Source organism: Sesamum indicum, linkage group LG7, assembly GCF_026168435.1.
Source record: "Sesamum indicum cultivar Baizhima isolate 11 linkage group LG7, ASM2616843v1, whole genome shotgun sequence".
In the NCBI taxonomy this organism is placed as follows: domain Eukaryota; kingdom Viridiplantae; phylum Streptophyta; class Magnoliopsida; order Lamiales; family Pedaliaceae; genus Sesamum; species Sesamum indicum.
In genome coordinates, this window is record NC_142663.1 from 3,922,335 (window position 1) to 4,058,487 (window position 136,153).

The 136,153-nt window shown below is 34.3% G+C and overlaps 5 protein-coding genes across 12 annotated transcripts in view; 2 read left to right on the forward strand and 3 right to left on the reverse strand.

Moving 5' to 3' along the window:
* Window positions 1-8,558, forward strand: part of LOC105162192 (hyperosmolality-gated Ca2+ permeable channel 2.1) — a 10,323-nt gene extending 1,765 nt beyond the window's left edge. For 2 of the 4 annotated variants that reach the window (XM_088882790.1, XM_088882791.1), the window contains exons 3-11: window positions 1,078-1,224; window positions 1,566-1,629; window positions 1,732-1,941; window positions 3,527-3,706; window positions 4,220-4,518; window positions 5,625-5,913; window positions 6,183-6,461; window positions 7,568-7,801; window positions 7,990-8,558. In XM_088882790.1, the coding sequence (XP_088738916.1) occupies window positions 1,078-1,224; window positions 1,566-1,629; window positions 1,732-1,941; window positions 3,527-3,706; window positions 4,220-4,518; window positions 5,625-5,913; window positions 6,183-6,461; window positions 7,568-7,801; window positions 7,990-8,214 (1,927 nt within the window). In that variant the 3' untranslated portion in view covers window positions 8,215-8,558. The remainder of the gene's footprint in view (window positions 1-1,077; window positions 1,225-1,565; window positions 1,630-1,731; window positions 1,942-3,526; window positions 3,707-4,219; window positions 4,519-5,624; window positions 5,914-6,182; window positions 6,462-7,567; window positions 7,802-7,989) is intronic. The other 2 variants (XM_088882792.1, XM_088882793.1) reach the window with 2 other exon arrangements.
* An 11,311-nt stretch (window positions 8,559-19,869) lies between these two features.
* LOC105162190 (xylulose kinase 2) lies at window positions 19,870-24,748 on the reverse strand. Of its 3 annotated transcripts, none has more exons than XM_011080159.3 (11): window positions 24,364-24,748; window positions 23,412-24,066; window positions 23,128-23,216; window positions 22,623-22,687; window positions 21,882-21,937; window positions 21,199-21,319; window positions 21,043-21,117; window positions 20,908-20,961; window positions 20,685-20,779; window positions 20,443-20,617; window positions 19,870-20,281 (listed from the first exon to the last, which is right to left on the reverse strand). In XM_011080159.3, the coding sequence occupies exons 1-11, from the start codon at window positions 24,420-24,422 to the stop codon at window positions 20,049-20,051; spliced, it is 1,677 nt and encodes a 558-aa protein (XP_011078461.1). In that variant the 5' UTR covers window positions 24,423-24,748; the 3' UTR covers window positions 19,870-20,048. The 3 variants fall into 3 exon arrangements, with proteins under 3 accessions (XP_011078461.1, XP_020549643.1, XP_088739122.1); XM_020693984.1 differs by having other exon boundaries at window positions 23,412-24,129; XM_088882996.1 differs by having other exon boundaries at window positions 23,412-24,144.
* Window positions 24,749-31,281: 6,533 nt separating this feature from the next.
* LOC105162189 (RNA-binding KH domain-containing protein RCF3) lies at window positions 31,282-37,229 on the reverse strand. Its single transcript, XM_011080158.3, has 8 exons — window positions 37,074-37,229; window positions 34,719-35,455; window positions 33,976-34,398; window positions 33,608-33,862; window positions 33,028-33,381; window positions 32,743-32,822; window positions 32,535-32,646; window positions 31,282-31,772 (listed from the first exon to the last, which is right to left on the reverse strand). Exons 2-8 carry the CDS (start codon window positions 35,421-35,423, stop codon window positions 31,629-31,631), a joined length of 2,073 nt encoding a protein of 690 aa, XP_011078460.1. The 5' UTR covers window positions 35,424-35,455; window positions 37,074-37,229; the 3' UTR covers window positions 31,282-31,628.
* A 17,603-nt stretch (window positions 37,230-54,832) lies between these two features.
* On the reverse strand, window positions 54,833-86,400 carry LOC105162188 (xylulose kinase 2). Of its 3 annotated transcripts, XR_016066376.1 has the most exons (12): window positions 86,266-86,400; window positions 85,301-85,955; window positions 85,068-85,156; window positions 83,975-84,039; window positions 67,327-67,382; window positions 66,274-66,394; window positions 66,118-66,192; window positions 65,989-66,042; window positions 65,650-65,744; window positions 65,379-65,553; window positions 59,121-59,682; window positions 55,176-55,312 (listed from the first exon to the last, which is right to left on the reverse strand). XR_016066376.1 is itself a non-coding variant. In XM_011080157.3 (11 exons), the coding sequence occupies exons 1-11, from the start codon at window positions 86,322-86,324 to the stop codon at window positions 55,196-55,198; spliced, it is 1,533 nt and encodes a 510-aa protein (XP_011078459.1). In that variant the 5' UTR covers window positions 86,325-86,400; the 3' UTR covers window positions 54,833-55,195. The 3 variants fall into 3 exon arrangements, 2 of the variants coding, with proteins under 2 accessions (XP_011078459.1, XP_011078458.1); XM_011080157.3 differs by lacking the exon at window positions 59,121-59,682 and having other exon boundaries at window positions 54,833-55,284; XM_011080156.3 differs by lacking the exon at window positions 59,121-59,682 and having other exon boundaries at window positions 54,833-55,312.
* Window positions 86,401-93,766: 7,366 nt separating this feature from the next.
* LOC105162187 (amino acid permease 6) lies at window positions 93,767-104,700 on the forward strand. Its single transcript, XM_011080155.3, has 7 exons — window positions 93,767-94,107; window positions 94,264-94,497; window positions 95,089-95,182; window positions 95,504-95,718; window positions 96,497-96,639; window positions 102,262-102,489; window positions 104,091-104,700. The coding sequence occupies exons 1-7, from the start codon at window positions 93,987-93,989 to the stop codon at window positions 104,511-104,513; spliced, it is 1,458 nt and encodes a 485-aa protein (XP_011078457.1). The 5' UTR covers window positions 93,767-93,986; the 3' UTR covers window positions 104,514-104,700.
* The last annotated feature ends 31,453 nt before the right edge of the window (window positions 104,701-136,153 follow it).

Below are 136,153 nucleotides of genomic sequence, written 5' to 3' on the forward strand. Positions count from 1 at the left end.
ATGCTGCACCACATCTTTGTAGTGGAAAAAGATTACTCCACAACTGGAAGTGGAAAGCAGATATAGCTCTATAGTTACATTTGCTAGGGTGATTGCTTATTTTTTTTCCTTACCCGTCAAAATTCATGGAGAGAATCAAAAGTAAATCTTTAGCGCCCCACGGCGTTGGTCTCCCGACCAATATAAACTGGGTTCTTGAACCAACCAATTTGACTTCATTATTGCATGTAGTGTCTCTGTGACTAATCTGATCACCCTAGATGTCATGGTTCATTTTCGAATTTTTATTTGCTGAGAGGTGCTAGGAATTCATATCCTTTTTCATCATAATGGATGTAAATAATGTCCTAGGAATTTCTTCCAATCCTTGTTAGGTACCAATTGGATAGCTACAATATGGATGCAGAGTGCTCTTTTCTCCTATTTAGCTTCGTGAAAGTAAATCGAAGTATTTCTTTTAATATACAGATTTTGTGATATGTTCTGAATGTGAATGCTTCCAATTGCATGTACAGTCTTAGTTAATGAAACTAAGCTAAGTTCAATTTCACAACGGTATTTAATGATCACTTTGGATAAGACTAAGAGTCATAAGACTTAAGATAAGTGGGTTTTAAGTGAATGGATATTCATAGTTTTGTGCTAATCCTTATTTTAATGCAACATAAGAATCTTATCAAAGTCAAAATTTTCCTTTTTTAATTACATAGAAGTTTAAATCCATAGAATGTGGTAGAAACATGTAACTGTCTTCAGAATTACTTGAAATATTTACATATGCTCCTCTATTATTTTCCTTCGCTTTTATTCAGTAAAGCTTCTTACACGATGTTGCTCATTACTAAGAAGGATTCTTGTATTTGCTGATAAAATGGTTGGATATTCTTGGTTACATAAATTTTCGTGAATCTGCATGCTTGGAAGTATTATTGGTAGTTCTATTCGATGGGTCTATACATCAATCCGAACTCCATGATTTTTCCTTGAGATTTGTTGAACTTGTTTGGCTTTATTGGATTTGGTAATGTTTGAGTTGTAGATGGGGTCTGATATCAGCTGCTGCTTTGCTGTGTGCAGTCTCAGAGTATTCACTGTTGCTGCCGTAATATGCTTGTTTCTTGTTCTTCCTCTTAATTATTTTGGGACCGATATGGAGCATAAGCTAATTTCAAATGAACCATTGTCTGTGTTCACGATTGGCAATGTCAAGGAGGGATCAAAATGGTATGGAATATATATTTTTGTAATCGATTATCAAGATATTCCTGCTCATTTGTTTTACATGTGCAGCCTCTGAATTTGTAAACTGAGTTTTTAGTGCAATAGTATCAATAGCATGCAGTTAGTTTCTGCCTGATGCATAATTCTGCAGTATTTTAGTATAACTATGCATGCATTCTCTGGTCATGTTCAAAATGAATTTTGGCTGTTAAGTAGGTAGGGAAGTTGATAATATCCATTATTCCATTACTGTAGTAATACATATACCGATCCTTTTCTTGCCAGGGTATCTACTTTCTGGGTTTTGTTCTCCTAAATTTAACCTTAAATTTTCTCTTTGGCAGGCTTTGGGCCCATTGTCTTGCATTATACATAATAACTTGCTGCGCGTGTATCCTACTTTATTATGTAAGGACGATAATTTTGCGCTATTTATTTGGCTTTTAATGACGTCAAGGGTAAATGTGAGTTCATATGGTTTTATATGATATTTTCTCTGCTTGTCTTTAGGAATACAAGAACATAACGAAGATCAGATTGGCGCATATTGCTGCATCCGTTTCCCACCCCAGTTATTTTACAGTAATTGTTCGTGGCATTCCTTGGGTTCAGGATGAATCATATAGTGACACCGTCGCAAAATTCTTTACGGAGTTCTACGCCTCAAGCTATTTATCTCACCAAATGGTTTATCAGTCTGGAGCAGTCCAGAAATTGATGGTGAGCATCTGAATATATGTAATGTTGTATGGTAAACTTAAAAGTATCTTCTTGTTCTTTTCTTTTTGTGTAATTGAATTGTCTAATAGTCATGACACTTTCTAGTTCTTCTCATCTGACAGCATTGCAGTTCTTTAACTTTGTCTTGTAAGTTGTAACCGTATGCTTTCAGCTATGTGTTCTGAAGTACGATGTCTGTGATGTTACAACTATGCTAAAGATTGTTGCTTCTCTTATTTGTGACTTTAAAATCATGTCATATATTTTGGAATTAATCTTAGCAATTGCCAAACTGACTGTGCCTGAGAGTTGTATAGCATATACTCTACAGACTCGTGGTGAAAATAGTATTTGAAGCATAATTTGCCTTGTCTTATGCTTTACCATCAGGAAAATATACTGATTAACAATACGTCAAGCTTAAAAGTCTGTAATTCCTGAATAATAATCATGTTGCATCTTTGCTGCCGGGAAAATTTGACAATATTAAACACTGAGGCAGAGTTTTATCCTCATCGATCATTATCCTGGCATGTGGACCCGAGATCAGCATCTTCATCTGCAATTTAATTAGTTCTTATTCTCAATATCTGAATACATATCGAGGACTGCTCACATTTAACACATATCCTTTGGACTGTAATGATTTTTCTAGTCTACTTCCTTTCTTCACCCACACAATTGATCTTATAGAAAGTTGAATAATCCTACTATTGCAATCTACTTGGGTTTCAGTAAAGTTGCGGGTCCAAATGTGTAGTTTGTTTTACACCCACAGATAAACAATTATTTACAATGTCTTTCCACTAAGGGGTTGCTTACATGGTTGGATTAGGCCGCATAAATTGCCCAATCCATCCAATTGTATAGTTTGTTTTACACCCAATAAACAAATTGTTTACAATGTCTTTCCACTAAGGGGGCGCTTACTTGGTTGGATTGGGCCGCATAAATGGTCCAATCCAACCAAATCCCATTTTTACTAAAGAAATGGGTGGCCCGTTCAATTTTCGAAGCTGGTGGGATAACTTATCCCACCTCCACTCTAGTCCCAGTAGGCCCACTCCATGGAATATTCTACTCATCTTGTTTGTCTACATAAGTAAAGGTTGGATTATTCATCTAGGATTAATTTTATCCACCATTACTATTACCCATCCCATCCTAAATTTGTCCCATGCAAGGATGCAAACGCCACCTATGTCACTAAGGAGCCAGTCAACAGTTTGTTCTTGGTAGTTGGTATGTATAATTTCAAGGAAGTTTATGTGCAAGCTAAAGCTCTTAGGTCTATGTTTCATTAGGCTCCTTCAGCTTTTCTGCTGGGACAAATTAGATAATTAAGATATTATCAAGTGAACAACTAACATATACCAATCATTGCCACCTGAAAATAATGGACAATGTGTTGCATTTGACGTCTAATGTGATTCTTAATGACTGGGGCTTAAGAATATTATAGCACTGTAACTTGCCTGGGAGGTCTTTTAAACAGTCTAAGCTCTTAGTACGAAACCTGTGGTTTTACCTTCTCAATTTGTATATCCTGTAATAGACTTACTCTGTGGTCTTCCTTCATGTGCAGAGTGATGCTGAGAAGATGTATAAGATGCTGAAGTCTACACACACGGAGAAATGTTGTGTACCACGATTAATGAGATGTGGCTTTTGTGGAGGCACTGCAACATCTTTTAAGATGCTTTCTAATGAGGCCAAAACTCCTAAGGAAGAAAGTTGCTTTGATGGTGTGGACGTGAAGAAAAAGGTCATTTGCCACATGACTCTGCTTAATTTGTGACTATCTATTTATACATGCAAATCAGTACGATAACTGCCTTGTTCATGTATCTTGCTATTCTCTAATAGATTGCAAGTTCTCTCCCCGACTTATTATTATAAACTGCATCCTTGAGGAATTTGCCTTGCATTCTGGTTTGTATTTTTGCTTTATGAATCGCAATTTGTAAGAGTTGACAAAAACACACATCTCAATGAAAATGCGTACAAACGTACAAAGAATCCCCAAGTTATTGATGTCTGAAGGAAATTGATTATTTTAGGGAGAGGTCAAAGTTCTCTTGAATACTATAATAATTAAAATCATTGGGCCCAGTTTATATAGTAGGAATTGATGGTCATATCTTGCATGCTCTAACTATACTGGGTTTTTCGAATGTACAGCACATTGTCAATCTGCTAGAATTTTCCTTGGAGCTTGATGGTAGAGTTAAAGGTTTGAATAGCTAAGAATTTTATGGCATGCTAATCTTTCCTGCAGGAATGCAGAACTGCTTTGGTTTTCTTCAGGACTCGTTATGCTGCATTGCTTGTCTCAGAGACTCTTCAATCACCAAATCCCCTGTCATGGGTGACAAATGCTGCTCCAGAACCAAGTGATATATATTGGGCAAATTTATGTGTACCACATCAAATCTTTTGGATCCGGAAAATTATCGTTCTTGTGGCCTCTATGCTTTTTGTGATCTTCTTCCTTATCCCTGTGGTGTTTACACAAGGGCTTGTTCATCTGGATAAACTACAAAGGATATTTCCGTTCTTGAAGGATATTGGACGAAGGTAAGAAATCTACCATGTTTGGTTTTGTTTTCATTTCAATTTTCAGTGGGAAATATGTGATTCCAATTTTATTTATGTTTTCGTCTGGAAATGAGAATATATTTGGATTAGTTGATGACATTGTATTTTACATTGTTGGCAGTGTCAAATCAATATATTTTTATTTTGATAAAAATTATACTTTTATTTTTATTGTTAGTGGCGTCAAATCAAATACATTGTTTATTTAAATGATATTGATAGTTATATCTTTTATTGATTTAGAGTTGTTAGTGATGTCATATCAAAGCATTATCGAAAAAATATACTATTAGTTTATAGAATTAATGATTGAAATTTATTTGTGTGTATGTACATAATATATATATAAAAACCTAACAATTGGGATGGGATGATAATAAAACATTTCCTCGAAAATACATATAAACAAAAATGTTTTCACTTTCAATAATCTTTCAAAAATTGAAAATTAAAATGAGAATAAAACCAAACAAGGGTGGTTCCCCCCTGCCCAGTCATAGTTTTTCATTTGAGCCTAGTGTAGTCCAAGAGTCTGGATACTCAGATTGCTCTACTACCTGCCTCCCCTTCGGTCAGGTCGGGAATCTTCCTCTTTCAAAGTGCTGCCCTATACATCTATGATTGTCAAATGTCATAACATAGATGATTTTCTTGTCAGAGAAATGACTTCCTGTGGTGTGTTTCAACTATTCTGTTATCTGTACGTTGGAAGGTACATTGTGTACGGGTTGTGTTTCCAGATTGGGAAGAAGTACCACACTTTGTGATAGAAAGATCAATGGACAGTTTACAAATTATTGTCATCTGATATCAAACATTCAAAATTTATGTATTATAGGTCAAATGATTGAATATAATTTGTTTCGCAAATAACTTGATGTTTACCTAGAAAAGGAACACAAGTACAGGTTAAATAAATACAATTGGTGTACTCTCTCAAACAAAAATATGTTATCCTAGGATGCCTGTCTAACTGATGCTTTCATATCTTTTCTTGATTTTACTAGAATGACAAGGGATTATAATTTCTTCCTTTTTTTTCTTCTGTTTTGTTTTATTTATTTTCTTTTTATTTTTTGTTCCAGGAAGGTTTTAGTACAGCTGATCACTGGATATCTGCCTAGTGTTGTTTTCGTTATCTTTTTGTATTTGGTCCCACCAGTGATGATGTTTTTCTCCACGATAGAAGGCGCCATATCACGTGGTGCCAGGAAAAGAAGTACATCCATTAAATTTGTTTGCTTTCTTATATGGAATGTATTCTTTGCCAATATTCTCACAGAGGCTGCTATCGACCATTATCAATTTACATTCACAAAGTTGGGGGATGCAAGAAATATACCAAATTTGCTTGCCAAAGCAGTGCCAGCGACGGTATTTTTTCTTTCGTCTTGAATTTTCATTGTCCTGTTGTAGTGTCATCATCATTGTCTGGCCTTTTGGCTTCTAAAGGTTATTGCGATATTGACTTTTACCTTTCATTTGCAATAGTGAATAATTGGCCAAAGTTCTTTGAATGTTGATATGTGTATCTTGTGTCTGTCTCCACATTCTAATGGAACATAAAGTCTTTCATTTATGATGTAGTTAAAATAGAGTTGTAGCTTCATACTTTAATCTCATTAACATGCTGTATTCTGCAGGCCACCTACTTCATGACTTATGTTCTCGCATCAGGCTGGGCAAGTTTGTCCTGTGAAATCATTCAGCCATTTCCTCTTCTCTGCAACTTATTTTATAGATACATTCTTCGAAATATGGATGATTCATCTTACGGCGCATATACCTTTCCGTACCATACAGAAGTTCCGAGAGTCCTTCTGTTTGGGGTGCTGGGCTTCACTTGTTCCACAATAGCACCACTAATATTGCCCTTCTTACTGGTTTACTTTTTCCTTGCTTATCTAGTTTACCGCAATCAGGTAATGACTAATAACAATGTGCTTGAATTTTCCATTGTTTGTTGAATCATTTTGATTTCTTTTCCTTTTAAGAAGTTTAGCTAACATAAATAACTATGGATCCTGTGTTTTGTTTAGGGGCACTCTGTTTTTGTGTTTCTACTTTAAAACACTGAGGCGTATTCCCTTATATTTGCAAGCTCAATTTTGCTTAGAATCTTCTCTTTGACAACTTAGCTGATGAGAATCTTCTCGTAGTCCATGAGTCATGTATCTATGGATATGCTGGAATTAAAATCTTTTGTATTTTGTTTGTTCATTGTGACTGATAATCGACTGATTTCTTGAGTAGAATGAGACTTCTTATAGTCTTATGAAGCGGGTTAACTTAGTTCAACGTTTATATGAAATCTTGGAATAATGGCGGTCAACCAGTAAGTACAATTTTTGGAATCTTGGCATGTTAAAAATCCACTTTCCTTGCTTTTGCATGGCTTTTGTATTCATAAGTTAGAGTCCAATTCACCTGTAACCTTAGGATATATTATTCTTGCTTTGGTATATGCCTAATAAAAGAAAACCCTTTTAGCCATTTCTTTCTCTTTTCTTTTATCTTCCTTTGTGTTCGAGGGGTTTATGATGTGATGTCTGATTGAGGATTTCATGCATCAGTATTCTATTTTTTAGGTTATTGCTATTCCATGTGGGCTTAATTTCATTAGCAATGCTGATTTTATATCCTTGGATATATTTTCAAGGATAGCCTTACCAATGTGGTTGCGTTGGTTCAATTACTACGAATTCTCTCCCGCTGGGTACATTATTTTCACACTCATTTCTTTCTCTCAATATTGTTGGGCCTAGAATACCTCTTAGCATTGACTAGTGGTCACCAGCTGATACATGATATAAGCCTAGACTTATGCCTTTACCTAATGGTGCACTATGTTTCATTTTTTTGACATAATCTATAGATTTCAGAATCTCAAGAACCGCTGCTACTTATTCTCTTAAAATCTGATGCCTTTATCCGCTTATTTCTGTTCTCTCATTTGCTATGATGTAATTTGCCAAATTTTTGCATTCAGGACATCATTTTAATTTTTATCTCTTAATGTATGTTTCAGATACTGAATGTATATATCACAGAGTATGATACTGGGGGACTATATTGGCCTATTGTTCACAACACAACAATATTCTCATTGGTGCTGACCCAAATAATTGCTTTGGGAGTTTTTGGAATCAAAGAATCACCGATTGCGTCAAGTTTCACTATTCCACTAATCATTTCTACGCTCCTCTTCAATGAGTATTGCGGTCAAAGATTTCTCCCAACCTTCCAAAAGATCCCAACAAAGGTATCAACACCCACTTGAGATAGATCTCTAAGATGTTCATGATATGTTATTTTCTTTCTTTTCTTCCCTTTTTTTTTTAAAAAAAAAAGGCATCTTTTTTTGAACTAACAAGCTAAAACCTCAAAATGGTGTTTTTCCAATCTGTTTGTGCCTGTATCCTTATTCACAAGATGTCCACATCCGTGCAGATTATCATTGAAATGGACCGTAAAGATGAGCATTGCGAGGAAGAAATGCATCAGAAATTGCAATCCTCTTATTGTCAGTTCAGATCCAGGAATCTCAATCTACATAACACCCCAGAATGTAGTAGTAAGCCTCAGTCTGTACTGGGCAGCGCTGAGATGGGGGATGCTGCCAGGGTGGAAGATCTGGAGAACAGTACAAGTGCACTTTCCTCATTATTCAAATAAACCTCTTGGTTGATCGAAGTTGTGTTTCGTCTGAACAAATTTACTGCTCTTTCAGGAAAGGGATGATCCATATGGCAACCTGGAACTTGGCCTTTGAAGCACCTGTTTGTGATTATATCGACGACATTTGTCTATACGCATTCTTCTTCATTGATAGTCAGGTTAGATTAGGAACAGAGTTTCTTATACTTTGGCATGGTTGGACGTTGTATATCAAATTTAGCCCTCAAGATGAATTCGAAGATGTAAATCTGTAGCATAAGTTCCAAGTTATTCCTTAGAAATTAGTTTTGACACAGAAACTAGAACAAGGTACAGAGGCATTTGGTTTCTTTCCTATAAAATCATACTCTATCGTGACGTTGAAGAGGTGTCCATCTCAGGAAAGAGAATGAAAAGCCAAACAATGAAGATGCGTGGCGTGATGCGTTTCATTAGAACTTAATGAATCCTCTTTATTACCTGATATAATAATTGATTATATCATTTTAAATATCCTTTTAAATTTAAAAATCTTTATTGAACTATTTTTCTGAACACTTGGTAATGGAAACTTGGTGGGATGAGCAAGTATTTTGCTTCATAAACTGTACAAGGGTAAATTATTTTGTATTTAATTGTAGTAGTAGTAGTAGTAGTACCCCTTCACTACAGAGGATGCGTTACAACCAAATAATAACGAATATTTTCTCACTATAAAAAATATTGGATTTGGAATGTGTCATGATTGTTTCTAACTAGTAACGGTTTTTGTACCACTTATTCATATACTATTTCTAAATTAGTCTGATTATCAAAAAAATGTAAATTATCTTTTTGGAATACTTTTATTCTATTTGGAACATTTCTTTTATTTATTTACATATTTTAGAATGATCATACGATATTTAGTCATTAAATTAGGAACGACATTTATTTTGTTTAAACACACGCAAATCATGCAAAAGCCCAATCCTAAATTATATATTATTTAAAAAATATATTTTTTTAATTTTGAAATAATAATTTTATAATTATAATTAATTAGTAGAATTAATTATTTTATTTTAATTTGATAATTTAATAGATATTGAATTATGAAATGCAATTAACATTAAAGATAGATAATTATGAAAAAATATTATATTAATATAAAAATTATATGTTTACAAATAAAAGAAAAAAAAACCTAATTTACACCTCACCCCTCTCATCAGCATGGCCCATGTCTTCATCGTTTGGGGTACGGGGTTTAGTCGAAGGCTGTGATAGGCCATTACTCGAGGCGTTGGGCTGTGATGGGGCGACAATCGAGGCAATGGCTTTCATCGATTACATCATGTCATCTTGTCGACCATCATCGTCTCCAATCGGACCATCTGATCCTCCATGTCTGTGTGCAGAGGTGGCGGTGGAGTTGTGTAGGTCTGGCTCGTGGCGTGGGCCTCAGAACCAAGGCCGAATACACGATCCTTGTTCTTGCCCCAACTACTACCATCCAGAGCTGCTACTTGGTGCCATTAAGCCCTCTGATTCAGGCTGAGTATCTTGGTCATCAGTTGTGGCTTGAGGATGGTGATCCTCCAACAATTTCTAAAATGTCTCTTGCAAAACAAACATAAATGTTAGTATTAAAAAAATTAAAAAAACAAAATATTTTAAATATTATTACTTACAGCCACCTCCTCTGCTCTCAGGCTGCTTCAGCTGGAGTTGACCTTCTTTTCATAGCATCTGGGGAATAACTCCATCTGCATCACAGGCTGATCGAGCTTTGCCTCCTATAGAAAAAAAGTACAATTAACAGCATATTCATAAATTATTAAAAAAAATAGTTATCTTCCTCTTGTGCATGTTGATATAGGAAGATCCCCTATGGTAGACAATACATACCGCTGCGGGGTTGCCCGACTGCTTGCGCGAACGACTTATAGTAGTTGTAGCGGACAGGAGTGCGTTCCCTGGGGCAGAAGAGAGATGAGGAACCGTTAGGACGAGGGACAGAATCGGGCGAAGGAAAGGATGAATTACGAAATGCAGTAGTGTTTAGAAAGTTTTCCTCAAATGGATATAGTCCGACTTTGTTCTTGACGGCCACATCTTTGAAGTCCGCACTTGCCTCGTATAGCTGCAACTGGGGTCAGACCTCGTCGGCTAGCCACACCGATTTGTTCAGCTGATTCCGGACGAAAGCGAACTGCTTTAGGATGAACTTGCCCATCCACATACGGAAGACCTAGCACATAGACTCATAGTCACAGTTTCACTAGTACGTCATCTGCAATATCATTGAGAAAGGAAAAAAATATTAAAATATTACAAAATATTAAATTATATGATAATATAATGTTTTTTAAACTTTCAAACTCTCGAACTAGAACTGTTGGTGCTCTGGCGGCACCTGGCGCATTTATGCGCTAGTGAAATTTGTGATTGGACCTGAAATAATATGTTGATTAGTCCTTTTTAAAATAAAATAATGCAAAAATAACAGCGTAAAAATAAAAAAAATTACCTCGACCATTGAGGTTGGTATACTAGCGCTCTGATATTAAGGGGATTGCTGGTGGTGTTGCAACCCATAGACAGGCAGGATTTTTGACCTGGGGGGTAGTAGATTCTCTGGCCTTATTGGCAGCCAATGCAGCAGAGGACGGGTCAGCCTCATTTGGACCGATGCGGCAGCTGAGAGGCCAACCGTGTTAGGTGGTCAGAACACTGCTTTCACAAATTATCATAATTTTCCCAATTTTATAATTATTCTAATTATTTGGAATTGCAATAATGATCTAATTATTCTAATTATATTGTAAATAATCTAATTATTGGAAATATTAAATCATCCCAATTTTTTAATTATTCTAATTATTATGTAAATATTAAATTTGTAACCACTCTATTATTTAACTAAAACCCAATAATTTTCCTGAAATATATACTAAATTCAATAATTTTCCTAAAATGTGTGCTAAATTCAATAATTTCTCTAAAATGTCTACTAAACTCAATAATTTTTATAAAATAATCTAAAATGCAGAAAATCACATAAAATTCTCAAAAAAACAAGGAAAATTATTATTTAAAGAAATTAAAATTTTCAAAAATTTATAGAAATGATTATTTTCAGAAATTAAAGAATATTTTAGAAAAACTTATACAATAAATTATACACTAATTTAATCAAGAATTAACCAATAATTAAACATACAATTAACCAATTACTATATCAACTATAATTAACCTAACAATTCATTTCATACCAAAACATGCAGTTTAAATTTCGATTCGAGTAAGGGTTGCGCCCTTGGTGGTTCCTGGGACTTTGATTCAGTACGAGAATTAAAAAAAAAATATATATATCATATTTGATATAAAATAATAATATCATATTTTATGAGTTTGGCTATTTACATTAGTGAAGAATTAAATATCATATTTGATATAAAAATAATATAGTTGGTTAATTAAATTATTAGATTTGTTAGAATTAATTATTATTATAGCTAATTTACACAATTCCATTGGAATGATTGAACAAATACGTAATTCTATGTATTGTTATTTAATTAAACTATATAGTAACAATAAATTGGTAGAAAATTCATAAAATATTCCGAAAATTATATTCAAGAAATATTATGTTATTAAAGGGAGAAAATAAGGTTTTGATGATAATCTAATTTAGGGATGTTAGTAAAAACAATAGTTATAAATATATAAGGGTTTGATTAAATGAATTCTTATGAATTAGTTGATAACTTAAATATATGTTTGAAAGTTTAGAAAATGTAGTTATCTAAAATAAAAAGGAACAGAGGTTGAACTTCATTATAAATGAAATATTAAAGGATTGATAAAAAATGTACGAACATTATATAATATTTTATTAAGAGTTTATAATATTCTATATATATTGATTATACGTATAATATTCTATTATAGGACGTGACGACAAAGTAGAGGGTTGAGCAGTCTCTCGTGAAACCGAAGCATTTCGAATTTAAGGTAAGTATAGCTAATTGGATTTATATATATAGCTATATGTGTAGTATTGTATATATTATATATATTAGTTTCTTGGATATGATCGTGAACTTGGCTTTATATTTATATATGTGGATTTCGTATATTGATTGTTTATATAATTAGTTGTGGATTATTTGTTAGATTACCATAATATCGGTGAAATTGTCACTATGTGTTATATAATTGTAATGTAGGGACATGTGGGATATGATTATATGATGATCGTATAATTTATTGTTGTATGAAATCAATTTGGGAGTTATTATTGACGAAGTAATTATTATAAAGAATAGAATGATTATCATGAATTGAAATAAAATATGGTACTTACCTAATTGAAAACATAGTAAATGGTTTATGATAATGTGATTGATGATGACGTAATTGATGATGTGATATGAAAAATAAATGAATTAAGCTAGATACCATGACGCGTAGGGTACTGGGGTATTTCGGGTAGCGGGGAATATCTTGTATTGTTAGCTACACACTGGGGTGGTGTGGGGACACCATGTTTATTATGATGTCTTGTGCTGATATTGCTACACACTGGAGTAGAGAGTGTGGGGATATCACATACAACGGGTATTCTGTGCTGTATATGATACGACGTTGACTGAGATGATGATGACCGGCAAAACCATTGACTGATGTACTCCAACTAGAGTAAGTAGGGCCCTTAGTTAATAAACGATAACATCAAATATTATGTCGTGGGTTGATTTACAGTTGTGGGTATGTATTATTCCTTATATCTAATGTTGCTATATAACGAATGACTGTTAGTCGATGTAACTGCTTGTACGTGAATTATTGCCCGTGTATATATATAGACTGATTAGCTATACTTATTGATTAGGCCGCTCATCCCTTGTCACGTACTTTTCAGGAAATAGGTCACAGTGACTAGCCACATCAGAATTTGAGTCGTGCCGTCGTTCTTATTAGGTGGGCCAGTCGTGACATCTGAAGCCAGAGTTTTGGTTGTTAAATATTATAATCTTTTATCGGGTTTGTGTTTAAAATTGTGGTACTATTTTCTTTTGAGGTTATGTACATGAGGATATCATGTGAGGGTAAATCTAATTTTGGTTGGTATCTATTAATTTTTGTGATATATATATTATACTGATAAAATAGAATTTATTCTATAGGTTACTTATAGAATGAGTTCTAATTAAGGAAAGGATGAAATTGTGATAATTAAACATAGTGAGTAGGGGGTGCTACAGTCAACCCTTTGGGTGTAAATAGATCTACAAATGTAAACTCGGAGCTGATGGGGAGGTTACTACCTTCAAGGCCAGGCTTGTGGCAAAAAGATATACTCAACAACCTGGGGTTGATTTTGAGGAAACATATTTGCCCATAGTCATGGCCAAGTCTATTCAAATTATGCTTGCCATAGCTTCATGGTATGACTTTGTGATATGGTAAATGAACGTGAAAATGGTGTTCCTTAACGGAATCGTTGAGGAAGAGATTTATATGGATCAGCCGGAGGATTTCACACATGTTGGAGAAAAGTAGAAGGTCTGCCATCTTCAAAGGTCCATCATTTGGTCTAAAACAAGCTTCCCAAAGTTGGAATATCCATTTTGATGAAGTCATACGCGATTACGATTTCATCAAGAACAACTTTGACCCTTGTGTATACAAGAAGGTAAGTGGAAGCTCAGTTGTGTTCCTCGTGCTTTATGTGCATGACATCTTAGTCAGTGGAAATGATGTTAAGGTGACACTAAAGCATGTTTTTCCGCACAGTTCTGCGTGAAGGATTTGAGTGGGCCTTCCTACATCCTAGGCATTAAGATTATCCGGGATAAATCTAAAAGAATATTAGGAATGACCCAAATCTCGTATGTTGAGAAAGTTATGAAGAGATTCAAGATGAAAAACTCCAAATGAGGATTTCTTCCTTTGAGGCTTGGGGTTAAGCTGTCCAAGAAGCAATTGCCTAAGACTGGTGAGGAGCTTAGAAAAATGTTAACATACCCTATGTTTCAGCCTTAGGCAACATACAACATGTTGTGCGGTGTACATGGCCAGATGCTGCTTTCACTTTGAGCGTGATGAGTAGATATCAGGAGTGTGTGGGTGAGACTCACTGGACTACAGTCAAGACCAATCTTAAGTACCTGAGAATGACTAAAGATATGTTCTTGGTTTACGATGCCAAGTCTCAACCAGGATTTGTATTCAGACTAAATGGTGGTGTGGTGGCTTGAAAAAGTTACAAGCAGGGTACCGCAACAGATTTCACCATAGAAGCTGAGTACATAGCAGCTTCAGAAGCAGCTAAGGAGGCGGTTTGGATGAAAAACTATATCCAAGAGTTAGGTGTAGTGCCTAACATTGCTAAGCCAGTGGTTATCTTTTGTGATAATGACGGGGTTGTAGCGCAAGAGAAGGAATCGAGATTTATCATAGATACAAGCACATTGTTAAATGTTATCATCTGCTTAGAGATGCTGGGGAGAGATGATGTTTGGTTGGATCGAGTCACATCAACAGAAAATATGGCAGATCCATTGACCAGGCCAGTGTCACAGATTGCTCATGCTCAAAATCTTGGGAAGATGGGTTTGAGGAACATGAGTGACTAGCTTTAGGATCAAGTGGTAGATTGTTAGAATATGTGACAAAAAAGCCAATTAGATTGGTCTTTATGTAATCAATTTTGACAATTTTGCTATAATTTTAATATTGTTTATGAATAAAGTGAGTACATTATTTAACAATTGTCTTTGTTGTGCTTACTAATTATGTCTATATGCTTAAGATTAACAAATCCCATAAACCAAATTGTAGAATCTATGTAGTTATGCTGCACATTGGGTGGCAGCTATGAAACCAACTTCTGAGAGTTGGGTTTGAAACATTTCAAGTCGAGGAACTCGAGATTGGATGTCGAGAGTTTATTGAGACTTGCACTAAATATTGCATTTATTTGATGAATGTCGTGTTTCATCAGCGACAAACATTAGACGTTTATGTAATTTTCGTGGGTGGGTGACAAAGTTATCAAGCAGACTGAACTGACTTGGGGGAAGTCGTCATATGGAAGCCTTGAAGGCTTGATTGGTATGATTCGAACTTCCTCGCTTCGATAGTATAAGATTAGTCCTTATACTTGAGGAACCATGGCAGTCACATACACATGATAATTGTATCTTGGATATCTTGGATATAGTCATTATAAGTCTTGTCCAGTGCAGTCAAAATATATAGTGAGGATAGTGGGTTCCAAGAATCTATCACATATCAATATATGACAGTCGAGTTTCCTATGAACTTTGAGATGGTTCGAGCTCTTAGAGTCTGTAGTTAGAATGATTGATTGAGTAGGAAATGATTTTCTATGTCAACCAAAGCAAACACATCTTGAGTTATTGAGCATAGTGTGTAGTCCAGAATGTGAACCAATGCCCTTTCTCATGCCCTAAACTTAGACCGAGAGACGGATGATGGAAGGACCGTAACTATATGGTACTCAGGAGCCTAAATGTTCACGCCAACATTCACCTAGCCTCTAGTGACATGGACTGTTGCTAGACGGCCACACATGGTGACGGGAGTTTTCGATTAACTGTTAATTGAAAATAATAGATTAAATTAGATTTAATAACTATTATTTTGGATACAAGCTTAAATCTAGTTGAGGGTGAACCTAAAGAGTTACACAAAAATCATTGTGGAATTGGTGGAGTTAATTCTAAAAGAAATGAATTAAATTAATTCAACGAGAATATATAAATGATTGGATTATTTATTAAAAAAATTCATTTGATGGATGACTCAAGAATTAATTAATTAGATTAATTAATTTTAGGCTTGACACTTTTAAATTAATTTGATTAATTTATTAGGTTTGGCTTAATTATTGATTGGATCAATTAATTTGTATTTGGGCTTAGGTTTATTTAATTGGAAGAAATGAATCTTTGGACTTAGTAAGGTTAAAATTAATTAAATTAATTATCGTCCAATGAATTTTGTTGGGATTGATTTAATTAAAATCAAGCCCGATTCATACTTGAAATCCAAGCCCATTTTTTGAGAGGTTGGAGCAATTTAATGAATAGTTGAAACTACTCACCATAATGAATATTATGGAATGATATTTTTATCAGGGTTGGAGGTTATATACATGTGTGTATAGGTTGCCTTGGAGGCAAATTTGGTCGTTTGAATTTTAAATTCAATTGGAGGCAATATACAAAACTACACTCATATCTCATAAACTCACACAAGCCATGAAATTTGTGCTCTTTTTTCCTCAAAAATATTCTCCTTTTTGTTTTGTATTGAATTCAATTCAAGTTTAGAACATTTAACGATCCAAAAGCACAAAACAATATTTGGGATTGTTTTTCTTCTTGTTCTTTGTTCTATCTAACAATAGAAAACGATCTATTCCAACTTGTGTTGTGGACAACTTAAAGGAATTCTAAATTGAATTCTCAAGTGAACTGAACGGGAGATCGTAGAGGGAACAACGCACATTGCTACTCGTCTAAAGAAACGAAAAGGTAGAGTTTCATTTTAATTTTTTGTCCTTTTTGTATTCATCCTCTAGCCACATGTCCAACATGTTTATATTCTGTTATTATATTTTTGACAAACACCAAACGCCCGAGAATTTTAAAAAGAACACCCCTTGAAACTGATTTTTAAATTTCCTAAATTTAACGCTTCTGTCGCGTTCTCGGGACATACCGATTCTTTCAGTTCAGCGAAAAAAATCAAAAGGATATAATAGGATTTTTGGATTATTGCATCACATTTTGTTTCTAGCCATAGCCACAAAAATATTTATTTTATGATTTTATTATTACTTTGTTTTCAAGTACCAAATGTAGGAAAGAATAAAGGGGGACGCCTCGTTGGTCGATTTTACATTTGATTTATTTTACTAGCTAGTTCCGCTACTCTCTTTATATCTCTGGCCATACCTGGTCGTTAGGTGCCACCTTCAGTATGATGTCTTGTGTATTATTATATACTGGGGTGGTGTGGGTATATCACATTCTACGAGTACCCTATGTCTATTATATGACATAGAATGAGATGATGAGAGACGAAAAAATCATTAAATACACTCCAGCTAGGCTAAGCAGGGCCTTAACAAAATAAATCAAAATTATGTGTGTATGATGTAGTGGTTGATGCATGATTCTGGTATTAATTTTTGCATGATTTTTGGTATTGGTTGTTTCGTGATTTTGTGGAAATTGCATATTGGTTGATTGGTATCATTACAAGAAATTTTTCATGTATGTGCTTATATGTATATATAAGCTAATACGCTGTGCTAACTTATTCAGTGCCACGTACTTTTTCAAAGGATAGATTGTGGTGACTTATCTAACTAGATCGTAAGTCAGTTGTCAGTCTTATTAGGTGAGCCAATAATGTCATCTTGAGCCGAGAGTTCTAGTTACATAAATATGATGACATTAGACTTCCACATCATTTGTATTTTACGTGTTGTATTAATTAGAATCATATTTTTCTCATTTTCTTACGATCGTAAATAGTACAGTGGAGTATTAAATACCATAATTTAACCAAGTATACAATCACCTTACATCTATATAACATATTGACAAAAAATAAATTAATTTATCGAGATAAATATGAATTTTCTTATGAGACGGAGGGTGTTACACCCTTCAATTAAATGGTTAATTAAGGTTTTTGATTTTGATAAGATCAAATTAATCTGAGCAAAATAAGATTTTCAATTAAAATGTATATAATGCAAGTCCATACCTAGATGAAAATGAACTTAGATGCAATTCCTCGATGGAATTGATTAAATAAATCAATGAATTAAAATTACTTTAAAGGTTAAATTAATTCATAGACCAATTTATGGAATTGGTACAAGTAAATTAAATAAATAAAAATAAGCTTAAAATATTTAATTAATGAGAGTAATTAATTCTGGGGTTTGCATAAGTGTATGGGCTTGGATTTAATTTATAAAATTATCTAAATCATTATGACCACAAATTAAATAAATTGATTTGAATCTAATCGAACTCAAAGCGCATTAGTCCATGGTGGAGGAACACTATAATACATTGGATAAATTGCATAACACCTCTGTGTTTTAGCAAAATAATACGAAATTTTCTTATATTATATTTATAGGTAAAAACTCTCTTGTATCATCTAAAATATAGCAAGATACCCCTTCTTCGTTATAAACTAACAAAGAGTGATCCAAGCATGTGATTTTTTGCTTCTTTTGATGTTTTTTAAGTAGATAAATGTCTCTTTTTTGATATTTTAGTCTACACAGATTTTATTAACAAATGACAAAATAAAAATTAATATATTAAAATTTACAAAATAATTGTATCAAGTACCTAAAAATTAGTAACTTTTTAAAGTTATATTAAATACTATATTAAAATTATCAATATATTTTTAAATTAAAATTTTAATATTTTTTTTATTTGTAAATTTAAATATTTTTCTTAATATTTTTTAAAAAAATTGTTATTATTATTTTAACTTCTTCTTCTCCGTCGACCACGTGCCAACGGAGAAGAAGATCGAGGAACAAAGGTCGCCTAGAACCTGACAGTTAGGGGCAAATTGCCTTGGATCTAGGCGACAACCATCACCCAGATCCAGGTTGCTCCCCTGGCTATGCGAGGTTAGACTCCTTTGCGGATACGATGTAGCCATTGCCCCCTTTCTGCGCGGGCGAGGATCACGTCACCCAGGACAGTTTGAGCATATATATAATATTATGTATGTATAGTGCATGTATAATATATATTTTGTGTATATATACATTATATATAAATAAAAATATATTTTAAAGTATTTAAGATTTGGACCGTTCATTTTTTAACAACTAAAAATCAACGGTTATTATAAGAGGGATATAACGGACGGTTCAACACAAATTTTAACACCGTTAAATTTGCCTGACGAAAGGAGTGTGTCTCCAATATTTTAAAAAATACAAAGAACTTTTCACTTTTTTTTTTTACGTAGGAAAATTTTTAGCTAAATTTTAAAAATACAAAACAAATTTATGCAATTTATCCTAATACATTACATAGGGGCCGAAATTTCATAACACAGTTCTGAGAATCTCCCCCCCTCCCCCTCCCCCTCCCCCTCCCCCTCCCTCTCCCTTTATTTATCCTAACATTTTAAAATAATGTTAAAATCTTATTTTAAAATCAGACTCAATATTTTTAAACTCTTAAAACATCCTTTAAATATAAAAACTTATATTTGTTTTAAATAAGCTTAGCCAAACGACCTCACTTGAAGTATAGACATAATGTTGCAAATATGTCACTAGAAGAATTATAACATTTAACTACGATCAATTACCATGACTAATAACAAATAATCGCAGCAAATAGTTATTGACCTCAGCTATGCAACGTTGTTGGCCGTCATTTTTGCATGGATGGCTAAAACAAGTGTCATGGCTTTTATTTTGATAATGACCCTTAGCCGTGGCAAATAATTTTTCTATAGTAGAAAAGTTAATTTTTCGTATCGATTTTATTTAATCATAGTGAATAATAGTCATTTATCATGATTTTTAATAGTAGCCACTAATATTATAGCGAATAATAAGTATATTTTCCGATGAAAATACGTAAAAAGACATTTAGTAAAAGCAACTGCAGCGCAGCAGAATATGGACATGGCCGCCATGCAAACCAGTCCCCTTTCATTATTGACAAATTCATTACAATATTTAAAAAGAAACGAAATAAAACAGAGATTCTATTCTACCAGGCTGAGGGTTTTACCAAACTAACGCAGACTACCTCTTGTTCAAAAATTCACATCCGCCCTAGTTTTTCAACTAGACGATTCTCAATTTCCACTCTCTTCTTCATCAATACAGCATACTTGGACACGAGTTCTTTGTCGCCAGCAGCCACCGCGAGCTCACAGTTGAGAGACGTCTTCTCCAACTTGTCCATGTACATGCATGAAATTGGAACAAATTCGCCCTTTTTGTTGCACAACCAACCGTGAGCAGCCCTTAATGCAGCTCCCATGGAAGCCGAGTCTGTAAGGCGAAGTTTCACAACAGAAAATCAACATCGAACAACAAGAAACTTAGAGGAACGAGTAACTAGATTGATGAAAGACGGATTCAAAAATATATGCCAAAGAGAACCTCTTATGAGAACAACCGGTGCATAGCTGATAAAAGAAATTAGTACTCGCCTGAACTTTGGATTTTATAGACATTGCACCCGAAAATTGAAGCTATTGAGCTTAGAATGCTGTTGTTTGCTGATGCTCCACCGGTAGCAATAATCCGCTTTGGAGGTGAAGGCATCCCGAATCTCTCAGCATGTGCGCGCATAGAGAGAAATTGCCCTTCCACTAATGCTCGGACCTTCAGTGTATTTGTATGAGCATGTATGTCTGTAAAATTATTGACTGGTCTAGTTAAGTCCACTAACCTCAGAAGCAGCATCAAATTCCTCAACTTCATATTCTTTTACTCCGTCTAATGTGTCTCCTTTGAAATTCTCAAGAACGTAACGGTGGAATCCAACTGCAATCATAAACAATTTACAAGTCAAGCACATTTGTACTGCCGAGAACTGTCAACAAATCCTAATACAATTATATTGTGTTGTCAAACTGCTGATGTTTGTTCACATAATTTTCTACTGTAGTCACCTGGAAGGGGAGGAATAATTTCATGGTCTTTGTAATAGAAGCCCAACTTTCCACCTGTAACAGAAAGCATTAGAAAAATCCATCCAAACATTGACATATTTAATATAGTTAAAAGAACAGAATTTATGCACTGACCGTTTAGAGGTTGTGTCTGCTGTAAAAGTGAATTAAAACAATCCCACGATTTGTCTGCACACTGGTTACGTATATCTACAATGTTCAGAGTCAGAGACATAGTCAAGGTCTTATGTTACGTTATACACAGTGTTGTCTTCGACGGCTTGTTCATACCTTCACGAGTCAGAGAGCCATTCTTATAGCAAAGCATGACCATGTAGCCAGTCATATCCACCGGATTAGGAAAAACATGGCCTTCTAAGCATGGCTTGTGTTCTGTTGTGATCCCAAATACCTATGAAGAAAAGTAGGGTTCATCAAATTCAACTGAAATACTTAGCAGAATTCACATTGGGCAAAAAAGTCAAACGCCTTGCGTTATGTCTCTTTGTCGCCATCAAACTACTCTTATTTCTGTTAAAGACTTTCGTCGGTTCCATGGAGAAAGAACGATTAGTTCAGACCATGACTCAATGTACACGGTAATTTCAGAAGTCAAAAGGAGTAAGAGGTCTCTGAATAAGATTGGGGATCATTAGCTTTTCTCTTATAACTAAGGCTTAATTACAGTTTGTCCCCCATTTTGAAATGCTAATTTACCAACTCCCTCCTCAAACTTCTGAAATAAATCTCCAACCCCTCAATGCAACACTTCCAAACACCCTTACAAAGTAGCACTTTAAGCGGAATTACAAATGATTTGAAAACATATAGAGATCATGAGTGAAAACGGCAGGGAAATCTTAATGCTAGATGCATATGATGAATTGTTTGTCTAGCATTTCTGCACCTGAACCAACTACAAATTAAAAATCATAAGCAGATAAGGTGAGAAGGACAATCAAGATACTACTTACAGTGTCACTAGTTCCAAGACTGATTGCCAGATCCCCAGGAGTGTTCAGAGTTAAACCTACAGAGCATAAACACAACTGATTCAGTATCTACTGCGGGTGTGCATAGTTTTATTATTATTACAACTGTTAGATAGTAATATCATCACGATGAGGAAAGAACTAGTAAATCCCGATGCATCTTCCTGAAAGTTGATATTTTGGTTGCAAACCAAGTAGTAACATGATAACATAATCACAAAAACAAATTACACAGCAAGCACAACTAGAAATTGAATTGCTCGCATCCAGAGCAGGATGCAGGGATACAACAAGCAAGTAGCATTTTAATCATGAATAACTTGGTTATGTTCAAGAGCCGTCAACCATTACCTCATAAGCTGAAAGTGATTTGTACACCTCTAAGAACAACTAACCATCTTTACCATGACATAAGGCAATAATAGAAATCGTACATAGTCATACAACATGATAGTTCTGCAGCTTCCTGCATTGGGATTGGCTTAAAAATGCTTGTTAATGTTATCTTTTTCTATGTATTATTTAACTTTGTAACTCTGTGCTAAACTGATGCATAGTGGAAATTAATATGGAGAATACAAGTAAACCAATAACAGATGCCTCATAAGCAGATCTCAGAACTATATAATCCAGAGGCAACAATAAACAGAAGCTGATAAAAGAAGCACCATTATAAGCGACTTACAATAAGAGAAATGGTAGAAAAATACAAATGAGAGTTACCTGCTAGGCTGTTAGGGTTATCACCAGACCACTGAATGATTAAACAGTTTCTGTCAAAGTGATACCTGAAAGCATTTTAAAAGGAGATTAATGAAGCTTGACCTTTAAGGAGGGTGTCCCTCATACAGAATGGAACAAAAATGAAGAGCAATAACACGAGAATCCAGAATATCAGTGAATTAACTTATCGGTATGTCTAAGGGTGTTATCATTATCCTTCAACTTCAGCATTGATAGAGTTCTCAATGCTGAATCTTATGTTAGGTGTTTAAAATGCTATGCAGAATCAGTCACTTTCACATGCTTTAAACAAAGGTAAGTAAGTTACTACTGTATTTTTAAACTAAGTAACTTCCTGCATAAGCTATAGTATAATGTTTATTTTATGTTACAGAAGAGTGATGCAAGCATGCATTGTAATTGGAATTCATACAAGATACAAGATAAGTGGCACACAAGCAGTACAATTGCATAAATACAGGATAACTAGACAGGAGCTGCTGACCTCTCGACAAAATAGGGAGCTATCAGACCAGCTACAGCATATGCAGGCGCTAATTTCCCAAGTTTTTCCTCCAAGCCTGGTGCTGTTGCCTAAAAGCAACAACAAATTCAACATTGATATTATGATTCCAATAAATATCATAAAACTTGAAACTGTAGCATCTCCCAGAAAGGATCTTTTATTGTGAAACAGGAAACAAAATAAAATTAACTATACAGTATAGGAAACTGAAATAATGCTTTAATCAAGAAGCAAATGGAAATTGCAAGTCAAGATCCACAAACCTCCAAAACTGTTTTTGACCAGGCTCTCAATTTAATGTCCATCAAATTCATCCCTGCTCCATCAGTGTGATCGATACCTGCATAGCTCCCAATAAGTAGAGAAGCCATGAAGGAGCTGACCAAGGAGATTCTTTCCGTGTTAGAGTAGGCTTCAGGTTGTGTCTCAAATATCCTCCGAATTTGTGGGCCTGTAAATCTTTCATATGCACGTGAACCTGTAAGCTTTGATAACTCCATAGCACCACCTACGGCTTTCTCGATTGCCTTACATTGTTCTGTAGTGCTGCTGTCCATCCATATGGGCGACTCCTTCAAGGAAAAGGCATCACCAAGCTGATCTGTCAACGGTTTCTTCGGGTCCAATGAGGAGAGTATCCCCGAACTCCCATTCTTCCAATACACACTGCCATGTTGCTGCCCACTACCGGAAACAGCAGCAATTTTCCCAAACTCCAATTTTGATTTTTCAAGCCTCTGAAAAATGAGGTCTAATGCTTCCACCCACATTATAGTGGGGGAAACAATTCTCCCATTTACAGAAGCGTCCCGATAAACACCATCTTTAGTTTTGTAATGAGATAATTCAGAATCAAAGTTAACAATCTCCTTAGCTACAATGTTCAGGCTTGCATCTAACACAGTCGCCTTCAACGACCTACAAAGTACATGATCATAATCTTTTTCTTTTAGAACTCAAACAAAGCTCCAATCTTGGAACCTAATAAACAATCAACTGTAAGAAATTATCAAAAAAAAGGGAAAAAAAAAAAAAAGCAAACTACTGTAAGATACATTAAAAGGAGCCCAACTATCATCAGTTAATCAGCATATCAAAATTTTAAATTGCAGATGAGATCTTCAATCATGTTTAATGAAAATAAAAGACCCCAGAGAGCTAAACAAGTCAGAAACAGAAAATTTTCAATTATCTTTATTAAGAGTAGAGACTCACTGGGTGGAGCTGTCAAATCCCAGAAAATAAGAGCCTTGTGGGAGAGAGTAGTTCTCCATTGGTAAGAATACAAGAAGCTGTACCGCCGCAAAAACGAATAATTCAATCGCAAAAGGTCAGAGTATAGAAGATTTTCGCTTCGTGGGCCTTGCTGAAAATCCGAGTTTGTGCGAGAGACGATACATCAAAGAACTGAGGACGGTCAAAGTTCATGGAGTTGGATAGGAAATCAATTTGCCAAAGATAAGGATAAACAGAATCACTTAGCGAGAATTTCGGGTTAAATTTATATCTGAGACTCTAAATTTTGCGAGAGAATCGACTTAAGGTTTTCCGAATCATTATACGGAATAATCATCGAGTCATCAAAGCTCTCGACGAGAGAGAACCAGCATAAACAATATTTATTATATTTTTTTACTTAAATAAAAGAAACAAAGATAAAGTAAAACATTGATGAAAACTAATAAAATAATTTAACTTTAAATACGTATGAATAAATAATTATCGGATAGAAAATTACTAATACGATTGTAAAAAATAAATAGATTGGTGTTTTGGTCCACATATATTTTGTCAATTAGTGGCAGTTTTATAAAGCATCCACGGGATAGAGTTAATCGGATTGAAAAGTTACGTGACTGAACGGGAAGTGGTGTATTGGTAAAAAGAGAATATAAGCGTTTATTTCTTCGCGTTGCCATATTGGTTTTAGTACAACCGAGGATTGAAGATCTTAACGTGCATTGGTGGGGGTATACCAATAGAAAAAAATTGCAAGCAACCCCTCCAATAGTGTAAATAAATAAGCTATTTTTTATGAAAAAAATTTAGTAATTTACTATTTCGTATTTTTTAAACTAAAGCAATTTATCCTTTATATATTCTCAAAATGAAGTAATTTACTCTCGGGATAAATTGCTTCATTTTAAAAATACAGGGGGTGGAGGGATTACATTGTTAACTTTTTTCTTTTATAGGGGATAATCTACTCATTGACCGTGTTGTTTGGATTCTATTATATTCCATCTGAGTCTGCTTCTGTTGAGGATCGACTTATAATGGACAATACTTTTCATGCTTATGAATGCAATCATTTTCTTAAAAAGAAAAGAAGAGGGAGGTAAGGTTTTGTTGCTTTGAAACTGGATGTGAGCAAGTTGTATGTATAATCGTACTTAATGGGATTTTGTTGTACGCACATTTAGGAAGTTGGATTTTAGTAAAGTGTTTATCTCATTTATTATGATGTGCCTTACTTTGTTAGTTTCTCGTTCATATTGGATGGAGAAGAGTTTAGGTTTATCATTCCGAAGAGAGGAATATGTTAGAGGGACCCTTATTTCCTTATTTGTTTATTATCTGTTTGGAGGTTCTCAATTCACTTATTACTAAAACTTAAAATAGGGGAGTACTGCATGGTATTGTTGTTGCTTGAGGTGCCCCATGTATCTCTCATTTACTCTTTGCATATGACTCTCTTACTTTTTGCAAGGCGAAACTGGAGGCAATGAGGGGTGTTAGAACTGTTCTTTCAGTTTATGAACGTTCGTCCAGGCAAATAGACTTTGAAAATTTTGAAATGGTTTTAATCCTTTAGTATCAACGAAGGTCCGGGGGGGGGGGGGGGGGACAGCAAGGGTGTCAAATGTTCAAATGGTGCCAAAGTTAGAAAAATATCTTGGCTTACCGTTCACTGTGGGAAGCTCAAAGCGTCAAGTATTTCAAGGTATACGGGATAAATTGGTAGATGGATCGTTGGTTGGAAAGGGAAGTGTTTATGAAAAGCAGGTGAGGAGAGTTTAATCAGATCAGCTCTTCAGTCACTTCCAACCTATGTGATGTCGTACTTTACATTACTTGATTTTTTGTTACATGAGATTGAGTCAATGATCACTAATTTCTGGTGGAGTTCGCCAAGGGAATGTAAGTTGCATTGGGTGGCATGGCAGTGTTTATGTTAGGGCAAAAGAATTGGTGGGCTCGAATTTAGAGACCTACGTTGCTTTAACTTAGCGTTATTAGGAAATCAGGCTTAGCGTATTTTGATAGTGCCCGAAAAGTCTCCAAGAGTGCTTAAGGCTAGATACTTTCGTAGGATTGAATTTATGGATGCAAAAATTGGTTTTAATCCCTCTCTTACATGGTGTGGGATTTTTTCAGCAATTTAGGTGTTAAAAGCAGGATGCCGATGTAAGGTGGGTAATGGGAAGAATATTTGTGTTAGGTTGGATAACTAGGTTCCTCGACCTTTGTTTTTCAAGCCAGTTTGAAACAAAGAAAATATCCGAGCATGCTAAAGTCTGTAAGCTTTTACTTCTGGAGGGGGGAGGTTGGAATCTGGTACTTCTTCAACAACATTTCTATGAAGAGGATGTTGATTGTATCAGTTCTATTTCGATAGAAAAACTTGAAAACCCTAACCGTATAGTCTGGCATTACTCTAGTAGGGGCTCTTTTAGTGTTCGTAGTGTTTATTGGCTGATTAGAAGGGGGCTGGATGGTGGGAGTGTCTCTTTAGAGTCCTCTAATTAGAGATAGATGTGGGGTGGTCATTTTTATGGTCCATAAGGTCCCGAACAAGGTGAAACATTTTTTTGTGGAGACTTTATCATGGTGTAACTCCAGTGATACTAAATTTAAGGTGAAGAAAAATATTAGTATGACTATGGGTGTCCTTTGTGTGAGACTGAGATTGAAGATGAAGAGCATGTTGTTTTTAGGTGCTCTTTTGCTCAACAGTATTGGGCTTTGACGGATATTCCTTAGAGGATTGGTCTATTTTTGCTTTCTGTACGGTGAGTGGCCTAGATGGTTTAACTCAAGAGCTGGAAGAAGATCAATTTCAGTTAAGTTGGGTTTTATGTTGGTTGATTTGTGATCAACAAAATAAAAAATATTTTTAAGGAGTAAAGAGAGCCGATTGGTTTTTCGTATCTGAGAAAGCTTATTTAGGATATTTTCTTTCAGCAAATGCCAGAAGCAACCTTAATGATTCACGATGGATCAAATGTAGATAATGGATGTTGTTTCCCTTAGGAGATCAATAGGGGTAAATTTTCCAAGCTATCTGTTCCCGAATGGAAGTGGTGGGGGAGTCGGAGTGGTGTTCCGAGATTGTGTTGGTGATTGTATTACATGGAAGATGTATTTTTTTTTTTTTCTCAGATTCTAGACAAGGATCATGTGGAAGCAGAGGCAGAAAGAATGGCGGTTGAACTGGAAAGTAATTTCCAATAGAGAAAATTGGAGTTTCATGGTTGTATTCCTAGAGTGATTAATTACCTAAGGAATGAAGAAGTTTTATTGTATTCTATTACACTTATTCAAGGAATATTCAGAGATTTCCAAGAATGCTTTGTGTATTTCCGTTGGGGGAGGAATTCCTAACTCTATTATTGAAGCCTTGTCTGTTGATTGGTTCTGATTGTTTTGGTGGAGATGATATGTTGAATGCAAGATAATGGTGGCTGGTTACACAGACATGGGCATGTGTGTTCATGCCGTAATCAGTTGTTGTTTTTTGGGTTCGATGCTCTTTGTGTTAGAATAGGTGATCAGAAAGCCAATTAAATTGACGTTTACGTAATCTATTTTGACAATGTTTGATGTAATGTAATATTATAAAATGAATAAAAGTAAGTTTTCATTTATGACAATGATCGTTGTTGTGCTTACTTGTTTATAATGTTGTACTATCTTAACATTACAACAAAGTCCACTGACCAAATGGTTAACCCCATGGAGTCGGGTTGCATATAGGTTGGTGGCTATGAAACTAACTTGTAAGGGTAGGTACAAAACATTCAAGTCAATTACCTCAAGACAATACATCGAGAATCCTATAGATGAAAAGTTGTAGGCCGACCTGGAATATGGCGGAAGCATGAAATACAGTAAATTAAAACTGATGCATAACAAATATTTAGGTCGAAGGATCTCTAAGAAAAATCCTAAGATCAAAGGGGACTAATCCTGCAAAACATAGGTAGCACTCCGATCCTTAAATCATTAATGGTTTGTTGAAGAAATGAAAGGGAAACTCGAATCAAAGTAAGAATAATAGTATAAAATATGATGTGAGAGTGATAAATATCCATATAGAGTGCAAAATATAGGCTCAAAACAACCTACGAGAGAGAAATGAGAGAATAACTGAAAGTTTGAAAGTAATGGTGATGTTATCAAATAACTGCACAAGACCTCTATTTATAAGCATGTACAGACCAAGATATAGGGATAGAGTATTACACCATTTGAAAGTTTTTTTAATTAGCCAAATAACTGAACAAATTGTGCACGATTTTGACTTGACTTGATTTGATTTAGATATATCAGGTTGACTGAGTCTTGTCAGGTCTGCCTGAAAATTCAAAAATTTGTTTCTTGTGGATTCCCAGCCCATTTGCCATAGATCTACTAGGAGCCATCTAGAGATATTTTAGGATGACATGTCCTGATGTGTTGGCGAGCTGTATGATGTGTCCATCCAGTTATATGATGACGTATCAGGCTGAAATTGACTTATTTTTTGGGCCCGCCAGTTCAGTAAAGTAGAAGGTAAGCTTGTGGGCGTTGCCTCTCTACTGATGGGTCAGCTTGGCTAGTATCACTCCCCCTCCCCCCAGGGTGCAAACCATGCTGAAATCAATGTGATTAAAAGCCAATTCGGTTGGTTGCTTTTCATTCGTCAATTTTTACCAATTTGAATTAATGAATATGATAAGAATTCATCAAGTAGGCAATGTGTTTTTATTGTGCTTACCACTAGTGTTGAACGGAGTTTCAATGTCATAACGAAATGCCCACAGATAGGAAGGTTGAACCCATGAAGTTGAGTTGCATTATAGGTTTGACGCTATGAAACCAACTTTTGAGGGTCATTCTGATATGTTCCAAGTTGAGGACCTTGAGACAAGCCACCGAATGTCCTATAGAGACTGGCACTGAGTACTGCAGTTGTGTTTTGTCAGCAGAAAATGTAGATTGTCTCTGCAGTTTTAGTGGGTTAGTTGGTAAGGCAGTTGACTGATTGAACTGACTTGCATGGATCGTCATATGCAAGCCTCTTAAGGTTTGGTTGGTATGAACGGGATTTCCTATTCCGATAGTACGAGATTAGTCCTTGGACTTGATGAGTCATGGTAGTCACGTACATACGAAGGCTGTATCTTGGATATGGCAAGCGGTGACTGTATCATGAGGCATGGTCATCATAAGCCTTATCTAGTACTATCGGAGTATGTGGCATTGAAAAATATATTATACTAATATGAAAAAGTATTTAATTACAAAAATAAAAAAATAGAAGAAGATAGTGATATTAAATGGAAAGAGATGAACAATTTTATATAGAAAAATTTAGAACGATTTATGGAACAGGTATAGGAACACATATCTAGCCATTAACTCATACTTTTGAGACGGTAGTTGAGACGGTTTTTGGAACGGTCAACAAGACCGTTGAGATATAGACATTGGATTTCAGTTGGAAATGACTCAGTAACACCTAGAAAATAATTTAAAAGAATCGTTCCAATTTGTACTGATTTTTTGAACGATTTTTGGAAATACATTGCTTCTTTGGAACGGTTTTTGGCATATTTGATTAAGAGTGTACAGAAACCATTTCGAATTGTACCTCATTTTGGAATACATTTTCTAACTATCATTTTTGGACATATATTGCAACAGATATAGGAACAGTTAGTTGTGACCGCTCCTAAATCTAATATAGTATTTCAAACTGAGGTCCAACAATTTTTCCTTACAATTTTGGCACGGACTTGGGAACGGGATTAGTAGCTGTTGTTTTGGAACTTATTTTGGAATGATTTGACCATTCCAAAGCTATAATCCAAAAAAAATATTTCACCTGACATCATGTTTCAATATCCGTTCTTGAAGTATTACAAAGACCGTGCCAAATCCTGCCTTTTTTTTGTAGTGTTATTTCATAACCCTTGGATTTTGATCAATCTAAGGTCCAAATTTAACCAATACAATCGACGGTGTAGATTTATTCTAATTCAAATCAACAGTTTAAATTTAAATAAATAAATAAAATAATTATATGTATATTATATATGTATATAATTAGATTTGAATGTATATATATAAATTTTTTATGATAAAAACTATTTATATAGATATATGTATTTATATATATAATATACAGAGAGAGACAAATGGGAGGAGGAGGACGCGGCGACGGCGACCAACGACAGGGAGGATCTGGGCATAGGAGGAAAGAGGAGGAGGAACAAGGGGGAGACAGCGGCAAAATTCGGGAGGAGGAGGAACGAGGGGGAGACAACGGCAAAATTCGGGAGGAGGAGGAGGCAAGGAAGACGACGAGGAGGAGAGGGGGGAAAAAGTTTGCGAGAACAAGGGAATGAGGAAGAGAAAGGGGGAGGCGGCGACCACGCGAAAGGATGACTAGGGTCAATGGCGTGAGGAAGAGAGATGGTGCCAGCAGGGCTACAGTAGTCCCATGATTGGACAACAAGAAAGAAAAGATATATACATATATAAATATATATTATATATTATTTATATATGAAAAAAGGATATATATTATTTTTATATAACTAAATTTATAATATTAAATATATAATTAGTACAAGAAATATATGTATAAATATATTAAATTAAATGTATATATGTAATAATTTTGTTATTGGTAAAAATTATGCCTAGATGCACATGAGACGAGTGTAGTGCACCTCTGGACGTAGTGGGGTATTTTGCTCTATTACTAATAGTAGAAGAGAATAAACTACTATTTTACTTTTTCATAGAGGAGTAAATTGCTCATTTCACTTGACACATGGGAGTAAATTGCATTTTTCCCTATCTAATCTATATATACCAGCAGCAAATTATTCGACACTATTTCTGCATGACATGTTCGGGAAATGCTTCAACAAATGCTTAATTTTATACATAAATATTTCCATGTAACACCTAACTACTCAAGTTAATGTTTGAGATTTGACAAACGATTTTAGAATCATCGTACACCTATGTGATGAGTGCTGCGTTATAGTCCACACATTGGACGCCCCAGTGATTCTAAAAATGCACCAACACTGAGGTTGGCACTTTAAGAGGGGTGGACAACCTGCTGAAAAGGCGCAAGTCGGTAAAATCACCCGTTGCTGCAATCATACATACTAGGAAAAGCTAGCAAAAAACACTCTGGGAAGAAAATACATCTTAGCCAGCATGCCAATACCATGATATCAATGATCGAGGGGCTTCGATCAAGGGGCTTCAGTCTCGCTTATCACAAAAGCTTGAATGAGACTTTGTGCAGCATTTGTCTGCTCAGGCGTCCCGGATATTATGATCACAGTTTCTGTTGCCCCCGGTTTTGGATCGGTGATTGTAATCTTTGCATCCGAAATCTGAAGATTAGAAGGCATAAAAGAATGTGTAATTGCTTTGAACTGTGAGAACTCGTGCAACACATTAAGGGAAACAAAAGGCAGGAAAGATGTGCACAGAAGGATATCTTGCATCAAAACATTATGTTACTGAAGGGGATATATTAAGGTGGAAATTCAAAGAGCCTCAAGAATTGTGCAAATTGCACGCTTGCTTATTCTTTTTCCTTTCTTTGACCATTTCAAGGCACAAGAACTCTGAATTGAAACAGTTCCACGTTTGTACAATCAGTAAGTTACTACAGAAAGACTGAAGAGCATATCTATGACCTTGGACCTAATTGCTTGCAAATATCAACTATGACTAGAAACAGATCTCAAGAAGTAGATGCATCGTTAGAACACCAAAAAGCAATGAACTTTCAGGACACAATGAAGGGCTTTAGACACGAACATGACATGTGCATACATGCATCTCATAGAAGTATCCTACTGATAGTAAAACAGTTTTGAAGACTAACCGAAATGCTATCTAAACAAAATTCATGAAAAGAATAAAATTTAGTTCTACCCATTCGAGATATGTTCTAAGAAATCATAGAGTCAACATTTTGACCCAAAGAGGAGGATGAGAAGTGAACAAACTTGAGTATGGCAAATGTAACAAAGAAAACCCTATCAAATTGAGGCAGATATTAAAGCAAAGAAGCTTCAGGAAACCTCCACCAATGCATCAACGAAAAGTGTTAGGAAGACAAGGTAAGTCTCAAGCGAGATGCATACCTCACGAATCTGTCTAAGGCATCCACCATCCTCTCCATAGATTGCAGGAACAACAAACCGAGGAACAACCACCTCCACAGTTGTGCTAGTGATAATAGCCGGTTGATTTCCTCTACATTGGTGAAATAAAAATCAAAATATAAATCCAAGGAAGAAAAAATGAAAAAGCTATGCTAACAGATTACTGGAGACAATGTGAAGGACAAACCCTCCAAATCCACCAAGTCTTCTTTGAGGAGCGCCTGAATAGTCTGGGAATCCCATAGAGCCAGGCCCTTCAATCGGTCCCTGCACACCAGTTCCAATCATGAGAACATGAAAATTGAATAGTTTTACAGGTAATCATCAGCAATGGATAATAATCAATTTTGAAAATGCTCTCAAAGGCTAAGAGTCCATAAAGTATCGTGTTTAAGGAAGTGCAGTAGGCATTAATTGAAGCGTAAGACTTATTTGCAAGTTAGCTCTGAAGTTACAATCTAAAGGCTGATACCTGGGGCCCCCATGGTGCTGCAGACGACATTCTTTCAGACATGTGAGGAGGGATCCCTGGTCTGGGAAAATCATGTGCAAAGGGAGGATGATCATCATGTGGATGGAAACCACCACCTGGAGGCATACCACCAGGACCATCAAACTTGTTGAATGGTGGACCTCGATGAGAGAACGTTCTGGAAGGCGAGAATTCCCTCATTCCCATGTATGACGGAAATGGAGGCATTTGCTCCAGATATGCTGGGTTCGGGGGGTGACCTAGAGGTGGAAATACATCACGAAAGAAATGATTTCTCAACCTTGACGTTATCTGCAAAAGAGCCTCTTGCACTACCTCAAACTCTCCAGTTACCTAGATTGGAAACAACAGAAGCGCTTATAAAGGTCAAAGAGAAGTCTATGCTTTTTGGTTTCAAACAATCAAATAGAAGGTAATCCAAAATATAATGGGTTTAAACAATTTAAACATAATAACCAAGTCCAAATAAGAATATTGCTAGTACCAAGTCCAAATAAGAATACTCTGCAACTAGCACGACAGAATATCAGACATCTCAATTTTATGCATGCAATTATACCTGAACCACTTCTTCATTTTCAGACGCATTTTTGGGGACCTGGTCTTTACCCAATATACGGATATAAGCTCCAGTTGATTTCCTCATTTCAGCAATGACTGATCCACCCTTGCCAAGGAGACATCCAATTTGATGAGAGGAAACAAGGAGTTTCGCTGTCATTGTTTTGTCCTTGTTTTCTGGTGCGGCCCTAAATATCCTGGATTGCACTCGAAGTACTGCATCTTGTGGAGCAGATATTCCATCCTCTGGGTACTGCATCCAATGGATTTCAACAACCATTTATTGCTTTATATAAATTATTAGAACTGATGGCAAAAGATAAATATGAAATCTAAGCAGATGAAACAAAATAAGGAAAGCCATACAGCAGGACCAGATATGATAATTATGCGATCTTCGTCTGAACTGGCTCCACCATCTAGGACCTTGATCTCACAGCCAGTTTCATGTTGCAGTGCCTTGACTATAGAACCTCCCTTTCCAATTACACCACCTACCTTCTCCTCATTACACAATAATCGGAAGCTTAGGACCTCAGGAGGATAATTCATTCTACTGGGAATATTGGTCTCACCATCATGAAATACAGAAGAATAAGGTGCTCCATGTCCATGGAAAGGACGGTTAGAAGGCGGCAATCTATCCTGTCTAGGAGGAGGACCAAAGGAATGAGATGATGGAGCAATAATGTTGGCAGCAAAAGACTCATGATTGCGAGGATAATTCTCAAGCAGTTGCTGTGAAACAGACTGAAGAGCTTTCCTAATGGTGTCAAGTCTGCCAGAGATCTGCAAAAGAGTATTAGACATCAAAAGACACTCAATTTATCAATTTTGAAAGTTATTATAATTAAGAACTCGTATCAAATCCAAGAAAGAGTGTTTTCCTTCCCTGTCTTTGAAGATCTTGCTCCTAGTCCTGGCATTAAATTTCTATTGTGAGACAATTATAAAATTTATCAGACATCTTTCATACAAAAGCTGGTGTTCTAATTAGTGCCAAGCACGTTTGGCTCCAATGAGTACTTCACATGGTGCAGATATAGTCCAGAGTGCAGTTGATTCTGTGCTAGAGAACATGCACAACAGAAGAAAAATGACAGAAATACCTGAACCAGTTCATCAGAGGAAGATGCACAAGCAGGCAGCTTGTCCTTTGGAAGGATTCGAATCTGTGCCCCACTTTCAGATGACATTTGTTTTATAACACTGCCAGCTTTCCCTAATAGGCAGCCTACTTGACCAGAAAAGACAAGGAGCCTAACAACAGATGAAGATTGCTTACTATTCTCGTCATCTCCTTCATTTGTCTCGGACAACCCATCAACCATTTTATCAAATACAACTAGCAAAGCTTTCTGAATGGACGATGTTGCCTTTTCCTTTTCTGATCGGGAATCATCAACCGTACCAGCCTGCTTCTCATCAGTTTCCAAATGTTCTGGGTTTTCACCTGGTTCAGAGCTTTTAGTCTCCTTAACTTCAGCCTTAACCTGCTGACCAACAACTTCATCATCTTTATCTGACCCTACTATAAAAATGACCCTTTCATCACATCCAGGAACAGTTTCCTCAACACGGACTTTTGCTCCAGTCTCCTGGCGTATTTGAGATATAGTGCTGCCACCTTTTCCAATAATGCCACCAATTTTGGAAGCTGGGCAAAGTAATCGTACAATTTTGCTGGAAGAAGATCCTAGAAATGGTGCATTATCAGAACCTAAAGCCGATGACTTCTGCCACTTCCTTTTACCACTTACCTCTGCAACACTTGGGTCATGTGGTCTCTTAGCAGGTGTCACTTGAGCCGACATGCCTTGAAATTCTGTCAGGAGAATGATAGCCTCTGCAAAATGTCAAGTTTTAAGTAAATGAGTTTGACAATACCCAGTCTTTCTGAGAGAGTTCATACTTCATACATATTAAAGAATACATAAAGATTCAACTAATTATCCCGTATTAAAGAACGCACTGTCTTGGCTAAGTCAGGCAACGGTTTATCTGCAAAGTTACGAATTCAATAAATCACAAAACAACATAATGTCCTAACCTAAATCTACTCAAATAACACTAGACGTTGGACAAAATTAATGAAGTCCTATGATGCATAGGAAGCTTTTGTTCCAGGTAATTGCACATCTTTGCAATTTAGTAACTTGTTCTCACTTTCCTATTGCAAAAATCACAACTTCTCTAATCCTATATGTCTCTCTTCAGTCCTATAAACAAACAATTAACTCATATTGCTTTATCCAAAAGTTCTTACGTTGAAGACATTGCTTGGGATCAGAGAATGTTATAGCTAGTTTCCATGTTTACTGATCATGCACTGTTCTCAAAATTAAGATTTTACATTATTAGAATGTGGAACCTGAGAGCATATTCTTTGCTGGGTAGTTTAAATCATTTCAGCTGGCTTAGATTTTCGGACATCTCGAGAAAGCTAATTATGCATGTTGAACACGTGTCGATGATACAGAAATGTTTAGTTTTGGATGCAAATTGTGGAAATTTGTTCATACTTACTCAAGGGTAGTTACCAACAATATTTGATCAAGATGGAAAACTTTGTGACTTTATCTCAGTCATGTATTACCTCATATTGGTTTATTCACAAGTTCATATGTCTTAGCCAATCTAGCAGCCAAGAAAGTCATAACTCATCTTCCATATTATTTGGTATCCAACAATTCTCAACGGTAGTTGAACAGATTTTGAGACAAACAAGTTTCCAATTTTCATAACCATACATGATGAAAGCATTCTAACCCAACAGTCGAAAAGATATCGAAGAAACAAGTTTCCATTTTTCGCAACCAGACATGACAAGAGCATTCCAATATAATCAAACACGCGTTCAACATGCATAATTACCTTTACAGACATGTAATCTAAGCCAAGCGGAAACAATTGAAACTACTCGACAAAATAGAAAATGCTCCCACTTTCAACATTGTGAATTATTATGATGTTAATTTACAAAATCTCCAATTTGCTGCGACCACAAAAAGTCTTGTCCTCACCATCAGCTCCGAAACAAAGATCAATAAATAGAATGAATTTACTGAAAGAGAATCTAAATCCCCTGCACCCAGAACCAGACATCCCCTCCACTCTCATAAAACAATGGGAAAGAAAACAAGTACATCCATCTACAAGCATGTCCATTCCAAAAAATAAACACTCATTCATCATTTTAGCACCAAAAATCTGTTCTTCCATTCCTCAGAGAACTCCAAACTTCATCTACAGGCATAAGTATGAATTATCATGAATGCTAATTAGAAACACAAAATTTAAACCTCAATATGAGATAAGCCCAAAAAATCGTCAATTACACAGAGATTGAAGCACATGAATGACAAGAGAAAAGGGGTCCCGATTAAGCAAAAGTATCAGAAGAAAAGATTAAAAAAAAAACAAATGTAGAGTTTGAACCAAAAAAGAGAATCATTGCTACTTACGACAAAGTGCAACACCAAAAGAGTCGTCCAAATTTCAAATGAATTTCTGGGATTGAGTTTCAGGGGTTTTTCGCTGGGCAGAGACAAAATGCGAAATTGTGAAATGAAAACCCTCTCGGAGATTTGCTGGCTATATACTGCGGTGCGAAATGGACCCGGGCGCCTGACCCGGTTGCTATGTCCGTAGGTCCAACTCAGCTGACATCGACGTGATGTCTGCTCGCAATTTCTCTATTTCTTTTCGTTTTTAAGGCCACACGAAAAAAAACAATTGCTATGATTTTGAATCCCCAAATATCGTTCTATATTTAGTTTATAATAATGTATTATTTTCTTATCTTATTCCATGTAATTTTTTATTTTAATTATTCATATTCATTTATTTAAATTATTAATAAATTAAATCAATTTTTAAATTTATATACATTGAATAATGTAACAAATAATATATTATAATAGAAAAAATCATAAAAGATAAAAAAAAAGGACCATATGCATATATGCTCCAATCCTAAATAATTAATTTTATGGTGTAAATACGATAATAGGTCATAATATTACCAAAGAATAATACCATGTTAACCTCTTAAACTTTAAATTGTTCAAAAAGTAAAAAATACAAGCAATTTTCTTGTAATATCGCAAATGAGCAAATTCCCTTATAAAAAAATAAATAGCAATTTACCTCCCTATATGTTTTAAAATACGTCAATTTACCCCCTATGATATTTATACTTTTTGTTACTAGTGATGACTCATTTATTTTCAGGGATAATTATACTTGTACTTCGTGACATATGGTTTATCTATACAAATTATCTCTACTTTTAGAAAATTACACTTGCATTCGTAAGAAATTTTGACATTATTTGTACAAAGCACTCCTGTTTTTTAAAAAAATTACACACACACCCATAAAAAATGACAACATCATTACTCAAACTTGTGAAATAAAGTTGTTTGCATTATTTAATTAAAGACTGAAATTCGATTTTCAATATCTCACTTTATACTCATCAAATTTGTAAAATTCATCCTTCTCATAGAGGAAGAAATCACACTAGAAATGGAAAGGTCGTCATTTTTTAGAAGTAAGGTGCTGGAGAAGGAAAAAACCAATAAAAAATAGGAAAGTTGATATCCAATAAAGGAAGGTAGCGAAGAAGGAAAGAAATTAATGAAAAGGGGAAAGATTGACATTTCAAAAAATGAAGGTATTAAATAAGGAAAGAAGCTAAAGAAAAAATAATGGTTGAGTTACTAAATTAGTGTAATCTTGTATAGTATAAATATTCCATTCATCAATGAGATGAGGGGGGAGAAAAAAAAGAGGGAAAAAAAAGGAAGTTTGTATTAAATTCTATTGCATTTCTCGCATATAACATTACAATAGTGCGAGAAATATCCTGAGACGAAGGAGCAAATAGAGGGAAAGCATAGCCAGATTCCATTGGTTTGTCAGCTTTTTCCTTTTTTCCACCGTCTATGAGATTATAATGCTGAGGGAATGAAGTTGGATCTGAAATAGGTTTAAGAAACTCTTTTCGATTTTAGGTTAAAAGTGGAATAAGTGAGTCCAACATTCTTATAGCAGGTTGGCAAGCCCAAATGGAGGGGGCTGAAGACTCAAGATCAATCTAGCAAGTCAAGGCCATTTCTCCATGTGCATAATTGAAATGCCCCAATAAGACAAAAATCAAACTTTCTTGAGGTGCATAATACGTCCTGAAGTCAAAAATCAATAATTCCTTAGGCACATAATACACCCCGAAGTTGAAAATCAAGCATCCCTGAGTCGCATAATACGCCCCGAAGCCGAAAATCAAGCTTCCTTGAGGCGCATAACATGCCCCAAAGCCAAAAATCGACCTTCCGTGAACGCAGAGTATTCCCAAAAAAAAAAAAAAAACAAATTAATGAACATTAAAGTTCAAAACTCAAAATAAAGTTAAGACTAAAGCAACAACAAAGTCGTATAACATCAAGTAACACTATCTTGACTTAGTGGCTGGAGCTAAGCCTCATAAACCAAATTAACATTGGATCAAGTCACAATGATCGGGCTAACTAACTCTGAAATTATTCTCATACTTTAACTTTTAGATTTTTATCATCAACACTTTAAGACAAGACAAGCCTACGAAAGAACCCATGATCCGTTTGAATTTCTAAATATCCTAAGGATATTCAGGAACTGGGGAGCTCTTGATAGAGGAAAAAACCAACTGGAGAAAGAATGAAATCAATGAAAAAGGAAAAAAATGACATTTCAAAAAAAAAAGGTGCTGAGAAAAGAAAGAAATCAATGAAAAAGGAACGGTTGACATTCCAAAACACGAATGTATTGAAGAAGTAAAGAAGCTAAAGAAGCTAAAGAAAAAAAGGAAGGGTTGACTTACCAAATTAGTGCAATGTTGCATTAGTATAAACACTCTATTCATCATTAAGACGAGGGGGAGTAAAAAAAGGGAGAAAAGAAGTTTGTATTAAATTCTAGGGAAAAATATTATTTTAATCCGCTAAATATGTCTAATTTTAATTTTAGTTCGATAACTATATCTATTTTTATTTTGGTCCAGTAACTTATGAAATTGCTTACTTTTAGTCCTCTGGCAAATTATTGGACAATTTTACCCCTATGCAACTTTTGAAAGGCAGTTTTAGTCCATATGCACCAATAGGGATAAAATTGTCCGAAAATCTGCCAAAGGACTCAAAGTAAGCAATTTCGTAAGTTACTGAACCTAAACAAAAATGAACATAGTTATCGGACTAAAATTAAAATTAGGCATACTTAGCGGACTAAAATAATACTTTTCCCTAAATTCTATTATAATAGTGTTGAATTGCACCTCAAGCAATAAAACATAGTTGATCTCCTTTTTTTTTGTACCATCATCTTAAAAGAAAAAATTGTAAATTCATAAGCATTTAGAAATAGCAATATTTTTGACGTCCATAGAATTTTATATAAAATTGAGGGACTAATTAATAATTATTACAAAAATTAAAATAAATTATAGGTTAAAATTAGAATATATTAACACTTGAACAGAGTAAATTGGAGCTCGTTATAATATTTGGGAGTAAATTATATTAATTAAGTAATTAGATAGAACGTAATGGTAATTATTAAAAAAAATAAAATAAAATATCAATAATATATGTATATATACGTAGATTGAGGATATGGATGGTGGGCCATTACCCCACCGCTTCCTCACTTAACATATATATCTATATGTATATTACACAATTAACACCCTCACACATTATCTACACACACAATTTCATTTATTTAAACATCCACCCGCAGCGGTGGAACAGATAAGGAATTTTTATACTTTAATTTTATATTAATTTATATAATTATATTAATTTAATTAGTTCATTTATTAAATATAGTTTATACCGATTGATGTATTGTAAATAATCAAAATATTTTATAAGTTTGGCTATTAAAATTTGTGTTAAATTAAATATCACATTTGAGATAAAAATATTATAATTGCTTAATTAAATTACTAGATTTGTTAGATTTAATTATTAATATAGTTAATTTACTCAATTTCATCGCACTTATTAATCAAATACATAATTATATGTATTCATATTTAATTAAATTATATGATTGCAAGAAATTGATAGAAAATTTATAGAAATATTTGGAAATTATATTTAGGAAATACTAGAAAATTATATTTGAAAAATATTATGGTTATTAAAAATAAAATGAGATTTTTATGATAATTCAATTTGGGGATGTTATTAAGAATGATAATCATAAAGATATGAGGGGGTTGATTAAGTCAATTCTTGGGAGTTAGCTGATAAATTTAATATATACCTAGGAGGTTTATTTATTTAAAAGAAAGTGAAACGGAGGTTTGAAACTTTGATATAAATGAAATATTAAAAGATTGGTGTAAATGTATGAATATTATTTAATATTTTATGTAGCATTTATGATATTCTCAATATATTGATTATACGTATAATATTTTTTTATAGGACGTGATGACAAAATAAGGGGTTGAGCAGCTTTTTGTGTTAACAGAGTTGTTTTAAGATTTGAGGTAAGTATAGCCAATTGGATATATATATATATATATATATATATATGGATTTATATGTGTGGATATTATATATATTGATTGCTTATATACCTGATCGTGAATTTGGATTTATATTTATATATATGGATATTGTATATTGGTTGTTAATATATTTGATCTGGAATATTTGTTGGGTTACCTTAATATCGATGATATTGTTTCCATATGTTATATGTGATTGTGTTATACGGATGTAAGATGAATAATTATATGATCGTATAATTGATTGGCGAATGAAATTGAATGAAAAAGTTATCAATGAGAAAATAATTATTATATAAAAATTGAATGATGAAGTTAGTCATACTGTTGTTGTGAATTGAAATAAAAGATGGTGCTTACCTAGTTGGGAATATAATCAATGGTTTATGTTTATATGATTGCTGATGTGATATAAAAAATAAATAAATGAAGTTAGGTACCATGACGCGTAGGGTATTTCGGATAGCGGGGGATATCTTGTGTTATTAGCTACATACTGGAGTGGTATGGGGTTGTCATGTTTGTTGTGAGTTGAAGAGAAGATTAACCTCAACTCCGATTCTGGTCTTACCATCTGGTACCGGTGGATATGTGGTGTATATGGATGCCTCTAGACAGGGATTAGGATGTGTGTTAATGCAGAACGGAAAGGTAATTTCTTATGCATCTCGCCAACTTAGGACTCATGCCTTCAATTATCCCACACATGATCTGGAGTTAGCAATAATTTATGTATGCATTGAAGATTTGGAGACGTTATTTGCATGGAGAAAAATTTCAAATCTTCACTGACCATAAAAGTTTAAAATATATGTTGACGTAGAAGGAATTAAATTTGAGATAAAGGAGATGGATATAATTGATGAAGGATTATGATTGCACTATTGATTTCCATCTAGGAAAAACAAATGTCGTAGCAGATGCCTTGAGTAGAAAGAGTTCAAGTACATTAGCCAATTTGGGAGTCACAATAAGACATTGCTACTGGAAACGAGATCAATGAATACGAAAATAGAGGTTGATAAGGTGTCAGGATTATTGGTAGCCTTGCAACTTAAGCCAGAAGTTGTGGATCAAATCAAAGAAGTGCATACTCGAGATCCTTGCTTATTATGGATGCTGGAAAGAAAGAAACAGGGTAAGAAACTACATTTTTCAATAACAGCTGATGGAGTGATAGTGAATGGGAAGCGAGTTTGTGTGCTTGGTGTAGATGGATTACAAGAGGGGATTTTGCGAGAAGCACATAATGCACCATATGTGATGCATCTTGGTACTGTAAAGACGTATCGAAATATAAAACTATACTACTTGTGGCAAACAATGAAAAAGGATGTGGTAGAATTTGTGGCTAAATGTATGACATGTTAGCAGGTAAAAAGTAGAACATCAGGCCCCGATAGGTAAGCTTCGACCTCTATCAATACCAGAATGGAAGTGGAAAATGATTACTATGGACTTTGTCGTAGAGTTGTCACATACACTCAGGAAGCATGATGCTATTTGAGTAATTGTGAATAGACTGACGAAATCACTCATTTCTTGCCGATACGATGGTTCTGGATAAGTTAGCTGAGTTGTACATTTTTGAAACTGTGAAATTACACGTTGTACTTGTATCTACTGTGTTAGATAGAGATCCTCGGCTCACCTTATATTTTTGGGGAAGTTTATAAAGGGCGTTAGGTACAAAATTATATTTCAGTACCACATTTCATCCTCAAACTAACGGGCAATCAAAAAGGACCATTCAGACCCTAGAAGATATGATGAGGAACTGTACAATAGACTTTAAAGGCAATTGGGATGATCACCTACCTTTGATGGAGTTTGCGTATAATAACATGTTTCATTCTAGAATGGGTATGGCCCCATATGAAGCTTTATAAGGAAGGAGATTTCGCAGTCCAATCTATTGGGATATAGAGGGATTACGACAACTGAAAGGTCCTAAATTAGTGCATAAAATACAAATAGTTAATAAGTGTTTGAAAGCAGCCCAAGATCCACAGAAAAATTACACTGTTAAATGCCAAAGGGAGATGAAATATGAAGTAGGTTATAAGATTTTCCTAAAGGTATCTCCATGGAAGAGTATATTGAGCAAGCAAGAAAAGTTGAGTCCGAGATATATCGAGCTGTACGAAATTATTGAAAGAATTGGACCACTAGCGTATCGACTAGCATTGCCATCAGAGTTGTCATAGATACATGATGTTTTTCATGTTCCGATACTACGACGATATCGACCTAATCCTAGCCACATCATTCATGAAGCAGAGATAAAGATATCTGAGGAGTTAAGATATATAGAAGAGTCAACGAAGATTTTGGATAAAAGTATAAGAAAATTGAGAAATAAGGAAATACCAACGATGAAAGTGAAGTGGAGTCAGCATTCTCCAAGAGAAGCGACCTGGGAAGTTGAGGAGCATATGAGAGAAACATATTCTTATTTATTCCATTGAACATGTAAGTAGGTTAAATTTCGAGGACGTAATTTTTTTTTAGAAGGGGAAAATTGTGACAACAATAAAATTTTATACATACTTGAGGAATTAATTGTTAATTATTAAAAATTAAAATAAATTATAAGTCAAAATTGGAATATATTAAACTTGAATGGAGTAAATTGGAGCTCGTTATAATATTTGGGAGCAAATTATAATTAATTAAGAAATTAGGTAGAACGTAATGGTAATTATTAAAAAGATAAAATAAAATAAAATAAAATATTAATAATATATGTATATATATAAATTGTGGATAAGGTGGTAGGCCATTATCCTCACCTCCTTCCTCATTTAACACACACACATACATATATATATATACACACACACAATTAACACCCTCACACATTATCAACATACACAAAATTTCATACATTTAAACACACATCCTCGGACGAAATAGGTAAAGAATTTTAGACTTTAATTTTTATTAATTTAGATAATTATATTATTTAATTGCCCTTTATTAAATGTAGTTTATACTAACTGATATATTGTTTAATCAGAATATTTTATGAGTTTAGATATTTAAAATTAGTGGCAAATTAAATATCACATTCGATATAAAAATATTATAGTTGCTTAATTAAATTATTAGATTTATTAAATTTAATTTTTTTTTTAATTTACTCAATTCCATCGGACCTATTAATCAAATACGTAATTATATGTATTGGTGCAATTAAATTATATGATGGCGAAAAATTGATAAGAAGATTCATAGAAATATTCGAAAACTATATTTAGGAAATACAAGAAAATTATATTTGAAAAAGATTATGATTTCTAAAAAACAAATGATATTCTTGTGATAATTCAATTTAGGGATATTAGATAGTTATAAATTAAGTGAATTCTTAGAAGTTGGTAGATAAATTAAACATATACCTAGGAAGTTTAGTTATTTAAATGAAAATAGAATGAAGGTATGAACTTCAGTACAAATGAAATATTAAAAGATTGGTGGAAACGTACGAATATTATTTAAAACTTTTATATAGCATTTATGATATTTTATTATAGGACGAGACGACAAAATAGAGGATTGAGCAGCTTTTTATATTAACAGCGTTGTTTTCAGATTTGAGATAAGTATAGCCAATTGAATTTATATATATGTATTTATATATGTGGACATTATATATATTAATTTCTTATATATCTGATCGTGAACTTGGATTTATATTTATATATAAGGATATTATATATTGGTTGTTAATATATTTGATCCTGGAATAGTTGTTGGGTTACCTTAATATCGATGATATTGTTACTATGTATTATATGTGATTGTATTATACAGACGTAAGACGAATGATTATGTTATCGTATAATTGATTGGTGAATGAAACTGAGTGGGAAAGTTCTCAATGAGAAAATAATTATTGTATAGAACTGAATGATGAAGTTAGTGCTATTGCTGTTGCGAATTGAAGAAGATGATGGTGCTTACCTAGTGGGAACATAGTACATAGTTTATGATGATATGATTGATGAGATGTGATTGATGATTTGAAATAAAACATAAATAAATTAAGTTAGGTACCATGGCATGTAGGGTACCGGGGTATTCGGGGTGGCGAGGAATATCCTATACTGTTAGCTACACACTAGGATGGTGTGGAGATGCCATTTTGTTGTGATGTCTTATGCTGATATTGCTACATATTGGGGGGATAAATAGTGCGGGGATATCTACCATCCATCTAAGAAGAGATTTGGAGACTCTAGCAAAATAAATAAGGGAGCTTTTACTTAGTCAAACTTCCTCTCATTTCAATTACTAGCGAAGTGACCAATTTTTCTCATAGTATTTTGACATTTATAAATGTTACTTGCTTATACAAGAGTGATACAATTAGCAGTTCGTGGATCAAGTTCGCACTTCTCATATTACTCATAGTTTAATCCAACAACACTTTAGTTGGTCCTAAGCACCAAATGCATCAATTTTGTGTTTCAACTCTTAAAAACCAATCCCAAGTTTGGTGATTTCTTTAATTGAAGACAAAAATAGATTTTTATAGGTCAGCTCCATTAGCAACTTAACGATGATTGAGCTCATATTTGATAATAGAGCTTAACAACTCTCCAATCATATATTCTAGTTTGCAGCTTAACTAACGAAAGCACGAATTTCCCATGATCCATCATTAATTTGAAAGGCACCGCGAGGTGCGAGTGGATCGGCCAGGGTAAATTAAAATGAAAATGCAATAAAATTATAATTCCAAGGGGTGTACCTTTGGAGTTTTTTGGCATTCGATATAGTTAATAAAATAAACGACGATAAAATTTATGGGGCTAATGGTTGAATGAAATACGAGAGGTGCATAAATCATAAATCAAGAATTATCTTTGAATTGATTTATTTCAAACTTCCTTCGTTTGATCCGTTCACGCAAGGCTCAACGTAGAAACCCTCTAAAATTGCGTTCACACCACGCCGGAATTGGGATCCCTCAATTCTCTTTGCTAGAAGAAAATTAGGGAGAAAACACACTAAGTGTGTATGAGAGAAAGGGGGGCGGCTGAGTGGAGAATTAAAAAGGAAATTATTTTTCTTGTTTTTTGTTATGTATTCATTAGTTATTCCAAATAACTAATATACATATATACCTTATATGAATGCATTAAAATATGTTTAGGTTCATTTAACCATCCAAAAGGTAATAAAAACCTTTATTCCAAATAAAGGATGACTAACATGACAGTTTCCAAAAGTGATTTTGTTGGTCAATAATTTCCTTTTCCAAGAATTCCCACCAACTTAATTAATGGGTTTGGGCTGATTTTAGTTAATTAAAATACAAGGCTCAATTAATCTTAATTAAATTTAATTTAATTAAAATCCACTTAATTAAGTCCATCATATATTTAATCCAATTAAATATATGAGCTAATAAATCCTTATTAATTAATAAGTCCAACTTATTAAATAATAAGGGTAAGCTCAATATAAATTAATGCAATTAACTTATCCTTGGGATTATCCATCTAATGGATCCCTCTCATATATAAGTAATCCAATTACTTATGGATTTAATTCCCAATTAATTTCTTGTCCCTTCTCAGTGATTTGTGTGTGACTCTTAAAGTTCATCTTTCAGCTAGATTTGGACTAGTGTCAAATAATATTATTAATTAAATCTAATTTTAATTAATAATTCTCGATCAATCCTTGATGAAGAAAGCCCGTCACCATAGGTGGCCGTCTAGCAACGATCTATGGCACTAGAGACTAGGCGAATTTCTGTGTGAACTTTTAGGGTCCTGAGTTCATATAAGTACGGTCCTTCCGTCTACCGTCTCTCGGCCTTAGTCTAGAGCATGAATTTGGGTGTCGGTTTCCATCTTGGACTAGGCGTCTATGCTTAATACTTGAGATCATATTACGCCAAATTGCTCCACATAGGAACCTCTTTTTTCTATTCAAGCAATGACTGTGGCCACAACTTTATAGAGCGTGAACGCATCTCCAAGTGCATAGGAGATACCTCTGTCACCTTTTGATAGGGGACAGATCCTCTTCTTAGAACTCACGGTTCTCGCTACATACTTTGACTGCACTAGACAAGGCTTATGATGACCATGTCTGAGATACGATAACCTCTCGCACAAATCTAAGATAGAGTCATCGCATGCACGTGACTGCCATGATTCCTCAAGTCTGAGGATTACTCCCGTACTATAAGAGCCAGGGACTCAAGTCATACTAACCAAGCCTCCAAGGCTTCCATATGACGATCACCGTGAGTCAGTTCAGTTGATTCGACACCTAGCCAATCAACCCATTAAGATTGCATAGATGTCCCACATCTGTCGCCGATGAAACAAGGCACTCATCAAATGAATGCGACTCTTAATGCAAGTTTCAGTAGGACTCTCGATGCCTAGTCTCGAGGCCTCAACTTGAAACATTTCAGATCGAACCCTAGATAATTGGTTTCATGACCGCTATCGAATACACAGTCCAACTGTTGCAAGGTTGTTAAGGTGGTCTGTAGGCATCTATTGTGACGTGCAAGCAATGCTTGACGTAATTTGGTAAGCACAACAGATACGTTTGCCGAAGACGAATACTTACCATATTCATTAGGACAACATTGCTTAAATAAAGATTGCTTGAATAGTTCTCAAACTGCCAATCTAATTGACTTTTGATCACCCATTCCAACAATCTCCCACTTAACCTTAAAGCCAATTACTCATGTATTCAGATTAAATTGATTATGAGCAATTCGTGATACCGGCTAGGTCTTATGGGTCTACTTTTTCATTTTTGTCTATGTTCTGCAGTCCATTATATAAATCAATTTTATATTATTATATCCCATATATCCTTTAAAATTGCTATACATTCAATTTTACACGATAAGGTTCCTTGTGGTATTCCATTTGGAACTTTTCCTATTTTATCACATTATTATAAATCTCGAATATACGCTCCTTTTGAGATTAAATATTATTCATATGATCCTGGAAGCTACTATTGCTATAGCCTTCCAGAATTAACTCTCCATTTATACGTGTCAAGGGCTCTTCCTCAATCCTTATTAAGGTATTAAAGATAGCCCCTCAACAGCTGTCTGTTGCCTCATTGGTGCACACTCGACAGTCGTTGTTATGCTAAAAAAGCATAAGCGACATCAAGTTCAGTTGCACTGAATAATATTTCATGTTGCTTACAACAAAGACGTAGGGGATGTCAAACATCTAAGCTTCTCATCAATCTACCAGGACTGAATCTTAGATAGCTTATCCCTAGATAGGAATCCAATTCCTATTACGGAGGATTTGATAAACAACGTTTGTGTTTTAGACTTCCACAACATCTTTCTATCATTTTAAATGATCAAAGACGTTTAACATAAAAAATACTTAGAACACAACTGAGCTCCTATTGACCTTCCACTTTGCTCTTGACCAAGTCATGTACCTCATGATCTTGCCGAAACAAGTATACAGGACGTTCAAATCCAGTTTGAACTCCATAGCAGATTTTATTGCTCCAAGCCATTTATCCGAATCGATGTCCTACATCGCTTCTCCTTGTTCGATTTTAGAAACTCATACCTATCAGGTAACCAGAGTTTTTCTGATCGTCCTTTGGAGAACTTAGACATGGTCAGTTAAAATTTTGATTACAAGTGATGTTTCCATTATTCCATAATGAACCTGTATAAATCACACTCTGAGTCTAACTTTCTTCCCACTAGTCCTTTAATGTATGCAAGACCATTCCTCATGCTCAAATTTTTTGTAGGACAAAAATTTGCCAATCCATATCAAATATGATGTCTGGATTGTGACTTAAGAAAATGCCACATTTTACAACTGGACAATTTTTTGATAGTCCACATCCAAACGGCCCAACTAATTCAGTGAAGCACCGATAGAACCATGTCCATTTAAAGTCTCGATTTCTTCCTTACTAGAGACAATTCAACATCGTCTCTTCCGAAAGAATTTCACTGAACGAGAATTTCATTCCCATTTTTGGACGTTTTAAGAACTCCCACTAAATACTCACCTCGATTCCATTGAAGGGTTTGTCTCCATAACCAGTTTGGTTCTCCAGCTTAAGTCTAATTTCTCCAAACTTTCCAGAAGTCCTTAGACTTGTGAACCCTCTACTGGTATTTGTGTATTTAGTAACTTACAGATATCTATTTTGAATCAAATCCAATAGATCGATTTTTTTTACAAGCATCCTTTGTCCTACAAAGTGCTTTCATGGCTCTCTTCCTTCTCAAAAACAATTCATAAGTTCGTAAACTCAAATCATTTATTGCTAGACTCTTTGAATCTATCAACCTACTCATCCTAACTAGAGGGATATGGCCTAGCTCATGCATGTATCTCTGTAAGTTATGCTCTTGATCATCCGTCATTTGTTTTGAGCATGGATAATTCAATTACGTAGTAAGATAATTTAATAACTCAGCAGACTCAAAAGAATCTTTTGTTGATCAAGCTTGTAGTCCAATTTGTCCAACAATTAACTAACAACTTGATCACGCTGGGTTACATAATCATATATTATTTTGACATGAATATTATTAGCTAAATCTATTTAGTCTTATTGCTTTTGCAGTAATAACCTAGTCATTCCTTAGCTTTAAGACCATTTGTCTTAGCGTTCTATTCCTTTTCATTTCTACAAACCATTTGTAAAAATGCTTTCCGTGAGCAAGTGTCCAACACTTGGGAATAAGAATAGTAATCATGTTTACTCAACAAATGCCATAGTTGGTTGAAGGGGAGCTCATGCCGCTCCTTCTTCCAATGCCCTTTGGCAATTTTTATGCAAATATTAGAAGCAAATTTTGACTACTGAACCATTATTCCATTTTTTATTTTACCATCGCCCATCAAGGGGACAGGAGCGCTCAAAGCGCTTCGAGCAGCTGACTTAGCTTCATCCTTCTTTCTCATTCAGCTTCATACTCCCTTGCTTTCGCTTTTGAGGTTGAAGCCTCTAAGTCCAATATCGACGGCGCAGATTCTTCCATCGTTGCCTCATATTGGTCCAACCATTTTATCAACTCATGAAATTATCTTCTCAAGCCCATTTAGAGTTTATGACAAATAGGCCGAAGGAGGGATGAAGGCATCTGAAGGATCTCGTCAACGTATATCTCCTTTCAAGATCAATATTGAGGTAATCGAGCTCTTCCGCAAGGGATAACATCTCAACCCCATGTTTATGTGCAGCCGATCCTCAGTCATCTTGACTTCAAAAAATACCTTCATCGCGGCATATCCAATATGCCAATTTGGTGCCGCATAAAGTTGATTTATGTGAAGCATTTATTGAACAAAGAACATCCAGCTTGTCATACCGCTCATGAGTGACAAAAGCAGGTATGATGCTGCGGATCTTGCGATTGTCCTTATGCTTCAATCCCGAACGTCAAACGTTCCTTAAGCAATGAGTTCCTTTTGCAAGTCGATGGAAGTGCATTTTCCATGACATAAGCCTAAGTTCAGAAATCGAGGATAATCCTCCGATTTTCTTAGTCAATTTTAATAGATAGTGTTCCATTTAAATAAACCTCAAAATAAAGAAAATTAGAAAATGGTATCCTAGACATGCATTATAAATGTAAAGCAGAAAGAACAAGTAGATTATAGCAACATTGAGTTTGAGTTAAGACTCAATCTTTAGTTGTTAACTTTTCCCACTATTTCTAAAAATTCTCACCACTCTCAAGTGGGATTTCGGAAAATCCTTTCTTAGTATGCTTGGGATCCACAAGCTAATTTGTCATGCCCCATTTTTGCGGTTCACATGGCAAAACGCAAAAGCCTCATGGGAGGTATCCAATACCATTTTCATCCCATGAGATTTCCAAGATCTTTTGCCTCACCTCTTCACATGATCCGAACTCCAAGCGAATCATGCTACTCGATGTTAAGCCCAATCCATCAACCAAATCATATCTCAATTGTTGCCCCCCACACCTCGTGAGACAAGAAACATGAGCATATTCCTTTGTTCATAACAATAATGCAGCTTGCCTACCATTCCAAATGTGCCACGACTCATGAGACCACGTTTGGATAGCAATAGCTTCCTATGATATTGTTATGGATGGAAGGTCTGGACAGATCGAAATGCCATTTTGGTCCAAGTCTATTTATGGACTTAATATTGATTATTGTTGGGCTTAACCCATCAATCAAATTACACCTCAATTGTTGCCTCCCACGACTCATGAGACAGAAAAACAGTGAGCGTGTTCCTTCGCTCACAATAATAGAGCAGCTTGCCTGTACTCTAAATGTGCCACAACTCGTAAGACCACACTTGGGCAGTGACAACTTCCTCACTGCATATCGTGGATGGAAACCTTGTACAGATCAAACTATTTTGATTCAAGTCCATTTTGGGCCCTAACACTTCAACTTGGTCTAACGAAAGGAGAGTTAATTACGAGTGGTTTGATCGAGACCTCATCAACAATAAAACATTGCATGCATAAATATCAAATATTTAACGCATTTAAATAAATGCATAGCATGCAATGAAACCTAGCATACCCTTGTTGGATGATCACGAGCCCAACCTATGCGACCTACTGAGCTTGCAGTGAGTCTATGGTTAGTTCAGGGTGGTCCTATGCTATTACAAAATGTTTTACCTATTAACATATAGAGCTTGTGATATGTGCATGGGCCGCCTTCTCTGTGGGCCTCCTCCTTCGTGCACCTTCTTCTCCATGGGCTTGCTTAAAATAAAAATCTCAGTGAAAAGGTCCTATACTACTCTAATCACATTTGAAAAAGAAACCCCGATCAGAATTCGGGGGAGTACATTAAGAGGGGATAGCAAGCCTTATTATTCCAAGGCTAAAAAAGAGGAGGAGGGAGAAAATAAAATCGCAAGGACACATGGACCCACCCAACAAAAGTTAAACGACATACATGTAGTCTAAGGCTCCATGATCATTCATTCACATTCATTCTAACACATAATAACAATTAATCATGCTAGATAAGAAATGAACATCACAAAAATATCGCGATATTCAATATCACAACAAACAATTATATGCAGAAAACAGTAAAGCTCAAAATTTGGAACTCAAATGAATGATTAAGCCTCGTGCATCCAACGCACGCAAATAAACAAAATTAATTAATTAAGCCTCGTGCATCCAGTGCACGCAAATAAGCCAAATTAAATGATTAAGCCTCGTGCATCCAATGCACGCAAATAAACCAAATTAATTAATTAAGCGTCATGCATCTAATGCACGCAAATAAGCCAAATTAATTGATTAAGCCTCGTGCATGCAATGCATGCAAATAAGCCAAATTAATTAAAGCAATTTAATTATAAAAGAATTCAATTTTCTCCAAAATTAAATCAGCAATAATTAATATTTTTTAAAAAATACGCAGAAATTGAAAAATCTACTTTTTTTTAAAAAAAAAGGTGAGAAACAGCCCAGCTGTCGACCGTCAGCAGCAGCAGTGTAGCGGCAGCACTACCTGTGCGCAGCGCCCGTACGCACCCGACGGTCACCCTGTGCACTGTCGGTTGCCAGTGCAATGCTACAATGCCAATTTTTTTTATTTCCACATATTAAAGTGAAATTAAAACAAGTATTTTATTAGAAAGTTCAATTTTCATAAAATACTTAAATCATCCAAAATTTTAAAAAATAAATAAATTAATTTTCACATATAATTATGCATGAATAAGCAAAAAATATACAATGCTTCAAAAGCAATAAAGAACGTATTGTCGTGTTTATTCACACAAAATCATAACCCGTACATCAAACAGGGCTTGGATACCACTTGAAAGGCACTGCGAGGTGCGAGTGGATCGACCCGGGAATGCGCAAGCAAAAGCAGTAATAATAAAATTCATAAATTGAAACAAAAACGCAATAAAATCATAATTCCAAGGGGTGTACCCTTAGAGTTCCCGAATGTTCGATATAGTTAATAAAATAAACGATGATAAAATTAAGGGGGTTAATGGTTGAATGAAATACGAGAGATGCATAAATCATGAATCAAGAATTACCTTTGATTTGATTTATTTCGAGCCTCCTTCGTTTGATTCATTCACGCAAGGCTTCAACGTAAAAACTCTCTAAAGTTGCATCCACACCACACCGGAATTGGGATCCCTCTATTCTCTGTGCTAGAAGAAAATTAGGGTGAAAACACACCAAGTGTGTATGAGAGGAAGGGGGCGGCCAGGTGGAGAATTAGAGAGGAAATTTTTTTTCTTGTTTTTTATTATGTATTCATTAGTTATTCCAAATAACTAATATTACATATATATACCTTGTATATCTAGGTTTATTTAACCATCCAAAAGGAAATAAAATCCTTTATTTTAAATAAAGGATGACTAACATGACACTTTCTAAAAGTGATTTTGTTAGTCAATAATTTCCTTTTTCAAGAATTTCCACCTACTTAATTAATAGGCTTGGGCTGATTTTAGCTACAGGTGCACAATGAGGTGTTCCATCGAGTCGAAAAAAGCTAAAGAAAATATCTTCTCAAGGTTGGGTAGTATGATGGCAATACTGTTTTCTAACTCATGTAGCTTGGCGACATCAAGCGTGGTTGAGCATATGTTTTGAAATAAAAGACTAACCTCCGTTAAAGCACTAGATACATGCTCAGGAAGCATCTCCAGAAAGGCAGTCAGATTAATTTCTGCACGAATATGTGACAGCCGTGGCTCTTCATGTCATGCATCCGCAATTCCGTCATGTCAACGCAGCGGGCAAGGTTAGATGCGTAGCCATTAAAAAATTTAAGGCCACGAATTCATCCAAATATCCTCCTCTTCTATTCTTTCGTCAGGGTATAGACTGCTTTAGGAATAATGTTTGTCTACGTACACTATTTAGGAAAATATTTATAATTAACATGATATAAAATTAATAAAAAAACATAAAACTAAAATAAGTAAACTACAATTAACTTAATTAAACACAATAAAGTATTAAATTAGTCTCTATTACCTGGTCAACCAACTTAAGTGATAATCAACACTAATTGATGGTCCAAAATTTGAGTAGTAATCTACAAGCTAATCAAATGTATATGCACGAAAATCAGAGTATTGAGAGTGTTTGTGGTTAGTATAAGAATTTTTACAATAATTAAAATAAAATAAAAAAATTGACTTTTATAACGACCTTTGAAATGTCCTAAATAGCCGTTGAAAACTAGACTTGACTTATCGCCTCGGCCAAAACCCCGGTCTAACTATGAAATGCTATATTCTTTAGTCGATGTAATTCACGTAATAGATCAAAAAGATATATGCAAGTTTCTGCGTAAATTACATAGATACCCCTCGAAGGGAGGTCAATTTAGTTCTTGCTCTTGAATAAGGAGTGCACTTTTAATTACAACAACCACCACAAAAGAATATACTTGTAATTTATGGAAAAAAAAAAAAAATAACACAATCCCTCTGCAGAAAAAAAACATAATTTAAGGATTGTCGATCTAATTTATCCAAATTTGAATAAATTTTAGAGGAGGTTTGTGTTACGGAAAGTGGTTGTGATATCTCAAATCTAATAGGTCTACCCATAATTTAAACCTTGAAATGAATTTAATCCCTTAATTACTGTGGATGGAAGTATATTTGACGCGATAATTCAAAGCAACCTCTCAATGCATACCACAAGAACACCGAGGACAAAAACATATGGATGTGGTTTGCCTCACACATTCTTGCAATCAATTCTATTTACGTTAGGTGCAAATATATATCCCATTCCACTTATTTTCACACAATTATGTGAGAGTGGCTCAATGGCAACACTCATGTAGTGAGGAACTATCAGAATTACTGCAACAGCTACTGCACTTTCAAGTCACAGCACTACTCACATCCTCAATTTTCAGGTACGTCCCAGTTTCTGTACCAAGTCGTTCTCAATTTCTGCTCTTTTTTTCATCAATAATGAGTACTTAGCAACAAGTTCTTGATCTCCAGCCGGCACTGCTAGCTTACAACTTAGAGATGTTTGCTCCAATTTGTCCATGTACATGCATTCGATAGGCACGAAAGCTCCCCTCTCGTGGCACAACCAACCATGAGCAGCCCTGAGTGCAGCACCCAAAGAAGCTGAGTCTGCCAAGCAGAAGTAAGTGTTGAAAATTTCAAAGAAAATTAAACTTTCCTTCTATTTTCAGTCAACAGATTTTGAGAAGCGTTTTCAGAATGCAAACCCTTGCTATTTCAATGAACCTTATATGAAATTAAAGCTCTGTGAGTCTAGTTTCGAATGGTGCAGATTTCAAATCCATAGAAAATGTCTACAGAAAGTTATAACTATCTTACGGAGGACTACCAGAAACAAACATAATGTTTGGTTTTGTTTTTAACTTGTTTTTGGGTATTTTGTGGAGGTAGAGAGAGAAAAATAAAGATAAATAAAAATAAGTTAGAGATAGTGTGTATGTTTGGATTTGTTTTTGGAGATAATATAAAATAAGTTTGGTATATTTGATGTTGGGTAGTGAGGAGACAAAAAGTACTGTTTATTGTCAAATCATGTCTTTTTTATATATATTTATATATATGTATAAAAATGTATATAGTTTATTTATAAATGAAGAGAGAGAAATTTTAGTTTTGTCCCCCACTCACTGTTATAAAATACCTAGAAACGAGACAAAAATTGACAAAATATTGAATGCCAAACATTGCTTCGATTTTGGGCCATCTCCGAGATGGCCCAAAAACGAAGCCAAACATAATAAAGTATGTTGTTTAGAATTATGTTTTGCATTAAATGTGTTTACGAAAATTTTGAAATTATTATCAGGTTTTTAGGCCTATAAAAGTACTTTGAATTTGATCTTATTCAAAGGAATAGAGAGTAATAATTTAGAGCTAGAATTTCTAAGATATCATCATCTTCTGTCTTCTTCAAAATTGTAGACGCAACACAGCATAGCTTTCAACCCTAAGTGTGTGCAGTTTTTGATTCAGTTGTAGAGAAATAAAGCAGGTCAGTCTTCTTACGTAGTAAGATAGGATGGACTCGTTTCATTTCAATTTTGTGATTTTCATGAGCAATAGCCGTAAAAGAAAATAAGCGTTATGTTTGTTTTTATGTTCAAGTTATCTCCAATACAAGTCAAAACATACTCAATGTTTGCGATTATTCAGATGCGTGTTTTTTATCTGTTTAGCATAAATACATACATATATATATATACACACATATACATAAATATATATAAAAACAGATATGATTTGACAATAAATAGTAATTTTTGTCTCCCAAAACACAGCATTAAAAATATAATACTTACTTTAAATTATCTCCAAAAATAAATCTAGACATACATACTATTTTTAAAACACACTTATTTATCTTTATTTTTCTATCTCTATCTCCACAAAACACTCAGAAAATAAATCCAAACACTATCAAGATGTTTGAAGACTAAACCAAAATTTTCTTAGCACTGTGGGCCTTGGGATATTCAACTAGATGTTCAATGGGAAAATAATTTAAATATTGTCCAAGAAAAAAAAAGAGAAATTATCAAAATACTGTCGTTTGAAAATATTTAATTTTTTAGGCAAAATCGTTCTTAAAAATAATAGTCACTGACAAAGGTAGGAGGAGCGCGGATCTAATACAAGTTCTCGTTGTTGTTCATGGGAAAATGGGCCTGCTTTATAGCAGGTTCTTAGTTTAGTTTTTTGTTTTTTTATATATAATTTATGAATTTTTAGCTATTAATTGATAATAGATATTTAATTATTAATAAATATTTAGTTATTAATTAATAAAATATTATTATTTAATAATAAATTTAATGTTTTTATTCACATTGTGTATAAAAATAATATTGTATTTATTAATTTTGTGTACAAAAAACTAACAACTATCATACAGTTATTTTTAATTGAAGTAACGGTACCAGCTAATTTTTTGCACACAATGTGAAATAAATATTATCCAGTGATGTTTAACTGAAGTTTTGTTCGAAAATCATTTTATAAGAAAAAATTAAGCAAAATCGCAGATGCAGCGCGTGTTGCACGTACATCCCATGACCTAAGGGGGTATTTTGCTCCATTTCCACACTTTAGTGGAGGTAAATTACTATTTTATTTTTTATATGGGGTGTTTTGCCATTTTCAACTAACACAGAAGAATAAATTACAATTTGCCGAATAAAAAAAATATAAATATAATTATTCCTTTTGTGATTCATGAAGAATACTTTTACTGAGAGAAAGATTTGCAAATAACTATCATTCTTAACATAATTTTAGTGGGTATGCATTATGTAGTTTTCTGTCCCTCTTAAGCCCAAGGACCATACTAGAGCATCAACGTTGCCTAAGAGCCAATATAAATGTCCGGGCCACAAAAGGAGAAAATTGCATTTCAGGTACAGTAGTATAGGGTATTGCAAGATAGGTATCACTGTACTTTACATAGATTGAATTTAAGCTATCTTATTTTTATTTTTGTCTCTAAAACTTTCTAAAAGTATCAATTTGGTCCCTGAATTTTTATTTTTATTTTCTGCAGCACTATTTCCATTACTATCCAATGTTCATGCCCAACATTCTTTGAAAATAAAATTAAGCCTCCATAAATTCATATATTATTTGGCCGCTTTGTCGCTGGATATTCCAATACCTCGATTTTACGGACTTCCTCCAACTACACTACTGTAGCAGATGGTTCACTTAGCTGTTTAGCAACAAACAAAACAACCCTATTTCGTTTCCTACCTTAGGGCGTGGAGACACTTCAGAATAGAGACTTAGTAAAATTTTGGGTGGAAAAGTTGAACAAAATCCTTAACTTTATTGAAGAAATCTAGGTAATACTACATAGATATTTGTTCTTCTGTTGGAGGAGAAAACTGTTTAGCCTCTCATATAGAGGGCTATACTATGGGGAAATCCCCCCCATAAAACTAAAAATTTAAAAACTACAAAGATTTGAAAACTCAGAATATTATGCTTTGAAGAGTTGAGGAAAAATTTCGATGATCCTCATTTGTTTTATTGTCTCCTTAATTACGTCCCCCGACTTCAAACACAGATTTCAAACTTGTTTTTTATGACTTCACTTCGTTTGTCTCCCTATTTTTTTTCGATGACATCATTGTGTTCATCATCTTTGCATGCTTTTCAGCTGTTAGTAATGATAACCAGCTGGCTTTCCTGCTTTCTGACTATTGGTTTTTGTCGTCTCTTGCCAACAGTCTCACTTTCGATTGAGGATTCTTTTAGGTGGCTCGAATTTTAGTCCTAAAATAAGGGTTTACCTGCTTTTCACAGCAAGGGCATATATGGTTATACTATTGCCTAACATGCAGCATATTGCATGTCTTTATTCTTGTGGCCAGGAAGCCTTTCTTTCCATATAAGCATTCTCTTTTTCTCGAATAGGCACTCTGCAAGCTCAGTATCTTTCCCTGTCACGGAGTTTAATAGGAATAATCCATTTAACTTATTTGAGAGGATTTTAAATGGATATTTCACTTTGTCCATCTTAGTGAGACATACCCATAGTCCCCAAGCTCTCCTGATAGAAATATCATCCTCACTTATGGCTGATACAAGTGTACCTCGCCTGTGGCAGCCACCATGTTTATCCTTTGCCACTTGATAAAATGAAAGGCTATATGAAACCCTTTTCGTGTGGTTTCTAGAGCCGCTAATATGAACTTTAACTCTAGAATATCGCATCGTTTTAATTGGGAATTGTTTTGCCATGAATCGTAGACCACCCCACTAATCCACTCCTGAAGCTTTGAAATTTTTGGAAAACTTGGTGACATGATATGAACTAAAGCCAGAACTCTAAAATCATATCATTCTCTAACATCTTCTAGTTTAGATCCCTCTAGCATCCATGCTCTATTATATTTTTTGAATATTTTGATAATGGTCTTACCTGAGTTCACTGCTTTGCGAGCAATTAATTTTTTCCACATTCTTTGATAAACCTGCCAAAGCAAAAGAAGATATCAATTCATCAGTATTAGCCCTAGAGGTGTCTGTCATTGGCCTAAAGCTAATCTCTCCCTCTTTGACCCAACGGTGCTATGTTGACTTGCATCATCAGGAGTTCGCACTTCCTATGATCAATTGTTGCCATTTCACCAGAATCTGGCGGTTTTCTTGTGCAATTGATACTTGAATCCGATGCTACAGGTCTAGAGCCCTGTACTCTAAGGGCATGATCAAGGTCATACTCCTTCAACTCGCGAATCATCAACAAGGACAGTGCCTTTCGACTTAGTTCTATCAAGTCGTTCCATAGAGGTAGACGCCAATATGGAACTCTATATCGTGATCTGCATAGGTCAAAGATCAGCTCTTTGTATTTATCCAGCCACTTGGGCATTCATAGATAGCCGTCCAAACTTGTCAAACTCCTCAAGATTTTCTTTGAAGTGCCTCAGCATTAACATGATGGAGTTTGCTTCAAATACCTCCATGTCTTTTCAGAAAATCTGCAAGAACATTCTTGTGAGATTTTATAACGGTAATATTATAACAATAATATTGGGCATTCTGCTCGCCATTTGATAATACGAGCCTTCTCAATTTAGATTCTAATTTATTTTTCAAGAAAACCTTAACATTGGTATTGTCAACTTTTACTGTGAATATTTTAGCAAGTAAAAATACAGGTAATTTCTTAAAAGCTTTCCAAACTACAAAGAACTCTTTCTCGTTAATGTGCTAGACTTGAGCTTGTTGTTTTAAGAACAATCCTCCTGTTATCTACAAGGTTCTTCCCATGCAATAGTCTTTTTCATGAGCACTGCTGCCCATCTACTACCATTGACGTCTGTGTAGACTAGCAATTCATTCTCGTCTAGTGCTATGATAAGCTTTGACATATTACTGCAAACCTATTTCAGCTCCGGAACCCTTTGAGTGTGAATTTCCTCTCATTTCCACTTTGAACTTTTTGTTTCATTAAAAATGGTCGAAAATCGTTTCTCTATCTTGCAAGATCCTTTACAAAGATACCTGCAAAATTAACAACTCCCAAGAAGCTCTACAAAAGCTTCTTGTCCTTGAGCACATCTGAAACGTTCCGAATTTTCTCCACAATATATTCTTATAACTCAGTACCTGTCTCATCAATAAAAATTCTAAAAAATCAATTTTATTGACTGCAAATAGTATCTTTCTTCTCAAAAAGCACTAACCTCTCTATGGTATCCATAAAAAATATTTCAAAATGATTAATATGATCTTTCATATTCTTGGATGCATTCAGTATGTCGCCAATGTAGACAAACATAAACTCAAAATATATTTTAAAAGAATTATATTTTTCTTTGAAATATCTGCGATGCATTAGCTAATCCAATTGGAAGCACATTCTAGATATATTGTCCCTGTGCTGTGGAGAATACAATAAATTTTTTTATTCACTCTCCATCTTGATCTGATAAAAACCAGATTTGTAGTTGAATTTAAAACACCTTTGGCCTTTAATGCAATCAGTCAAGTTCTCTCTACTAAGAATGTAATAACCATCAAATTCTAATATTCTATTAATACCTTGATAGTTAATTAGCTACCTGGGTTTACCTTTCTTCATCTCACTATGTTTCTTACCAAAAAACTAGGGCTATATAAACAGAAACTCTAGGCTCGATGAGTCCAAGATTAATATACTCTTTGATAATATCATGCATATCTTTCTTATCCTCCATGTTCATCTAGATAGGCTTGTACCAGACATACTCATACTTGCATTCTTCTTTAACCTACATAGCAGCTTCGATTTTGTTCCTATCCAACCATGCCAGAGGGTTCTCGCTCAAATTCCTTCGATAAGTCTCTTGACATTTTCAAGAAAGAGCTTGCTTCCTTTGCTAACATCTAGCGATTTTATCTTTTGTAATGCTTCCTTGAGGTTCTTAATCTCTTCTTCAAATTCCTCGAAAAAGCTATTGCTATCGATGAGTCCTTATTTTCTGAAAGACAAAAGAGATTTACCAAATTTTCTCTTATCCTGCATTTTTGGATGAGTTAATTTGGCATCATCACCACGTTTGTTGCAAAAATTTATGGGCATTATCCACGTTAAATGTCTTTTCTCTTTACAAAACTTATATCTCACTATCACAATTAGTAGTAAAAATTAACGGATTCTGATTATCCTGTATATATCTTTCAAATGTTTAAATGAAATTGTTACCAAGCAAGATATCAACACCTATGTCATGAAAGTAGATGGGAGGTGTTTTTACCCTAAATCAGGGTGTCCTGAATGCTCCTTCAATCATGATCTTTGCTTCTCGCATTTTCTTATTGATTATTAGAATTTTCATGAAAAATTGCCTCTTGCAATAACGGGTAAGATTTCTCTAGCTTCTTTAGTGAAAACTCCAAGTTTTGTTGTTCAAATTCCTGATCCTGAATCAATATAAGCTGTAAGGTACTCTGTCGTATATTGATTATACAACGTACCAACAGACATGTATATAGAAAAAGGACCCGACATTCAATCCTTATGGTAACACCATAAAAACCTGAATTTCATACCGTTATATTTTCTCCCCCATGATTTATGATGTACGAGAAAACTTAACCCTAAAGTCAAACTCCCATTTTCACATCCTGCAACTAGAATTTTATGACCTGCTAATTCTAACATGCCTTCATATCTACCAACAACAAGCTGCTGCAAATGATACAAGTCGTCACAAGAAAAAAAGTTTTCTCACTTAGTGATGTCAAATATAACTTGTATTTCTTTCCATCCTTCAGGTAATTTAAGTTTTACGTTATCTACCCTAATTTCTTGAGGAGCTAAAGCTTTCACCAAATCCTTTTCCTTTCCTTTGTAACTTGTAATCCTAACTTTCAAAAAGGACATTCTGCTTCTAAACTCAATTCAGCTAAGTATTCATTCTAAAATTGGGTGTTCTTTTATAACAATATCACAACAACCTATTCTAGTTATCCTAATTAGATCTGGTGTCATTACTTAGCAAATTCCTTGAAAATTCTAGATCTCAATATACTCTTTCGTAAGAAATAAATCAAAATGATGTGTATTGAAAAAGGCATAAGCTATTCTATAAGTTATAAAATACGATCTATTACCTTCTTTCATAAGATTTTTCTTTTAAAATCCTGATGAAGAGTTTAGACTCTACTTAAATCTTACTCTGGTAGATTGTATGCAAGTCTAGGATGAATATTGAACATTAATTTTCTTGCATATAAATTTGTATCATTGTTTCAAAACAACCATCTCTTAAGTTATGGATTCTTCTACCCATTATAGATAAATGTACTTTTGAATTAATTTCTTCCTTAGAAGTTGCTTTTATTACTACTTCAATAGTTCCTATGTGGATCCATTTCATAGTAACAACTACTTTGAGCTTACTTAATTCTTCAAAAATTTCTTTTTTTATGAATAAAAGTTGCATTTTCATCACATTACCCGTAAGTTCTATAGGAATAACAAACTCACTTGAGCTTACTTTGTAGATTATGTGATTTTTCCTCTGGTTAAGTCCTAACTGGTTGAGGACTCTCTCAATTCCTCAAATCCTAAATCCATCGAATGGGATGACGTTGGAATCTTGAAGCATGATTTTTTTCATACTTTCATAGTTCATCCTGGAAAAGAATCCTGACTGGCTTTCAGATGTTTGAAGCCTATCTCCCTCGTTGTAGTTATGCTGACTCGGTTGAAAATCCATCCGGATTAGTCTCTATTTCTACCTGACATACACTTTCAATCTGAAGGGCGATGGTTGAATTGGAGCAACATATCCCTCATAGACTGTAGATCTTTGTAAAGAAATGGGAGCTGCTAATTCTGTTGCTACTCCACTCTAGAAAAAATACTTGGGAAATCAATAGATATATTCACCTATTGCACAAATATTCCTTAACTCAAGGCCAAAGAGGACTTGTGTGTATTCTCTATCATTCTCTGTTATACTTCCTTCGAAGTATCTGTCTCCGATGAACTGTATCTTGATAAGCTTTCAAGCCATTCTGCCATTGCGTTTTTTGAATCTCCGATAACGATGTTGGCTTTGGTATCTAATTCCGATTTTTACAGAAGCCTCCAAGCTTAACTCCACTAATTTGATGAAATTTTCTTTGTCGAGTTCTAGGATTGTTGCTACTATCTTCATGGCTACAACACACTCATCTATCAGCTTCTCGATGTTTTGAAAGTCGATAACATCCAGATTGAGTATAAAGCCGTATGGATGCAAGGATTGGAGCATTGTCCTTGCCTAATGTGTATTTTGCTGGCACTCTGCTTGGGTTTCTTCTTGGATTTTCTTTAAGTCTGGTTCCCACAAATGTTGGTGTCGTATTGGTGTGGAAATCCGTACTTTCCCTCATTAGATGATCCTATGGAGGAACATTGGAACCTATACTTCCCTACGACGACGGTAGTAGTGGAGTGATTTCATTATTTTTTGACGAAGTCACCAATCCCAAGTTGTGAAAATGATTCAGCTAATTCTTGTAGATCTGATAGATCTGCCCTTGTTATCTCCATTATTTTATGGATTTCATGGCTTCAAGGATCATATCGTCTTTTGTCTTTAGTTTTGGAACTTCCATCGCCTTTCCCTTCTAATATTGAAGTGATACTAGTCCAAGGACATCTCTGATTTGCTCTTGTCTAGATCTGGATGTCTCAAGACTTTCCTTTTGGTTTCTCTTTAGATCTGTAACTTCTGTTTTCAAATATGTAAAATTCTTGTGTAGATCTAGAAGAATCTTAAGCATCTCGTCCACCTTTTGGCTCAAATTTCTAATTTCATAGGATATAGATTCACCTATATCCATAGCCTTGAACTATCTTTTGAATTTCTCTCAGATCTTGGAAAATTTTCGAGGTATCTGGCTCGAATTCTTTCTAGTCAATTCCTTTAATTATAATTTTTAAAACTGTATTGGTGAAGGACTTTACCCGTTTCTATTCTCTTTGCTGATACTATACCATGGTGATGGAGTGTAAACGCCTCAACCTGTTTCCTGGTAGTGTCTGGCGGACTTGAAAATTCCGCATCCATTCTTGTTCTTCTTCTAGTGTGAGAAGAGTCATATCAACCCTATACGGATTGTTGTCACATTTTCTGAGAATTTCCATAAGGAAATTCCTTCTTTGTATTTTAGGATTTGAAAATATTTCCTATTGCCATCAGAAGTCAAACGTTCGTTCGATTCAATTCTCTTAAAAAGTCTCCTCCATTAGTGGATTGAAATATCTAAATATAATGTAAACACATATATTTCTTCAATAAACTTAAGTTATGATACCATTTTCAAGACAATGGGACTAGATCTGCAAGAAATCAAACTTTAGGGTGTTGAAATGATATTTTTAAAAGTTAGGGCATGGTATTAAAAGTGTCAAATCAGAAACTAAAGTACTAAAACCCTTCATAAATTATGGTATCAAATTTGCCATATCTTCAATAGTGTGGTACTAAATTAGGTTATTTTTGGAGTATGGTAACTGAATCACAAAGTGACCTATAGTACATAACCAATCTTGCATTTATCCCCCACACAAGGTCAATATAACTAGTTTATAATTAAACCTAACTAGTAGGAGAAGCAATTTGGGAAAAAAATACAAACAATCCCCATGTGATATTACAAATGAGAAAATTATCACTTTATGAAAAAATATAGCAATTTACCTTCCTGTGTTTTGTAAAAATACAATAATTTATCTCCCTACGTTTTTTAAAATAAAGAAATTTGTCTCTTTAAATAGGGTGGTAAATTGCTTTATTTTAAAAAGTATAGAGGGGTAGATTGCTAGTTTTTTCACAGAAAGGTAATTTTCTCATTTGCAATATCGAAGAGGTAAAAACAATTTCATTCAAAGAAGTTTATGAGCATTTTAAATTCAAAATGCAAAATAATCCAAAATACCTCCTTGACAGAAGTCTTATCCAAGTGAGCTTCATATATGATAAAGACCATTGGCACTCTACATAGTGTAATAACATAGAAAACATACTAGAAATGAACAAAAAGCAAGGCATGCTTATGATATTTTGAGGGTGGGCAGAACTAAGACACAGGTCCAACCACTACCTACACACTGCTAAGCTTTGCCTAAAAATGCTAATTCTTTCTTGACCATGCTTACGTTCTTTCAGCTATTACTTGGGAAATTGAAGCTTACCTGGTCGTTGAACTGTATATATATTACACCCGAAAATGGAGGCCATCAAGCTTAGAATGCACTTATTTGAAGAGGCTCCACCAGTTGCAATTATTCTCCTTGGAGGAGAAGGCATTCCAATTTTCTCCGCGTGAGCACGCATGGAGAGCAACTGGCCCTCAATTATAGCTCGAACCTGCAGGTTTATGTATGCATATAAATAGATAGCACGTCTCAATAGGTCTCAATCAGAGCAGTTGAATGACTGCATTGAGTGTATCGGGCTACAAACCTCAGAAGGGGCATCGAACTCATTAACTGTACGCTCCCTCAGTCCACAGAGAGAGTCGTTCTCAAAATTTTCAAGAACATAACGATGCTCACCAACTGAATATGTAACATGAAAGGGTCTTCATAAAATACAACAAATAGAAAAATACATGAGCAAGATAGTCTACTTTTCATTGTTTCTTTCTAGTAGTTGAAATCTTTTATGTGCAAGACGAACCGGCAACTATTTCTCAGTCTCGTAGCAGTTAAAATGTATCGGAAAAAATGGGAGGGAACATTTTGTGTCTAATGGTTAATAATCGACACACTAGTTTTCGTAACATATTTTATGTAACCTCACCTGGGAGCGGTGGAAGAATTTCGTGCTCCTTGTAGTAAAACCCTAGCTTTCCGCCTGTAGCATCAGAACAATTATAAGCAACATGTAAGAGAATTTCAGCTCTATCTCGTACTATAAACCTCCACTAACCATTTAGAGGTGGTGTTTGCTGCAGATATGTATTGAAAACTTCCCACGATTTATTTGCACATCTATTGCGAATATCTATCAAAGTTGTATTCGTATTATCAGTATGAACTCTAATATTGTTATCTTGAAATGACATATCACATATAAGCACTATACCTTCACGGGTCAGGGACCCATTTTTATAGACCAACATTACCATATAGTCTTCTGCATCCACAGGATCAGGAAATATATGTCCTTGGAGGCTGGGTTTGTGGTCATTGGATATCCCGAATACCTGAGATATTATGAGACTTAATCAAGATACTTGCAACTAAACTGAAGTCAAATTATTCTTACTTGCAGATAAGAAATTAAGAAAGAAGTTGACATGTTTTTAGGCATCATGTTCTTCTGCCACTCATTGCCAGTCCCCCTACTAAAATCCTATTAAAATATTAAATAGTAAATAATTTTTCTTCCCAATATGTTAAACTTTTAGATGTGATGATCGTTTAATATGCTATCAAAGTTAGACCAAACAAGAAGTTTTGGATTCGAATCTTATTGCCACCTGTCTTTAAAAGAAGGGTTTCACGTGCACGGTTTGTTGGTGAGAGGGTATGTGTTAAGAGATTAAATATTATATGATTATCATCTCTAATAATTTAAACTTTTAAATGAAGGGGTCGTTTAACAAAAGCTCAAATGCATTTTTGATCCGTAACTTAGGCTATTTGGGGTGATTCTGTCTTTAACATTTTAAAGTAGCATTTTATGCTTGCATTTTCTTAGTTTCGTGATTTTAATTAGTTTCTTTTTTTACAAAGTTCATTTCCACCTACAAGAAGGGTGATCCAACGGAAAAAGGGATGAAATCGTGAAAATTAAAAAATACAGGACTAAAATGCTATCTTTAAAAGGTAAAGATTGAAAACGTCCAATACCTAAGCTACGACATCAAAGATGCATTTTACTAGGTCAGCCCCTATGACTTCTAGATACCTCTTTCTGGGTTTAAAGAAAAGAAAAGAAAAGAAACAAGAAATAAGGATAAGCTGAAGTAGTCATGACAAGAAAAATTCCTTGAATCTATAGAAGAGTAGAGGCTATTTATGATCTTTAGTGTTGTTGTCCATGAGAAGCTAGCATGCATATTTATTAATTACTCGTGTTAGCACCTCTTGTACATTTTTTCAACATTAAAGTCACAATTTTTTCTCAACTTACAGTGTCGCTGGTGCCAAGGCTTATTGCAAGATCTCCCGGAGCATTGAGGGTCAACCCTACAGTTTACAAATGATTGGTAAATCAAGAAATAGTTGCGTGTTTAAAATTCTTGTCATTGCGGTCTTATGAATGAGCAAAATCAATGTCATGAATAAAAAACTTGTGTCCGAAAATGATTATAGGAATAACCAGAACAGATCCTGATACTCGACACGGATAAACATCATAGAATAGTAAATAATGCAGTAATGGGATTTTCTTGATTGGGAAAGAATAAAGACCTAGCGTAATTTGGAAAGGGCATGAATCACCCATTTATCTTGTAAATCATCTCTTGTAAGACGCATCTGATTTTGGCAAATTACATCACAGCTCCGTAGAGTCCTGGCTGGCCTCTAGTTAAAATAATCCGATGCCAACATCGGTTCTGGTTATAGAGAAAATGGGATCAAAGAGCTAGAAATACTGATCATAAATGCATACATCTCTGGAGGAATGATCAAACAGCTGTTTGCTGAACGATGAAACTGGAGTTCCTTTGCCTTTAATTTTAGAGACAAAGTTAATCATTTTGTCGGGGGAATTATTTAAAAAATGTTAAGAAAAATAAGAAAATGGAGTGAAATTGAAAGTGTTAAAATTTGAAGCGGCCCACGATGACTAAATGCGGTGCCACTAATTTGTTTTAAAAAAAAAATTATTCATGTTAGCGTGATGCGAAATCGCGGTGACTGAATTTTTTATAAAACAAAAGTAAAAATTAAAGAACCGCTATTTGACATTAAAAAAAAAAAAGGCAGTCAAAGCAGCCTACAAGTTGCAGGCTGCTTTTTGGCCTGACACCGCTGCCTTGGGCAGTGGTGACTGCAACACTGCGCCATCGCTGGTTGTACCAGCGGTGATGTAGTGTTGCTATTCACCCTCCTTACAGCTCACACTTATTTAAGAGTGAGCTGCAATTCACTCAACTCTCACCCGAGAGTTAGAGAAGAAGAAAAAATTCCGAGGGTTCCACCTGAGAGTTAGAAAAGAAGAAAAAGTTTGAGTAGTGAGATTTTGTAGAGAAGAAGAAAAAATTTGAGCTTTAAAATATTTATATTTGAGTGATTATGGCTAATTTTGATCCTATTGATACAAGTATGTTGTACGGACAGTTAAATCATCGGTTTGAATATGTGTCCGGAACTCCGGATACAACTTTATACATACAGCGCGGTGATATATTTTTATTCCGCGTCCTTAAACTAGTCTAATGTCACAATAGTGTTTTGCAAGTGCTCCACAAAATGGGATTTCTGGGTGTTTTAAGTGTGGTCATATTGGGATTTACACCCACCTAACAACTGCATTAGTCAACAGATAGCGTTCCGAGATGCATACTTTTCATTTCTCGATTGACGAGGCAACTGTAATACAGCAAGACATCACTATCATCTGGGCAGTCCCGGTGGAAGGTAATCTTATTATCGGAGTACGTACAAGGTATATTACTCAGCAGTAGCAAAATTATTGCCATCAATGGTTGGGTTTTATACCAGATGAAAATATTTTTAGATGGTCTCGAATAAAATTGACAGTGTTACACGAATTTTTACTTGAAAATACATGTGATGAAGATAGCCCATTCGAAACTATATTACGGGAGGCACGTATATGTGCCATGTGCATCATTGGTGGGGTATTGTGTCCTGATGCTATGGGAAACACCGTGTCGCTATTATATCTACGACATATGGAGAACATACATGAAGAAGATACCTCAAATTGGGGTTTAGTAGTGTTAGCAAATCTATATCGGGAGTTGTGTATGACATCACAGCGAGGAAAAAATAATATTGGTTGTGCCATGCAGTTATTACAAATATGGGCATGGTTCCGTATCTTAACACTTGCACCGATTCCCTCAAATAATACTGCAGATCTAGTACCAACAATAAAGAATTCTGAAAACATCCTACCTATTCCTCCATATACTGCACGGTATGAACATTTTTATTTATTTATATAGTTTTAAAGAATTTTGAACAATTATTTTTCTAAATTTTGCTTTTAGGTGGTCATATCATACTTCTCATACACATACTTGTAAAAAAAACTCTCCCAAGTACCATATATTTGCTCTCTAGCTGCGCCTGTCGTGCCTTATGATATCAAATTTCAAAACCAAATCGATCTTTCATAATCTGCTGGACATATTTTATATCACAGATGGATCTTGACGAATCATACCAAACAAATGTGTTGCAATCATACTCTTTCCTAAGTTACCATGGTTAACAGAAATCTCATTCATTAGGCATGTTTGTGGTCTGACATACTTGGTAATTTTAAATATTCCCATATTTGATTTGAAAATCCCTCTTAGCATCCAATTGCACCCAGTCTCTTCATCATATTTACAAAGCAACTTTCCACAATTTTGGTTTGCTCTCCAACACTCGGTATTCTTGTCTTGCAAATCGGACCAAATAATCTTGTACACTTGCTTTCAAATGGTCCTTACTCTTAAAAACCATTCCGTTGGCGAGTCCTTACCAGTAGGGATATTGATTAAGTCAGCAGGCACTTTTGGATGTGTTGTGCTGAAAAATGGAATAACCAGATATAGGTTAGTTCTGTCAGGGACGACGGGTATGTTCAAATCAAACTGGTCTTGTACTTGGCTTGTTGACCCATTTACACTATCACCAAGAATATCCATCATAATTGGTATGCTTACATCACCATCATCGCCATAATTATTATCAATTTGGCCCCTCTACTTCAACCTCATCTGGTTTTGAGTCTGTTTGCTCAGTGTTTAACAAATTGTCGGCTTCAGGCTCGGCGTCTTGTTCATTGTATTCAGATGGACCCGCATAATCCAATGGACTTGCATATGCAGATGGACCTGCATAATCCGATGGGCTTGCATATGCAGATGGACCTGCATATGCAGATGGACCTGCATATGATGATGAACCTGCATAATCTTCATTAATACCAAACCGTCCCATTTCTTGAGTTACTATTGGCAAACTCGGCAAATCTTGCGTTGTCATACACATATACGTTACCCACTCACCAATAGCCCGATCATCTGGTATAGTATTTTGAAGAATTTTCTCCGCTTCGACAAAAATATCAATAGACACATATCCATTCACCGGATTCAAAAAAAAAATTGCATATCATGATTCTTCTTAACTGCCAACAACGTCTCCCTCTTTTGTCCTAAATTAAATGTTATGTATTTAAAAAATATATGCAACTTAAATTTATTCCTATCAAATTCAATTTCTTCATACAAAATTAATTCTAAATCATCAAATGTAGTACTACGAGAAATTTTCATAAATCCGAGCGGAGGACGATCATAACTTACAGGACCATTTGAATTAATTTGTTGACCTCCAAAATATATAACAATATCAATGGTATTTTGCTCCGCCATATCCTCACAACAAAATAAAATACACATGAAAATAAATTTTTTTAATAATATTATAATAAGATATTTAAAGGAACAAATAACACAAAAATTTAATAATTTGATTTTTATTTATTAAATTTTTTATTTTTATTTATTAAATTTTTATGTTATTTGTTCCTTTGATTCGCGTATGTATAAGAGCGAATCCATTCGATTTCTAAAAAAGATTACTAATCCTTAACTTTTCGAGGAATCCTTCATCAGTGGTTGTGAATGATTGATTTTTTCAATCTTTTCGACCTTGGTTCCGTAGGAGCAAGTCAGAAAGATTGAGAAATAGAACCATCTGATTTAATTCGTTCTCAATAGCCATGAAATGATCATCTTAGGGTGATATCTTATTATAATACTATTAAAAATTTTATTTTGATGTGTATTTTATTTTATTGTGAGGATATGGCAGAGCAAAACACCATTGATATTGTTATGTATTTTGGAGGTCAATAAATTAATTCGAATGGTTCTATAAATTATGATCATCCTCCGCTCGAATTTATGCAAATTTCTCGTAGTACTACATTTACTGGGTTAGAATTAATTTTGTATGAAGAAATTGAATTTGATAGGAATGATTTTAAATTATATTTATTTTTTAAATACATAACATTTAATTTTGGACAAAGGAGGGAGACGTTGTTGGCAATTAAGAAGGATCGTGATATGCAAATTTTTTTTAATCCGGTGAATGGATATGTGTCTATTGATATTTTGTCGAAGCCAAGAAAGTTATTCAAAATACTGTACCAGATAACCCGACTGTTGCTAAGTGGGGAATGTATATGTCTATGATAACGCAGGATTTATCGAGTTTGCCGGTAGTAACTCAAGAAATTGCGCGATTTGGTATTAAAGAAGATTATGCAAGTCCATCTACATATGCAAGCCCATCGAATTATGCATGTCCATTGGATTATGTAGGTCCATCTGCATATGCAAGTCCATTGGATTATGCGGGTCCGCCTGAATACAATAAACAAGATGCCGAGCCTGAGCCGATAGTTTGTCAAACACTAAGCAAACAGACTCAAAACCAGATGAGGTTAAAGTTGAGGGCCAGATTGATAATAATCATGAGATGATGGTGATGTAAGCATACCAATTATGATAGATATTCTTGGTGATAATGTAGATGGGTCAACAAGCCAAGTACAAGATTAGTTTGATTTGAACATGCCCGCCATCCTTGACCGAACTAATCTATATCCACGTATTCTATTTTTTAGCACAACACATCCAGAAGTGCCTGCTCACTCGATCTATATCCCTACTGGTAAGTGGAGTAATTTTTACACCTCAAATACTGGAGAGCTTGCCAACGGAATGATTTTTAAGAGTAAGGACCATTTGAAAGCAAGTGTACAAGATTATTCATCCGATTTGCAAGACGAGAATACCGAGTGTTGGAGAGCAAACCAAAATTGTGAAAAGTTGCTTGCAAATATGATAAAGAGACTGGGTGCAATTGGATGCTAAGAGGAATTTTCAAATCAAACATGGGATTATTTAAAATTACCAGGTATGTCAGACCACATACATGCCTAACGAATGAGATTTCTGTTGACCATGATAACTTAGGAAAGAGTATGATTGCAAAATATTTGCTTGGTATGGTTCGTCAAGATCCATCGTGTGTTATAAAATATGTCCAGCAGATTGTGAAAGATCGATTTGGTTTTAAAATCCCATATCATAAGGCATGGCAAGCTTTGAAAGCAGCTAGAGAACAAGTATATGGTATTTGGGAGAGTTCTGTTCAGAAGTATGCGTAAAAGATATATGATACGGCCACCTAAAAGCAAAATTTAGAAAAATAATTGAAATCAAAATTCTTTATAACTATATAAATAAATAAAAATGTTCATACCGTCCAGCATATGGAGGGATAGGTAGGATGTTTTCAGGGTCCTTTATTGCTGGCACTAGATTTGCAGTATTATTCAAGGGAACGGGTGCAAGTGTTATGATACAGAATCAAACCCATATTTATAATAATTGCATGACACCGCTAATATTAGTTTTCCCTCGCTGTGATGTCGAACACAACTCCCGATATAGATACACCAACACTACTGAACCCCAATTTGAGGTACCTTCCTCATGTATGTTCTCCATATGCCGTAGATACAATCGCGACACGGTGTTTCCCGTAGCATCAGGACACAATACGCCACCAATGATGCACATGGCACATATATGTGCCTCCTGTAATAGAACCTCGAACGGGCTATCTTCATCACCCATATTTTCAAGTAAATATTCGTGTAACACTGTCAATTTTATTTTGGACCATCTAAAAATATTTTCATCTGACATGAACCCAACTGTTGATAGCAATAATTTTGCCACTACTAAGTACTATACCTTTTATCTACTCCGGTAATAAGATTACCTTTCACTAGAACTGCCCAGATGATAGCGATGTCCTGCAGTGGTACAGTTGCCTGGCCAATCGAGAAATGAAAAGTACGCATCTCGTGACGCCATCTCTCGACTAATCCAGTTATTAGGTGGGTGTCAATCTCAATATGACCACACTGTAGAGCACCCAAAAACTCCATATTCTGGAGCACTTGCAAAATACGAATATGACGTAGGGCTAGTTGAAGGACGCGAAAAAAAGATATATCACCGCGTCGTACATATAAAGTTGTATCTGGAGCTCCGAGCACATCTTTAGACCGATGATTTAATTGTCCGTACAATACACTTGTATCAATAGGATCAAAGTTAGCCATAATCACTGAAAATATAAATATTTAATAGCTCAAATTTTTCTCATTGCTTAAATTTTTTCTTCTTCTCTACAAAATCTCACTGCTCAACTTTTTTCTTCTTCTCTAACCCTGGGGTGGAACTCTCGAATTTTAACTTCTTCTCTAACTCTCAAGTGGAACTCTCGGGTGAGAGTTGAGTGAATTGCAGCTCACACTTAAATAAGTGTGAGCTGCAAGGAGAGTGAATAGCAACATTGCATCATCGCTGGAACAACCAGCGGTGGCGCAATGTTGCAGTCACCGCTGCCCAAGGCAGCAATGTTAGGCCAAAAAACAGCCTGCAAATTACAGGCTGCCTTGATCGCCTTTTTTTTTAAATGTAATTTTTATATTTTTTTAAAAGTTCAGTCACCCGAGTTGCCATCGTGGTGACATGAATAATTTTTTTTAAAAAAAAATTAGTGGCACCACGTTTAGTCATCGCGGTGCTGCTTAAAATTTTAACACTTTCAATTTCACTCTATTTTCTTAATTTTTTTTTACATTGTTTAAATAGTTCCCCCAGTTCTATGTGACGATCATGGGTCAAGTGATCTACTACATATGTCATCAATACCATCATTAAAGTTGAAGACTATTGCGGAAAGACAGTTGACAAGGTTAAAAGAACTAAAGACAACCCATACAGCATTTGGTGGATTTGGGTGAAATTCTCATATTTTGCAGGGTCCTTGGGTTTGAGAAATTATATAGTTCAAATGCCAACTCAAGTTGCATTTGTTGGGTTTGGAGGCATATCTTGATTCAGGCATGACACTTATGCCTTGGTCATATTATACTGGAACAGAATCTCTTATCTAGCTAAAATTTCAGAATATAAAAATTAAGCACAATATTATTTGGGATTAATTACAAAAAATGACCCACAATTTAGGGGTGGCATTTTAAGGCCTCTAAATTTGATCCTGGCAATTTATGTCCCCTATCTTTAAAAAATGCTACAATTTCTGCCCTCCCACTGAATCTAAACAAATTATGGATATTTTTACCCCTTTATAGCTTTAAAACAAGCAGTTTAGTCCTGTTTCACTATTTTCTCATTTTACTGCATCATACTCGCTCAACATGGTATCAGAGCCTAGTTTTATTGAAAAATAATATTTCTTTATATCGCATTTAGATATTTGTTTATATTGCACAAGGCCACAGACTCTGGTGAAACGACAACAATTGAGTCACATGAAGTGTAAACTCCTGCTGATTCAAGTCAACCCAGCACCTCTGGGGTTAAAGAGGGAGAGATTAACTTTAGATCAATGACTGACACCTCTAAGTTTAATACTAACGAATTGATATCTTCTTCTTCTGCTTTGTAGGTTTACCAAAAAATGTGAAAAAAATTAATTTCTCGCAGAGGAGTAAATCCTGGCAAAATCATAGTCAAAACATCTAGAAAATATAACAGAGTCTAGATGTTTGAGGGGTCTAAATCAAAAGATGTTCGAGAATAATATGATTTTGGAACACTGGCTTCAGTTCATACTATGTCACCAAGTTTTTCGAAAATTTTTAAGTTTCTGGAGTAGATTAGTGGGGCGAACTACGATCAATGGCAAAACAACCCCCACTTAAAACGAGGCGATATTCTAGAGTTAAAGTTCATATAACTGCTCCAAAAACCGCAGGAAGAGTTTCTCATCAAGCATTTCATTTTATCAAACTGCAGAGGCTAGACTTGGTGGTTTTGAATAAGATTAAAGCTGCCACAACGAGGCTCCCCTAGAATCATACATCAACGAAGATGATATCTCAACCAAACGAGCCTGGATACTGTGGGTGTGTCTTACCGTGATGGACAAAGTGAAGTATACATTTAGAATTTTCTCAAACAAGTTAAATGTATCGTTTCTGTTAAACTTCATGATAGGGAAAAGCACCACATTTGTAGAGAGCCTATTCGAGAAAAAGAGAATGCTTATACGGGAGAACAAGCTGCCAGTAATCGAGGCTACAAGAATGAAGACATGCAATATGCTGCATGTAGAGCAATGGCATAACCATGTATGCCCTTGCTATGAAAAACAGGAAAAACCCCTGTTCTGAACAAAATAAATTCAGGTCACTAAAATAAACCCAAATCAAATCAGGATAAGGTAAAAGAAAGGATCTTTACAAGGCGAATTAAAACCCGCAGAATATAAAATTCAAAAGTAAAACTGTCGGCAGATGACAAAGGCCAACAGTCAGAAAGAAGGAAAGCTAGCTAGCAATCACATGGCCGATAAGCCATCATGACTAATAACTGAAAAGGACGCGACGATGATGAGCACAATGATGTCACTCAAAAAAGACAAGGAGATGATGAATGCAATGACATCATCAAAAAATAAGTTTGAAGTCCGTGTTAAAGTCCGCGGATGACTATCAAGGCAATGGAGTAGATGGAGATCATCGAAAATCTTCTTCAACTCTTCAAAGTAAAATATTTTGAGTTTTTTGGAAAAATTATTTGTTTAGTCCTTTAAGTTTGCTTGCTATTAGTTTTAATCCTATAAATTTACTCGTTTTAGTTTTAGTTCGCTAACTTTCAAAATTGGTTAATTTTAGTCCTTTGACCCAATTTTGGATAATTTTACCCCTACACAACTTTTCAAGAGCAACTTTAGTCCATATATTTGCAAACTGAAAAAATTATGCTTCGAAGAGTTGAAGAAAACTTTCAATGATCTCCATTTGCTTCATTGTTTCCTTATTTGTAGCCGTTGCGAACTTCAAACACGGACTTCAATTTTTTTTGAATGACGACATTGCGTTTGTCATCTCTTTATCTTTTTTGGATGACGTCATTGCGTTCGCCGTCCTCGCGTCCTTTCTAGTTGTTGACCTTAATGGCTTGTCGGCCATGTGCTTGCTAGTTGGCTTCTATTCTTTTTAACTATTGGTCTTTAATGTTATCTGCCGACAGTCTTGCTTTTGAATTTTTACATTCTCTGGATTTTACTTCGCCTTGTAAAAATTCTTTATTTTACTCTTATCCTGTTTTGGTTTGGGTTTCTTTTGGGTGACCCGAACTTAAGTCCTGAACAAGGGCGTTTTTTATTTCTCAACAAGCCTATATATGGTTATGTCATTACCCAACATACAGCATATTGCATGTCTTCGTTCTCGTAGTTTCGGTCGTTGGCAGCTTGTTTTCCCAAATCAACATCCTCTTCTTTTCAAATAAGCTTTCTGCAAACTCAATACTTTTTCCTGTCATGGAATTTAATAGGAATGGTCCATTCAACTTGTTCGAGTGGATTTTAAATGGATACTTCACTTTGTCCATCTTAGTAAGACAAACCCATGGTCTCCAAGCTCTCGTAGTAGAAATATCATCCTTATTTATGGCTGATACCAGTGGAGCTTTTTCTAAGCCAACGTTGATTTTGCTGAAAAGCTACCATGTTTAGCCTTTGCAACTTGATAAAATAAAATGCTAGATGAAACCCTTTTCCTACTGTTTCTAGAGTTGGTGATACGAACTTTAACTCAAGATTATCGCCTTGTTTTAAGTGGGGGTTATTTTGCCATGGATCGTAGACCACCCCACTAATCCACTTGAAATTTTTGGGAAAGTTGGTGACATAGTATGAATTGCAGCTAGTGCTCCAAAGTCATACCATTTTCAGACATCTTTGTTTAGACCCTTATAGCATTCGGACTCTATTATATTTTTGGGATGTTTCGATTATGGTCTTGCTTGGGTTCACTCTTTTTTCTCACATTTTCTGATAAATCTGCCAAATAGAAGAAGAAGATATTAACTCTTTAGGATTAGTTTTAAAGATTTCGGTCATTGGCCTAAGGCTAGTCTCTCCCTCTTTAATCCCATAGGTGTTAGGTTGATTTGAAACATTAGGAGTTTGCATTTCCTGTGATCCCATTGTTACTGTTTCACCAGAGTCTGGCAATGGCCTCATGCAAGCGTTATTTGAATCTGCCGCTATAGGTCTAGAGCCATGTACTCTAAGGGCATGTTTAAGGTCATGCTCTTTCAACTCGCGAGTCCTCACCGAGCGTGATGCCTTTTGAATTGGTTCCATCAGGTCATTCCATAGTGAGCTAAAAACCAATATGGTACTCCTTATCACAATCTGGATAATGTCAAGATCTGCTCTTTGAACTTAGTCAGGTACTTGGGCTTTCACCGTTAGCTGTCCAAACTTCTTGTCAAGCTCCTTAAAATTTTCTCTTAGATGTCTGAGCCTTAAAATGATAGAGTTTGGTTCATATGCCTCCATCTCTTGTCAGGAAATCTACAAGAATATTCTCGTGAGATTTATAACGACTATATTATAACAATAATATTGGCATTCTTCTTGTAATCTGATAATATGAGTTTTCTCAGCTTTAGATTCTAGTTTGTTTTTTAAGAAATCCTTAACATTACTATTGTCAACTTTTAATATGAATTCTTTAATAACTAAAAATAAAGGTCATTTCTTAAAAGTCTTCCAGACTGCAAAGAACTCTTTCTCGTTGATGGACTTGGGCTTGTTGTTTTGAGAACAATCCTCCTGTATATCTATAAGGTTCTTCCCTAATAGTAGTCTTTTTTCATGAGCATTGCTGCCCATTTATACTCATTGATGCCCGTGTAGACTATTAACTCATTTTCATCTTGTGGTATGGCTTGTTTGGACAGGTTATTGCAAACCTGTTTCAGCTCATTAACTCTTAGAGTGTGATTTCTTCCCACTTCCACTTTGAACATTGAGTTTCCTTCAACAGTGGTCAAGAATCCTTTCTATATTTTGCAAGATCCTTGATAAAGATTGTTGTAAAATTAACAGCTCCCAAGAGGCTCTGCAAATGCTTCTTGTCTTTGAGCATGTTTGGAAAATTGCATAAATTCTTATAAATATGTTTCAATAACTCAATTCCTATCTCGTCAATAACAATTCCAAAAGGTTCAATTTTATTGACTGCGATTGTAGCTTTCTTCTCAAAAAACACTAATCCTTCTTATGGCATGCAGCAAAAAATATCTTAAGATGTTTAATATGATTTTTCATATTTTTAAATAGAATCAGTATGTCATCAATGTAGACAAACATAAAGTCAAGATAGTTTTAGAGAGAATATTCGTTTTTCTTTGAAATATCTAGAGTGCATTAGCTAATCCCATTGGAAGCACATTCTAGATATATTATCTCTATAGTGTGGAGAATGCAGTAGATTTTTTTGATTCACTCTCCATCTTGACCTGATAAAAATCATATTTGCAATCGAATTTAGAAAACACTTTTGCACCTTTAATGCAATCAATTAAGTGTTGTCTACCAGGCCTGTAGCAACCATCAAATTCTAATATTCTCTTAATACCTTGATAGTTGATTACCAACATGAGTTTACCTCCTTTTATCACCATGATTCTTACCAGAAAACCATGACTACTATAAACAGGTCTTCAGGCTTGATGAGTCTAAGATTGATCTGCTCCTTGATAATCTCCTGCATATCTTTCTTCTCCTCCATATTCATCTAGATAGGCTTGTATCGAACATACTCATATTTGCATTAGTTGGACTTTCAGAGTTGCTTCGATCTTGTTCCTATCTCATTAGACTAGAGAGTTTTCACCAAAGTTCCTTTAGATGAGCCTCTTGACATTCTCGAGGGAAAATTGCTCTCCTCACTTATATCTAGTATCTTTATCTCTTGTAATGCTTCTTTGAGGTTTTTAATTTCATCCTCAAATTCCTCGTAGAAGCTATCACTATCGATGAGTCCCTGTTGCCTGAAAGACAAAAGAGCTTTTCCGAATTTCCTCTTACCCTACATTTTTAGATAAGTTAATTTGGCATCAAAATCACCACGCTGTTGCGAAAATTTATGGGCACTATCCTGTTAAATGTTATTTCTCATTGCAAAACCTATATCTCACTACCATAGTTAGTAGTAAAAATTAACGGGTTCCTCTGATTTCCTGTATATTTCTTGTAAATATTTGAATGAAATTGTTACCAAACAAGATATTACCACCTATATCATGAAAGTAGATAGGTATTTACCCTAAACCATGGTGTTCCGGCTGCTCCTCCAATCATGATCTTTACTTGTATTTCTTAATTGAGTATTAAGATGCAATATTGAGTAAGGTTTCCCTTGTTTCTTTAGGGAAAACTCCAAAGTTTGTTATACAAATTCCTGATTCTGAATCAATATAAGCTGCAACTTACTTTATTTTATATTGATCATATAACATACCAATAGATATGTAAATAGAAAAGGGACTAGTCATTCAATACTTATGATAACCCTATCCAGACTGAATTCCATATGGTTTACCTTTCCTTACCCATAGTTTATTATTTTCGAGAAAATTTATCCCAAAGTCATACGCCCATTTCTCTTCCTGTAACTAGAATTTCATAGCTTACTATTTCTAACTAGCAAATTGTTGCATATGATATAAGTCATCACAAGGAAAATAGTTTTCTTTATTAGTGATATCAAATATAACTTGTATTTTTTTCATCCTTCAAGGTCTCTAAGTTTTACGTTATTTACTATAATTGCTTGAGGAGTCAAATTTTTTTATCTCCTTCTACTGTTTTCCTTTGTAGTCTATTATTCTATCTTCTAAAGTATTCTGTCACTGTAGTTAGTTCTAGAGCTTAGTGCTCGATCTTAACTGGTTGAACCTTGATTACAATATCGACACCACCTATTATAGATATCCTAATTGAATTTAGTGTCATTACCTTAGCAAATTACTTCAAAATTCTAGAAATCTCAATATACTCTTTCCTAATAAACAAATGTGAATAATGTGTACTGAAAAGGGCATAAGTTGTACTATATTTTATAGAATATGGTCTATTTCCCTCTTTCATTAGATCATTTCTTTTAAAATCTTTATGAATGGTTAAGACTACTAAAATCTTGGTCTACTAGGTTGTATGCAATCCTGCATACAGGTTACCTATCATAAGATAACCATCTCTTTAGTTATTGATTTTTCAATCCAATATTGATAAATGTATTTCTGAATCAATACACTCTTTAAAAGTTACTTTTATTACTACTTTAGTAGTTCCTATATGGATTCATTTTATAGTAATAGCTACTTCTTTTCTGAGCTTACTTAATTTTTCAAGAATTCTTCTTTAGGAATAAGTTGTATTTCCATCATATTACTAGTAAGTTCAATGGGAATATCAAACTCACCTCAACTTGATTTGTAAATTATATGATATTTCCTCTGGTTCAGTTCCATTTGGTTGAGAACTTTATCGATTCCTCCAACCCTAAATCCATCGTATGGGCTAAGGTGGGAATCTTGACGCATGATTCTTTCAATGGTTCTATTTGACACCGGCATCATAGAAAAGAACCCTCCAGATTTTCATATGTCTAGAGCCTATCTTCTTCATGGCAGTTATTCTGACTCGGTTGAAAATCCATCCAAATTCGTCTCTCATTTGCAGGAAGATCTTCGAATTGTTATATGGGTATCAAATCGCGATAATAGACTGCATCTAGAATTTTATCTGTGGCTTCAAATTTTCTTAATTCACCACATTTCTGCGGGCAGTTTGGAAATATATGTCCCTTTGCTCCGCATATCCAACAGTTGCAGTCTTTGAAACTTTCATTAGTTCTAGCATGGGCTCATTTGAAAGTGCTCCTCATAGGAGTTCTTCCCATTGATCTCGTCTCCGTTTGTTAGATCCTTGAGATGAGGCCCTTGTTAGTCCAACTTTATGTCCAAATTTGTATGATCTATTCTTTTATTTGGACTACCATGATCTCCGCCTGAAAGAGGTTCTTTTAGAACTAGGGTAGAAGTCACTACTTTGCTTATTTATCTTCCTTGGCTCGCTCAATTCTCCTATAACGGTAGGAAAATCATTGTTATCACAACGTATAGGAGTTTTTTTTATTTTACCTCTCATTCTCTTCATGTTCTTTTGGATTGATGCTTGATAACACTAATCCTTCAATTTATCATTAAGCAAAAGACATCTTCCTTGCTACTGAATCCAACTGTCTTTAATCACTTTGTATGATTGGATCAATATTTCCCTCCATGGACTGCAGATCTTTGCAAAGAACATAGGAGCTGCTACTTCTATTGCTACTCCGCTCTAAACAAAAATACTTGCGAAACCAATAAATATATTTATGTACTGCTCAAGTACTCCTTAATTGAAAGCCAAAGAGAGCTTGTGCCTATTCTCTAGCCTTCTCCGTTCTACTTCCTTCGAAGTATTCATCTCCTATGAAGTGAATCTTGATAAGCCTTCCTAACCGTTCTACCATTGTGCTTTTTGAATATCCAGCAATGATACTAGCCTTGGTGCCTTCTAGGGTATTATACTATCCGATCTTCACAAAACCCTCCAACCTTAACTCCAATAATCTTATAAAGTTTTTTTGGTCGAGTTCTATGGCTTCAAGGATCAGATTATCTCTTATTTTTTGCTTTAGAATCTCCATCGCCTTTCCCTCCTGATGTAGAAGAGTTACTGGATCTGGATGATTCAGGGTTTCTTCTCTGCTTTCTCTTTAGATCTGTAACTTCAGTCTTCAGATTTGCAAGATCCTTGTGTAGATCCAGGAGGATCTTAAGGATTTCATCCACATTCTGGCTCAAAGTTTCTATTTTTATAGGCATATAGGTTAACCTATGTCCATAGCCTTGAATTGTCTTTTAAATTTTGCTCAGATCTTGTGAAATCTTCGAGGTATCCAGCTCGAGTTCTTTCCAGTCAATTCCTTGAATCATAATTTTTGGAACTGTATTGGGGAAGGAATGTACTCGTTCTGTTTTTCCTTGATGGGATTCTACCATGAACTTCAGTGGAGTGTAAGCTCTTCACAGCATTTCCTGGCAGTATCTAGCAGACTTCGAAATTCCTCGACCATTCCTCTCTTTCTTCTTCCATGAGAAGATCCAAGTCAATTCTTCTTGGACTGTTGTCACATTTCTTAAGAATTTCAATAACAAAATTTCTTCTTTGTATTTACAGAGTTTGGAAATATTCCCTGTTGATATTATAACTCGAACTTTCGTTCGCCTCAATACTTTTGAAAAAATCTCATCCTGTAGTGGTAACATATCTAACTGTAATATAAAAAAATATTTTTTTAATAGACTTAAGCTCTGATACCATTCTCAGCGAGTATGAGTAACATATGCATAGAAATGCAAAATTAGTGAGAATGGACTAAATACGCATTTTAAAGTTGTAGAGCGGTAAAATCGTCCAAATTTTGCCAGATCTGTCTAGAAGACTAAAACAGTGACTTTTTGAAAAGTTACAGAACTAAATCGCCAGTGCTTAAAGTTAAAAGATTAAAATGCCAATCACCCTAAATTACAGGACTAATTCAATTAACCTTTGCAAATATAACATCACCAACTTGGGGGGGTTGCTTCGGGGAAGAGACACTACATTAGGACGGCCATCCATATGAAGATGAGCTAATGAGGGACATCCATTGCACATTTTATCTTAACTTGGAGACTTTATAAGAAGCATATTTACTTGAACACTCAAGTTTCTTACATCTAATATTTTCCACTGCCTGTGTCGCAACTAATGTTTTATGTTGCTCCTCACCAAGAGAATCAACTTTACATAACGAAATTACCCTACAAGTTTCAATAGATAATTCATAAATATACTTTCAGCTTTTGCATGCATTAATAGGATTACAGCAGGAACTTGACGATGCCTGAGAAAGAGAAATATCAGATCTTACAGTTTAATTTTAATTTCAGTAATAAGATTGTTATATTGTATATAACAACAATATTACCATGCAAAAAGAGCAATTGGCACCAAGATCAAAATGACTTCTGATGAAGGATACCAGTGTTGAGCCATACCCACTGATTAAACTAAAGTAATGGTTTTAAGTTATATGGAAAATTAAATATAACAAAGGATAATGATGAAAGTAGAGTTACTAAACATTGGAGATCAACTATCAAGCTACTAGTTGAGAACATAAGTCACCTACTTCAACAACCTCCCTCAAAAAAAAAAAAAAAAAAACCCACCACCATCCTCGCCTAGCTGATCTTCATTTACTATAGGCTATTGGGGAAAACTGCAATTTATCCTCCTATGATATGAGAATGTAGCAAAAAATCCCCTATAAAAAATAGATTGCCCCCTATGTTTAATTAAGCAAATTACCCCGTATCTAAACCAATGATAGAGGGTTTTGCTTTATTTTTTGAAATATAAGGGTTAACTTGTTTATTCTTGTTTTACAGGGGGTATCTGCTCAGTTCACATATTTGAGGGGTAGATAGCATTTAATCCATGTATGGACTAGTTCAAACAATGTCAAGTTCACCAGATGATTGATGGATGAGTTGCATGGAAGATACGGAAAGGATGCAAAGAAACAAAGAAAGGAGGTTGGATGGGCAATTCCATGTAGAAAGGGATGAACTCACCTGCTAAGCTGTTGGGGTTGTCTCCAGACCACTCAACAACAAGACAAGTACTCTTGAAGTGATATCTGAAAAATGAGTTAACTGTATCACCAACTGATGCATTTCGATGTGGGAAACTTTTCTAATGAATATAACTAATATTATCCTCACATTAGTGTGCCTTTCGATGTGGCCTTGGTGTTTTTCTGAGGCTTTCAAACTTAAGAACACTACCGCTAGTGTGTTTCTAGATCAAGGGGCATCACACATCTAGAAAAAAAAATTAAGTTCAAAAAATCCCATGTTATTCATGAAGTTGTAATAGTAAAGAATAAACGAAAACATATATATAATTATATGAATTAACTATAATAATACTGATAATCGACATAGATTAATTTATTTCAATTTTCATCATAATATGCCACCATTTAATTTGTACGCGATCAACAACTCATAAACATTGAGCTTTAAGTTACTTACTTAGTATATACCTTATCAGAGAGTTAAACAAACAAAAACGTTTAAAACACAGAAAATCTCAAGCCACTCATGCTTTACAGGTATAGGGACAAATGCTATTTCCTCTGTGTGGTATGAGAAACGAGCAAAAAAATTCATGTGAAAAATAAAATAGCAAATTACCCCCAATATTTTGAAAAATAAAGCAAATTACCCCCTATCTAAACCATTGATAGGGGTAATTTTGTTCATTTTCCGAAACACATGGGGAGGGGGTGCTAATTCTTTTTTATAGAGGTTTATTTGCTCATTTCACATATCACAAGGGGTAAACTGCATTTAACCCTTACAGTATAGGTTGAGAGTTAATTACACCTAGATTCCCAAAAAATAAAATATGACATTACAATTTTCTCAAAAGAATTTAAAAGTTGGAAGGGTGTAGGTATAAATTCAAAATTTTTGGGGGGGAAATGTAATTCTATATTTTTAGAGGGGATTTGGGTGCAATTAATCCTATACATAGAATATTGGTCATATAACAAGAAGACTAATTAACCTTGTGGATGGAATATTGATTATCTAACAGCAAGAACTTGAAGAGTGCAAATTTTATGAAAATATACATAGCAGATAATAATGCATTACCAACCTTTCCACATAGTAGTTGGAAATGAGACCAGCAACAGCATGCGCCGGTGCTAAATTTCCAAGTTTTTCCTCCAAATCTGGGGCTGTGGCCTACAAACATCGCAAAATACTAACATAAACAAACTAGAAACATAAGAATAATAGCTTAAGCCCATCAAAGGCACTATGTGGTGAAAAATGGCGAGAGAAATGCAATAAGCCTAAGAAGTGTATGACAAAATGCCTGAAACAAACCTCTAAAGCTTTCTTCGACCAAGCTCTTAACTTAATATCCATCAAATTCATACCCGCCCCATCAGTATGATCTATACAAGCATGACCCCCAATAAGAAGAGAAGCCATGAAAGAACTAACAAGCGAGATCCTCTCCGTATTCTTATACACTTCTGGTTGTGTCTCAAACACTTTCCGAATCTGTGGTCCTGCATATCTCTCATGTGCACAAGAACCCGTAAGCTTTGACAACTCTAATGCACCTCCTACAGCTTCCTCAATGGCTCTGCACTGCTCCGTGGTGCTGCAGTCCATCCAAATAGGCGATTCTTTGACCGAAAATGCATCACCAAGTTGTTCCACCAATGCTTTCTTGGAGTCCAATGATGCTAACACCACTGAACTCCCTCTCTTCCAATAAACACTACCGTGTTGCTGAGCACTGCCTGAAACAGCAATAATCTTTCCAAAGTCCAATTTCGACATTTCAAGTCTCTGAATTATGAGGTCTAAAGCCTCCACCCACATCAAAGTGGGTGAAACGATCCTCCCATTCACCAACAGATCCCGGTAAACACCATCTTTAGTTTTGTAATGGGGCAATTCACTGTCGAAATTCACGACCGCCGTAGCATATATTTTGAGGTTTGCATCTAATACAGTTGCCTTCAGTGACCTAATGTATGCCCATATCAGTAAAAGATTCAACCTTTAAAACGAATTATCAAAAGGCCAAACTTCTGGACAACAACCAGTAAAGTAGCAACCCAAGAAATAATCAGCTTAGGCACAAGAGAAAAATAAAAAGCTATCATGCCTAGATCCAGATACTTCCATCCACACCATATATTTGTTAAATTTAAGTGAAACCCAGAAGCAACTTCAAACTATACCAGTTCTTGAGTTGGGAAATAGGTGTTGAAAACGGTTTTTTCTACTAAAGTATAAATTAAACAGGAGACACTAAGGAGGATCGAGTTACTCACTGAGTAGAACAGTCGAAACCAAGGAACAAAGCGTCCTGAGGTAGAGAGCAGTTCTCCATTTAGAGCAAGCAAAATTCTGAAAATGTGACAGAACGAGACCACAATATATCAACAGTCAGTTATCCATAGCACAACCATTTCTTAGTAAATTACTGATGGGTCTACATTTATAATTTATATTACACATGCACGTGCTTCATATAATTCTAATAAAATAATATTATTATTTTAAAATGTGTTATATAAAAATACATCAATTAACTTGAATAAAAGAAATGAATTATCAAGAGGGTGGTCAACTTGAAACAAGTCCAAATATATAGAAAAACTTAAATAAATTAAAATTACTAAATATAAATAACAATATAACATAAATATATGGTCATCTTCATTACTCTTTCTCTGTTTTGATCTTGATTCGTGGTAACGTACTCTTTTCTTGCTTTTTTTAATGAATTTTGTCCCATACTTTTTTTTTGAAATTGTGTAAAGTTTTTTCGTCATTGCTCGAGATTTATATCTCAAATTGTTCTTGTTTGCGTAGTCCTCTATTTTTCTTCGGACTTTCTTCCGTTGAGATCACCTCATCTTTGTCACCGATTTCAATTGATGTGTTGCCTTTCTTGCTCATAAGTTTTGTTTTTGGTCCTAGTTGATATCTTTCAATTTCCTTATTTTCTGATAGATGTTTTTTTTTTCAATTACCTCTATTATGACGCTCAGCTTGCTATTGATCATTTCAACCTTTTTGTTGACTATAGTGAGAAATCAAAATTCTGTACAAGTTTCTTACTGATGTTCTCCCTAAAATATTTAATATATTACATTACATGATCTTTAGTTTCTTTAAAAATAATTCCTAGAACATGGTTCCTCCAAGATTGTCATGTTTATAATAATGAGTGTAATAAGGAAAAGCGGTGTAGTAAAAATTTACATTTTCATTTGATATTAGATAATAATCAATCTACAGGGCGTCCCACATATACGGCTATTGCTTCCTCAAACATCGTAATCAATGCACTTTCAGCTCCTTGGATGATATTTAATAATAATCTATATTTACAAATAATTGAATATTATTTAATGTTTAGATACATGAATACACAATAGAGTTTTAAATTGATGAAAATTAATGTTTGTATATGTTGGTGTCGTTTGTATGTCATTTTCATTACATTTTCTACAGCTTACCCCATCTCTACTTTTGAAAGCTGTTGCAACATATTTTTTCATGAACCATACCTATGATGATTTATTTTTTTTCTGAAATAGGTGATCGACAAGTCAATAAGTTGGCCTCTTGTCATATGTGGTAGAGGACAATCTTATTCATTATAGTGCTAATGTAATGCATAAAGTAAAATTATCTTTGGCCTTCTTTGTTGTGCTTCACTTACACAGTGCTTATTATGCATGTTAAGGACAAAGCCCAACTATCTTTTATAATCAATGAAGTTAGGTCGCGCATATGATAGCGGCTATGAAACTGATTTTTGGGGGATGGTCTAAAATTTCAACTCTAGGACCTTCAAAATTGTGCATCAAAGATTCTACAGAGACTTGCACTAAGTACTGAATCCATTTAATGGGTGTCAATATTTCATAGGCGACAAGCATGAGACATCTATACATTTTTAGTAGGTTGATGACAAAGGGTTATCGTACTGAATTGACTCACAAAGAGTTGTTATATAAAAGCTTATGGACATTATCGATATGACTTGAACTCTCATGTTGTGATAATACAATAAAGCTTGAGGAGTTACAGTAGCCTTGTGTTTCGGGTGACTTTACTTTTAAACTAGGTCACCAGAAAGCCAATTGTATTAGCAATTTTGAGAACTTTTTAATAATCTTTATTAATGTGATATTAACTTGATGAATGCAGTCAGCGTTTATTTGTGGTATTATGTATTTGTTGTGCTTACTGATTACGTGAAGCCGTGTTTTAACATCACAACAAATGCTCATAGCCAATTGAATAACCATGTAATAGGGTGCGCATTGGATGGCAGCTATGGAACCAACTTTTGAGGGTTGGTCTGAAATATTTAAAGTTGAGGATCTCGAAACTAGGCATGGGGGGTCGTATAGAAGCTTTGAACTAAGTATTTCATTCATTAGATGAGTATCATGTTTCATAGGCGATACACGTTAGACATCTATGCAATTTTAGTAAGACGTATGAATTCGCATATGGAAGTCTTAGAGGCCTGGTCGATATGACTAGAATTTCTAACTCTGATAATACGAGTTAGTCCTTGGAATTAAGGAATCATGGCAGTCGCATGCATATGATGGTGTATCTTGGATCGAGCTAGAGATGACCATGTCTTTGATGTGGTCGTTATAAGCCTTGCCCAGTGCAATAGGAGTATATAGTGATGATGGTAGATTTCAAAATAGAATCTGTTCCCTGCCAATCTAAGAAGGATATATCTCCTATGCTCTCTAAGATGGTTTAGACTCTTTAAGTCTATGACCATAGTGATCGGTCAAATAGGGAATAGTTTTCTATATTGATCAATGGAGTAAACACAACTCAAGTATTAAGCTTAGCTGCTTGGTCCAGAATGGAAACCAACGCCAATTTCATGCCCTAGACTAAGGTGAGGAGATGATCAACGGAAGGACCATACCTATATGGAATATGGGAGGCTAAATGTCCACTTAGTCTCTAGTGCCATGGATCGTTCATAGATGGCCACCTATGGTGATAGGCGATTTCAATTAATGGTTAATTAAAATTAATTAATTATGTTGGATACTAGCTCATGTATAATTGAGGGTGAACCCAAAGAAAAAAGGGAGTGGATCGACTTATAAAGCTTGGCGAAAGCATGAAATATGAAATATAAATTATAAAGCTATTAAGCATACAATCAATCCCGAAAAGGGGTGTGCCCTTGATCTATTTCCCAGAAGTTTGATGTACAATAAAATTAAAGGCCAAAAAATACCATAGGTGGCCATCTGAAAACAGTCCATGCCACTAGAGACTAGGTGAATAGCAGTGTAAACATTTAGGCTCTAAATCCATACGAGTATAGTTTTGTTGTCAACTGTCTCCCAACCTTAGTTTAGGGCATAAAATTGGGCGTCGGTTCCCATCCTTGACTAGACAACTATGCTTGATACACGAGATGCGTTTACTCTACTGATCCGGTCTAAGTGACCTATCCTTAATCGATCAATTGCTTTGGCCAAGTACTTTTAGAATCTAAACCATCTCTGAGCACATAGGAAATCTCACTGTCATATACTGATAGGGGACATATCATTTCTTGGAATCTACTGTCCTCACTATATACTTCGATTGCACTAGATAGGGCTTATGATGATCATGCATCACGACACAGTCATCGATCACCATATCCAAAGACACAGCCTTTCGATGGATGTGACTTCCATGATTTCTCAAGTCTAAGGATTAATCTCGTACTATCAGAACTAGAAATCCCTGTCATACCGATCAAGCCTTAAGAAGCTTCTATGTGATGATTCTTGCAAGTCAAATTAGTCAGTTGACTACCTTACCAACTAACTTATTAAAACTGCATAAACGACTTACATCTCCTGCCAATGAAACACGGCTGCAGTACTTACTATAAGTCTCTATAGGACCTTTGATGCCCTGTCTCGAATTTCTCAACTAAGAACATTTCAAACCAATCCACAGGAGTTGGTTTCATAAATGCCAAACCTATGCACAACCTAACTCCAAAGGTCTAACCTTTCAGTCTATGAGTATTTTGTTATGACATTGAAAGTCCATCCAATATTTGTGGTAAGCATAATAAAAAATACTTCCAACTTGATGAATTCTAACCGTATTCAGCAATTCAATATTATTTGATAAAGATTAGCGAATGAAAAACAACCAATCCAACTTGACTTTTGGTCGCCCATTCCAACGTATAGTTACACACAAATTACTATCAAATCAATAGAATTAGTTTATGATTAATTCTAAAAGAAACGAGTTAATTAAATTGGAATCAGTTAATTCAAGGATAATATAAATAATTAGATCATTTATTTGGAAAAATCCATTGGAAGGATACCACAAGAATTAATTAATTAGATTATTTAATTTTGGACTTAACACCTTTAAATTAATTAAATTAATTTATTTGGTGTGGTTTAATGAATTGATTGGATGAATTAGTTAGTCTTTGGATTTATATTTATTTAATTGGATTAAATAAACTTTTAGATTTCAATAAGGCCTAAAATTAATTAGACTAGTTTTAAATTTATAGATATTGGTTGGACTTGGGTTGATTACATAAAAAATAAATCAAAATCAGTCCATGACTTGAAGTCCAAGTCCAAGGTTGAGTGCAAGTTGGAGCAAGTTGAGGAGGAGTTTCTTTTATTTTATGCTTCTACCACGTTCTTGAAACCATACCGATTCTTTCAGTGATAAAAGAGTCTAGTTTGGTGTTGTGGCTAGATTAACTTGTTTTATGTTTTGAGCACGAACAACATGTTTGATATACTTTTGGAAAGCATATTATATGGCTTTGAAGCGTGATTATGTGCTCAGGAAAATATATATAAAATTTTCTTTTAAATTAGGGATATCTATACATCTTTATTAAATTTGAATTTTTTGTAAAGGCATGTTTTATTTCAGTTTTTGAATAATAGAAACTTAAAAAAAGAAAAAATTGAAAAATGCAGCAGCATAGTCGTTACTGCCTTGCTGGTCGGTCAATGGCAAGCAGCGCGCAACAGGGGCCAATGCCCATGCATGGCTGGCTAAAGACGGTCGTCTGCCTGTTGGATAATTGGGCCGTTTTGTATTATTTTTCTTGGAAATTTTGATTTTCTTGCTTTCCGTTGATTTTGAAATGATTATTTTTGTCGAATTTTAGTTTAAGTTAAACGGAATTTTTATAAAATTAAATTGTGCGTTAGATTAATTTGAAAATAATTTCCAAACAAAAAAAAATATTTTTTTTAATACATTGGATGTATGGTTCATATCAATTTTTTAAAATTGCATTATTAGTATGTTATTTTTTCTATATTTAATTATGTTTATGGTGTTTGATATTGGATATCAATGGTTAACGGATGGATATATTATTTTCTTAACATGTTTATATTTAATATAAATGTGATAATTGTTGTTTATTGGATAAACAATGGGGATTATAACAAAACCAATTTACCAAATGTACAGTTTAGTTTTATGTTGGGCGAGACCTGCGTGTCTCTTTATTTTAATATTCCTTTTTTAGTTTTTAGCCTTAAAATAAGAAGACGTTGGAGTTTTCAATTTCAGTAATGAGTATAGTTAGAAATGTGATGTTTTATTTATTTTGAATAAATGTAAGCTTCCATGGAGATGAAGGCGCAAGCCAGTTGGATGAAACCCCCAGTGGAAGAAGAATAAAGAGGAAGGCCCATTAGAATGAAAATGGGTTGCTATTTTGTAATAGTTAAGCCGCACCTAGATTGACCATAATGAGTCTTAGAATTAGGCTTGTGATCATCTAACAGGGGCGTGCTAGATTTATATTTTCATGTGGTTAATGTTTTAAATTTTGTTGTATGATGTGTTTGGAATGCGTCATGCTCAATCAATAAAACTTTAGCACGCAACGTACTAGAATGATGAGGTCTCGATCACAAAAAACTTAAACTTTCACTTGAATGGTCCAAGTAAACATTAGGCCCAAAGTGGAGTTAAATCAAATAGTTTTGATAATTGCAGGCCTTCGATCCACTATAATGTGATGCGGAATAGAACAAAGCTACACTGTTATTGTGAACAAATGGAATATACTCATGTTTGATGGGTGGGCCTTAATGTTGAGTAACATAATTCTCTTGGAGTCCTTGGGAACATATGAAGAGGCGGGGTAAAATAAGTTGGGGATCTCATTGGATGAGAATGACAATGGTTACCTCCCACAAAGTTTTCTGTGTGCATCATAAAAGCGGGGTATGGAGAATTGCGTTTGTAGACTCCAACCCACTCGAAAAATGATTTTCCAAAACATCACTTGAAAGTGGACTTTTGAAGAAATAGTGGGATGAGCTAATGACTAAAGACCAAGTCTTAACTTAATATTACATATAATCTACTTATTGTTTTCTACTTTACATTTGATGTAGATGTCTATACTTTTACTTACAAACATCCATATTTTTAATAAATTTTCAATTATGATTTATTTTTCTTTCTCAATGTACCCCATATTTTTTAATCTCAATCAATTTTAATAATTTCTCTTCATCTCATACAACATTTTTTTTATATGCTCGCAGAGATTGCGTGCAATAATAATTAGTTTTAAAAAAACAGAATTTTAAATGTTCACATATAAATTGCAAGTTTTGACTATTTTATAAAAAAATTTACTTTTTTTAATTTATTTCTTATTAATTCAAAAAATAATAATTTACTAAATAAATTTTGAAAATTTTGTTTCTCATAAAAATGTGAAAAGTTATATATGTAAAAATAATTAGTAATATATATATATATATATATAGTACAACTAAATCAATTCTAATTAACTTAAGACCCATTACTATATATACATCACCAGTCCATTTAAAATCCATCACCAACTCATACCGAACTCATCATCAGTCTACTTAAAACCCATCACCAACCCATATGGAATCCATAATGGACTCATGATTATAAATTATACTAATATTTTTCATCAATTCTATTATATTACTAAAATTACTTTTGCTAAACTAATAGAAAATTAAACACGAACCCATTTAGGATCCATTAGAATTCATAATCTATTTAAATTTATTTAAACAAAATCATATTAAAAAAATTTAAATTCAACCCAACCCAAAATTAAATGAATTGAATTAAAACCATGAATTTCCATTCATATTGCAACTCCTAAGCCATGGCAAAACGCATGATACAGCGCCCTGGCACCCTCTAAGAAGACACTCAAACCTCACTCCAATACTCCCTTTACTAGTCACTACCACTCACACTATAAATAACCTTTCATTCATTCCAGAGAATATGGGGAAAGTAAACATTTTTAGTTTCTGGAAAATAAATTAGAACCGTCTCATGATATTTAATTTTGTAAACTTTCTAAAAATTAATTGCCCACTAATAATAATTCACTTGACACTTTTATTATGTATTGACAATTTTGTGCAAAAACTTTTCATGAACAATTGACTCAAAGATCTAAAGAGGGATGCAATTTAAACAATAGGGACTTTAAGGCAATTACTTACAAATTAGGGACTAAATGTCAATAATGTTTGCCGTTAATTTAAATATATACCCTACGATTGATAAATTGAAAAAATATTGAATCCAAATACATTAGTATTGAACTGGAATCCATAATAAGGCCAGGACTGATTTACACAATAAACATGACATATCCATACAATAATAATCCACGTAAGCAAACAAATTTGAGTAACTAAATTCAGGCAAGAAATTTTCATTACATTTTCCCACTTCCTCGTACCTCAACACTTGTTCTTTCATACATTTGATCTCAAAATTATTACAAAATTATGAAAAATTCTAGTCCGGTCAAATTTGATTCGGGTTAGAATTTACCTCAACTGATCCCCTTTTAAGAGTTGTTTGTTGTCCCCATCTCCTCATTTTTCGCTTCTTCACTCCTATATATATTCTACCCTCCTTCAGATCATAAACCATTTCTCATAACCTCTCAAAAAAACACACTACACACACAGAAATGGAAGCGGAGTTGCAGAAAAGGCGCTCCATGTACATAGAACCCGCAACCACTAGAGACGAACTAGAAAGTGGTGAAGCAAGCAAGAATTTCGACGAGGATGGCCGCGCAAAGAGGACTGGTATGCCATGCCCCCCCCCCCCCCCTCTCCCCCCAAAACACACACACATCTCAAACTAACACACACTTAAAAACACGTAGAGGTTTTCTTCCATTATTTATAACCCTGAATTCGCCTGAGGGCCACATGTACTGGTTTGGTGATTTTGTAATGAAGGGACAATGCTTACTGCAAGTGCACATATCGTAACGGCGGTGATAGGGTCGGGAGTGCTGTCTCTGGCGTGGGCGTTAGCGCAGCTCGGATGGGTGGCCGGCCCGGCGGTCCTCCTCACCTTTTCTTTCATCACATACTTCACTTCCACTCTACTCGCCGACACCTACCGCTTCCCCGGCCCTGTCCATGGCACCAGAAACTACACTTACATGGACGTTGTTCGTTCTCACTTAGGTAATGAACCTTCCTTAAAAATTGGAAAATTCTAACACATCAGATCTCGATCAAACCATGTTATTGATTTGTCGAATTCTGTTGAATTTGATTCGGATAACAATTTTTCGACCACTGAATTTGAATTCTTCCACCACTGAGAAAACTTAATGGCATTTTGCTGCCAATGATAATATCAATAGATATAAGATCCCTTTTTAACGATACAATTCCCATAATTAAAAAAGAAAATAACTCATTTCTCTTGCATCAGAACAAACATCGTATTTTTTTTTTGTTTAATGAATTTTTCCACCTATTAATGCTTTGACGAGAATTCTATAACTCCTACATGTAGACAATATTGCAGTATAGTTGAAATAATGGTGATGATGATGCCACATAAAAATTTAAGTATATATATATATTTTTATATTATATAAGTTATATTTCCAATAAATCTTGAATTAATTAGACAACCCCAGTTCCCAAGAATCAAATATTAATAAGCTCAGATTATGAAAGTCTGTTCCTTTGTTCAAAAAGGGTTTCAAATGGACTAATATATAATTGAGGAAAAAGCCTTTCTCTTTTCTCTTTTCTCTTTCACAGGGGGTTACAAAGTTCAGCTATGTGGGCTGGCTCAGTACGGCAATCTTGTTGGGGTTGGCATTGGATACACAATTACTGCTGCTATCAGTATGGTGTAAGTATATATATTTATAAATAGGATTAAATGTAATTTATCCCGTTTAACATGTAAAAAAATAATTAGTAAATTATTCTACTGTATTTTAAAAAATCAACCAAATTATCCTCTATTAATGGCTTGAATAGGGGTAATTTGTTTTATTTTTCAAATACAGGGGGTAATTTCTATTTTATTTTTTTACGTTGGATTTTTTGCTCATTTTTCATATCACATTGGTAAATTGCATTTTTTTCCTTTACAAAATATACAACTTTATTTAAGGATATATTGAGGAAAGAATGTGTATATAATTGTTACATATCTTGACATATATAGGGCTGTGCTGAGGTCAAATTGTTTCCATAAGCACGGGCACCACGTTAAGTGCTTGAAATCGAACTACCCGTCCATGGCGATTTTCGCGGGAATTCAGATAGTTTTGAGCCAAATACCGAATTTTCATGAGCTCTCGTGGCTCTCCATTGTTGCAGCTATTATGTCTTTCACCTATTCTTTTATCGGCCTCGGACTCTCCATAGCTAAGCTTATAGGTATATACACCGTAAGATTTAGCGCTCGATTGATGCTTCACTATTTATATATGTATATATATAGATCTATTTTTTTTTTTTGTATATATTTCGATGCTTCACTATGTATACTTTTTCAAGATCTATTGTTTTCGTTTACCGTTTCTAATTTTATGAAAAAAGTAAATAAGGGTTAGGGAAAATGCAAGCTGGCTCCCTTCGTATTGTAAATGAGCAAATTATTATTTTATAAAAAAGTAGTAATTTACCATCCCATGTTTTCTAAAATGAAGCAATTTATCTCCTTAGACGGACAAAGGTAAACTGCTTCATTTTAATAAATATAAGGGGATAAATTACTATTTTTTTTCTTATAGAAACGTAATTTACTCATTTACAATATCATAGGAACGTAAATTGTATTAAACCGTTTAGAGTTAATTGTATTTTACTTGGAAAGAAACACTAAGTCACAATTTTTCCTAAATAAAAATCAGATAAAATAATTATGGGACCCCTAAATTTTGGATAATGAAAGAAAACCGTTCACTATCCTCTCAGAGAGTCTTTTACTTAATTATTTCTGCAAAACTCCACAAAATATTTACTATTCCAATTAAGTATTCGTCTTATTATTATAGCATTCCTAGTGAAAATATATATATATATATATATATACTCGTCTATCATATCATATTTATAATGTTTATTGCTTTCCAAATATTTTATTTTACATTTGTTTTATTAACAATATTATTATTTTTTATTTATTTTGAATTTTCTGAAAAAAAAAACTCAGGTGATGGACATGCGAAGACAAGTTTAACGGGGACGACAGTAGGAGTGGACGTTACAGGATCTGAGAAGCTGTGGAGAAGCTTTCAAGCGATTGGAGACATAGCCTTCGCCTACGCTTATTCCACTGTCCTCATTGAGATCCAGGCAAGTCCATTCAACTCTCTTACTCTCTCTCTCTGTCTCTCTCTCTCTCATATTGTCAATAAAAAAACAACGTACGTGTATGATTTATATGTTAATCCGGACAGTGAAGTAGTCAAACATTCGGCCCTTAGAGTTGGGACGTGTGCCGAATATATGAAGCTACATTTCTTGTATCATATCTGCTTCTCGTCAGCTTATAACGTGTGCACATTGCTTTTAATATTTCCCATCAATTTATATATATAGGATGTATACACAGATAGGTAAATCACAATTTATTCTATATATAGCGGTCAAAATTTATATTATACAAATATGTGATGCGTCGTATGATGTGATTAATATTTTATTGCACAAAATTTTTTATTCACTTTAATTTTAGGTTTAATGTAATTTACCATCTATAATATAGATGAGCAAATTACCTTTTCATAAATAAAAAATGGTGATTTAATTCTATGTGTTCTTTAAACACAATTTTAAAAAACACAGAGAATAAAATTATTAAATTCTAAAAAATACGAAAGGATAGCAATTTATTTTTTTTCATAAGGGGTAATTTGCTCGTTTGTAATATCATAGAGGGGTGGTAAATTGCATTTTCCTCTTTAATTTCTCATGAGTTGTGCTATTACATCCTGAAAAAGTATCTCGTTGAGGAGCTGAAATTCTGAATTACCGAAACTCCTTATTTATAGTTAATATAAAACACGTGTCTACATCATCTGTTCTCTAGACAAGAAATTTTGCATGACTTACTAATCTTAAGATCTTTGCTTATAAACAAAAATAAAATCTAAAATTCATAATTCATAATCAACAATACCTCGTACAATAGATATGGATCACATGGTGTGTCACCCTAATGTGTAAGAAAGTCTGTGGTGTGTGTGGTTACATATGCCAAGTGTAGGATAAGGACGAAACGGATAGCTGTGTAGCTAGCAATGGCTATTTAATGACATAAGAGGTTGAAGATTGAGATGCCATAATTCAATGTGCTCCTGTCCTTAGTGTCTCAAAAAGACAAATTAAGTATTTATATCTCTATTTATATATTTATAATAATTCAAATTAAATACATGTGGACTATATATTACATGTCTTATTTACCCCGTTAAACTAGTAAATGTGCCAAGATTGTTTAGTATTTTGCACTCCAAATTCTTAATTAGAGAAAGAATAATTATATATAGTTTCCCAAGTAATTCAACTTAATAAATTATATTCATATTAATACATAAATATTTATACACAGTGGGAATTTAGAGAGTAATCCATGTCTAGTAAACTGCACCTTCTCTGTCTGCATTGAATGTCTTGTTGGTCCTCACAACATTTATATATCTTAATTATAATCAATATCAATAATTAATACATTAATTTATTATTTGTTCAACATCTCTCCCTCTATCTCACAATAACAATTACTTGAGTTTTCTTGTGCAATTTTGTATTTTTGCTCTTCGGTGTTTTGAGGAGAAATTTAATTTTAGTCATGTATCAATTCATTATGTAATTATGATAAAATGATCGTAATTTATGTACTGAATTAACTGGTCATGCACTTTTTCGACCAATTTAGTAAGTTCCAACTATTTTTATTTTTAATATGTGAAATTTTTAAAATTACAAGATAAAAATGTCAGAATGAAATCACAATTACTGACCTTCGTACTTAGAGGACTAAAGTTAGGTATTTTTTTGTTGTGTTTTGTTTTCAATTTTTAGTTGTTCGAAAGATAATAAAAAGTATTTTGAATATTCTTAATTTACCTTTGTTTATCTTGCATTATTACAAAATACAAAACCAAACATATCAAAACTTCTCGAAAATCCAAATACACATTTTTTCAAAAACGAACAAATAGTATATTAACAATAGAACCCAACGAACTCGATATTCGGTCCAAAAAAAAGATACAAGGGTTTATTGCTGCATTCTGAAAGCTACAAGGGAGTACATAATTACTTCTTTTTCTAAAAAATATATATATAGAAGGGTAATTTGCTCATTTGTAATATCACATGGCCAGCCTGCATTTTTTTTCCTAATTTTTGGGATTGAAAATTATTAGAATCAATAGCATGAACAAACATTTAATAACATTACTATTTGAAAGTGTTGATCATCACTTTCCTTTTAACTTTTTCTTTAAAAGTACTGATGCAAATTGGGAGCTTCAAATCACATTATCACATAAAGTGAAAGGGCAGCATGCAGTGTGTCTTGTGAGTAGTAATTACAGTAGAATTAAGGTGATTTGGTCCATACATGCACCATGTGCAGTGAGTGGGACTTGGAATCAGAGGAGAGGAGAGGGACAACAGAATCTAAAGCCACGTTTTTAGCAACTTTAGAATAAAGTCAATTTAGGGCTACAAACAGGAGTTGTGGTGAGTAGCGACTTTCCAGTGTTGCTTCAGATGGACCACGATTATTTATTACTGCTGTGTTTATTTTGCAACTCCAAGTCCTGCAGTTAAGATATCATATCTTTGATTATTTTGGAACTTTTCAAGATGTCAAATCAACCGTATCACCTTCTTTTCTACATTATTCGAGGGGTTTTATGTGGGGTGAGTAACAATTTACTCTCCTGTTTGATATTGAAAATGAACACATTATCCCCCTATAAAAAAATATAGCAATTTATTCTATTATATTTTTTAAAATAAAGCAATTTACCTTCTTATACAGGGAGGTACGGAGGTAAATTGCTTCATTTTAAAAATCATAGGGGGGTAAATCGCTATTTATTTTTTCATAAGGGAATAATTTGCTCATTTGTGATATCACGAGGGGGTTGCTTGCGTTTTTTCTGTTTTTTGTGTCTCATATTTTTTTTTCTGCTATTTTGTAGTTTATTTAATTTTTTATTTATTTCTAACTTCTCGATCTCTCGTTACCCTTTGGTAGTTATATATTTTGTTTTTATGCATTTTTTTGTCGCTAATATTATATTATTATTTTTTTATTATCACCTCTTCTTTATAAATATAATAGTGAATTATTATTTTGTATATATTTTATTAAATAATAATTTTTTTATTTTTAAATAATATTAAAAAATTAAACATACATAAAAGTGTGTTAAAAATTACTAGTTAAAAGGAAAAGAGAAGTGTCAATGAGCTAGTACGTAGTTGTTATACTATTTATTAAGTATGAGAGAATGATTACTTTATATATCAATTAAAATACCCTCGATTAGATTTATGCCTAGAAAAGTCTTACCATATGATTATATTTTTCTATCAATAATATTCTATTTATGAAGATTTAAAAATAATAAAAAAATTGAAAACGTTATCAATCTGGATTTGTTTATTATTGGGCAAAATATTTTTTAGTCCCATAAAATTAGGACAGAGTTTATTTTGGTACCACAACTATGACAGATGTCGTTTTTAGTCCCATAAAATTCATAATCACGTATTTTTAGTCCCAACGATGTGACTTTGAGTTTTATGGGACTAAAATGTTACCTGTCATAATTGTGGTATCAAAACAAATTCTATCCTTATTTTATGGGACTAAAAGAATATTTTTCCCGTTCAATATTTTATATTTATTTTGCACATAATAATAAATATAATGAAAATTTAGATTAGCACGTACATTGAATGTGATTCAATGACTAGTTATTAGTTATTCCAAAGCCAAATTATTTAGCGTGTGTTTTCTTGTAAAATACTACACGATGTTTGTTTTTATTTTTAAATTATTTTCGAGACGAGTCAAAATATATTGAATGTTTGTCGTCATTCAAAAACATCTTATTTGAATATTTTTAATTATTTTAGCATACATACATATATATATATACACACACATTCATCTCATTTCATCTTCTAAAGTACTTTTTACATCAAATCTTTTCATTTGTTCCTTGTCTCTGATTTTCATCTCACTTTAGTCCCTCATTTTCTAAATATACCATAATAGTCCCCCATTTTGAATTTTTCCGTATTTTTCTCATGCAGTATTCTATAAATACTGATATAGAAATTTGATCTTTATCGAATTTTACCCCTTTTTAATGAAATATTACATTTATTGCAACTTAAATTCTGTTAAATTTAAGTGATAGAGACTTTAATGAAATATGTATAGGAGATTGGGGACTACTACGATGCACTTAGAAAAAAAAAAGGACTAAAGTGACATAAAAAAGAAGATATAAGGGACTAATAATGATATTTGACATATTTGTCCATTAGATATGCGACTGCTTGTGAAAATTTTCTATTTATATTTCTGGCATATTTTACCACTTTCTAATATTATATTATATCAATTATAAATATTATATTTTTTTTTATTTAACGCATTTTATGTATCACACCAACTATCATCATTATTTTTTTATCTCACATTAAATCAAATATTTTTTTTTAAAAAAAAATCTCACCCCAACTTAATCATTTCTTTCCATTTTTTTTCATTACGATTAGATAAAATCACAAATAATTACAGTGGAATTTTCTCATATTTACTCTTGATCATTTTATTTTAATCTTTTATATATATATATATATATATCTAAAATATCATTCTTAAAATAAGTTTTCAATGCTAAGAAAATGCAAATGCATACATAAGATTTTATTTAAAAAATTAATTATGCAGACGCATTTTTTAGTATACTAGATACGCATGTAGGGGTAAATAGCAATTTATCCCTTTGTGACATTGAAAATGAGCACATTACCCCCCTATGAAAAAAATATAGCAATTCACGCCCTATACTTTTTAAATGAAGCAATTTACCTCCCTGTATAAGGAGGTAAATTGCTTCATTTTAAAAATCATAGGGTTATAAATTGTTGTATTTTAAAAAAGATAGAGAGATAAATCAATATTTAGTTTTTCATAAAGGAGTAATTTGCTCATTTACGATATATATGTCTGTACCAAGCGATTAATTGAGCCTCTAGTGTAGGTGATCAATCAATCTTAGAAAAAATAAAATAATAGATTATGACAATTCTTCATATTTAGAGTGTGTTGGTTGAACTTATTTAAATTATTTTATAAATTCATATATATTATAAAACAAATTATATAATTGATGAGATATTTATTTTTATTCTATATATTTGTTGTCACGCTATATAAATTTATTACTAAGTACTTATAGTGACAATTTTATATATAATTCTGATCACAAATAATTATATTATGAAAAAATTAAAATTGTTATTACTTACTTTATATGTATAGCGATAATTTTTAAAAACTATCACTTGATATTTTGTCACTAATATTATATTTTTTGGTACTAAAATCATATAAATTGTGGATTTATTGAAAAGATATGTTAAATAAATCTCTTGATTTGTATCTTTAGAAATAAAAGAATTTTGATTTTAATTAGCTTTATAGAGACGTGTATATATATATATGTATATATATACACTTGCGTCCCACCAACTCTTTCAAAGTTAAATTGTTTTATCAATAATTTTTTATCATACATATTGAAATTATTAATTTCGTCAATTATGAATTTTATTTTCTTCATTTTTTTATTTAATTAAATAAAAAATTAAAGTATAAATACACGTCGAATATGTTTCGATAACTCATGCTTAGTATGAGTTGTGATTGACTGACAGGACACGTTGAAGTCGGCACCCCCAGAGAACAAGGTGATGAAGAAGGCATCTTTGGTGGGAGTGGTGACCACCACAGTATTCTATGTGCTCTGCGGATGTATTGGGTACGCTGCTTTCGGGAATGATGCTCCCGGCAACTTCCTCACCGGCTTCGGCTTTTACGAGCCATTTTGGTTGATCGACTTCGCCAATATATGCATTGCCGTCCACTTAGTTGGTGCTTATCAGGTAAGCATACATCGTAATTTGCGGCACATTCTATGTGTGTAAAAACTATTTTAAAACAATATTTATAAAATTTAATTATTTAATAAAATAATAAGTTAATATTAAATTTAAAAGATGGTGCAAAAAAAAATTAAAGAAAAAACTATCAAAAGATAATGAGGGTGAGAAGTTGGATGAAAATATAACAAAAAATATGCCCAGAAAATAAAAATAAAAATAAAAAAAGACATTAAAGAGATGCTCTCCCTTAACATATAGTACAGATACTAGTCGTATGTGGGCCATATTTGAAAATGTGTATGGATATTGAATTAAAGATTTTAAAACATAATTGTTATTTATAAAAATATATATTTATATTTATTTTGAATAACTTAAAAAGATGTGGCACATTTTGTTTATGTGTACAATTTTTAAAAATATATTATAATAAAATATTTATATTAGAGTACCTAAAATTATATGTTAAGATGATAAGTTAAGATAAATATTTTGATTTGTAAAGAATTATTGACAAAGAAAAATAATAAATGACGTTGAAGAATAAAAAAATACATGGAAAAAACAAAAAGGTAGTTCTAAAAAATCATGATAAATGCTAGAGTTAAAAATAATTAATTAATTTAAAATTTTTAAAAAATAACTACCTAAAGACTGATCATATTAATCCCTAATATTTTAATTATTTCATTAATTGCTAATGGAATTGTACATTTAATAGGGATTAAAATAATGAAAGTTCAAATATAGGGTACCAAAACTTTAAAAAACTCAAATTTAATGGACCAAAATTGTAATATTTCTCATTTGCACACACGTGAGAAGTTCCATTAGTCATTAGGGAATTCAAACGGTTAGGAGCATCTTCACTTAAAAAAAGAAAGTATATCATGGACTAAATTTAATAATTGTTAAACTATAAAGGGGTTGAAAATGAATTATTTACAAAGATAAAAGACACAATATCCTATCTTTTGTAATTTTCTAGCAAATTTTATTACATTACATTTGACATATATACAGAGATCATGTGCATAATTTTCTTTTTAAATAAAGCAGATATTGTAATTTTTATGAAAATGACACACTTTTGGAGTCACCCGCACGCATATGATTTAGTTTAAATTCATATTTAAACTATAGAATAATTTAATTTTATTCATTAACTTAAAGGATATATATGTCATAAGTTGATATATATAAATAAGAGCAAAAATGCAAGCAACCCCCTTGTAATATCGCAAATGAGCAAATTTACTCCTTATGAAAAAATAAATAGCGATTTATCTCTTGTATTTTAAAAAATACAACAATTTACCCTCTTATAATTTTTAAAATAAAGCATTTTACCTCTCTGTATAAGAAGGTAAATTGCTTCATTTTAAAAAATATAGGGAGATAAATTGCTATATTTTTTTTACAGAGAGTAATATATTCTATTTTCAATATCACATGAAGGTAAATTGCTATTGACCCCATATAAATAAGTAATGTTAAAATGTGATAGAAAATGGACAGTGCACTTCTTCGCCACCTGTGCTATTCCCTTACTCCTCGGACGAACAAAATCCTAAACACCTGTTACCGTTAATTTCAAACAGGTCTTCACCCAGCCTATATTTGGCTTCGTCGAGAGCCGCTCTTCGCAGAAATGGCCGGAGAACAAATTCATAACGGCGGAACACGCAGTCAGAATCCCACTCTGTGGAGTGTTGAGCGTAAACCTGTTCAGAATGGTGTGGAGAACAATCTACGTGATAGTAACAACAATCATCGCCATGATATTTCCATTTTTCAACGACTTTTTGGGGTTGATCGGAGCAGCATCGTTCTATCCATTGACAGTATATTTCCCTATAGAGATGCACATTGCGCAGGCCAAGATTCCCAAGTTCTCCTTCACATGGATGTGGCTCAAAATAATCAGCTGGACTTGTATGATTGTATCCCTAATTGCTGCTGCTGGATCCATACAAGGGCTTGCACATGATGTCCGGAGATTCAAGCCCTTCAAAACTCAATAATCCTGGCTATATGTATAACAAGTTTTATGTAATAAACTTATTCAGAAATTTTGCATATCTGTGCCCCTGATTAACTCAAGATCCAGAGGTTTGTTGCATAGTAACATGTAGCCCATTTTAGCTTGAAGAACCTCCGTGCTGATTTTGCTGCTTTGGTAGGTCAATCCTGGATTGAAGGTGGTGTAAATCTTCTATGGTATTTTCATGTCAAACATTGGTATTACATGAATAAGTGACATCCGGTTCTTCTAAAATTAAAATAAATAATTCAATTAATTATAATTTAAAAGTAGACAATATTGCAATTCTCATCGGGTATCTATAAGGGGTTGGCAATTTCTCTAATTTTAGAGGTGGCAATTTTGGTCTGATATGTTTCAAAAGTTTGTGATTTCGATTCTGTATAATAGGTTTATTAATTACTCGTTGAATTTATTCGGGACATTTTCTACTAAGCGATTTATATGAATCATTAATCTTTTTTCATGGAGTTTTTTCCTTATTCATATAGTTTCGTATTTCAAAAAAAATCAAAATCTTCTAAGCACAATAATTGGCCAAGTGCGATTTTTTTACCCAAGGGTTTGCTACTTTAGGTCTTTTAACTGAAATACACGAAACCACAATATTAGTATCCGCTCTTCAATCAGAGTGGCTAATAATGCACGTAAGTCCTTCAGCCCATTTTATGACCATTTTTCTCTTCTATCGAAAAATTACCCATAGTCCACCACATGCTCCAAGTTAGGCTCAACATGCTTTTAAAATAAATTTAGCCTCCATAAATTCATATCTTTTCGAGCATCTTGTTCCTAGGTATTCCAAATTCTCGATTTTATGAACTTCTTTCAACCACACTACCGCAGCAGATTATTCGCAGGAACTTGGCTCCTTCAGCAACAAATAAGACAATCCTATTTCTTTTCCTACCTTATATGGTAGGAAAAACACTCCGATATAGAGACTTAATAGAATTTTGTACGAAGAAGTTAAACAGAAGCCTTTAATTTATTGAGGAAATATAGGAAATATTACATAGATATTTGTTCATCTATTGGAGGACACAACTATTTAGCCTCTCATAAAGAGGACTTTTCTTGTTGGAAAAATCCCTATAAACTAAAATTTAAAACACAAGAATTTGAAAGACTAAAAATATTATCTATCGAAGAGTTGGAGAAGTTTTTTCATGTACTCTGTGTGCTTCCTATCCTTCTTATTTATAATAGCCCGCATACCTCAATTACAGACTTGAAACTTGTTTTGGATGGCGTCATTGCGTTCGTCATCTTCTTTGTCCTTCTTCATTCCACTTGTTGGTCATAATATCTTGTCGACCACGTGCTTGCCAGCTTTTTATCACTTCTTTTTGATTGTTGGCTTATTTGTCTTTTTCTGCTGACAGTCTTTCTTTTGATTTTTTACATTCTGAGGGTTTTACCCCTTCTTGTAAAAATCCTTTCTTTTACCCTTTTTGGGTTTTGGTTTGAGTTTCCTTTGGGTCTCCTGAATCTTGGTTTCAAACAGGGGCTTCTCTTATTTTTCACAACCAGAGCATACATATTATGCAATTGCCCAATATGCAATATATTACATGTCTTCATCCTCGTGGCCTCGGCTACCGGCATTTTATTCTCTCATATAAGCATTCTTTTCTTCTTGAACAAGCTTTTCGCTAACTCGGTGCTCTTTTCTATCAGGGAGTTTAATAGGAAAGATTCAGTTAAGTTGTTTGAAAATATCTTAATGGATACTTGACTTTGTCCATCTCGGTGAGACAGACCCATAATCCCGAACCCTTTTTGGGCTAGAGATGTCATCCTCGCTAATAGATGATACCAGGAGAGCTTCTCCTGTGGCAGTTTTAATTTTGTTAAATGCTATTATGTCTGGTCTCTGTAGCTTGATGAAGTAAAACGTTAGGTGAGACCTTTTTTCTATGATTTCTAGAGCAGCTAACTATGAATCTCCTCGTTTTAAGTGGGGTTTGTTTTACCATACGTTGTATACTGATTCACTAATCCATTTCGAAAGCTTTAAGATTTTCAAAAAACTTAGTGACATAGTATGAACTGAAGCCAAGGCTCCAAAATCATACCATTCTCGATTATATTTTTCGGATGGTTCGATTATGTTCTTGCTTGGATTTACTCCTTTACAGGAAACTAATTTTCCCCATGTTCGCTAGAGTACCTGCCAAACAAAGATGGAAGATATCAAACCATTAGTATTAACTTTGAAGTACCGATCATTGACCTAAGGATAATCTCTCCCTCTTTTACCCCAAAGGTGCTGAGTTGACTTTATTCATCAGGAGTTTGCCCTTCTTGTGACTCAACTATTGCCTTTTCAACAGAGTCTAGCGATGGCCTCATGCAAGCAGTACTTGAATATGTCGCTACAGGTGTACAGTACTGTACTCTAAGTGCAGGTGTAAAGTCTTACTCTCTCAACTCGCAAGTTATTACCGAGGGCGATGCCTTCCGAGTTGGTTCCATGAGGTCGTGCCATAGCGAGCTAGAAGCCAGCACGTTGTCCTAGTTGCAATGTGGACAGTGTCAATATCTGCTCATTGGACTTGGCCAGCGGCTTTCACCGATAGCTGTCCAAACTTTTTATCAAGCTCCTCAAAATTTTCTCTGAGATGCCTGAGTCTTATGATGGCAAAGTTTGCTTCAAATGCCTCTATGTCTTGTCAGAAAATCTGCAAGAATATTCTAATGAGATTTTATAACGATAATAGTTATAACAATAATATTGGTATTCTGCTTGCCATCTGATAATACGTGCTTTCTGAATTTTTTATTCTAATTTATTTATTAAGAAGCTTTAACATTTGTATTATCAACTTTCAATGTAAGTTTTTTAGCAAGTAAAGATAAAGGCCATTTCTTGAACGCCTTCCAACTACAAAGAACTTTTTCTTGTTGATGTGCCAAATTTGGACTTGTTGTTTTGTGAACAACTCTCTTGTGAATCTATATAGTTCTTCACCTGTAGACATCTTTTTCATGAGCACGGTTGCCCATCGATAGTCATTGATGTCTGTATAGACTACCAATTTTTCCTCGTCCTGTGGGATAGCAAGCTTGAGCAGGTTGTTGTAAACTTGTTTTAGCTCACGAACCCTTTGCATGTGAATTTTCTTCCACTTCCACTTTGAGCTCTCCATTTCTTTCAAGAGTGGTTGGAAATCCTTCCTATACTTCGCAAGATCCTTGATAAAGATTCCTAGAAAATTAACAAACCCCAAGAAGTTCTGAAATTGCTTCTTATCTTTGAAGATATCAGGAAAATTGTGAATCTTTTCCACAATATGCTCCTGTAACTTAATCCCTACTTCGTCAATAAGAATTTCTAGAAATTCAATTTTATTGACGAGTATAGTAGCTTTCTTTTCAGAAAGTACTATACCTTAGGGCATGCATCAAGAAATATTTCAAAGTATTTAATATACTCCTTCATAATTTCAAAAGCAAACAGAATGTCATCTATGTAGACAAACATAAATTTAAGATAGTATTTGAAAATATTATTTATTTTCCTTTGAAATATCTGGGGTGCATTAGCTAGTCCTATTGGAAGCACATTCTAGATATATTATCCTCGTGGTGTGGAAAATGCAGTAAATTTCTTTGATACATTCTCCATTTTAATATGATAAAATTCAAGTTTGCAATCGAATTTAGAAAATACTTTTGCATCTTTAAAAGATCCCTAATCAAACCTAAATCATTCTCCCATCATCAGCGTTCGTCATCCTATGCATCGAGGTCGGGGATCGGGGGATTAGTTGGAGGGTGGGACGAACAGGGCAATGAAGGGATGTGTAGACTCTTCAGCACATACATGAATAAATGCTCGAGCTTCTTGACCTCTTCATCGAGATTTGGGCATGATGCTGGCTGTGGCGGTGTGTTGGAATAGGTAACAAAAAAATCAATTGATTGACTATTTTCTATTAGACAATTTTTAACAGAATAATGCTGAATGGATGAATATGGTAAGAGTTCATCAAACCACATTATGTTTTGTTGTGCTTACTATTTATGTTGAACGATGTTTCACAAAAAAATGCCCATAGACTGAAAGGTTAAATTCGTAGAGTTGGGCTACGCATAGGTTTGGTAGCTATGAAACCAACTTCTAAGGGTTGGTCTGAAATGTTCCAAGTCGAGAACCACGAAACGGGGCATCAAGATTCCTATAGAGACTCGCACTAAGTATTGCAATCATGTTTCCTCGGCAGCAAATGTAGATTGTCTATGCAGTTTTAGTGGGTTTGTTCACAAGGTAGTCTACTGATCGAACTGACTCATGGGAATCGTCATATGAAATTCTTAAGGGCTAATTCGGTGTGACTGGTATGCCCAATTTCGATAGTATGGAATTATTCCTCACACTTGAGGAATCGTGAAAGTCGCATACATACAAAAACTGTATCTTGAATCTGGCAAGTGATGATTGTATGCTGTGATATTGTCATCACAAGCCTTGTCTGGTGCAGGCGAAGTATGTAGCGAGGATGGTAGATTTAAAGAAACAATCTGTCCCCTGTCAGTATTGTGACAACTAGATCTCCTATGTGCTCTAAGATGGTTTAAGCTCTTTAAGTCTATGACTATAGCAATTAATTGAGAGGGAAGGGATTTCTTACGACGATTAGTAGAGTAAACACATTTCAACTATGAAGCATAGATGCCTAGTCAAGGATAGGAACCAACACTCAATTTCATGCCCTAGACTAAGGCTGGGAGATAGTTGACAGTAGGACCGTACCCATATGAAATCAGAGCCTAAATGTTCACACATAATTCACGTAGTTCCTAGGGCCATCGACTATTGCTAAACAACCACCTATTGTAGACAACCACCTATTGTATTGGTCACACACACCCAAGTCTAGCTGAGGGTAGGGGTGGGCGCCGGGTCGGATTAATTGGGTCAGGAACCCGATTATTCGGGTAGTGTATAACACTACCCGATCCCAAACCCGAGCAGGATGGGTACCCGGTTAGTTGGGTACCCGTCGGGTTCGGGTATTTTTTGCAAGTTAGAATTTTTTTTTCTATTATTATTTTTATTATGAAGCAATAAAATTTTATTCACAAAATAAATTGCAATTGCAAAGAATCACAAAAGTCCATTGACCTAACTAATAACATAACCAATAGCCCAACACCTATAATTTATAAACTCATTTAAACATATAATTTCATAAATAGCAAGTTAGCAACAATAAACTCAATTTTTGCATTAGCAAAATGCGCAAACTGAGACCTCTAGTTTTGTTATCAATTAAATAATCAAGAAGCCCTCAAAGTAATCAGAAATTCAATTTTTGCAAACATCAACAAAATAATCCATGAACAATTTTTTACATTAGCAAACAATATTAACAAAATAATCCATCAAGTCATTGCATTCTAATCATCGATTCACAATTACATGTGAAGTACTAGATCCAAAATAGTCCAAACTCCAAAGTAGTCCAGTCAAATATCAATGATGGTCGAATCAAGTCCCAATTTTGTCAACTCTACAAGAAAACAAAAAAAAAAAAAGAATTGAGATTAATATAAATAAAAGTATACAGAATTTAATATAAAATAAAGAAAAAAAAATAAATAAAAAAGTACCTTGCTCAAACATTTTAATTTCACTTAAATCTTCTTCTATGCTTATCGACTTGGAATCTTTATGGATCCAATCTTGAGTACAAATAACAGCTTGAAGAATTTTAGGAGATAGTGAGCTCCTAAATGCATCAAGAACAGGACCACCAGTGCTAAACGCGGCCTCTGAAGCAATAGTCGAGACAAGAACTGCTAATATATCTCGAGCCATCTTTGAGAGAATCGAAAACCTCTAAGTGTTCACTTTCCACCATTTGAATATATCAAACTTTTTCCTATACTCTTCGACATCCTCACTAAGATACTTCTCTAACTCTGATTTCACGTGATCTTTCCCCCAGTCATGTATGTTATGTACTCTTGTTATAAACAAAACATGCGAGTCTCGTTCTCTTCATCATGCATAAACATTTCCTTTGATGATAAAGAAGATAAAGAAACACGACTAGACGATGAATTCGGGCTTTCTTAACTTGTAATCATTGAACAACTCATGAAGACCACCCCTTACTTCTCTTTCCTTGCATCACTTTGTCTAATACCACCCTATAATTTGCCAAAGGAAAATTTGACAAACCCCAATTTGTGACGTAGATCAAGAACCACACCATGTTACAAAATCATATTCATCTTTTCAATTGATCCCCAATACTTGTCAAACTTTTCTTTCATTTTTCTTGCCATCTCACTTAATTCAACATCATCACTATTCAATCATCTTCTGAGAAGCAAATCAACTTCACATATTTCACAAATTACAATATTAGATGTGACATATAAAGAACTAAAAATGTGTAATGTGAGATTGTAAAAATGCTTCAAAAATTTCAATAGCATCTTTGCCCTATCCCAGTCAAATGATTTATTTGAATGATCAGTCTTATAAGCAAGATCTATATCTTCATAAGCATCAAATGCCCTTTTAAGGCACATGGCAGCTTCTAACATCAAGTAGGTAGAGTTCTATCTGGTAGATACATCAAGAGACAATAACTTTTTTGTTTCCATAAATTCAGCGCATTCTTGAAATTTTTTGTACCTAGCTAGAGAGTTTCTCACGTACCTAACTGCCCCTCTTGTACGAGAGATTACCTCATGCTCATCCTTCCCTTTCAAATCATCCTAAACCATAAGGTTGATTATATGTGCCATACACCTCATTTGCACATATTTTCCACCTAAAATATTTTGACCCTAGTTTTCAAGCTTTGTTTTCAAGTAAACCATCGCCCCATCATTAGAAGATGCATTATCAACAGTAATCGTAAAAATTCTATTAATACCCCATTTCAAGCAAACATTTGTCAATACCTCTACTTACTTCTTCATTTTTGTGTCCGATAATTGGACAAAAGTTCAAAATTCTCTTATGTAACTTCCAATCATCATCAATAAAATGAGCATTGAGACACATCTAATTGATTTTTTGAATAGATGTCCAAGTATCTGTAGTAATGCAAACCCTTTGAGCATGACTTTTAATAAATAACTTTAATTTTGCTCTTTTATTAACATACATAAGAAAAATGTCTTTTGTTATTTGTCCTTTTTGATGGAATAGCAAATATTAGACAAGCCACAGACATGAAATGTCTAAATCCGAAATTCGTAACCATTTTAAATGGGAGCTCATTTACAACCAACGTGTAAGACAAAACCTCTCTAATTTTCTCTTGATCAAATTTTCAATTGACAAGAGGGGCCTCTTTTTCACTTAAAGGAATTGATTGAAAAGACAATCTAGCCTGATTGGTGGAAACATCATGACGTTTATTCTTGCAGGATTCAAAGTGGTTCTTCAGAGGCCTAGTTCCATGTACTTTTGGATCGACTTTGATTTTTCTACTACAATATTTGCATCTAGCCTTTTGCACTTTATCTTTTTCACAATGAAATTTATGAAAATGATCCCACCAAGGTGATCTAAAAGTCACTATCCTGTTTTTTTTCTTTTTCTTTTTTCTTAGAATGAAGTGGAATATCGTCCTCATCCTCTGACATATCCATATCCTTATCAACATCAAAGTCAAGATTATCAACACGATCATCACTGACCCGATTATGAACCATATTTATGCCTTGATCTTGAGCAGCCGATAGGTTTACAGTAGGTGACGATTGAGATTGAGAATTTAACATCTGCAGGATTAAGATAAAACCAAAAAAGAGACAAGTCTCAGTCAAAAGTTACGTAATTTTAAAGAACTTAATGAAGCATCACTACCATTTCAAAGCCATGCATTTAAAAAATCATTCAAGCTATAGTAGATGTTTTCAAGTCTCGTTGGCCTGTCTATTGACTAAAGTAAATCTAACATAACTAGATACCAAACTAAATGTTCCTGATATGGGAAAGCTATTTTATTTATTTTTAATGGATATTTGAGCTTGTGGTTGATGGTTTTTTGAAGAATCATAGGTTTTGTTTTTGTGCAGAGATTCATAGATTCTTGTCCTTAATATTAACTTCTTCTTGGATTCGTCTCTTGGAATAACAAGTTCAGCATTTATATCTAATGCATGTCAACTTGAGAAGTCAAATCCTTCAACATTTGAATTGTATCAGTGAGAATGGAAGCTTTTTCATTTTTAGGCCTATCTGGATTCCACCACCGACGTAAAAAAAATTTCCAGATTTCCACCACCAAGGCAAAACATTCCAGCACTTAACCAAAGATCTAGCATTAAGAAACAAAGATATGACAGTTGAAACGTACAGCAATGCCTCATAGAACTTGTTATGTGAATAATCCGTGATCAAATTAAATGTTGATGCAAAATAACTGTCAACTAGACAAGAACTTAAGTCGGTAAGTCCCCAGTACTTTAAGCCACTAAAGTGGAATGCTACACTTTACGGAAAATAACAAATTGAACTAAAATTATTTCGGGTTTTTATGGCTGCTGGCAAAGAAAGAAATCTGGAAAATAACAAATCAAACTAAAATTCTTTTGGGTTTTTATGGCTGCTGGCAAAGAAAGAAATCTGCGTGCTCTGCTATTTAAAAAAATCCAACCATGAAGAAATAAGAGACAACCCATAAATCCTCATTAATAAGCATTTAAAAATCTAAGGACAAAAAGAAATCAAATCCCAAAACACACATCCTCACTGTTTTCTTGGTTATATTCTAGGCTTGTATATTAGGTTATTTATACAACCAACACCAATAAAAGATAAAGGTTACACCCCTTGATCGGGTTTTTACACTTTGATTTCATTTATTTTAGTTTTTTCATGGTTACATGTGCTTCTCGAGCCGACCCGCTTCCTACAAGTTGTATCAAAGCACTGTTTGGAGTATAGGCCTTGAATTCTACATGTTTACATGTTTATCAACATGATTACGTGTTTAATGTTGGAATGGATGATCCAAAAATGCCAATTAGATTAGTTGTTTTCTATTCGACAATCTTTATCAAAATAATATTAAAGTGATGAATGTGGTAAGAGTTTATCATACTGGCATTGTGTTTTGTTATACTTACCACTTACGTTAAACGGTATTTCAATATCACTAAAAATGCCCACAAATCGAAAGGTTAAAGTGTTGGAATATATGACCAAAAGTCAATTAGATTGGTGGTTTTGAAAAATATTCAAGCAATTTTTATTTAAATAATATTGCTCCGCCAAATATGGTAAGTATTCATCTTTGGTACATGTGTCTGTTGTGCTTACCAATTACGTTAAGCTTTGCTTTGACGTCACAATAGATACCCACAGACCATTTAATAACCCATGTAGTTGGGTTGTGCATTAGATGACGGTTATGAAACAACTTTTGAGGGTTGGTCTGAACATTCCAAGTCGAGGACCTCGAGACTAGACATTGAGAGTCCTACTAAGACTTGCATTGACTATTACGTTTATTGGATGAGCGCCGCGTTTCATCGGTGACAGACGTTGGACGTCTATGCAATTTCATTGGGTTAGTTAACAAGGTGGTCAACTGATTGAACTGACTAGTGGGGATCGTCATATGGAAGCTTTAGAGGCTTGGCCAGTATGACTCGGATCCCACCTCAGTTAGTATGAGAGTAGTCCTCAGATTTGAGGAATCAAGGTAGTCACGGGCATACATGACTTATCTTGGATCTGCGCGAGAAGTGATTGTTTCACAGACATGATCATCATAAGCCTTGTTGAAATACAGTCGGAATATGTAGCGAGGATGGTGAGTTTCAAGAAGAGGAGCCATCCCCTGTCAATATGTGACAGAAGTATCTCCTATGCCTTTGGAGATGCATTCAAGCTTAACCTGTCGCCATAGTGGTTGATCGAATAGGAAAAAGAGGTTCCAATATCGAGAAACTTGACGTAACACCATCTCAAGTATTAAGAATAGATGCTTAGTCCAGAATGAGAATTGACACTAAATTCCATGCCCTAGACTAAGGTTGGGACACGGTAGACAAAAGGACTATACCCGTATGGACTCGATAGCCTAAATGTTCAGACGGACATTCACCTAGTCTCTAGTGCCAATGGACCGTTGCTAGACGGTCACCCATGGTGACGGGCTTTCTTGATTGGGAGTTAATAAAAAATTATTAATTAAATTATATTTTAGTTAATAAATAGTGTTGGACCATAGCCCAAGCCTCGCTGAAAGGTGAACCCAAAGAGTCACACACAAATCACCTGGAAAGAACAAGGAATTAATTTAAAATTAATTATGCAAGTAATTGGATTACTTTCAAATGAGAGATACATTGGATGGAAGGCCCAAGGATAAATTAATGGGATTAATCTATGTTGGACTTATTCTTATTATTTAATAATTTGAACCTTATTAATTAATGAAGGCAATGAGGGCTTATATATTTAATTGGATTAAATACGTATTGGGCTCAACTGGGTGGATTTTTATTGAATTTGGATTTAAATAAAAAATCATTCGGCCTTGTATTTTAATCATAAAAATCTGCCAACACTCCCCAATTGAGCACATTAGAAAATTCTATGGAAGGAAATTATTGGCTAGCAAATTGCAATTTTAGTCATCTTCTTGATTTGGAATTAGGAAGACTTACCTTGTACATTAATAAATGTACCTAGACATATTTATGTACATAATAGAAAGTATATATATATATATATATATATATATATGAAATTTTACCTCAAGCCCTTTGTGTTATTATTTCTTGTTTATTCTACATGGAACGTCTGGGAACTCCAAGGGAACACCCTTTGAATTCGTTATTTTTATGCTTTAATTTTAATTATCGTATGAATTTTATGCTACCGCTTCCGCTCGCGTGTTCCCGAGCCGTACCACACGATCCTTCATAAAGTTATGGGGTTGAGCTGCGCATAGGTTTCGTAGCTATGAAACAAACTTCTAAGGGTCTGTTAGATACGTTCTACGGAGATTTGCACTGAGCATTGTAGCCATGGTTCATCTATGGAATTTTAGTGGGTCAGTTGGCAAGGTAGTTGACTGATTGAACTGACTCGCAAAAATGGTTATATGAAAGCCTTAAAGGCTTGGTAGGTATGGCTGGTATTCTCGATTTCGATAGCATGAGATTATTCCTTGAACTTGAGAAATCATGACAGTCTCGTGCATACAAAGATTGTATCTTGGATCTGGCAAGCGGCGACTATATCATGGGATATGACCATCATAAGCCTTGTCCAGTGTAGTCGGAGTATGTAGCAAGGACAGTGGATTGTAAGAAAGAATCTGTACCCTGTCACTATTGTGACACCAAGATCTCCTATGTGCTAAAAAATAGTCTAAACTCTTTAAGTCTATGGCCATAACGAATGATTGAATAGCAAAGGATTTCCTATGTTGATCAGTAGAGTAAACACATCCCATGAAGTATAAATGTCTAGTCAAGGATGGGAGCGGACGCCCAATTCCATGCTCTAGGCTAAGGTCGGGAGACGGTTGACAGTAAGACCGTGTCCGTATGAAACACAGAGTTTAAATGTTCACGACAATATTTATCTAGTCTTTAGTGCCATGGGATGTTGCTAGACGGCCACCTATGGTAACATACTATTTTTGGTTATCAGTTAATCGTAAATAATCAATTATATTAGATTTAATTAATTGTGTTAGTCAAACACACCCAATTCTCGCTAAAAGTGAATCTAAAGAGTCACACTCTAATTACCAGCATGTGATTGATTTAGAATTAATTCTGAAAGGTAGAGATTAATTTTATTTGATTAAATTAATTTTTTAGAGAGAAAATAAAGTATTGGATCATTTATATATAAAAGTCTGTGTAAGATTTTCTAAAAAGATTAATTAATTAAATTAGTTAATATTGGGTTTTAGGCCTTTTAAATTAATTGGGTTAATTTAAATGGGGTTTGAATTAATTTATAAATTAAAAGAGAGAGTAGACTTTAAAATGATAGACTTATAATTAAATTATATTTAATATAAGGTCCATTGAACATCGACTTAAGCTTTTGAAGCTTAATCCATCAAAGTCCAAATCAATGACCCGATGTGACCTTGTCTAAGTCAAAGAGAGGACCGCCTTCTCTTGGAGAGAAGGCCTTGGATGAAATTTGCTGCACTTTGAAGCAGAAAATTGGCTAGGGTTGAGAAGTAGGAGAGTTTGGATAATTTAGGTAAGCCTTAGTGTGTTGATACTAGGTAAAAAACATTTATCACCTCTTTTATCACACAACACACACAATCAACATCTCCTCTCTCCAACCACGTTTTTCCTCTCTCCATGCTTACTCTTCTTGGTTCTTTTGAACTGAAGAAGAAACGAAAAGAGAATCAAAACCGTTAATCTAATAACGTATGTGTGATTGTCCCTTCCCGCTTCTTGTCTTCCTACAACGAGAAAGAGGTGATCAAGAATGATTGGAATGGACATCTTTGGAGGATTTCAAGGTTTAATTCTAGACGAGAACACTCAAATTGAAGAGGATAAACTGAAGGGAGAGTAAATCGGCCTGAGGGAGCGCTAGCGGAAGCGAGCGTGGGAATTAAATTGTAAAATTCATGCATAAACGAAATTAAACGGTCAAACAAAGAGGTGTTCCCACACGTTAGATGTAGTATAAAATAAAAGATAAATAGCATTCATACAAAGCTACAGTTAAAACGAAAAAGGGGCATAATTTTAAAATTGAGATTACCTCTTTCGCTTATAGTTTCAACCGGCTAGTTGTGTTGATTCGTTCACCTTAGATGCCAATGGAGGACTTTTCTAGAGAAAATCCAGAGCACACCGAGATGAAGATGACTTTGATCCCTTTGCTAGAAAAGATCAAAGTCAACCTCTATGGAGAGGCTCGGGGTGTCCGAATTTGCTAAAGAGAGAGGAGAGTTTGTGTTATGTTTTTGTGTATCATCTTATTCCAAATAATTATACAGAAATATATACATATATGTCTTTTATAGATAAGTAGAAATGTGTCTAGATACATTTCACTTATCTACTCTATATGGTACGATCCAATCATACCATGTAGAGCGAGTTCCAAATATGGCCAAACATGCACTTTTGAAAAGTGCGATATTGGTCAACTCTCCTTCCAATAATAGAAGTAAACTTGATTGGCTAGTGGGCCTCAAATTTAGTGGACCAGATTTTATTTAAATAAATCCAAGCCTAATAAATTTAATTAAATCCAATTTAATAAAATTCAAACTAAATTGTACCCGATGTCATTTAATCCAATTTAAGACACAAGCCCAAAATATCTCTTAATTAATAAATTCAATTATTTAATTAACTAAAACAAGTCTAATTAAATTAATCCATAATTTAGTCTTGAGCTATCAATCAAATGGATCACCTCACTTGTAAACAATCAAATTATCTACACCTTCTGGAATTAATTTCATGTTCTTCCTCGATAATTTGTGTGTGACTCTTTAGGTTCACCTTCAGCTAGACTTGGGTCAGTGTCCAGCATAGATGATTAATTAAATCCAATCTAATTAATCACCCTTGAATCAACCATTGATCAAGAAGGCCAGCTATCGTGGGTGGCCGTCTAGCAACGGTCCATGGCATTAGAGACTAGGTGAATATATGTGTGAACATTTAGGCTCCTGAATTCCGTGCGGGACGGTCCTTCCATCTACTGTCTCACGGCCTTAGTGTAGGACATGGAATTTGGTGTCGGTTCCCATCTTGGACTAAGCATATATGCTTTAATACTTGAGACGCATTACGTTTATTTCTCGGCATAGAAACCTCTTTCCTATTCGACCAACCACTGTGGCCAACGGTTTATACGGTGCGAATGCATCTCCTAGTGCTTAGGAGATACCATTGTCATATACTAATAGAGGATGGATCCTTTTCTTGAAGCATACCGTCCTCGCTACATATTCTGACTACACTAACGCTTATAATGATCATGTTTGGGACACAATCACCTCTTGCCAAATCTAATATACGGTCATCCTGTGCACGTGACTGCCATAGTATCTGAAGTCTAAGGACTACTCCCATACTATCGAAGTCGGGGAGCACTAGTCATACGGACCAAGCCACCAAGGCTTCCATATGACTGTTCCCCTCGAGCCAGTTCAGTTAGTTCACTACCTTGTCAACTAACCCACAAAAAATTGTATAGACATTCAACATCTATCGCCGATAAAACACAACAGTCATCTATTGAATGCAATATTCAGTGCAAGTCTCAATTACACTCTCGATGCCCAATCTCGAGTCCTCACCTTGAAACGTTCATAAAAGGTTTTGAAAGCTAATGGATCCAAATCGCTTATTTCTAGTGCTCTTTGAATCTATCGATCTTTCTCATCCTCGACTAGAAGAGATTGACCTACCAAGACTGAAAGTTTCGTTCTTGATTATCATTTCATCCTTTATTTGAGTATTCATAATTCAATTTTGAGATAATATAAATGTTAAGACAACAGACACGAATCCATTCAATGTCAAATAAAAGACTTTATTGATCAAAATATGTAATCAAAATTGTCCAACAATAACTACAAACACTATTTCGGTCATGCTAGGTTACATAAGCACTATCCTAACATGATCACCACTAAGCCTAACTATGTCCCTAGTCTTTGCGCAACAGCCCCGCTATCGCTGAGGTTTAGGACCTTCTTGTTCCAACTTTTCTATTCCTCATCACTACCTGCAAACCATTACAGAGTTATGAATTCGTTGGTATCCAATACTAAGAGCAGAATGGTGATTATGTTAATACTCACTTAAAGATTTTACCTTCATTGGAGAAGAGCTTAGGACACTCCCTCTTCTAATGGGCCGTAGATGCAAACATCATTCGAAATCCTTAACTGACAAACTCTCTTCCTCTTTCCTTGACTCCCGCCTAGCGGTGTAAGACGTCTCATCCTTCTTACTCTTCTCGCGTCGGAAAACCTTATCTTTCGCTTTAGAGGTCGAAGACTCTCGTACTAGTATCAACGATGAAAATTTTTCAATCATTACCTCGTACTAGACCAACATATTTATCAATTCATGAAGGCTTCTCTCAAATCCATTCATGTTATGGTTCATAATATTGTTTCTTCCTTCTCGAAATTAGCCTGGAGGTCTTTGAGCTTTTCCACTAGGGATAGCATCATCACTCCATGCTCTCGTACACACGATCCTTCAATCATTCTCTGGTTGAAGAATGCCTTTGTCATGGCATATCTAATATGCCGGTCGGGTACAGCATAAAGTTCTTTCATACAATGCATTATCGACCAGATATATTCATAACTCTCGTACTCTTTCGGGATCTCTTTACTCATCGAGCCCAGTATGATGCTGCGTACTTTTCGATTGTCCTTATGATACTAAATAAACATTTCGAACATAAAAAGTTCTCCGAGCAGGAACCCTTCCGGCAAAATTCAAGGTAGAGACTTATCCAAAACACAAGTCTGGTTCTCAAAATCGAAGACAATCCTCAGATTTCTGAACCAATTCGAATAGTTTGTTCCATCAAATTTATTAACCAAGTATAGAATTAAGTGAATTCTTAGACATCTACGATAAACAGAAAAAAATAGTAGATTATCTTAAAATTAAGCTCAAGTTAAGGACTTGGACTTGAATCATTGATCCTCCCACTATTTCTATGAAAGCCCATCATTCTCAAATGGGGTTTCAGGAAAACCTTTTTCTAGAGAGCTTTAGGTCCACAAGTGAAATTCTCCATTCTCCCGCTCTACGATTCACATGGAATAGCTTTGTGCGAGGTATCCAATACCATTCTCGATGTACGAGATCTCCAAGATATTTTGCCTCACCATTTACGTGATTCCAAGGACTCCAAGGAAATCATGTTACTTGGTGTTAGAACCGACCTGTCAATCGAATCATAGCGGCAGACTATCGCCCCCACAACTTGTGAGATAGGAAATGGGTGCCTATTCCCTTTGTTCACAATAATAGTGCAGCTTCCTTTCAGTCCAAACGTGCCACGACTCGTGATCACGTATAGGTGAAATCAGCTTCCTCACTACATTACTGTGGATAAAAGACATGGAAGAACAATCCTTTATTTTAAATTTCATTTTTAGGCTGTAATATTTTAACTTATCCAATCAAGTGAGTTATTAATTGTTTGATCAAGAACTCATCACATATTAATATTTTGCATGTAAAATATTCTAAATGTTAACAACATTAATTAAAATGCATCGCACAAAAAGAATGAAAGCATAACATGCTCTTGTTGGATGGTCACAAGCCCAAATACCTACGTGACCCACTGAGACCGTAATGGATCTATGGTCAGTCTAACGGTAGGCCTACGCTATTACAAGATATTTAACCCAATAACATATTACGGGCCTTATAATCTCTCTTTATTTCTTCATCTCCTTCGTGTGTTCCATCGTTCAGGCCTCTTCTCCATGAATCTCCATGGGCCAACCCATGCCTTTTCCATGGGTCTCGATCTTCGGGCTTGCTCATTCAAATTATTACAAAAATAAAAGTAAATCTCTCTCTAACCTATTACAGTCATTACAACTGAAAAGAAAACCCAATTAGAAGTTGGGGGAGTACATTAATATGGAGAAAGCAAGGTTTAAACATTAAGTTAAAAACGAAGAGATAAGAAATAAGATGCATGCAGGCCACAACACAATAGAAAATAAAACCATCCATAGGGTCCAATGGACTTTGTGATCATCCATGTTAATCCAATTAACAAAATAAGCATGAAACTTTCCAAATAATCATGCATCAATAATAACGCAAACCATGCATTATGAGCAATTATATCCAATATCATAAATTAATCACATATCCAATTCAAGAAATTATATGAAAAATAATGCAACTTAATTGTGGACATAAGTGCAACCCATGCAAAAATTAATTATTGGTTGAAAAACCCATTTAAATTAATTTTGAAAAATACCAAATCTTAACCAAAAATTAAATGTTTAAGAAAATACATAGAAAAATAAAATATTCTGAAAAAATTAAAAAAATTGTTCAAGTCGGCCATCAACGCGAGCGTGTTGCCTTCCTCGCAGCAAGCCAGGCGCCTAGGGCTCTCGCCTGCACACCCGCCAGCTGGCCGGATGGTAGCAGAGGTTTGCTGCTGCCTTTTGATTTAGTTGAAACTTTTCATTTTTTTTTCTTCTGCAATTTCTGGGACAACAGAGAGATTGTAGATATAGAAATTTCAAATTTCAAAAAATCGTCATGTCCAAAATTAAATACAAAATTAAAACACACAAAATCCTAGATCTATATATGTAATAAAAAAAACCCAAAAATCATGCTTCCAAAGCCGATTAAATCATGTTTACATGCAAATCCATATTAAACACGTCATATTTTAGGCCTATACATCGAACCGGGCTCTGATACCACTTGAAGGGAATGGATCTGCCCCGGAAGCGCGAAAAAATCGAAAAAAAAATATTCAACATATAATTAAATGCTGATTAAGGGGTGTACCTTTCATCTTTTCCTAGACGTTTGGTGTAAAAATAAAACAAAGGCCATAAAAAATACAAGAAAAAAATGAGAAGCATAAAAAGTAACTGGAATTTACCCACGTCGTTTTTCTTGTTTGGCTACAAGCATTGTTTCCTTTCTGTTTTCGAATTAGTTCATGGTGAGATCTCGATATAGAGACCCTCGAAAGACTAATACACCACCACTAAGGATGTGGAGATTTGACAAACTCGATATAATGTAATATTATTCAATGAATAGAAATGAGTATCCATTATTGGCTTTATCTTTGTTGTACTAATTTATTATGTTGAAATATGATAACATCACAACAAAGCCTACAGACCATTTAGACAGCCAATGCAGTTGGACCACGGATGATGGATATGAAATCAACTGCTAAAAGGTTGGGTCTAAAACGTTCCAACGTAAGGACCTCGAGATTGGGCATTGAGTGTCCTATGAAGACTTGTACTAAGCATTGCATTCATTTAATGAGTGTTGTATTTCATTTGCAACAAATGTTGGACGTCTATGCGATCTTAGTGGGTTGATTGACTAGGTATCAAATCGACTGAACTAACTCGTAGGGAACTAACTCGTAGTCCTCAGACTTGAGAAATTATTGCAATCACATGCATACAATGACTATATCTTGAATTTTGCGAGAGGTGATTATATCAAAGACATGATTATTATACGCCTTGTCCAGTTCCGTTAGAATATGTAGCGAGGATGGTGAGTTTCAAGAAGAGGATCCATCCACTGTCAGTATGTGATAGTTGTATCTCTTATGAACTTGGAAACACGTTCACACCTTATAAACCTGTAGCCATAGTAATTGGCCGAATTGAAAATGGGTTTCTATGTCGATTAATTAAGCGAAATGCAGTCTTAGGTATTAAAGTATAGATGTCTAGTTTTGGATGAAAACCGACACCAAATTGCATGCCCTAGACTGAGGTTGGGAGATAGTAGATGGAAGGACCTACCCGCACAGAATTCGGGAGCCTAGATGTTTAGACATATATTTACTTAGTCTCTAATGGCATGGGACGTTCCTAGACGGCCACCCATGGTAGCAGACTTTCTTGATTAATAGTTGATCAAGGATGATTAATTAGATTGGATTTTATTAATCATATGTGTTGGACAGTAGGCCAAGTCTATCTGAGGGTGAACCTAAAAAGTCGCACACAGATCACCAAGGAAGAAAAGGGAATTATTATGAATTAATTTTGAAAGATATAAATAATTGGATTATTTGCACATGGGATGGTTCATTGGATGGATATTTTGGGTTTAACTTAATTAATATATTAGATTTATTAATTAACGGATATTTTGGGCTTGTGTCTTTAATTGGATTAAATGACATTGGGTTTAATTTAGTTTGAATTTAAATTCATTTGGACCTCAAAATTATTTTAAACTCAGTTCACTAAATTAAGGCCCATTAGCCAAACAATTGACTTCTATTGTTGGAAGGAGGGTTGGCCAAGTTGCGCTTTTAGAAGTGAACTTTACAATAATTGGTGCACTTGTTTATATGGCATGATTGGATCATGCCATATGGGAAAGGGGTTGCCCTGTAGGTAAGTGGAATGTATCTAGCCACATTTTGACTTATCTACACAATGTATTTGAGTGTTATCATGGTAACACAAACATAATACAAAAAACACAAAAATCTCCAACCCTCCTTTTCTAGAGAAGTTGGCTGCCCCTCTCTCCTCTCCATCCAGCTCTTTGATCTCTTCTTGCAAGGAGATCAAGGTCATCTTTCTCACGGTGTGGTGTAGATCATCTCTAGAGGATTCTTCAATTAGAATCTAGGGTGAACAAACTCATACGATTTACCGATTGTAACTTGAAGTGAAAGAGGTAATTTCTCAATTTAAATTACGTATATTCTTCTATTCAAACCATAGCCTTGTATGATTGAAATTTATCTTTATCCTCATACTACATAAAATGCCTTGGAACACTCTTGGTTGGACCGAAAATTTCTTTTATGCATGAATTTTATGGTTTCTTCCCTTACTCGCTTCCGCTCGGACATTCCTTGGTTGATCTACTCTCCCTTTTAGGTCCATTACAAGACAACGATTGAAAATTTTGCACCATCGGTATTAGTGAAAGCGTTTCAACCTCTAAAGCGAAGTGCAAGGATGATGGAAGCTAGAAGAGGAAGAAGGATCATATATCATCAATTGCTGCTAGCACATTAAATGCCCTTGTCACATTGCTAGACGGGGTGAAGAAAAGATGAATAGGATTCGCTCGTCAAGGATTCCAAATGATGTTTGCATTTATTACCGAGAAAAGAGCCACCGGAAGAGGGAGTGTTCTAAGCTCCTCCCTAATGAAAGCAAAACTCTAGTTGAGTATTAAAATGATTACTATTCTACTCTTGGTATTGGATACAAAGAATTCATAATTTGCGAATAGTTTGTAGGTGGTGATAAGGAGTAGAAAAACCAAAATAAGAAAGTTTCAAGGCTTAGCAATAGAGGGGCTGTTGTTGCAAATAGAGACTAGGTGAATGTTGGCGTCAATATTTAGACTCTCGAGTTCTATATAGGTACACTCTTCGGTCGAGCATCTCCCAGCCTTAGTGTAGGGCTGGAGTTGGGCGTCGGTTCCCATCCTTGACCAAGTAACAATGCAAATACTTCTGATGTGTTTACTCTATTGATAGATAAAGGAAACCATTTCCTATTTGACTAATCGCTATGGCCATAGACTTAGAGAGTCGAAATCATCTCAGAGCACATAGGAGATGTATCAATCATATACTGATAGGGGGTGGATTCTATCTTGAAATCCACCGTCCTCACTACGTACTCCGACTATATTGGACAAGGCTTATAACGACTACATAAAAAAGACACAGTCATCTCTCGCCAGATCCAAAATATAGCCATTATATGCATGCGACTACCATGATTTCTCAAGTCCAAGGACTGATCATGTATTATCGGAGCCAAAAATTCAAGTTATACTGACCATGTCTCCAAGACTTTCATATGACGATTTTCGCAAGTCAGTTTAATTAGTTAACAACCTTGTCAATTAATCCACTAAAATTACATAGACATCCCATGTCTTTCGCTAATGAAACATGGCACTTATCCAATGAAAGTGCAAGTGTCTATAGGACTCTCGATTCCCAATTTCGAGATCCTCGACTTGGAACGTTTTAGACCAACCCTCAAAAGTTGATTTCATAGTTGCCATCCAATGCGAAGCCCAACTACATGCGTTGTTCAATTGGTCACTGGGCATTTGTTGTGACGTTAAAACACCGTCCAATATAATTAGTAAACACAACAAACACATGGTACTACAGATGAATGCTTACTATATTAATCAAGATAATATCACATTCATAAAGATTGCTAAATGGTTCTCAAAACCGCCAATTCAATTGACTTTTTGGTCACCTATTCTAATATATATATATATGTATGTGTGTATGATCATAATTACACACTGATATACATAATATAGAAAACACAAGAACTCCTCATTCCTTCTTTAGATTTCAGCGATCTCTCACCCTCTTCTCCAAGCTTGATTTTGATCTCTTCTCGTAGAGGGATCAAAGTTGTTTTCCTCGCAGTATGGTGTGGATCATCTCTAGAGGATTCCTCCATTAAAACTAAGGTGAACGAATCGATACTATATAACCGGTTGGAACTTAAAGTGGAAGTGGTCATTTTCATTTTGAATTGGGTATATTCTTTCATTTTTACCATTGGATTTTATTTTCATCCTCACACTACATGTAACGCTCGGGAACACAGTGACTGGCGAATAGAAAATAGGTTCCTATGTTAAGTAATTAAGTGAAATGCGGTTTCAAGTATTAAAGCATAAATGTTTAGTCCAAGATGGGAACCGATATCAAATTTCGTACCCTAGACTAAGGACGAAAGACGGTAGACGAAAAGACCGTACCAGCACGGAATTAGGGAGCCTAAACGTTCATACATGCATTCAGCTCATCTGTAGTGAAATGAATTGTTGCTAGACCGCCACATTGACCAAGGATGATTAATTAGATTAGATTTAATTAATCATTCGTGTTGGATACTAGCCCAAGTTTAGTTGAGGGTGAACCTAAAGAGTCACACATAAATCACCGATGAAGAAAACAGAATTAATTATGAATTAATTTCGAGAGATATAAATAATTAGATTATTTACATGTGAGATGATTCATTGAGTGGATCACCCAAAATTAAATTAATTGTATTAATTTAATTGAACTAATTTATTAATTAAGAGATATTTTTGGCCTGTTACTTTAATTGGATTAAATGTCATCGGGCTTAATTTTGTTTGAATTTTATTAATCTAATTTAATTAAAATTCATTTGGATCTCAAAATTATTTTAGACCTAGTCGACTAAATTAAGTCCCATTAACCAAAGGGTTGACTTCTATTGTTGGAAGGAGGGTTCACCAAGTTGCACTTTTAGAAAGTGCAAACTTAACCATATTCCGAGCCCTGCTCTACATGGCATGATTGGATCGTACCATATAAGAAGGGTGGTTGTCTTGTAGGTAAGTGAACTGCATCTAGACACATTTCCTCCTTCCCATACGAGGCATATATATATATATGTGTGTGTGTGTGTGTGTGTGTGTATGATCTTGGTAATACACACATAATATAGATAACACAAAATCTCCGACCCCTCCTCCTAGCAAATTTGGCAGCCCTCTTTCATCTACAATAGATCGATTTTGATCTCTTCTAGCAAGGAGATCTCTTAATTATTGGCATTATCTTTGTTGTCCTCATTTATTTTGTTTAAATATGCTAAGTGGAGGCGTCTCCCTCTTTCTAATCTCCCATTCCTGGGAAGTCCCTCGCTTTGGAGTTAATTGCTGCTTTAGGGGGAAGACTCCTCACTTCGGCCTCGGCCTCTCCTAGTATATTGTCTAAATCTTCTTCTGCAAGGAAAAAATAATTCAATAAAAATACGCTAAAATGAAAAACAAGAACAAATTAAAGAAAGACCAATCCGAAGAACGAACCTGATTCGAGAGGGAGCTCTACCTTCAAGAGCAGGAGCATCTAAAAAGGGGTCTGGAGCGTTTTTCATGGTGGTGGAAATATCTAAGAAAGATGGGTCCTTCTCTGGTGGAGGGTACCCGTGTGCCTTCAATTTTTCCTTGCATGCCACAAAGCCATGTCCGAAGTAGGGAGCAGTAATTTTAGCCAATTCCCTCTTATAGGACTTAGACTTCTTGAACTGCTCAAGACGACTCACCCAATACCCCTCCAAATAATGTTGCCCGTCTGCCGTATCAAGAAACTCTAGGGCCACCTTCTCCATGGCCTGCTTGAGGGCCTCCTCATGTCCCTGAGTCTCTTTCTAGCTCTTTTTCCAGCAGCTGTGAACGACCATCGCCTCTTTCTTATCCTCCTTTAGCTTAAGATTTCGGCCCCTAGACGCTCTAACTTCTCCTCCAGCTTCCTCCTTGGGGCATCAATTTGGGTCACCCCCATCTCGTCCTTGAGAGAGGGTGGAGTAGGGGGTCTTGAAAGAGGTCTGGCAGAGATGGCGGGAGAGGCTCCAGTCATGCTTGACTTCACCCTCTTAGAAGAACCCATTGGGGTAGCCCTGGGAATAGGAGAAGCAACTTGTTTCCCTTTGGAATCGCTGGAAGATGAAGTCCCTCTAGGAGATCGAGAAGGAGGCCCCTCTAGACCGAAACCCCAAAGTATGGTCTTGCATCAGCTTACTAAACATGATGTTTTCTGCACCAAGAAAGGATATATAATATCATAACACGGAATTCGTATGAACAAAGAAAAGACAAAAAGCACTAACAAAAGTACCCAGGGAGACCCCCAAGGGTTCACCTGAGGACTTCGACCGAAATGGCCCAGCAGCCTTATTGGACCGACAATCATAAGGGTTTTCGTTCAATATGTCCAACAAGGAGGTCAGTACAATGGACCTCTCCCCAACCTGAAGAAGAAGGCGGGCTTCTTGAATCCACTGGTCAGGGAAAGACTAGGGGCGAGAGGATAAAACAAAAAAGAAGCTCTTCTTCCAGTTTTTTAGGGTATGGGGGGAAGGTAAGAAGGAGATTCCAGGGCTAAGCATGAACACAAAAAAGCCCGTCGTGCTCTTTTCATGCGATAACATTGCGTGAAGATACTGGCAGAAACAGAAAACTGGTGGAAATAGAAAATCATGAAAAAACTGGCCAAAAGCTTGAAGAAATTGGGGACCTACTGGTTTAGAGGACACCAAATAGAAGCGCCACATTAGAGTAAAAGGAGGGAACGGGAAAACGAAGGCCTGATTTCAACTATGCAGAAAAGAACATCATGCAGTTGGGAGGAGGAAGGTGAGGGCAACTCTTGGGGGAGGGTATGTAAAGGAAAAAGGAAGGAGGAATGTAATAGTCCTGTATTAGCTGTTATATCCCCATGACCTTGAGGACGGAATAACCCCACTCTAGAGACGAAGGAGAAGCCTCCCTCTCCTCTTCTCTAAGGGAAGAATCCTCCCCCTCATTTCCCCCTTTAACATCAACGTCTTCCTCATCGATTAAGTGATAGACCATCATTATTGCTTGGCGGAGACTCCTCCTTCGGCTCGAGGGAAAGCAGGCGGAAGACCGCCCATCCCCCTCGAAGTCACCTTCGATGGATCATTGTCCGCAAAAGTCTCGCCCATTAAACTGATTGAGTCATCGAAAAAAGACATACTCTACAAATATTTAGAAAAGCTTTAGAGGAAGGGGAACAAAATACTTACAAGGCTCTTTAATAGAAGGAACTGGTGATGCTTTAAGAAAAAGAAAAGAAGAAGAAATAAGAGGGGAGTTACCTATTTAAGACATGGGAGGGGAAGTTGCAGGCACGTTCTACTAATCGCTAGTGATGGAGGGGCTTGTAGCCGCCTCTACGCGTGGTAGAGGCATTTATCACCTCCCAGCAATCGAGAAGGCTAGGCTTAGACCTAGCCATCATTTCCTGATAGGAACAGAGATGCGTTGCACAAAGAATGGATAAATAAAAAGACGCGCGTAGTCCGAAAAACACAAATGAGAAAGGATCCCTTCCCCAACTGATAGAAGGTTTCCCTTTATATCAAAGAAAGCAGGGTCTCCTACTTTAAGAAGGAGTTGAAGGCGCCCCCTCCTCCTTAGAGTGCGGGGGACTGAATGATGGGTATGGCCTAGCATGGTCCGGTCCAAAAATGAGGTGGGAAGCCCAGACATCCCACCTACGTGCACCCAGGACAAATCAAAGGCCCAAATCACACGGCTCAACTAGCATAGCCAAAGAACCTTGCAAACGGTCCAATCCTCATGCACAGATCAGCCCTTGATGCCTACGTGGCAAACACAGAGGCCCTCCACGTGTAGGTACCTCCATGGCTGACGAGGAGTACACATGGCGGAAGGCCTCCCCATAAAAACCTGGACTCTAGCGCCCGACAAACTCCTAGAGGGCTGGGAGTCCTCCTCCATCTTGGACTCTCTCCCTCACTCAAATAACAAATTCTCATAACATAATCCCTAAAAAAGAGGGTTTAACCACACTTTACCTCAACTAACACTACTCGTTTCCCTAAAAAACAAGAAGCAACATCAATCCCATGGCAAGGAAGGCTCTCTGCAATAAGCCCATATCCCGGCAGAGGGACGCCTTCACGCCGCAGAAACTCAACTACTACCTTGCTGATCTACTATCACCCCTCATATACTTGATTTTTTTCTTATTTCTTCAACATTATATCATATTCTTTTAATATTTTTTCGTTATCTGAATTCTTATTTTTTGAATTTGGTACTGACTTAAGCATTGGAGTGCCAACCTTTTATTTTGCAGGTTCTCTCTCACGAAAGTTTTTATTCGGTTGGCCCAAATCCATCCCCAAGGTCCAAAAATTTTGAACTCGTGCTAAAATCGCACGCATCACTACAAATAATTTTATAAATACAATAAAATATACCAAATAATTAACAAATATGACAAAATATTTATAATAATTAACAATTGCAGAAATATACCCAACAAAAATATATTTCAGAAAAATAGAAAAAAAAAAAGAAAATTGGAAACAAGAAACATAAAAATATTTCAAAAATAGTTTTTGAAATATTTCTAAAAACTTTTAGAAAAATACCGATAATTTCAGAAAAACATAAAAATTTTCAGAAATTTCAGAAAAAATCCGATAATTTTAGAAAAATATGAAATATTTCAATAAATATATTAATTTTTTAGAAAATATTTTAATATTTAAAAAAATTGAAATATTCAAGAAAAAATATTTTAGAAATTAATTTAATATTTATGTAAATTTCAAAAGTATTTTTATAAAACATAAAATCACAAAAAAAAATTGCATTTCGAAAATGACCGAGACGGAGGGGTGCCTACCTAATTTAATGGCCGAGGAGGAGGAATGGGAGAGGATGAAGAGCTCCAGCGGCAATGAGTGTGACGGACGACGAGCTTGAGAGCGAGAGAAGTTGTGGAGGGCCGCGGGACTTGGGGAAAAGGTGGTGGCGACGTTGGTGGTGGCAAAGACGGGGGAGGGATGGTGGAGAGCAATTTGGGGGTGGGGGGAGGTGGTGGGTCTTTTGAAGAAGGAGAAGTTGAGAAAAATCTGCTAAGTGAGATTTTTATATCAAAATTTTGGAACGGCCACGGCTATTCCAAAAACTGGTACAACAAGTATTCAAAAAATTGGTACTAAAAGAGTTTTAATATTTAAATTTTTTTATAAATCAAAACCATATCGTATCAATTAAGCCGTTTCAAAAGAAATCACAAATAAATAATTTTTTTCAAAAAATGTTTAAAAATTAAAAGAAAAACATACTGGGTAATTTGATTTTGAAGAAAAATATCCATTGTGTGGAGCAATACAGATTTGTTAAAAAAAATTAAAATTAAAATTGGTTTATGTTCCCAAGATGAAATAAATTTGCATATTCATACTTGTTAATATTACTCTGATATAACTATTATATTACATTGTTGTACTGCATAGCTTAATCGAACCGTCAAAATTTAGATCAAACAGTTATATTTGATCAAATTGACAAAAGAAGACATATTATTATGTTTGGACTAATTGGGTATACGAATGTCAAGATATTAATTTGTAACGGCTCTACGAATATGACTGTTTAGGAACAACCTTTCTAACTATTTTTTCATTTCAAACTACGAAATTTTTTCGGCAAAAAACGTAACTTCAGCAATCGTTTTTCATTCTAAAATTGCTACAAAAGCCGTTCCAAAAAAGACATTGCAAATTCTGATTTTTTTTATAGTGTCCACCTCTTAATAATTGAAATGCTAAATTATTTAATTAATATATTAATAAAAATTAGTTACTAAGTTATAAGTTAAATTAAAAAATAATTCTTTACATTATTTTAAATTCTTAAAAATAAAAAAATTATTTTTTATTTTTATTTATCATTAAATTTTATTAAAATTAATAAATTATACATATATATATATTTATACAATATAAAAATATAAATATGTATATAATTAGACATATTTATATGTATATATTTGAGGGTGGGCATGATGGTAGGGTCGGGAAGAAGGAATAATTTAAAAAAAATTAATAATTTAAATTGTTTTTAATAAATAAATTAATTATTAATTCTGATGTGATTTATATAAACTGTATAAAAATTATTTTAAATTATTATTTACTAATTTAAAAATTAATTGTAAATAAAAATAGAAGATAAATAATCTTTTCACTTTAACATTTTTTAAATAATTTAAAAAAGTGTGATAATTTTTTAATCTAAACTTATAATCTATTCATCAATTTTCTTAATATATTAATTGAATATTAATACTTTAACTATTAAAAGGTGTAATTTTAAATAAAAATTTTAGTTAAAAAAAGTTAATAAAATAATTTAAACTTAAATTAAAATTAATGTAAATAATAAAAAAATATATGAGATCATATTATTTATTCCTATATACATTTATTTTGACATTTTTTTATCTTTTAATAATTACAAAAAACATCGGGTATTTCTGTTTTCGAAAATTTTTATTTATGTTTGACGAGATCAATAGTGATATTTTTTATTTTTAAAGATTGACAAAAATGATTTTTGTTTATTTTATAAAAGATAGAAATAATTTATATAAACGAATAATAGATGAGTGAGTGTAAACGTAATTATCCCTTTAAAAAATTAATAGCGGGAAAAATATAATATCCAAATACTGTCTTCTTACTCCATAAAACGTGATGACTGCCACAGTGCTACATAATATAGAGAGCAGACGTAAGCGGCCCACATGGCCACAAATCCAGAAGACTTTCCTTTCTCTGATACGCATAGCATGTGGCTCAGATTCTCCCCACAGTTCTGTTCAGTACTACGTCCTCGATAAGGTGTTTGGGTGAGCTTGCAATCTCTTTAAAATATTATATATAAAATAGGGATAAATGTATTTTGAATTCTCAAATATAATTATTAGTGCGATTTTAGTTTTTAAATAATTTAAGGTTGTAATTTTAATCCTCAAATTTTAACTTCTTCGATATTTTTGGTCTTTTTGTTAACTTTACGGTGAAACTTAATGGAAATTTCTTTTGAAGTGAAAAAAATTGTTGTTTTCCTCTCATTTTGTGGCGTTTTTTAAATTTTATTTTTTCTATTTTTCTCCAAACTTCAAAAGAGAATAAACCAAAAAAAAATAGTAACATATTTTCTAAATAATCTTAACAAAAAGTTTTCGATAACAGAAAAATTATCAATAATTTTAAAAATCTGTTGCTTAAATTTATTTTTTTTTTGGTTTATTCGCTTTTGAAATTTGAAGAAAAAAAGAAAAAATGATTGCATTGGATTACAACTCAAAAAACATCACCCAAGATGGGAGGAATTATTTTTCACTTTAAAGTGAAATTTTCATTAAGTTTAATAGAAAAGTTAAGGGAAGGACCAAAAGTACAAAAAGAATTAAAGTTTGAGGATCAAAATTACAACCTTAAATTGTTTGAAAACTACAAATGCATTTATCCGTATAAAATATTTGAAAGTTTATAAAAATGTTATAAAATTTTTGGTAATTTTTCTATAAATATTTTGAAAAAGAATAAAAAGTTTTAACGTAGTTATAAAATCATAATAAATTCCTTTCAAATTAAAATAATTATATATTTTTTATTATTAATATTTTATAAGCTTCATCGTCTTATTTTATGGAGATATTTTAGTAACTTATTTATAAAATAAGGTCTAATATTTTATAAGCTTTAAAAATATTATGTAACGTTTATGAGCATATAAGATCTTTTAAATAACATTAGCCAAATACCCTCTAAGTGGAATTGTCATATTTCCTCGTTTGATGCTAATAAATAATATTTTATTTTATTGTCTGAAATTAATAAAAAGTTTATTCTTAAATGTATTAGTTTATTTAATGTAATAATACACTATTACCAACTCTCCAAAACTAAATAAAAAGTATATAAAGACTTTGAATTTTACAACTTTTATTCAATATTCTGTGTAGTTAAATCGCGGAAGGATTCAAAGCAGACAGGGCGGAAATATAATGACAAGTATTATAATTAACAACATAAGTAGAAATTTGTTGATAGTGTTTGGATTTGTGGTTTGAGTGTTTTGGAGATAGAGAGAAAAAAAATAGAGACAAAAATCACTGTTTATTGTAAAATCATATCTTTTTTATATATCTTTTATCTATAAATATTGTATGTTTAATGTTGTATTTTTTGAAAACAAAAATCACTGTTTATTGTCAAATCATGTCTCGTTTATAATATATATATAAGTGTATATATATATATTATGTATAGAAAGTTGAAAAATAAAAAAACACACAAATAAGGTGTAAAAATACAAAAACAAACATTGGGTGCGTCTTATCTTATCTTGGAAAAAGCAAAAATATAAAACCAAACAAAGCAGTTGGATTTAGCATTAAAAAGTGATTATCAAAATCTCATCATAAAAAAACTTTTTGACACGGATTCTCAGGCAAGGATTGGGTGAGTTTATAAGCTATTTAAAGTATTTTATAAAATATTTAAAAGTTTATAAAATATAATAAAGTGTTTGGTTAGAATGTCTGCGACTACAATATAATTGTACTGATAAGTTGCAGAAGATGGTCGAGAGCTATTTATAGCTCTTGGCTTAAATCGATAAAATTTAAGAAGTTCAAAATAATATTGGTAAAACAAAACACTCTCTTCACTTATTTTTAGCAATAGGCTTACAATAGCTTAAAATAAGTGTTTGCAGATACCGTATTCAACAATAAGATGTTACCAGCTTATAAGCTCTTTTGAAAAAAAATTGCAGATTTTCGAACCTTTATCTTTTTAGAAAAAATCTTAATAAATTCTTTCAGATTAATTAAATTTTGTTATTATTTATGTTTTATAAGCTCGTCATTTTACTTTATCCAAACAGTTCAAAAAAAAAAATAATTTTAAATAAAATTCAACATTTTATGAATTACAAAAACATGTCACAAGACCGTGTCTATAAAATTTTAAAAATAAACTTAACCAAACACCCCCTAAGTACTACGGCAAAAGAAGATAATTAATGTACAAAAAGCTGAATCTAGTCCATTAATTATTACTAACATTAAAAAAATAAAAATTTAATCATAGCTAATTGTCATAGTTAAAAATAAAAAATAATCGTAGAAAATAGTTATTGATCACGACTATGCAAATGTTGTTGGCCGTGATATCTACGAGGGTGATTAAAATATTTGTCATGGTTAATAGTTTTATCATGGCTCCAGCCATGGCAAATAACTTTTTCTTGGTGAAAAATATTTATGCTTTGCATCGATTTTATTTAACTGTAGTCAGTAAAAAAATTTTACCACAACTTTTAATCCATAACTATTAAAATTGTAAAAAATAGTAAATTTTTTTTCTAGTGTAGGCTGGGCCAATATAGTTACCGCCATAGCAAAGCTAAGTTTGAAAGGGTGCATGCAGAAATCAAGGCCTGATGGAAAATGGCCAAATCTTGAAGACTGCTTATGTCAAAATATTAGGTAAAGTATATATGCACACACAAGTTGTACTTGGTATATTCTTGTACTGGATAAGACACCTTACATAGGTTAAAAGTGGTGATTAAGAAATATCGCAATTGGTTAGTCTTAATTGGCTTAGCTAAGTCTTGATACCCTCATTGCTTGTAGTTATTTAATTGGAGGGGAAATGCAAGAAACTCTTAGTGATATCGTAAATGAGCAAATTATCCATTTATGAAAAAATAAATAACAATTTATCTCTCTATATTTTTTAAAATACAACAATTTACCCCCTATAATTTTTAAAATGAAACAATTTAAGGAGGTAAATTGCTTTATTATAAAAAGTACAGGAGGGTAAATTGCTATATTTTTCTCATATAAGGATAATGTGCTCATTTTTAATATTATATGGGATAAATTACTACTTAATAGAATTCCTGTATAGTTTCTGCAGGTGGGAATAGAACCATACGTACCTACTGGAACTATATATGGAGTGACAGATGAAGGGTCTATTGATTATTGGCAACTGTAAGAAAAGATGAGTAACAACAAAAAAGCCATTTCATCGCGGAAGACCCTGTCATATGTGGCTCCAACAATACAAAATGGTGAGATCATTGTACGTTCGACGCTGGCAACTAGTCAAAATGGATCTCGTCGATGGAGAGCTACGGCTGTGGGGTATTTTTTAGGCAAGCGTCCATACTTTCATCACTTGAAGGAGTACGCCAAATCCGTATGGCTGGCGTTGCGTGAGGTTACTGCGACAGCAAATGGGTTCTTTTTCTTCCAATTTAAAACTATTATCGATATGGAAGAGGTAATTGAGGGGGGTCCGTGGCTATTCCAGGGACAACCTATTGTCCTGCAGAAATGGAAATCGGGAATGGTGATGAGAAAACTCAAGCATACTCAAGTACCCGTGTGGATTTGCCTATGTCACTTACTTGTTGAATTATGGACAGAGGAGGGGCTTAGTACGATTGCTAGTGGAGTGGGTAAACCATTGTACCCAGACGCTATTA

Coding starts and splice junctions, on each gene's coding strand:
- LOC105162188 (XM_011080156.3), bottom strand. CDS start 86,324: ATGGAGAACTGCTCTCTACCTCAGGACGCTTTGTTCCTTGGTTTCGAC. Junction 85,956..86,265: donor GGTTTCGACTGTTCTACTCA/GTGAGTAACTCG, acceptor GGCATACATTAG/GTCACTGAAGGCAACTGTAT. Junction 84,040..85,067: donor TCCAACTACTATGTGGAAAG/GTTGGTAATGCA, acceptor CTCATTTTTCAG/ATATCACTTCAAGAGTACTT.
- LOC105162190 (XM_011080159.3), bottom strand. CDS start 24,422: ATGGAGAACTACTCTCTCCCACAAGGCTCTTATTTTCTGGGATTTGAC. Junction 21,118..21,198: donor TGGCTCTCTGACTCGTGAAG/GTATGAACAAGC, acceptor TGAACATTGTAG/ATATACGTAACCAGTGTGCA. Junction 20,282..20,442: donor CTATAAAATCCAAAGTTCAG/GCGAGTACTAAT, acceptor TTCGCCTTACAG/ACTCGGCTTCCATGGGAGCT.
- LOC105162187 (XM_011080155.3), top strand. CDS start 93,987: ATGGAAGCGGAGTTGCAGAAAAGGCGCTCCATGTACATAGAACCCGCA. Junction 94,498..95,088: donor CGTTGTTCGTTCTCACTTAG/GTAATGAACCTT, acceptor TCTCTTTCACAG/GGGGTTACAAAGTTCAGCTA. Junction 95,719..96,496: donor CTCCATAGCTAAGCTTATAG/GTATATACACCG, acceptor AAAAAAACTCAG/GTGATGGACATGCGAAGACA.
- LOC105162189 (XM_011080158.3), bottom strand. CDS start 35,423: ATGTCGGCTCAAGTGACACCTGCTAAGAGACCACATGACCCAAGTGTT. Junction 34,399..34,718: donor CCTCTGATGAACTGGTTCAG/GTATTTCTGTCA, acceptor ACTCTTTTGCAG/ATCTCTGGCAGACTTGACAC. Junction 33,382..33,607: donor AAAATGAAGAAGTGGTTCAG/GTATAATTGCAT, acceptor TTTCCAATCTAG/GTAACTGGAGAGTTTGAGGT.